At 37.0% G+C, this 144,179-nt stretch overlaps 5 protein-coding genes across 12 annotated transcripts; all 5 read left to right on the top strand.

Annotated features, from left to right (window-relative positions):
- The first annotated feature begins 16,944 nt into the window (after positions 1–16,944).
- On the top strand, positions 16,945–20,991 carry LOC129924661 (uncharacterized). Its single transcript, XM_056021132.1, has 2 exons — positions 16,945–19,193; positions 19,395–20,991. Exons 1-2 carry the CDS (start codon positions 16,945–16,947, stop codon positions 20,989–20,991), a joined length of 3,846 nt encoding a protein of 1,281 aa, XP_055877107.1.
- A 2,453-nt stretch (positions 20,992–23,444) lies between these two features.
- LOC106057371 (ficolin-2-like) lies at positions 23,445–33,810 on the top strand. The gene is made up of 3 exons (XM_056019747.1): positions 23,445–23,799; positions 27,190–27,312; positions 32,968–33,810. Exons 2-3 carry the CDS (start codon positions 27,225–27,227, stop codon positions 33,645–33,647), a joined length of 768 nt encoding a protein of 255 aa, XP_055875722.1. The 5' UTR covers positions 23,445–23,799; positions 27,190–27,224; the 3' UTR covers positions 33,648–33,810.
- A 695-nt stretch (positions 33,811–34,505) lies between these two features.
- LOC106057360 (uncharacterized) lies at positions 34,506–50,362 on the top strand. The gene is made up of 11 exons (XM_056019745.1): positions 34,506–35,319; positions 36,487–36,567; positions 37,918–38,075; positions 38,480–38,542; positions 41,696–41,782; positions 43,868–43,975; positions 44,236–44,361; positions 44,461–44,622; positions 45,004–45,088; positions 45,868–45,980; positions 48,221–50,362. Exons 1-11 carry the CDS (start codon positions 35,175–35,177, stop codon positions 49,088–49,090), a joined length of 1,998 nt encoding a protein of 665 aa, XP_055875720.1. The 5' UTR covers positions 34,506–35,174; the 3' UTR covers positions 49,091–50,362.
- Positions 50,363–59,625: 9,263 nt separating this feature from the next.
- LOC106053174 (uncharacterized) lies at positions 59,626–78,114 on the top strand. Of its 5 annotated transcripts, none has more exons than XM_013208662.2 (12): positions 59,626–60,075; positions 60,576–60,632; positions 62,280–62,440; positions 62,761–62,823; positions 65,459–65,509; positions 65,833–65,931; positions 70,394–70,501; positions 70,719–70,886; positions 71,691–71,772; positions 72,009–72,121; positions 75,849–75,960; positions 77,794–78,114. In XM_013208662.2, the coding sequence occupies exons 1-12, from the start codon at positions 60,018–60,020 to the stop codon at positions 78,060–78,062; spliced, it is 1,341 nt and encodes a 446-aa protein (XP_013064116.2). In that variant the 5' UTR covers positions 59,626–60,017; the 3' UTR covers positions 78,063–78,114. The 5 variants fall into 5 exon arrangements, with proteins under 5 accessions (XP_013064116.2, XP_013064115.2, XP_013064114.2 ...); XM_013208661.2 differs by having other exon boundaries at positions 65,459–65,533; XM_013208660.2 differs by having other exon boundaries at positions 65,426–65,509.
- Positions 78,115–80,332: 2,218 nt separating this feature from the next.
- LOC106078388 (protocadherin-23-like) lies at positions 80,333–142,730 on the top strand. 4 transcript variants are annotated; one of them, XM_056022095.1, is made up of 12 exons: positions 80,333–80,472; positions 80,961–81,059; positions 91,956–92,021; positions 103,496–103,689; positions 109,644–109,706; positions 112,641–112,727; positions 123,652–123,774; positions 124,468–124,578; positions 135,138–135,281; positions 135,708–135,789; positions 139,785–139,897; positions 140,358–142,730. In XM_056022095.1, the coding sequence occupies exons 2-12, from the start codon at positions 81,008–81,010 to the stop codon at positions 140,616–140,618; spliced, it is 1,296 nt and encodes a 431-aa protein (XP_055878070.1). In that variant the 5' UTR covers positions 80,333–80,472; positions 80,961–81,007; the 3' UTR covers positions 140,619–142,730. The 4 variants fall into 4 exon arrangements, with proteins under 4 accessions (XP_055878070.1, XP_055878073.1, XP_055878072.1 ...); XM_056022098.1 differs by lacking the exons at positions 80,333–80,472; positions 80,961–81,059 and having other exon boundaries at positions 91,953–92,017; XM_056022097.1 differs by lacking the exons at positions 80,333–80,472; positions 80,961–81,059; positions 91,956–92,021 and adding an exon at positions 92,047–92,350.
- Positions 142,731–144,179: the final 1,449 nt, after the last annotated feature.

Here is a 144,179-nt window from a genome sequence, read left to right as displayed (position 1 = left end):
GATGCCACACCACAAACCTGATACCGCACCACAGACCTGATGACACACCACAGACTTGATGCCACACCACATACTTGATAACACACCACAGACTTGATACCACACAAAAGACTTGATTTTACACAACAGACTTCATGCTACACCACAGACTTGATACCACACCACAGACTTCATACCACACCACAGACCTGATGCCACACCATAGACTTGATGCCACACCACAAACTTGATACAACACCACAGACCTGATGACACACCACAGACTTGATACCACACCACATACTTGATGCCAAACAACAGACCTGATACCACACAAAAGACCTGATGCCATACCACAAACTTGATTCCACACCACAGACCTGATGCCACACCACAGACTTGATACCACACAACAGACCTGATGCCACATCACAGACTTGATACCACACCACAGACTTGATGCCAAACACAGACTTGATGCCACACCACAGACTTGATGCCACACCATAGACTTGATACCACAGCATAGATTTGATACCACACCATAGACCTAATGCCACACCACAGACTTGATGCCACACTACAGACTTGATACCACACCACAGACTTGATGCCACACCACAGAATTGATACCACACCACAGACTTTGTATTACACCACAGACTTGATTCCACACCACAGACCTGATGCCTCACCACAGAATTGATGCCACACCACAAACCTGATACCACACCACAGACCTGATGACACACCACAGACTTGATGCCACACCACAGACTTCATACCACACCACAGACCTGATGCCACACCACAGACTTGATGCCACACCACAAACCTGATACCACACCACAGACCTGATGACACACAACAGACTTGATGCCACACCACATACTTGATACCACACCACAGACTTGATACCACACAAAAGACTTGCTTTTACACAACAGACTTCATGCTACACCACAGACTTGATACCACACCACAGACTTCATACCACACCACAGACCTGATGCCACATCACAAACCTGATACCACACCACAGACCTGATGACACACCACAAACCTGATACCACACCACAGACCTGATGACACACCACAGACTTGATGCCACACCACAGACTTCATACCACACCACAGACCTGATGCCACACCACAGACTTGATGCCACACCACAAAACTGATACCACACCACAGACCTGATGACACACCACAGACCTAATGACACACCAAAGACCTGATGCCACACCACAGACTTGATGCCACACCACAAAACTGATACCACACCACAGACCTGATGCCACACCACATACTTGATACCACACCACAGACTTGATACCACACAAAAGACTTGATTTTACACAACAGACTTCATGCTACACCACAGACTTGATACCACACCAGAGACTTCATACCACACCACAGACCTGATGCCACACAACAGACTTGATGCCACACCACAAACCTGATACCACACCACAGACCTGATGACACACCACAGACTTGATGCCACACCACAAACTTGATGCAACACCACAGACTTGATACCACACAACAGACCTGATGCCACATCACAGACTTGATACCACACCATAGACCTGATGCCACAACACAGACTTGATGCCACACTACAGACTTGATACCACACCACAGACTTGATACCACACCACAGACTTTGTATTACACCACAGACTTGATTCCACACCACAGACCTGATGCCACACCATAGAATTGATGCCACACCACAGAATTGAAGCCACACAACAGATTTGTACCACACCACAGAATTGATGCCTCACCACAGATTTGATACAACACCACAGGCTTGCTCCCACACTACAGACTTGATGCCACACCACAGACTTGATGCCACACCACAGACCTGATACCACACAAAAGACTTGATGCCACACCAAAGAATTGATGCCACACCACAGAGTTGATGCCACAACATAGACCTGATGCAGCACCAGAGACTTGATGCCACACCACAGACTTGATACCAAACCATAGACTTGATGCCACACCACAGAATTGATACCACACCACAGACTTTGTATTACACCACAGACTTGATTCCACACCACAGACCTGATGCCACACCACAGAATTGATGCTACACCACAAACCTGATACCACACCACAGACCTGATGACACACCACAGACTTGATGCCACACCACAGACTTCATACCACACCACAGACCTGATGCCACACCACAGACTTGATGCCACACCACAAACCTGATACCGCACCACAGACCTGATGACACACCACAGACTTGATGCCACACCACATACTTGATACCACACCACATACTTGATGCCAAACAACAGACCTGATACCACACCACAGACCTGATGCCACACAAAAGGCTTAATACCACACCACAGACCTGATGCCACACCACAGACTTGATGCCACACCACAGACCTGATGCCACACAAAGACTTGATACCACACCACAGACCTGATGCCACACCACAGACTTGATACCACACCAAAGACGTGATGCCAAATCACAGACCTGATGCCACACCATACACCTGATGCCACACCACAGACTTGATGCCACATCACTGACTTGATACCACACAACAGACGTGATGCCACAACACATACCTTACGCCTTACCACAGATATGATGCCACACCACAGACTTGATGCCACACCACAGACATGATGCCACACCACAGACTTGATACCACACAACAGACCTGATGCCACATCACAGACTTGATGCCACACCACAAACTTGATGCCACACCACAGACTTGATACCACACCATAGACTTGATGCCACACCACAGACTTGATGCCACACCACAGACTTGATGCCACACCACAGACTTGAGACCACACAAAAGACTTGATTTTACACCACAGACTGGATGCTACAATACAGACTTGATGCCACACCACAGACTTCATACCACACCATAGACCTGATGACACATCACAGACTTGATGCCACACCACAGACCTGATGCAAGACCACAGACTTGATACCACACCACAGACTTGATGCCAAACAACAGACCTGATACCACACAAAAGACCTGATGCCATACCACAAACTTGATGCCACACCACAGACCTGATGCCACAACACAGACTTGATGCCACACTACAGACTTGATACCACACCACAGACTTGATACCACACCACAGACTTTGTATTACACCACAGACTTGATTCCACACCACAGACCTGATGCCACACCATAGAAATGATGCCACACCACAGAATTGAAGCCACACAACAGATTTGTACCACACCACAGAATTGATGCCTCACCACAGATTTGATACAACACCACAGGCTTGCTCCCACACCACAGACTTGATGCCACACCACATACTTGACGCCACACCACAGACATGATGCCACACCACAGACCTGATACCACACAAAAGACTTGATGCCACACCAAAGAATTGATGCCACACCACAGAGTTGATGCCACAACATAGACCTGATGCAGCACCACAGACTTGATGCCACACCACAGACTTGATACCACACCATAGACTTGATGCCACACCACAGAATTGATACCACACCACAGACTTTGTATTACACCACAGACTTGATTCCACACCACGGACCTGATGCCACACCACAGAATTGATGCCACATCACAAACCTGATACCACACCACAGACCTGATGACACACCACAGACTTGATGCCACACCACAGAGTTCATACCACACCACAGACCTGATGCCACACCACAGACTTGATGCCACACCACAAACCTGATACCGCACCACAGACCTGATGACACACCACAGACTTGATGCCACACCACATACTTGATAACACACCACAGACTTGATACCACACAAAAGACTTGATTTTACACAACAGACTTCATGCTACACCACAGACTTGATACCACACCACAGACTTCATACCACACCACAGACCTGATGCCACACCATAGACTTGATGCCACACCACAAACTTGATACAACACCACAGACCTGATGACACACCACAGACTTGATACCACACCACATACTTGATGCCAAACAACAGACCTGATACCACACAAAAGACCTGATGCCATACCACAAACTTGATTCCACACCACAGACCTGATGCCACACCACAGACTTGATACCACACAACAGACCTGATGCCACATCACAGACTTGATACCACACCACAGACTTGATGCCAAACACAGACTTGATGCCACACCACAGACTTGATGCCACACCATAGACTTGATACCACAGCATAGATTTGATACCACACCATAGACCTAATGCCACACCACAGACTTGATGCCACACTACAGACTTGATACCACACCACAGACTTGATGCCACACCACAGAATTGATACCACACCACAGACTTTGTATTACACCACAGACTTGATTCCACACCACAGACCTGATGCCTCACCACAGAATTGATGCCACACCACAAACCTGATACCACACCACAGACCTGATGACACACCACAGACTTGATGCCACACCACAGACTTCATACCACACCACAGACCTGATGCCACACCACAGACTTGATGCCACACCACAAACCTGATACCACACCACAGACCTGATGACACACAACAGACTTGATGCCACACCACATACTTGATACCACACCACAGACTTGATACCACACAAAAGACTTGCTTTTACACAACAGACTTCATGCTACACCACAGACTTGATACCACACCACAGACTTCATACCACACCACAGACCTGATGCCACATCACAAACCTGATACCACACCACAGACCTGATGACACACCACATACTTGATACCATACCACATACTTGATGCCACATCACTGACTTGATACCACACAACAGACGTGATGCCACAACACAGACCTTATGCCTTACCACAGATATGATGCTACACCACAGACTTGATGCTACACCACAGACTTGATACCACACAACAGACCTGATGCCACATCACAGACTTGATACCACACCACAGACTTGATGCCACACCACAGACTTGATGCCACACCACAGATTTGATACCACACAACAGACCTGATGCCACATCACAGACTTGATACCACACCACAGACTTGATGCCACACCACAGACTTGATGCCACACCACAGACTTGATGCCACACCACAAACTTGATGCAACACCACAGACTTGATACTACACAACAAACCTGATGCCACATCACAGACTTGATACCACACCATAGACCTGATGCCACAACACAGACTTGATGCCACACTACAGACTTGATACCACACCACAGACTTGATACCACACCACAGACTTTGTATTACACCACAGACTTGATTCCACACCACAGACCTGATGCCACACCATAGAATTGATGCCACACCACAGAATTGAAGCCACACAACAGATTTGTACCACACCACAGAATTGATGCCTCACCACAGATTTGATACAACACCACAGGCTTGCTCCCACACTACAGACTTGATGCCACACCACAGACTTGATGCCACACCACAGACCTGATACCACACAAAAGACTTGATGCCACACCAAAGAATTGATGCCACACCACAGAGTTGATGCCACAACATAGACCTGATGCAGCACCACAGACTTGATGCCAAACCACATACTTGATACCACACCATAGACTTGATGCCACACCACAGAATTGATACCACACCACAGACTTTGTATTACACCACAGACTTGATGCCAAACAACAGACCTGATACCACACAAAAGACCTGATGCCATACCACAAATTTGATGCCACACCACAGACCTGATGCCACACAAAAGGCTTGATACCACACCACAGACCTGATGCCACACCACAGACTTCATGCCACACCACAGACACCTCTTGCCACACAAAGACTTGATACCACACCACAGACCTGATGCCACACCACAGACTTGATACCACACCACAGACTTGATGCCACACCATACACCTGATGCCACACCACAGACTTGATGCCACATCACTGACTTGATACCACACCACAGACGTGATGCCACACCACAGACCTTATGCCTTACCACAGATATGATGCCACACCACAGACTTGATGCCACACCACAGACTTGATGCCACACCACAGACTTGATACCACACAACAGACCTGATGCCACATCACAGACTTGATACCACACCACAGACTTGATGCCACACCACAGACTTGATGCCACACCACAGACTTGATGCCACACCATAGACTTGATACTACAGCATAGATTTGATACCACACCATAGACCTAATGCCACACCACAGACTTGATGCCACACCACAGAAATGATACCACACCACAGACTTTGTATTACACCACAGACTTGATTCCACACCACAGACCTGATGCCACACCACAGAATTGATGCCACACCACAATCCTGATACCACACCACAGACCTGATGACACACCACAGATTTGATGCCACACCACAGACTTGATGCCACACCATAGACTTGATACCACAGCATAGATTTGATACCACACCATAGACCTAATGCCACACCACAGACTTGATGCCACACTACAGACTTGATACCACACCATAGACTTGATGCCACACCACAGAATTGATACCACACCACAGACTTTGTATTACACCACAGACTTGATTCCACACCACAGACCTGATGCCACACCACAGAATTGATGCCACACCACAAACCTGATACCACACCACAGACCTGATGACACAACACAGACTTGATGCCACACCACAGACTTCATACCACACCACAGACCTGATGCCACACCACAGACTTGATGCCACACCACAAACCTGATACCACACCACAGACCTGATGACACACCACAGACTTGATGCCACACCACATACTTGATACCACACCACAGACTTGATACCACACAAAAGACTTGATTTTACACAACAGACTTCATGCTACACCACAGACTTGATACCACACCACAGACTTCATACCACACCACAGACCTGATGCCACATCACAATCCTGATACCACACCACAGACCTGATGACACACCACATACTTGATACCACACCACATACTTGATGCCACATCACTGACTTGATACCACACAACAGACGTGATGCCACAACACAGACCTTATGCCTTACCACAGATATGATGCCACACCACAGACTTGATGCTACACCACAGACTTGATGCCACACCACAGACTTGATACCACACAACAGACCAGATGCCACATCACAGACTTGATACCACACCACAGACGTGATGCCACACCACAGACCTTATGCCTTACCACAGATATGATTCCACACCACAGACCTGATGCCACACAACAGACTTGATGCCACACCACAAACCTGATACCACACCACAGACCTGATGACACACCACAGACTTGATACCACACCACATACTTGATGCCAAACAACAGACCTGATACCACACAAAAGACCTAATGCCATACCACAAACTTGATGCCACACCACAGACCTGATGCCACACAAAAGGCTTGATACCACACCACAGACCTGATGCCACACCACAGACTTGATGCCACACCTCAGACCTGATGCCACACAAAGAATTGATACCACACCACAGACCTGATGCCACACCACAGACTTGATACCACACCAAAGACGTGATGCCACACCACAGACCTGATGCCACACCACATACCTGATACCACACCACAGACTTGATGCCACACCATACACCTGATGCCACACCAAAGACTTAATGCCACATCACTGACTTGATACCACACCACAGACGTGATGCCACACCACAGACCTTATGCCTTACCACAGATATGATGCCACACCCCAGACTTGATGCCACACCACAGACTTGATGCCACACCACAGACTTGATACCACACAACAGACCTGATGCCACATCACAGACTTGATACCACACCACAGACTTGATGCCACACCACAGACTTGATGCCACACCACAGACTTGATGCCACACCATAGACTTGATACCATAGCATAGATTTGATACCACACCATAGACCTAATGCCACACCACAGACTTGATGCCACACTACAGACTTGATACCACACCACAGACTTGATGCCACACCACATAATTGATACCACACCACAGACTTTGTATTACACCACAGACTTGATTCCACACCACAGACCTGATGCCACACCACATACTTGATGCCACACCACAAACTTGATGCCACACCACAGACTTGATGCCACACCATAGACTTAATACCACAGCATAGATTTGATACCACACCATAGACCTGATGCCACACCACAGACTTAATGCCACACTACAGACTTGATACCACACCACAGACTTGATGCCACACCACAGACTTGATACCACACCACAGACTTTGTATTACACCACAGAAATGATTCCACACCACAGACCTGATGCCACACCACAGAATTGATGCCACACAAAAGAATTGAAGCCACGCAACAGATTTGTACCACACCACAGAATTGATGCCTCACCACAGATTTGATACAACACATAAGGCTTGCTCCCACACTAGAGACTTGATGCCACACCACAGACTTGATGCCACACCACATACTTGATTCCACACCACAGACCTGATGCCACACCACAGACTTGATACCACACCACAGACTTGATACCACACAACAGCCCTGATGCCACACCACAGACTTGATACCACACCACAGACTTGATGCCACACCACAAACTTGATGCCACACCACAAACTTGATGCCACACCACAGACTTGATGCCACACCATAGACTTGATACCACAGCACAGATTTGATACCACACCATGGACCTGATGCCACACCACAGACTTGATTTCACACCACAGACCGGATGCCACACCACAGACTTGATGCCACACCACAGAATTAATGCCACACCACAGACTTGTACCACACCACAGAATTGATGCCACACCACAGACTTGTACCACACCACAGGCTGGATGCCACACTAAAGACTTGATGCCACACCACAGACTTGATGCCACACCACAATCTTGATGCCACACCACAGACTTGATGCCACACCATAGACTTGATACCACAGCACAGATTTGATACAACACCATAGACCTGATGCCACACCACAGACTTGATTTCACACCACAGACCTGATGCTACACCACAGACTTGATGCCATACCACAGAATTGATGCCACACCACAGACTTGTACCACACCACAGAATTGATGCCACACCACAGACTTGATACCACACCACAGGCTTGATGCAACACTACAGACTTGATGCCACACCACAGACTTGATGCCACACCACAGACTTGATGCCACACCATACACCTGATGGCACACCACAGACTTGATGCCACACCACATACTTGATACCACACCACAGACTTGATACCACACAAAAGACTTGATTTTACACAACAGACTTCATGCTACACCACAGACTTGATGCCACACCACAGACTTCATACCACACCACAGACCTGATGCCACACCACAGACTTGATGCCACACCACAAACCTGATACCACACCACAGACCTGATGACACACCACAGACTTGATGCCACACCACATACTTGATACCACACCACAGACTTGATACCACACAAAGACTTGATTTTACACAACAGACTTCATGCTACACCACAGACTTGATAAAACACCACAGACTTCAAACCACACCACAGACCTGATGCCACACCACAGACTTGATGCCACACCACAAACCTGATACCACACCACAGACCTGATGACACACCACAGACTTGATACCACACCACATACTTGATGCCACATCACTGACTTGATACCACACCACAGACGTGATGCCACACAACAGACCTTATGCCTTACCACAGATATGATGCCACACCACAGACTTGATGCCACACCACAGACTTGATGCCACACCACAGACTTGATACCACACAATAGACCTGATGCCACAACACAGACTTGATACCACACCACAGACTTGATGCCACACCACAGACTTGATGCCACACCACAGACTTGATACCACACCACAGACTTGATGCCACACCATAGACTTAATACCACAGCATAGATTTGATACCACACCATAGACCTAATGCCACACCACAGATTTAATGCCACACTACAGACTTAATACCACACCACAGACTTGATGCCACACCACAGACTTGATACCACACCACAGACTTTGTATTACACCACAGAAATGATTCCACACCATAGACCTGATGCCACACCACAGAATTGATGCCACACAAAAGAATTGAAGCCACGCAACAGATTTGTACCACACCACAGACCTGATGCCACACCACAGACTTGATACCACACCACAGACTTGATACCACACAACAGCCCTGATGCCACACCACAGACTTGATACCACACCACAGACTTGATGCCACACCACAAACTTGATGCCACACCACAAACTTGATGCCACACCACAGACTTGATGCCACACCATAGACTTGATACCACAGCACAGATTTGATACCACACCATGGACCTGATGCCACACCACAGACTTGATTTCACACCACAGACCTGATGCCACACCACAGACTTGATGCCACACCACAGAATTGATGCCACACCACAGACTTGTACCACACCACAGAATTGATGCCACACCACAGACTTGTACCACACCACAGGCTGGATGCCACACTACAGACTTGATGCCACACCACAAACTTGATGCCACACCACAGACTTGATGCTACACCATAGACTTGATACCACAGCACAGATTTGATACCACACCATAGACCTGATGCCACACCACAGACTTGATTTCACACCAAAGACCTGATGCTACACCACAGACTTGATGCCATACCACAGACCTGATGCCACACAACAGACTTGATGCCACACCACAGAATTGATGCCACACCACAGACTTGTACCACACCACAGAATTGATGCCACACCACAGACTTTATACCACACCACAGGCTGGATGCCACACTACAGCCTTGATGCCACACCACAGACTTGATGCCACACCACAAACTTGATGCTACACCACAGACTTGATGCCACACCATAGACTTGATACCACAGCACAGATTTGATACCACACCATAGACCTGATGCCACACCACAGACTTGATGCCACACCACAGAATTGATGCCACACCACAGACTTGTACCACACCATAGAATTGATGCCACACCACAGACTTGATACCACACCACAGGTTTGATGCCACACTACAGACTTGATTCCACACCACAGACTTAATGCCACACCATAGACTTGATGCCACACCACAGACCTGATGCCACACCACAGACTTGATGCCACACCACAGACTTGATGCCACACCACAGACTTGATACCACACCACAGACTTGATACCACACAACAGACTTGATGCCACTCCACAGATTTGATGCCACACCACAGATTTGATACCACACCACAGACCTGATGCCACACCACAGACTTGATGCCACACCACAGACCTGATGCCACACCACAGACTTGATGCCACACCACAGACCTTATGCCACACCACAGATTTGATGCTACACCACAGACCTGATTCCACATCACAGACTTGATGCCACACCACAGACCTGATGCCACACCACAGACTTGATGCCACACCACAGACTTGATGCCACACCACAGAATTGATGCCACACCACAGACTTGTACCACACCACAGAATTGATGCCACACCACAGACTTTATACCACACCACAGGCTGGATGCCACACTACAGCCTTGATGCCACACCACAGACTTGATGCCACACCACAAACTTGATGCTACACCACAGACTTGATGCCACACCATAGACTTGATACCACAGCACAGATTTGATACCACACCATAGACCTGATGCCACACCACAGACTTGATGCCACACCACAGAATTGATGCCACACCACAGACTTGTACCACACCACAGAATTGATGCCACACCACAGACTTGATACCACACCACAGGTTTGATGCCACACTACAGACTTGATTCCACACCACAGACTTGATGCCACACCATAGACTTGATGCCACACCACAGACCTGATGCCACACCACAGACTTGATGCCACACCACAGACTTGATGCCACACCACAGACTTGATACCACACCACAGACTTGATACCACACCACAGACTTGATGCCACACCACAGACCTGATGCCACACCACAGATTTGATACCACACTACAGACCTGATGCCACACCACAGACTTGATGCCACACCACAGACCTGATGCCACACCACAGACTTGATGCCACACCACAGACTTTATGCCACACCACAGATTTGATGCTACACCACAGACCTGATGCCACATCACAGACTTGATGCCACACCACAGACCTGATGCCACACCATAGACCTGATGCCACACCACAGACTTGATGCCACACCACAGAATTGATGCCACACCACAGACTTGTACCACACCACAGAATTGATACCACACCACAGACTTGATACCACACCACAGGTTTGATGCCACACTACAGACTTGATTCCACACCACAGACTTGATGCCACACCATAGACTTGATGCCACACCACAGACTTGATGCCACACCACAGACTTGATACCACACCACAGACTTGATACCACACCACAGACTTGATGCCACACCACAGACCTGATGCCACACCACAGATTTGATACCACACCACAGACCTGATGCCACACCACAGACTTGATGCCACACCACAGACCTGATGCCACACCACAGACTTGATGCCACACCACAGACCTTATGCCACACCACAGATTTGATGCTACACCACAGACCTGATGCCACATCACAGACTTGATGCCACACCACAGACCTGATGCCACACCACAGACTTGATGCCACACCACAGACTTGATGCCACACCACAGACCTGATGCCACACCACAGATTTGATACCACACCACAGACCTGATGCCACACCACAGATTTGATACCACACCACAGACCTGATACCACACCACAGACTTGATGCCACACCATAGACCTGATGCCACACCACAAATTTGATACCACACCACAGTTTTGATGCCACACCATAGACCTGATGCCACACCACAGATAGCCGGATAGGGAGAAAATATGCGAAGTGATCGTTTACAGAAAAAAGTTTCGCCAATAGTGATCAATCAGATTCCATTGTACCGGTATGTGAAAGTTTAAAACTAATACATTTTTACTCAGTGGAAATACTTAAGGATTCAGTGTATTGAAGTAAAGCGAATAAGAATAATCTTCGTATACTTGAAACTTTTTATTATGAGACAGTTTCAATCATTTATAGAGATAGTTAGAATTATTTTTAATATATTAGCATTTTTTATGTATATACTGTGAGCACTCCTGATTTCAGTAGGTGTCTGTGGGACGCATAAAACACTCCGCATGTGGTTCGCGTCCGTAATTTGGCCACCACTGTGCTAGAAGCTTAGAATTTGACTTGTACACTGCTGAACAGTGCAGCAAAAATGGTCCTGTGGTTGATTCCAATACTCCGCATATCCAAGACTTTCCCATTCTGTACACCAGATATACCAACAAGATTGATATTTATGGATTTGCCTCCATTTATGAAAATCTCGGATTTGCAAACTGTCTTCATATCCTTAGAGTCAATACGTTGTTTAAATAACCGGCCTTTTTCCCTTAGCAATTTCTCAATAAATTGAAGATCTCAATGTAGGCTATAGGTTGAAATGTTGAGACTAGTTCATCGCTTTGATAGACCAAAGTTTTTCTTTTTGCATCCACCATTCTTGTTGAAAAGGGCATAGGCCAACTGAAATGTAACACTTTCTGTTATTGGAAATTTATTAAATGCTTCCAATGTTAAACTTGACAACTCCAATAGATTGAGTTGATTGAAGATGTTCAGGAGGAACTCAAAAAGGTCAAGGGCGCTACATTGAACCTCACTGTTGCTAACTAAGCAAAAAGAAATCAATCATCATCATCATCATCAAACTCCATTTGAGTGAGGGCTTGAGAGGCTTAAATCCTCTCTTGCAAAAGCCCTGGACAGAAACCCTGCTGTCTTGCGTAGTGCATAAATGTCGCCATACAGGTCGAGAATTTTTGGTTTCCCAAACCTGTAGAGGCGGAGATCAGTAAGTCTGGGGCAGTCAAACAGAATATGAGGCTCGGTTTCCTCTTCTTTCCAGCAGCGGGGACACCGTGAATCGAAATCTGGCCATAGCCGTGAGAAATATGAGTCAACAGGACAATGACTTGTCCTGCACTGTGCTATAATAGCATGCTCAGGCCTGGACAGCCTCCACCACGGGGAAGTGCGGTCAGGGCGCCTCATGCGCTCCCAGACTCCACGGGCTTTTTTGGGACTTGTCCCAACACTCAAACCACTTTTCCATTTCTGTTTTTTGAATTATGGGAGTCTGCAATAGTGTTGCCAGTCACACCTATGTGACTCGGTACCTACTTCATTATTACAGGGTAATAGCGTTGTTTTATGTTGTGTGAAACCATGATGACAGTGTCGATATTGGGAGGCCATGGTCCGGGGCTTTGCAAAGTCTGTAAAGCCTGCAAAGCCTGTAGTACAGATTTTGAGTCAGTGACCACAACAATCTGTGTTGCCCTCAAATGTCCCTCACCGATTTTAGAGTCAATGACTTTTAAGGCTTTACAGACTGCCATGGTCTCCGCATCGAAACTGCAAACACTACCACATGTTCCAAAGATTTTGACTGAGTGAGAGCCAAGAAAGTCGATGTAGGCTCCATAGCCTGCTCTTCCAAGAATCTATCGATGCCGACCCATCAGTGTATGCAATAATAGCACTGGGCTTGAAGGTATTAATGTCTCCAATGCTAGAATTTGAATGTCGTTAGATGAACGACTTTGCTTAGTTGCATTAGGGTCTACTAGTTTCAAACGTATGTCTGGGGTCGTAGGGCGACACCAAGGGGGAAGCGGATGAAAACGTTGAATGTTTTGTCGGTTGGTGGAGAGGCCAGCTTTATCAGATAGTCTAGTGGCATGATGCATAAAAGACTGCATCTGGATACGTCTTCTGGATCTCCAACCATCCACTAGTTTTCTAGCTGGGAGGTATTCATCCAGGCTGTATTCATCTAGGCTGTAGTCTATCTGTGATCGGACTGCTCCTAAATACAGTGATCGGAGCATGTCTGCTCGGGCTCCCCACTTCGTGGATGCCAGCTTCCGCATAATGCAAGTTTCCCTGAGGCCTTTCTTACAACATCCTGGATGTGCTCACACATTTTTAGTTTGCGATCTAAAGTTAAAGGTACTTGGGTTACTTTTCCATGCTGAGAGACACTCCGTTGAGGGAGAGCCGGAAAGGTTGCCCGAGAATGCCAGTCCCGAGCATGAACAGAGAATCAAAATCAAAAGAAATCACTAGCACCTGATCCTAGTATACCTAGCCATTTAGCTGCCATTTTGTTTTGAAAGAATTTTGGGTATTAGGAAAGGAGACTAGATACCAGGACTCAAGTTTCTAAATAATTTGAAGTATTCGTATTAACACAGATCACAAATTTGTCATTTGTTTTATCTCGAAACAAAAAGTTTTTGATATATATTTTTAAATTTAATACACTGTTACCACATAGGCTTGTCATCGAGTCCGAAGATCATTGAGGAATGCAGTATTTCCCCTGTCTGCGCAGCCCTTGTCACATCCAGGGCAAGCATAACCATTGTCCGCAGATTTTCTTTCCGCCGTCTGCGTTTGTCCTCGGCAGCGGATTTTCTTTTGGGCTCAACTGTGTATCCAGCGGCCTTTGTGAGTGACCTTCAGCTGTCACGTTCTGAGGCCGCATGCAACCAGGTGCTCTCTTCTATGTCAGCCAAGGCAAGTTGACGCCTTAGCTGGTCTCTGAAGCGTTTCCTTCTGGCGCCTTTGTTACGTCGACCACCTTTTAGCGGAAACCTAAATAAATCATGTGTGCCCACACATTACACATATAAAAGTGCAAATATATTAAAAATAAATAATTGTAAATATCTATAGAAATTGTTGAAACTTTTGATTCTTATCACTTATAATGAAGAGGCTAAAGAAACATTGTCTCTAAACGTCATTCTAAAAAGTTTAAAGTAAACGAAGATTATATTTAATAGCAATATTTCGATGAATTCAGTAAAGCCCAGTCTAGTATTTATTCAATGCTTTGAAGAATTGTGTTGAAAAAGTTGGTTTGGCTTGTACAAATGGAAAGGGTAACAAATGATGGAGCTTTGACTGAGAAAAAACAGCCTTTTTTTAATAAAATAAGGAAAATATTCCAACCATAAATTAGTAACACGAAAGTTTACACAAAATTACATTGAATTCGAACAAATTAAGGGAAAACGTAAATTGTAGTCATATGTCTAACTTAGGGCCGTACCTAGACCAAGTATGCAGCATCCCAGGTCAATGATTGTTGGGGACCTCACACAGGATATTCAATTTAATATTATACAGAAGGAATAGCGAAACTTGAACTCCATGTTAGTGTTGGAAGTACACTAGGTTTTTAATTCCATAATTTTAGTTTTGTGTCACCTTATTTTGTATTTTTCACTTCGCTGTCAAGAGCGTGGGCGTGTAAGATGTGAGATTGTGTGTGTGTTTGTTTATTTTATTAGTTGGTGTGTGAATCGTCCGGGATTTAAAATTTTCTGTAAAACTTAGTGTAGCAAACGTACTGAGTGCTGTGTATTATAAGGAATAGAAAGTAAAACATGGAAAAGGAGAGTGAGGCAGAGAAACAGAGAAGAGAAAGATCTGAGAGGGTGGAGGAAAGAGAAATGTCCAAGCTGCAACAGATGATAAGATTAAAGGAACTGGAATTGGAGGAAAAAGAGAAAGATAGACAGGAGAAAGACAAAGAAAGACAGGAGAAAGAGAAAGAAAGGGAACACGAAAGAGAAATGAAGAAACTTGACTTACTAATTGCCCAGGAAAAAAATAAAACACAATCAAGCGCGACAACCGGAGTCACGGCCCAGAGACCAAGACTGAGTAAAGGTTTCCCTGCCATGACAACAGAAGATCTACCTTGTTACCTCGACATGTTCGAAATGGCAGCTAGGAGAGACAAGGTTTTAGAAGAAGACTGGGTGGCACAGCTGCAGGAGAAAATAACACCTAAACTAAGGCAATTCCTGACACAGAGAAGATTAGTGGACTGCACTGACTACGAGAAGATAAAAAAAGAACTCCTAGACTATGTGGGAATGACAGAGGAGGCCTGCAGAAAACGATGGCATGAGACTGTCCCAATTGAAGATGGCCCAAGAGAATTTTTTGTGGCTTTACAAAAGAACTTCCGACAGTGGTGCGAGGCGGCGAAAATAGAACGGAACTTTGAACAGCTGGAGGAGTTAATATTGAAAGACTCTATACTCAGTGCCCTAAACGAGGAGGTAAGAGAAGAGATCCTAGATAAAGAACCTGAGTCGTTGGAAAAGCTAGTTGATTTGTTGGAGAACAGAAAGATAATCTTCGCCAGTAAAAGCATTTTCAAGAAATCGAGAATTTATCAGGCCAACGCAGTGAGTGACAGAAGAGATTTGAATAGGCAAAATTACCGCTACCAAACCAGCCCTAGCAGCGCAAACTATATCAGGCCAAACATTGAATACAATGAGCCCAGAAAAAATTTCGTCAGACCCCGCTATAGCAATTCTTACAACAGAGCAAGAGGGCGATGGAATAGGCCAAATTACACATTTAGCAACCAAGTTAACAACAGAAGAAACAACTATGGAAATGGAATGTACCAGAATAACCAAGGAAGGTATAGGAATGATACTAGAAGGAACTACTCCAATCAAGCCGAATGTGCCGTGGTGCAATTGCCTGATAGACAAGGGACTTGCAATCTGATCTACCATAATCCAGAAAGTGTGGCTAACTTCATTATAAACGACAAGTCTATTGGATCACTAAACATAGAAGAAGGAAAGCTGAATGGAAGAAAGGCGTCGATCCTGAGAGATAGCGGCTGTAGCGTTATCGCCGTAAGAGAGACACTTGTCAATGAAGAAGATATTTTGCCAGAGAAATGCTCCTTGTGCTTAGCAGACGGGCAAGTATTTAGATACAAAACCGCAAAGGCAATGCTTGACACACCTTACCTGAAAGGAGAATTCATCGTCGTGCTATTTCCGGAGCCGGTCGCTGATGTGTTAATAGGCAATGTGAAAGGCCTGTTCGTGTCAGCCGTAGAGACTAGAGGAATGAAGGACAAAGAAAGGGAAGAAACTCAAGTAAAGACGCCAATCATAGGAACAAGTATAGAAGGGAGTCTAGAGAAGGAACAACAAGAAGATGAAACTCTGGCACCACTATGGAGAAAATGCAACCTGCAAACAACACAAGTGACTAAAGAAGCAAGTATTATGTTTGTCAGAAAGAAGAGCTTGCTTTACAAGACAGTTACGTCCCTTACAGAACCTCAAGTAGTTAAAGATCTTTTAGTTGTTCCTAAGTGCAGACGTAAATTAATACTGGAAAACGCCCACAGCTCACCACTGGCAGGGCATATGTCTGTAAAGAAAACAAAACTTCGTATCTACTCTGAATTTTATTGGCCAGGGGTCGACAAAGATGTAAAGCAGTTGGTAAGGTGCTGCGACCCATGTCAGAGAGCAAAAGTTCCAGGGAGAGCTGGTAAAGCAGTGCTGGGGAAGATGGACAGACAAGGTGTACCCTTTAAGAAAATCGCAATAGACCTGGTTGGACCTCTTCCTATGACAGAAAGTAAACATAGATACATCCTAACTATAATAGACACATTCTCCAGATGGCCTGAAGCTGTACCGTTGAGAAACATAGAGACAACTACTGTGATAGAAGCTTTATATTCGGTCTGCACTAGGATTGGTTTTCCAGAGGCCATTCTCTCTGACAATGGTTCTCAATATGGTTCAGATTTATACACAGAAGTCTGCAAATTCTTCAATGTGAAGATAATCAAGTCCACGCTATACCACCCGGCCTCGAATGGATGCGTAGAACGCCTACATGGTTCACTTAAGAGCATATTAAGAAAGCTGTGTTCTGAACGATCTAAAGATTGGGACAAATACTTAGCCTCGGCATTATTCGCTATAAGAGAATTGCCCAACGATACAACAGGATTTGCACCCTACGAACTTGTATTTGGAAGAAAAATTAGAGGGCCGATGGCAATTTTGAAGAAACTTATGACCAAAGAAAAAGAAGTTGACACTAATTACACTAACTTGTTTGAATATCTTGAGGAATTAAAAGAAAGACTACAAAGTACAGCTAAGATTGCATGTGATAATGAAGACATAGCGAGGCAAGAACAAAAACGACTAGATGATAGAAACACTGTAAAAAAAAGTTTTGCTACAGGAGAAATGGTATTAGTGTTGAAACCAAAAAAGGGAGATAAGCTCAAATTATATTGGGAAGGCCCGTACAAGATAGAAAAGAGGTTATCAGACTTAAATTACATAGTAAAGAAAGGAAACAAATCAAAGATATTTCATGTAAACAGATTAATCAAATATTACACCCCAGTTGAAGTAACAAGTAACAATGTTGCCAACAGTAGCTGTAAGAGTAACATTTTGTCTGCTGCATTTATTGGAGTCGTGGATGAATATGACCATGATGAAACAGGGCAAATCATTGATAATGAAATAGAAGAATTAAAACTACCGGAAATGATCCATGGAAATGGAGAAATAAACCAAAGGGCAATAACCATTAATAAAGACTTAAACCAAACTCAGAAAAATGAAGTTGAAAAACTCCTTGAAGACTTTGCACACGTAATATCAGATGTACCAGGAAAAGCGAAAGTGGAGCCCTTTAAAATAACTCTAACATCGGATAAGCCTGTCAATTTAAAACCTTATAATGTACCAATGGCGATGAGACAAAGGCTACAAGAAGAAATTGAGTCGATGATTAACATGAATATTATTGAAGAGAGTGAATCGCCTTATGCATCTCCTATGATCTTAATCAAAAAGAAAGATGGAACCTTGAGACCAGTTGTTGATTATAGGCAATTAAATTCCATAACAAAATTTGATGCAGAAGTCATACCAGATCAAGAAGAACTATTTATCACACTAAGGAAAGCTAAATATTTTAGTAAATTAGACCTAACGAAAGGTTACTGGCAGGTGCCATTAGAAGAGAGTAGTAAGCAGTACACAGCGTTCAAAGTACCCAATGCACACTATCAATTCAAATATCTCCCATTTGGTTTAAAAAACAGTCCTAGTTTCTTTAACAGAACAATGCGTAGAGTGCTAAAAGGTTTAGAACAAGTAGTTTGTTATTTTGATGATCTGTGTGTGTACAACACTGATTGGCAGAGTCACATGTTCTCATTGAGACAGGTGCTTGAGAGGTTAGGAGAATTCAATATTACTGTTAAGCCTAACAAGTTACTAATTGGGTTCCAAACTATTACATTCCTAGGCCATAAGATAGGCCAAGGCTTTCTTCAGCCTGAAAATTCTAATGTCAGTAAGATTCTGCAGCTACGGTACCCTAAAACAAAGAAGGAAACCCGATCATTATTAGGTCTGCTCAATTATTATCGCTCCTTCATTCCAAACTTTTCAAGCTTGTTGTCTCCCTTTACTGAAATTCTTAAAAAAGGGCACCCTTCTAAAGTTGCTAAGACTGTGGAGGGGGAGGTTGCATTGGAGCGTATACAAAGATACTTGACTTCTCACCCCATTTTAATGTTGCCTGATCCGGATAAATGTTTTTATCTACAGTGTGATGCTTCGGACAAGGCTGTTGCAGTTGCTGCTCTACAGTACGTGGGAAACAAATTGCATCCTGTCCGTTTCCTCAGCAGAAAATTACTCCCACGTGAATGTAAATACAGCATAATGGAGCGTGAGTTGTTAGCATTAACATGGGGAATTAAGAAGTTGGAACACTTCTTGTATTCACGTAAGTTCATTGTTTGGACTGATCACCTGAATCTCAAGTATCTCAAGTCTGCAACCACCAATGCTCGCATTGCTAGATGGATATTATACCTTATGGACTTTGACTTTGAAATTCAGCACATTAAAGGTACAGACAACTTTTGGGCTGACCCATTGTCTAGGCTGACAGTTTGAACTCACATTATTGTCTCTGTCAGAAGCATACCTGGTATTGTAACGTTTTCAGACTGTGCACGTCTCAGCAATCCAGTATGTACGTTGAACTTTTTCAACTATGATCGTCTCGTCAGAGAAGTTACTACTATTACTACTACTACTATTATTATTATTGCTCAATTAAATTGACTGAACTGTTCATCTCTTTGTGTTTTAATTGTACTTTGCACAACACGCGTCGTCTCATTCAGTATTGAGAAGCATCGGAAGTCAAGTCTTAAGCTCTATATTCACAAACAATAAACAGTAGCCTACATTGTAACCTGACGTCACAAGAGAAGGAACTGGACAAGTGGAACAGATGAAGATTAGTTTAGTTATATTATTAGTTTTATTATTACATATGCATTATTATTGATGAACTTGTTTTGTTTGGAAATGGAAAGATAATTCATGTATTTTATTAATGTTGATGCATAGAAACGAAGTATTCATTATTTCATACTTAAACTCATGGGTGTAGTTTGTTGAATTGAAACAAATTACTTGTGTAAACATAGTAAGATGTACTGTGTATTTTTGAGTAGTATTTCTTTTAACCATGTTGTACTTCAACAATGTCATTAATAATTTTTTTTAGTGTACATAATATAGACTTAGATTTTCAGGGAAAATCTAGTGGAAGTAAGGGGGAGATGTCAAGAGCGTGGGCGTGTAAGATGTGAGATTGTGTGTGTGTTTGTTTATTTTATTAGTTGGTGTCTGAATTGTTTTTATCACGGGATTTTCAAGGGGGGACAATTAGGTTTCTAGCGGTCAGTCTACAGTTGGAGAGCTGACCTGGTCTGAGTAGGGTGCTGGTGTTTTGTGTATTTCATAAGAGTGATATAATTGTGTGCTTTATTAAGTATTAAAGTATTATCGATATTCATGAATATAAGGAATTAGAGTTGATGTATACTAAGTGTTCGTATTTGAGTTAAGCAAGTATTGACAAGTGTAATTGAGAATCATACCCTAGATTATCGAGCCATATGTAAGTGGTAAAGAACTCACCTGAGTTCCCTTACATTCGCCTCTGGCCTCCAATTATCCAAGGCTGGCCTGAAATGGAAGTTCAGAAAAGTTCGTGAAGATTTGGAATTAAAACATCCCGATGTTCGGTAACACAGTAGTATCCGCTGGCCAATCATTAAATCAATATGGAATAACAAGGAAGAAATTGTTAGGTTCCTTGAAGGACATTGACTGTGACCTTTTCCTAATATTTCTAATGAGGAGTTGAAGACAGACTTCATGTTTATCATCGGAAGCATTGCAACAGGTTGCTTGCACATGAAATGTGTGTGCATCTTAAATCTTTTGAAACAAAGCTTTTCCATTTCTTGAGGCCAGCAAGCGAAATTAAGGCTTTATCATTTTACATTAGCTGAAAGGTGAAACTATTTCTAGGGAAATCGTGGAAAAGTACAAGACTTATTTGGATTCCTTGATTGTGGAATTTTAAAGCAAATTTTAAGACGTCAAAAACTCGAAACCAGTTTTCAATACCCTCAGCTCACCATTTAATGCAGAAGCTGATATAGCTCCAGATGACATACCTCCAAGCAAATTATGACCTGAAATAGAAGTTCCAGTCAGTTCTTTCGCGGGAGCTTCATGAGTGCCAGAAGCTGTATATCCACACTTTAAGAAACTTAAACTTTCACATTTTATAGAACCACATTCATCTTTAAACAATATTTTCTTTTTGTTTGAAAATTATCAAGTGTTAGAATAGGTCGATGCTTATTGAAGGTAATTTGACAGTAGTCACAAGAAAAACAACTAGTAAGCTAGTTCCATGGTTTCGGAACATTATGCAGTTAACAGTTATATACCTCAAGTACTACTATATATTCGTGGTGAAATGTTGGATGTAAATAGACAATAGCAAAATTTAAAAAAAAAAATTCGTAAAATTAGTTTTAAAAATTACTAACTCTTATATATATATATATATAAATATATATATATATGCGGCCCGCCCTGTCCCCAAATTTTGTTAATGCGGCCCTTGGTTGAAAAAGGTTGCCCACCCCTGCCATATACTGTTCTCTGAACTACGCCATTTTATTTCTTAAAGACCCGAACAAGATAATCTTCTATCTTTGACCTTTTTAGTATTTGCTAACTTTTTCTGTAGAATCAGGCTCAGGTTAGGCTACAGCCTTTACTCGACAGGATTATGGGAGTAGGAATTAGGCTCAGGTTAGGCTACAGTCTTTACTTGACAGGATTATGGGAGTAGGAATTAGGGTTAGGGAACTTAGATGTTAAGTTTAGGGAATGGGGGGGGGTTAAGGTTAGGGTTGTCTACAGATTTTATTTAAATAAACATTAAAACATATAACAGTATTATAAACAAGGGAGATGATTCTGCGTTATTTCTAACTTTGTCAACACGTCGGCCGGTTCAGGAATCTAGTCTCTATTACTAAGCCAAGATCTAATACCGAAGTTTTAAATCATAGAGTGAAAGTCTTTCTAAATATTGAAATTATTTTGTTTATCAACTTTCCCATATTTTGTACACCTACCACATTGAAATGGTAACCATAGAATGTTTCCTAATAGGTAAGGAACAACTCGAATTAAAAATGCCTTACACAATCTCGAACACAAATCGCCTCAATAGTCCACACATATGCACAACGTCATTTCTCTAGCTTAGAAACATCACCAACTTTTCAAAATGGAAGATCACTAGAGAATTTCCTTGAACATCAAAAGCAAAAACACAGACAGGAGTGAGCATTCAAAAGGAAAGGCCTAAAAATATAGCTTGTAAGTACTCGACAAATGATTCATCTAGATATCTAGTCCAAATCTAAACATCTCAAGTAAATGTAGTCGTTGTTTTCTACATCTAGATCTACATCTATTTTGATGATGTCTACAGTCTAGATCTAATGCACAGACATATATAATACCTAGACTGGATATGGAAATCTTTAACATTTAATCTACATATAAATGTGAAAAAATTTTAAAGCTGAAACAAGGCGTTATTTTGTAAAGTAGTTACAAGAAGTAAAATTGTTGTGTTTTTTTCAACCCTAACCTATGTAACATAGATCTATAATTTAATCATAATGTTGTTGTTTCTTTTGTTTAGATCTAGATTTAGTAATGGACCTCATTCACCAATCGTAAACAAACAGCATTTAGCCACGTGATTCTCTATATCTTCTATACAAATTACGTAATACGCAGAGGCTGTCACGTGACAGTTTTTTTTTTCGTTGTTTTATCCATATTATCACGTGGCTAAATGTTGTTTGTTTACGATTAGCGAATGAGGTCCATTGATGATTGAACATAAAAAATAAGAGCATTCTCTTCTCATAATTATTATTTTGCAATTATTAGATACATAATGTAGAAAGATCTAGGAAATCAGTCTATTTGAAAGTAAATAAGATGATTGAAATCAACAGACTTTAATTATTTCGATCTAGGAATTTCGAAACAGTATCTCAATGGAAACAGGAAATGGCTTTATTTCATAGATTTGTTTGAATATATAGTTCTGTGATTAATAACGTATTCTATTTAAAATCCACAAATGGTATTGCATTATTTCTAAACTTTGAAAACTAACGATCATTACTTTTCTTAGACAGAAAAGATCGATTTTCCTATGTTCCGTGCGACTTCCCTTACACTACTTACAGCTTGAAAAAGAGTTACATACATAACAATATATATAAATAGGTCTGTGATCTAATCATTATCGTATTAGCATTTGTTTCCGTTATCCAGTCTAGGTCTAAAATATAAAGGTCTGACTGGTCAGTCACTGGTCTGTGATATAAAAATTATAATATAATATCTAGATCTGTATATGCTAAGGGTTGATTTTACTATGATTTAGATCTATAGTTAGATCTAGTTAAATTTAATGGAGGATTTACAGTAATTTACCAATAAGAAACATAAGCTATATTTATAATATTAGCATGTGGGGGGCTTCCTAAAATGATTCCATAGATATTTTCAATCATTTTGAAGAAAGAACAAAGGAACTATTGCCTTGTGTTGATTATAAGGGGCCCCATATCTCAATAAGCTAAGGGCCATATTAGGGCCCCATATCTCAATAAGCTTAGGGCCATATCATGGGCTCCATATCTCAACAAGCTTAGGGCCATATCATGGGCTCCATATCTCAACAAGCTTAGGGCCATATCAGGGGCCCCATATCTCAGTAAGCTTAGGGCCTTATCAGGGGCCCATTATATCAGTAAGATTTGGACCATATCAGGAGCCACAAATCTCAGTAAGCTCAGGACCATATCAGGGGCCACAAATCTCAATAAGCTTAGGGCCATATCAGGGGCCCCATATTTCAATAAGCTTAGGGCCATTCTTTAGTATGTTTTATCGGATTTGGTTTGTTGATTGCTAAGTGAACATTTGATATGTTGATTGCTAAGTGAGTATTTGATATGTTGATTGCTAAGTGAATATTTGATATGTTGATTGCTAAGTGAGTATTTGATATGTTGATTGCTAAGTGAATATTTCATCTGTTGATTGCTAAGTGAATATTTGATATGTTGATTACTAAGTGAGTATTTGATATGTTGATTGCTAAGTGAATATTTGATATGTTGATTGCTAAGTGAATATTTGATATGTTGATTGCTAAGTGAATATTTGATATGTTGATTGCTAAGTGAGTATTAGATATGTTGATTGCTAAGTGAATATTTGATCTGTTGATTGCTAAGTGAGTATTTGATATGTTGATTGCTAAGTGAGTATTTCATATGTTGATTGCTAAGTGAATATTTGATATGTTGATTGCTAAGTGAATATTTGATCTGTTGATTGCTAAGTGAGTATTTCATATGTTGATTACTAAGTGAGTATTTCATATGTTGATTGCGAAGTGAATATTTGATATGTTGATTGCTAAGTGAATATTTGATATGTTGATTGCTAAGTGAGTATTTGATATGTTGATTGCTAAGTGAATATTTGATATGTTGATTGCTAAGTGAGTATTTGATATGTTGATTGCTAAGTGAATATTTGATCTGTTGATTGCTAAGTGAGTATTTCATATGTTGATTACTAAGTGAATATTTGATATGTTGATTACTAAATGAGTATTTGATATGTTGATTGCTAAGTGAATATTTGATATGTTGATTGCTAAGTGAGTATTTGATCTGTTGATTGCTAAGTGAGTATTTCATATGTTGATTACTAAGTGAGTATTTCATAAGTTGATTGCTAAGTGAGTATTTCATATGTTGATTGCTAAGTGTGTATTTGATATGTTGATTGCTCAGTGAATATTTGATATGTTGATTGCTAAGTGAATATTTGATATGTTGATTGCTAAGTGAATATTTGATATGTTGATTGCTAAGTGAACATTTGATCTGTTGATTGCTAAGTGAATATTTGATACTAGTCGACCGGCGGCGTAGCATACGCCGCTATATTGTAGGGCCAACTTTAGGCCACTGCAACCTATGCGACCGCAGTGGGCCCAGCACTTTTATAGGACCCGCGCTAATTTTAGGTGTATAAATTATTAAATTAAACCATTTTATAACTTATAACAGATTTCTCGCGGCATCCTGTCAATTTAACAGGAGCTCCTGGAAATCTCCTGAAATTGCAAAATATACGAAAAAGTCCTGGAAATATACGGAAATTATTAAAATCTTTTGAAAACTCATACCAGTCTCCTGAAATATATAGACGAAAATTTTTTATTTCACTCTTAAATTACCTAGGATAACTCCGTCCTAGTTGCAAAAATAAAAGAGTGATCTTTCCATTGTGTCCAAACACTTGAGCGTGCTCTGTGGCCTCGATAGTTACTACAGAGTAGATTACTCCCCCCCCCCTTTTTTTTTTTAACGTGAGGTAGAAATTAAAACAAAAGAGTGATATTGCAACGGTCCTGCCCTGCTAGGTTGTGACTACGTGTTCCCCCCCCCCCTCTTGTTTTCTCGTGGACTATCCGCAGAGTGATCTTTCCTTTACTTCTTACTACTCGTTTAAACTGTTGAGGGAAGAAGAGAATTTTAAATATAGATGTTGATTGCTAAGTGAACATTTGATATGTTGATTGCTAAGTTAATGTTTCGACACAATGACACTAAATGAAAGCGACAACTAGAGCGAATTTTGATTTTGTCTCATTAACTATAGACCTCGTCAAATAAAGAAGATTAGATCAGAAAACTATGAAACATTCTTGTATTGGCTGTCTTCTGGTCACATGCTCACTAGTCAGTGTTACGTTGAGCACAGTACGACATCATGCTGAAGAAGGTGAGTGAGAGGTCACAACACTAAACTAGAATGAATTAGGGTCAAGGCCACTAACTGTATAGCACGGTCCCCTCTCTTCCATTTTTTTTTCAATTCCTTTTATGAATATGTAAAGATTGGGTCAAGTCATTAAATGAATGGTTTAAGCATCAATTAAAAGAAAATGACCATGAGACCTCTAGATGATGTAGAAACAAATTTCCAAAGGGATATAGGATTTTAACAATGGGCCAAAACTAATTTTGTTGTTGGCCTCCTTTAGTCGTAGAATGACTCTGGTTCATCTCGCACACTTCCTCATGTGGATGTGGAGCCCTATTTTGGAGAGACACTCCCGTCCACAAATATCGCAGGTTAAGGTGGCTTTCTTGGTCACTGTCTCTCTCCATCTGGTGCGGTCTAGAGCTATGTCTTCCCAATGGTCAGTATTGATATTCATTGATTTGAGGTCCCGTTTTATTACATCTATGCTGGGAATACCTGTTCGCGCAAGGATCTCAGTATTGCACACTTTTTCTTTCCATGTGAATTCAAGATCCTACGGAGACATCGCTAATGGAATGAGTTTAGTTTTCTCTCTTGCTTTGCGTAGGTGGTCCATGATTCACTGCCATACAGCAGTGTACTCATAACGCATGCCTTGTAGACTTCCTTTTTGGTCACTGTAGTGAGCTTCTGGTTTTCCCAAACTCTTGGCCTGAGTCTAGCGAAGGTCGAGGCAGCCTTCCCAATGTGTTTTTTTTATCTTCTCTTCTAGAGACAGGTCATTTTGAATAGTGGATCCCAGATAGCAGAATTCATTTACGGTGTCCATCTTGTTATCGTTATGAGTATGGAGGGTGGTGTTGTAGCAGGTGGTCCCATAACATTTGTTTTCTTTGTGCTAATAGTTAAGCCATCTTTTTTACAGGCCTGAGAGAAGCGGGACATTAGTGACTTGTGTGTGTGCCACTACCGCTGCGTCATCCGCGAATAACATATCTCTTACGAGGGTGGTTCTGATTTTAGTTTTGGCCCTCAGTCTGGCAATATTTAGGAGTTTGCCATCAAATCTGGAATAGAGATAGATGCCTTCGGTGGATTTGTCAAATGCGTTGTGAATTATCAGTGAAAATAGTATTCCAAAGAGGGTTAGGGCCAGGACACATCCTTGTTTAACTCCGCTGTTTATACTGAAACTTTCAGAGCTGGCACCGTTGAATTGCACTGTACCCATCATATTTTGGTGGAAAGATACGATTAAATTTAGCAGCTTGGGTGGACAGCCTATTATCTGTAAAATTTTAAAGAGGCCAACTCTGCTGACTAGATTGAAGGCCTTTGCCAGGTCAATGAACGCAATATACAAAGGCATCCTTTGTTCTCTGCACTTTTCCTGAAGTTGGCGGCGGAGAAAATCATGTTAATCTTGGATCTCCCTGAGCGAAAGCCGCATTGTGATTCTGGATAGACCCGATCAGCGAGTTTTTGTAGCAAAGGAAGTATCACTCGAGCAAAGACTTTGCCTACAATACTTAGGAGGGAGATTCCCCTGTAATTGCAGTTGCTTCTGTCACCTTTGTTCTTATACAATGTAACGATTTTAGCATCCCGCAGGTCTTGTGGCACAGCACCTTCTTGCCAACATTTGCAGAGCAGTTCATGTAGAGGTTGGATTGGTGTAGTTTTGCATTGTTTTAGAAGATCTGGGGGAATACCATCGCATCCGTGTGCTTTGCGAGCAGCAATGTTGTCTATGGCTTTGTTGAGCTCTGACAGGGTGAGTATTTCGTCTAGCTCGTTCATTGTAGGTAATTATATGATGGCCTTAAGGGCTGAGTCAGAGACTGAGCTTGTTGTGGCGTAGAGCTCAAAGTAATGTTCAACCCATCTGTGCATTTGTTGGCACTTGTCTGTGATGATATCACCAGTGGTTGATTTAAGATGTGCTGACTTGTTTTGGGAGGGTCCGAGAGCCCTTTTTATTCCTTCATACATCCCTCTTACGTTGCCCACTTGGGATGCGAGCTGAATATTCTCACTGAGCTCTACCCAGTATTTATTGGCACAGATCCTTGCTGTCCTCTGTACATTGGCTCTAGCTTATTCAGATTTAACAGGTTGCGTTGGGTAGGTTTTGCCTTGTATGTAGCGAGTGCATCTCTCTTTGCTCTGATGACAGGTGCTAAAATAGCTGATTTAGAGTCAAACCAATCATTTTGTTTTGTAATTTTTCTTCCAAAGATTTCCAGGGAAGTCTTTTGTATGGTGGACTTGAAGTGTTCCAATTTTTCTGTTGCTGTATTTCGAGAGACATTTTTATACACGCGTTCAAAAGATTCCGCAAATTGTATCTGGAGATCAGGGTGGCACATCTTGCTTACATCCGATTGGGGTCTTCCAATCTGCTTGGTATGTTGGATTTTTTTAGGGAGAAGATTGATCTTACAACATACCAAGGAGAGATCTGTGTCACAGTCTGCACAGTAATAGGACCTGGTAAGCTTGAAAAATTGTAAGCACTTTTGTCTTACCATGATTAGGTCTAGTTGGTGCCACTGTTTGGAGCGAGGATGCCTCCAAGATACTCTGTGCTGTGGTTTAGTCTTGAAATAGGTATTAATGACAGAAGGAGTGTAGTGAGCAAACCTCGAGAAGCCTTTGTCCATTTTCATTTACTTTTCCGACACAAAAACGCCCAATATAGCTGTCCCCTGCAGAGTTGTCAGATCCAACGCGTGCATTGAGGTCGCCGAAGATAATAACCTGTTCCGTATTTGGGATCTCGCTGAGAGAAGACGAAAGGTTGTCATAGAACATGTCTTTGGCCTCTGGTGTGGAATTCAAAGTAGGAGCGTAGACACTTATCAAAGTCACGTGTCCAATAGATGTGTTAAGGCGTAGTGATAGGAGCCCCGTTGGACTTCAGCTCTACTGTGTTCAGCAGTGTGTTCTTAACTGCGAAACCAACGCCATGTTCCCTTACTTCAATTTCGGCTTTGATTTGCCAGAAGAAGGTGTAGTCTTTTTCTTTGATTGAACCAGAGTCGGCTAAACGAGTTTCCTGGAGGGCTGCAATGTCTACTTTGAACCTGGACAGTTCATCGTTTATTATTGCGGATTTTCTGGCATCTTCTATGTCCGGTAAGTTTTCATTAAGTACAGTTGTAAACTACGCACATTTTCTGGCATCTTCTATGTCCGGTAAGTTTTCATTAAGTACAGTTGTAAACTACGCACATTCCATGTGCCCAGTTTAAGAGTGGTTCTCCTCTTTTTTTGTTCATGTCGACTGGTACATTGGCTTTGTGCCTGCTTTTCAGATTTTGTCCTATCCTCGAGTACCCAAACGAGTAAGACAGGCATGACGGGACAGCACCTTATTGGCTGGGGGCTGCCCAGCTTGAGGCGGGCGGTAGCTGTCTATTGGAATCCTAGGATCCCTCCCACCGACCAAAGTGGCCCCTGACGCCCTGCTCTACGTCAATTGAGCATCTGAGCTTATAACCGGTGACTGCCACTTCCCGTGTTTGGCCGACGCCAAAGGTGAAGCTGGAGTGTCCTCTCCAGTTTTTGGGGTTAGGGCTTAGAAAAACTGAAATGAAAGCCTGGGCATTGTTTATGGTCGGAACGATGTCACCCACACAGCAGTTCCCCCCTCTCCGCAGCTGATGTGATGTGGTCCGATACAGTTTGGGATCAGTAGCGCCGCAGGCTCTGCCAGACTAGCACGGTGTGCTACAATTTGCCTAAGGGTCACCAGCTCCTGATTTTTCCTCAGGGTTGTCTCCCGAAGCCTTTCCCGCGTTTGTGTATAGCCGCAAGGCAGCGGAGGTTTGGATTCAGACTTTTCCTTCTCCTAGATGGGTAGCCAACCAAGGCTAACGAGCCCCTCCTGCCCGAAGCTTACTGGCTTAGGCGCCAGTTGCTCGCCTATGCCCCTTCTCCTGTCTGTGGTAACGGTTCCGCCAGGCTCAGAACCACATGTGAAGGCCAGAAGTTGGACTGGTTGTCAGAGGCTATTTGAGACGCATGCCATTGGAAGCATTTTATAGGTAATGATGGACTTAAGACCATTACCACTTCTGACGTTAACAACCTTGCAGAGCCTATGTTAAGCATCAATCAAAAGAAAATGACCATTAATAATGATGAGACGTCTAGATGATGTAGAAACCAATTTCAAACGAATATAGGACTTTAACAATGGGCCTAAACTAATTAGATGATATAGAAATGTAAAACTATATGTACATGTGCCTCGATTGTCCCTCACACTCCTTGCTCATCCCCCCCCCCACTTTTTTTATACAATAAATAAACATTAGCTTGAAAGTCAAAATGCAAAAAAAAAAAAAAAACTAGAGATCTCTTTTTTTTTTTTTTTCTGTGTTGTTGTTGCTAGTAAAATGTTCAGAAACACTACATTTTTTGAATGAACATTTATATATAGGTATAGGGTGAGTTTTTTAAAAATCAATTCGCCTACTTCCTCTCCAAATTCTGTATCTGCCCTTCTTTTAGTTTCTTCTCACAATGAAATCCAGAAGCTGTGAAGTAAAATTCATAATGCAAGCTTAACTATTGGATCACTTTCTTAGTTTCATTCAAACAAGTCAAAAGATGCCATACAAAAGGGATTACGGGCACGACATGGCCTGAATTGTGCCGATGTGCCAAAAACTCAAAACTCTAACTCAAACTTACTCGGTTCGCAACAAACTGTCTGCCCTATAATAGATTCATTTACTTTAAGGCAGGGTCTGACAACAAGCGTGACACGTGCTTTTATGTGACAATTTAACAAAAATAAAACCACACAACTGTTGTTTTTTTCAAAAAGAATAATTAACGGGTAATGTATTCATGTTTAATAATAGCAGATAATGCTGCAGTCTTATCAGTCTTCTAGAGCGTAAATAAATGTATACTTCTTGTATTCTATACCAAAAAAAAAGCTTTGATGTCCAAGTTATGCATAATGCTCCAAACAAGGACAGTCTATCTGTTGTAACTTTTAAAGAATAAATATAAATATTGAATTCTAATGCTACACAAACAGTATTGAAGAATATTTTTTTTCAAGGGTGTGAATTTTGACAATACACAGCAGGTTATATATGTGAGAAGCATATTAATAGCTTTTGAACCATGGGAAGTAACTGGATTTATCTGTATGCACTGTACCCCCTCGGGAAAACATTGTATTTAGATGTTGATCGAACAGATGAAAACCTAAGTTTCAAATTGCAGACTTTGCCAAGCACTACCACAGATGGTGCTGTAAATGTTAAGTTTCAAATTTCAGACTTTGCCAAGCACTACCACAGATGGTGCTGTAAATCTTCTGTGTAGAAAAATTAATTATAACAACTGCTATTTTAAATTATGCAGAACTTACAGAAAAATCTTTAACTTATATTGCACATGTAATACAAATAAATATGTACAACTTCAAAGATGTAGACATACTTTCCTATTTGGATACTGAGGAAACTAACTGGGAAATGACTAAAGAAAATAATATGTGTCTCAGTTTGCCCCTGCCCCAAAGATAAATCGCAACGCACGTCACTGCAATAAACAATAGTTAATGCATGTATTTTATACAAATAAATAACTTCTTATAATTCTATACACACTACTACATACGACCAATGTATGTTTCCACTCTAGATCTCAGGCCTACAGTGAGAACCACGAGGACGTCTCATCGAACACTGAATCCATCATTTCCACAGACTTGTAAGGATGTACGAAAAACAAAAGGCACCAGCAGACCTGTTGTTGTTTTAGCAGACGGCTTTGAGGTTATGTGTGATACCAGGACAGATGGCGGTGGCTGGACGGTTATTCAGAGGCGTGTGGATGGCACTGTCAATTTCACGAGAAATTGGCAAGACTACAAATATGGTTTTGGTGATTTTGACAATGGAGAGTTCTACCTGGGGAATGAGAATATCCACTTGATTACATCCCTTAGACACTACGAAATGAGGGTTGACATGGTCTACAAAGACAAACGAAAGTTCGCTTCCTATTCTATGTTTAGAATCTATGGTGAACCCGAAGATTACAAGCTAATAGTAGGCGGCTACTCCGGCAGTGCAGGGGACAGCCTCTCTCCTATCCACAATACTATGAAGTTCAGTACCTACGATCGAGACAATGACGCCCACTCCAACAACTGTGCTATGCTTTATAAGGGAGGTTGGTGGTACAACGCATGCCATACTTCCAACTTGAACGGGATCTGGGGTATCAAGGAATTTGGTCGTGGAGTCAATTGGAACTCTTTTACAGGATTTCACGCTAGTGCTAACTTTACTGAAATGAAAATACGCCCAATACATTGATTTGTTTCCAAATATGCTTTCAACTGAACCTATGGATTTCTTGTAAGGTCAGATTGTGTTGCACTACAGTATGTACACTATGTCAGACTTTGTTCGGGTAAATTGATCTAATGTTACATCTGTTGTATGCTTTGAAGAGTTAATAAACTTCAAGTGGCCATTACCGTTGTATCTTTCAGTTTTTTTTTAATTATTAGCCTAATTGGTTAGAAATGTTTAAAATTACTGTTGTTTTATCAAACGAATTCTTCCAATTGTACACGTGATCTCACTGTCCCACAGATAAACGTTGTGTTTCAGTTTCCTAAGTGAATAGAAAAAGAAACAGTTCCATCATTAGCAGTTAATCTCGTTTCTAACCTCCATACTCCTTGCTTTTTTCTTATTAGTTATGTAGCTACACAGCTCAATAGAAACAAATAGTCAATATTCTTACACATCGAGCAAAAAGAAATAGAAAATTTCCCAAAGAGGAAACAAAACAAAGAAAAAGAAATCCAATTTGTTGACTGTCTCCTCAAAACAAAGCACTATCCTATAATTGGATTAGATCGCTCTTCAATCCATGTAATAGTTTTTAAATAGTTCCCAAAATATTGAATGACCGGTTCCTAAGCATACACTATTAGAGCTCCTCCTTTGATTCCAGAGCAAATACTCTTGATGTTTTCCTTGCTTCACCAAAAGGTTTTGAAGGCCCTAGTACATTCAAGTAGAGTTTTCATTGTCAACCTTTAAAATATTATTGAACTGGTTGGAACATATCGTCATGTTAATAGTTGAATAAGTTTTTCATTTATTTGAGTGAAGAAAACACACAGGAGTCATCAAGTTCACTCCATATAGTTTCGAAGTGGTAAGAATCCGGCAGGACTTCTATCAATTTACTTGTATTTTGTTTTTCTAAAGGTTTTTAGGCCAGTTCAATTGACACTCAGATAATGGAGACATTCTGATGATACTAGTTCCACTGGGGAAACGCAAAATAGAATTTTAATGATGAATTCCAAACCAATTGTGTAGAGTTTAGTTTAGATAACTGCTGAATATATGAGTTATTTGTTTCATGACCAAACGTAAAACAAAGAGCTTCTTTTAGAGATAAAAAATCGTGTATTGACTCAACAGAATTAAATGTTAGCTAGAAGGATTAAAATAGAGCGGCCCCCCTGGACAGTCGGAAGTATTTCATTTGAGCCATGAAAATATCAGACAAACAAAACAGCCAATGTTAGTGTTGACCATCAAACAAGGATCTCTGAGTCGTCTCATTGTATGACAGGCAGGGAGGGCAGAATCAGAACACAGTCATGGAGGACGAGTATAAATACTAAATGCAACAAAGCAGAAGAGAAAGTTGACAACAGGCTTAGTCTCTGTGCTAGTGTCCTTGTGCTCTACCAGTGATGTTCACATCTAGGACTGAACTACATTAGTGTTGGACTGAGTTTTACTTGGACACTTTCTAGAGAGTTCTATATTCTACATCATTCCGAAGGACAGAACTATTTCAAGGAGTACTACACCATGGAAACAAGTCGTCTAGGACTACACGTTACTAATGATTGTATTGGATTCTTACCTTCCACTTCTACAATTCAATCTGCACTAGTCAAGTTAGTGCTGTGTTTCACTGTCTTCATTGTGTTCTCTACAGCTGCTGTCTTAGAAAGTAAGTACTCACACTAAGTACTCACACTACTAGCCCGAGATTTTGATTCGGATTAATGATTTTTTAGATTAAAGATGATTAAGTCTTGAACACAAAAAGAAAGAGAGAGATTGAAAAGATGATTGTTGCCACTTTTCCTACAGATTCACCTTTTATTCATAGCTGCAGTGGCACAATCTTTGTGACTTGACTTTTACCTTCATCTATCCAGCTGGCACAATCCTTGTGACTTGACTTTTACCATTCATCTAACCAGCTGGCACAATCCTTGTGACTTAACTTTTACCTTCATCTATCCAGCTGGCACAATCCTTGTGACTTGACTTTTACCTTCATCTAACCAGCTGGCACAATCGTGACTTGACTTTTACCTTCATCTAACCAGCTGTTCTTGATCAGTTCCATCCATTGCTCTATGTCCTGGTCTTAGGAACGTACGTGTCACATGACCAGGCCAATAAACACTAAGAATTGTTAGGCGCAACCACGTAGGCTAAAGGCCAACAATGCAGAAAATAATCGACGCTGATGAACAATGTCTAACCAGAAGTTTAATACGTAATGAATGGAAACGTTGAATGTCTTTAAGTTAAATATCTACTTCAGAAACTAACGCCGACCTCTCTCTTTAAAGCAGCCAAGGGTATTCTGTGTCTACTTCGTTACACTTTAAATCATCGTTTTGTTTTTATTAGTCGCGTCATTGTCTCAAAGTCAAAACTTTACTCCTTTGAGGAAACAAACAACTTTTCGCGCCAAATTCATAATCGTACCATGACAATACAAATTAATGTCTATGTCTATGTCAAATTTTTCTGTTACTAACATAATTAAAAAATAGTTTGAAATAGATAAACTACAACCACAAGACCAAGTAATCTAAATATGGATTGTAACAATTGAATACGTACCGTCAATATTGATTAGAGAATCTAGGCTTATGATTTCAGAGAACTATTCTCACCACACCAAAACAAACCCTTGAGTCTCTTACATCATGTAGTTTCAGTTCGGAGGAAAGTGTTACTTTGTAGTGCTTCCTAAAAGAAAGCAAACAAATTTCATAGACTTTTAATAGTGCTCAATCTATAAACACCTGTCTTGGGTTATTGGATATACATACATGTCTTGCTTCAAAAACCAAGGAATCCATTTATTTCTGAATAGGTAACTCATCTTCTCCAGAAAAAGTAGAGCCGTGTACAGTCAAAAGCTCATTTCTTTTTACAAAAGAGGATGCCAGTCCAGGTAGGTAGTTCTATAGAGCATTACAATATATATTTGAGAAATATTTGCATGTTATTTACAACAAGGCCAGTCTGCAGTTTTCTCAACACTTTCTCATCATTGTGGCTTGCAAAATTCGCGAATATAAAATGGTTTTGAATTGCTTTTTTAAAGCGCCATTTTGAATGCTATTGCATGATCAGATACGTGAGGGAAGGGGGTATCTAGGAGAAGGTTTCTGTGCTGCCTTTTGCTCTGAGTCTCCTTGATAGCTAGCTAGGCGACAAATGATGTAACAGATGATATAAGAATTTGTTTCGTTTTCTGGCCAGCACAATGGTCAGTCCTCGTAGTTTCCCCTCCAGACCACATTAAGATTGGTTCTACTTAAGGAAGCACTGTCTATCAAATCTTTGTTCCACTAAAACAACACAATGCCATATACATTTTTTTGTAGACCTTATTATAAAACCAAGGAATTCATGAAATGTTTACAAAACTTGCTTCCCCTTTATATGTTATTTTCTTTTGACTTATGGAAAAAAAGGGGAAAAAAAGAAACACATATATTAATGATATTAATAATATATTCTTATACCACTTAATAGTGTTTGCACTAACATCACCATCTAAAACAGCGGTTCTCAACCTTTTTTGCTCAGCGACCCCTTTTTACAATTCCTCATAACGCCGCGATCCCAACCCACCCCCAATTGTAAATTATTTGATTCATGAGTATAAGTAACTGTGCTTTCGTTACTGTAGATGTGGAGAGCTCGACAACTGATGTTTAAAACTGATCTACCCTAAAAAAAAAAAAGAAAAAAAGAAAAAAAGATCTTAATATTAACCCTGACCCTTGACCCTACAGACGCCAGTCCAGAGCTTTAAAAAAAAAACACGACCAGGCGTAACGATACGTTCAAATGTTACAAATATTTCTGCTGCGACAATTGAAATGTTTGAAATCAGTTCTGATTCTGTTGTCTGCAACATTGAACAATAAAAACATTCAATTCCAATATAAAAAAACTTTGTATGTGTCAAGTTTTACAAGCTAGAATTAACAGATAAATCCATATTTTCGATGGTCTTAAGCGACCCCTGACAAAATGTCAATCGACCCCCAAAGGGGTCGCGACCCAGAGGTTGAGAAACCCTGATCTAAAAGTACAAGAACTGTATTTGGTGTAACACTACGTGATTGTGAGGCTAGCCCAACATTCTAGTGTGCCGATGTGCCAAAAAAACTCAAAACTCAAACCCAACATTCTAGTCCTAGTGCTAGGCCTATATTTGCACAAAAGTTTGGTAGCATCAGACATTTGTTTGTTAAAGCTTGCTGACTCTCTGAATCATCTCCATGAACAGGCTCTACTCTATTGAAACTGCCAACCAACCAGGGCGAGAAATGGACTCTGACTGAAGATGGCTTGGAGGGTTATCTTGAACTGGACATATCTCATGATGACCACTCCAGGATTGTATTCTCCAAGTCTCCAGATATTGAAACTATTAGTAAAACATTGGTCAGTAGAACCATTATGAAAACAAATCCAATCAAATCATTAAATAAGAACAATCTGATATAAACTTTGTCACATGTAAATTATGAGTGAGTCTGGTGTGAATGTACATTTTGGTTTCTTATAGTTATAATGTTTTTTGTTTGGTGTAATGCACAAATTGTAAGACAAATTTCCTTACGGATAATAAAGATTATTATTATTATTATATCTTTCATACATTTCAATAATTAAACACACTGAGTTTAAAGAGCCTAGAGAATCTAATACCAAACGTTATGAAGGTTAAAAAAACTTTTTTAAACTCTAGTTTTTACAAGAAGACTTGTTTGTTTTTTAGTTTGTTTGTTTTTTTCTTTGAATGACTCATTCAACCGATTTGTGTTTGTTACTGCTGCTTCTTACAGGGCAAGAGACAAGGCTCATTACCATTTACACTAGAATGTACGTTCAATGGTTGGCTATATAAGGTAACTAGACCCATGATTTCCAGTCGCACAAATGTATCAATTGTTAGTCAAGATCTACACAAATTAATTACATAATGGATTCAAAATAGTTTATGCAATTTCTTTCAATATAAGATTTTTTTAAAGTAGTGTGTTTTTTTAATATTTTACTTTTGGTAATAGCTGAGCTATAGATTCAATGTCAAATTGACCGCAAGCTCTCAATAGGAAATGTGAATTATTATTTAATTTTTCGCGGCTAATATAGCCGCCTTTATTTGGCGTGAACTGTCTGTCTGTCTGTCTGTCCGTCGTATGTACCTCACGTTTGGATCTGAAAATGATAAAAGCTTTCTATATTTAGACACTCACTTCTGGTTTTTCTACTTTCTCTCCCTGTTCGCCCCACTCCCGCCCCTTCAAATATTTTAATATCTCTGGATGCTTTTTGGCCGAAGCCTTTTTTTTTTTTTTTTTTTTTTGATTGCATCCTGAGTATCAAACGTTCACATAATAGTTTGGCCGAACATACCCCCCTTTCCCATGTTAACGCTCGCTCCCCTAACATAATGTTCCGTTGAATCAGAACGACACGCTTGTACTGACTGTGACGACTTCCTAATTTTAATGCACCACAAAACATTGAAGTAACAAACTCGACTAGCTTTCTTTTCTATGAATACAGCACTTTTTTTAATCTCTAGTTTCTACCTCACAACCTACACTAACAGGCCTAGCCGCTCCACTGACTTCTGCATTCCTGACCTCTCGCTACCCCGCTAGGCTGACCCATTCAACCGCTGGACAGGTACAGAACAGGGGCGTAACTTAAGGGTGACACTCATGCTCTGCGACATACACACACACACACCAAGATCCTTTCACAACACTGACCTACCACACACAAACATCTGGCCCGGAGAATTCTAGTTTCACTTTTTTAATTTTTCCCCATCACCACCCAAAAAAATTAATTAATTGCTTCATCAGTACTTAACACGTGACTAATGCATGTTTTTTTTAATAAGACGGAAGACAAGCTGGAAAAGGGGACGCGACATTTTTAGAATAAACTTTGTTGTTGTTTTTTACTATACTGTACTGTAGTATATGGAGATCTTGTTAACATTTCCCCCTTTCCTCCCCCCTAAATTTAAAAATATTTAATTAAAGTCTTTGCCTGGTCGTGTTGTAGGTTCTCGAGTCATGTCTTGATGGTTTCGCTGCAAGATTTGGGCTGGGATGTAATCATTTTAACTACTACGTGAACATATTTGGACTAGGGGCGACAACCCAAGCACAACCTTCATCAACAAAGACATGATCTAATATACGATCATAAGGCCGTCATAACCAATCCCAAATCATACATTCCCGTCAGCTACACTCTCACTTCGACCACGTTTACATCGTCTAGAGGGATGGGACATTTTGGTTTTTGATAGTTTGTACTTCATAGCTTCTGATTTTCATCAAGAAAAAAAAACAAAACAAATAAAACAAGGTTACAAAGACAGTATGGAAACACAAACTCAAAATCGGCACCTGAAGTGGTCTACCTAGAGTCTTCACCAGGATTCGAACACGGGACCAGTTCCAAGTGCTTTACCCCTCAGCCACAGCATTTCCATATATTCATTTAGCGAAAATTTATAGTTTTGAAATAATAATTATTAACCTTATCCATGCATTAAAAATTAATAACAAGTTACATGCAATAAAGAGAAACTAAAAAAGATTTCTTCTTCTTACAAAATTTGATAAATTGGCAACACGAAAAAAATAATTCTTGACCTACTTTAGCTAGCTAGAAATGACATGACAGACTTGGACAAGACTTGCACTTCGCAAAAAAAAAATTTAAAAAAAATTAATATCTCCATTGCTATTTGTCATACAAACTAGATCTCGATCTAGCTAGATCTATACCTAGTTCTTGAATCTAGAACTAGATTTTGATCTAGATCTAGTACTAGATCTAAGTCTGAATCTAGAACTAGAATTAGATATAGCACTAGATCTAGATGTAGAATCTTGATATAGAATCTAGATCTAAACTAGAATTCGTATGATTTTACACGTTCAATCTTAAAATTACTAGACCTAGGCCAATGTTAGGATCAGGAATAGTAGGCCTTTTGGTACTGGGTAATGTTGTAGATCTACTATGGCAGACAATGCTGTTTCGTATCCGATTTATTTCTTAATTAGATACTACTGTTTACATAATAAATAAATCTGCACCCCTAAGCTGTCAGAAGATAAGCTATTGCCTTAATAATTAAAATTCTATTCAAATTATTAATACATTTATAATATCTAGACAAGTTTTATTTACACTGTCAAGCATATGCCTTTAATAACAATGTGTTAAAACTTCGCGCTATAAAATATTTCGTTATTTTAAAAACCTATAACTAAAACGAAGTTCGAATCAGAATTCTTTTTTAGAAAACAACATTTGAATCAGTATTCCATTCAATGAGTAAGTTAATTAATGGAAAATATATTTTATCATGATCCATTCACACTTTTCCCATTGTGACCTTAGATGTAAATTTTTGGTACTAATGCGCGAATCTATGGATGACGCTTGAGTTACTATTGAAGTCCCTGTGACCTTTTTAAAAAACTTACATCCCCTGAAGTTTTTCATTAAAAAGTGGTGTATTTTTTTTTTGAAAAATCTGCTTGCATATATAATTTTAAAAATTAGATGGTCACTTTTGGAAAAGAAAAAAGTAGCCATTGCATCAGAACTTTGAATGATCTAAAATATCATGATGTCCGATTTTCATTTTCTCTTCTAGTTTCTGAGATCTAAAAGGAACAAACAGACGGACGGACGGACAGACAAATCACACAAAACTAATAGCGTCTTTTCCCCTTTCGGGGGCCGCTAAAAAAACAAACAAAAAAAAAAAAAGCTTTTTGTTTGCATTGCTTACCCAACAGATGCCACATAGTTGGACATCCGATGACCGCTTCGGGTTTGTGTGAAATCAACAACTCTCTTTGTAATCTTGTTTTTATAACAAGATATACAAATTCAAACAACACTATACTACTAAATGTATTAGGATGTGTAGATGGAGAAAGTCATGTTAACTAATATTACATTTTATGCTGTAGATGTGAAAGTAAATTTGCTTTTCCCTATCCATTTGTCTCCAGTTTAAACAGGAACTTATCATCCATGACGTGAATGAACATGCTCCAGTCTTTGATATGAATCGTCCATACAACATAAGTATTAGTGAGGTCAGTCAAAGTAGATACCTTAGAAGTATTAGTGATGTCAGTCATTGTAGCAGCCTTAGAAGTATTTGTGAGGTCAGTCATAGTAGATACCTTAGAAGTATTAGTGATGTCAGTCATTGTAGCAGCCTTAGAAGTATTTGTGAGGTCAGTCATAGTAGATACCTTAGAAGTATTAGAGAGGTCAGTCATTGTAGCAGCCTTAGAAGTATTAGAGAGGTCAGTCATTGTAGCAGCCTTAGAAGTATTTGTGAGGTCAGTCATAGTAGCAGCCTTAGAAGTATTTGTGAGGTCAGTCATTGTAGCAGCCTTAGAAGTATTTGTGAGGTCAGTCATTGTAGCAGCCTTAGAAGTATTTGTGAGGTCAGTCATTGTAGCAGCCTTAGAAGTATTTGTGAGGTCAGTCATAGTAGATACCTTAGAAGTATTAGAGAGGTCAGTCATTGTAGCAGCCTTAGAAGTATTAGAGAGGTCAGTCGTTGTAGCAGCCTTAGAAGTATTTGTGAGGTCAGTCATTGTAGCAGCCTTAGAAGTATTAGAGAGGTCAGTCATTGTAGCAGCCTTAGAAGTATTAGAGAGGTCAGTCATAGTAGCAGCCTTAGAAGTATTAGAGAGGTCAGTCATTGTAGCAGCCTTAGAAGTATTAGAGAGGTCAGTCATTGTAGCAGCCTTAGAAGTATTAGAGAGGTCAGTCATTGTAGCAGCCTTAGAAGTATTAGAGAGGTCAGTCATAGTAGATATCTTAGAAGTATTTGTGAGGTCAGTCATTGTAGCAGCCTTAGAAGTATTAGTGATGTCAGTCATTGTAGCAGCCTTAGAAGTATTAGTGAGGTCAGTCATTGTAGCAGCCTTAGAAGTATTTGTGAGGTCAGTCATTGTAGCAGCCTTAGAAGTATTTGTGAGGTCAGTCGTTGTAGCAGCCTTAGAAGTATTTGTGAGGTCAGTCATTGTAGCAGCCTTAGAAGTATTTGTGAGGTCAGTCGTTGTAGCAGCCTTAGAAGTATTAGTGATGTCAGTCATAGTAGATACCTTAGAAGTATTAGAGAGGTCAGTCGTTGTAGCAGCCTTAGAAGTATTAGTGATGTCAGTCATTGTAGCAGCCTTAGAAGTATTTGTGAGGTCAGTCGTTGTAGCAGCCTTAGAAGTATTAGTGAGGTCAGTCATTGTAGCAGCCTTAGAAGTATTTGTGAGGTCAGTCATAGTAGATACCTTAGAAGTATTAGAGAGGTCAGTCATTGTAGCAGCCTTAGAAGTATTAGAGAGGTCAGTCATAGTAGATACCTTAGAAGTATTAGAGAGGTCAGTCATTGTAGCAGCCTTAGAAGTATTAGAGAGGTCAGTCATAGTAGATACCTTAGAAGTATTAGAGAGGTCAGTCATCGTAGCAGCCTTAGAAGTATTAGAGAGGTCAGTCGTTGTAGCAGCCTTAGAAGTATTAGTGAGGTCAGTCATAGTAGATACCTTAGAAGTATTAGTGAGGTCAGTCATAGTAGATACCTTAGAAGTATTTGTGAGGTCAGTCATAGTAGATACCTTAGAAGTATTAGAGAGGTCAGTCATTGTAGCAGCCTTAGAAGTATTAGAGAGGTCAGTCATAGTAGATACCTTAGAAGTATTAGAGAGGTCAGTCATTGTAGCAGCCTTAGAAGTATTAGAGAGGTCAGTCATTGTAGCAGCCTTAGAAGTATTAGAGAGGTCAGTCATTGTAGCAGCCTTAGAAGTATTAGAGAGGTCAGTCGTTGTAGCAGCCTTAGATGTATTAGTGAGGTCAGTCATTATAGCAGCCATAGAAGTATTAGTGAGGTCAGTCATTATAGCAGCCATAGAAGTATTAGTGAGTTAAGTCATTGTAGCTTAGAAGTATTTAAATAATGCACGTATTAGAAGTTGGTCATTTAGTGCTGGGGTTAAGTGTTGGTCATTGTCTTGGTCATTTAGTGATGGATTAATTGTTGATCATTTGGTGCTGGGATTAAGTATTGGTCATTAAGTGCTGGGATAAAGTGTGGGTAAATGTGTCTAGATTGTCTAATTCAACATGTCAGTTTATTTGTTCATTTTGTGTTTTTGTTTTTCTCTCTAACCCAGTCCTCCATTGTTGGAAGTCGCGTGTTTAGTCTACGTCACTTAGCCTATGATCCTGATGCCACTGGAAGAATAACAAGCTATTCCTTACAACCTTTCAATGATTCAAAGGTACTTACAAAGTTATTGATCTAAAGTTACGAACTAACTTATGGCTCAACAATCAATAATTCAATGGTACTTACAAACTTATGGCTTAACAATCAATGATTCAAAGGTACTTACAAAGTTATTGATCTAAAGTTACGAACTAACTTATGGCTCAACAATCAATGATTCTATGGTTCAAGTTAACTTAGGGCTAAACAATCATTAGTGTTTACCTCTAGTCATTCTCATTTTTAAAAAGACTATATTTTACATTTTCTAAGGTTGATGGTCGAAATCATTTCCGAATTTCGCAAGATGGAAGTCATGTGATATTGTTCAAATCAATAGATTTTGATGAACTTCAGTTTCAAGGTCAAACATATTTCAAACTCAATCTAACCGCTACTGTAAGTCAATTTTTTGTTCGCATTTTCTTTTGGATTAGTTCTGATAAAAAAAAAAAGATTTGAAATCTAAAACTTTTTGCATCTTTTTCACTGTTCCAGGACAACGGAAACACCGAGCCTTTAACTTCGTATGTCATTCTAACAATACAAATAACTGACGCAGATGATCAGGGGCCATCCTTTATTTATCCAGATTGTCCAAAAATTGATAACTACTGTACAACACCCTATTTTCAGACAGTCATTAAATGCGGATACCTGGTAAATAAAGGCTATATATTTCTTGTTTAATATAGCAATCAATATCACATCGTCATCATTTGTGTGTGTAAATGAAACAAAATGAGCCATTGACTATCCAAACTTAACAATCACTGTGATCATTTCTTCCGTCATGACTGCAGCCAATGTCTAACAGTTCTCTCTTAGTTAGTATCAATATTTATTTTTTTCGTATACATTGAACTAGAAATATCATTTCGCAGAAATGTCTAAAACAGATAAGTTATAAATGAAAAGAAATCGTGGTTTGGTTATTTGTCTAAAACAGATAAGTTATAAATGAAAAGAAATCGTGGTTTGGTTATTTGTCTAAAACAGATAAGTTATAAATGAAAAGAAATCGTGGTTTGGTTATTTCAGGGTTTCTTACGTCTTTACCCAGCGCCTATACAAGCAGAGGACAGGGATACATTGAATAGTTCTATCACTTACTCCATAGCTAGAGGTAAGTCTAAAGAACATAGATTTTCTGCATCTACATCTGTTCTATCAATTTAAACAAAGGTCTAATACTTCAATAGTTTATTTCTAGCGTTTTGTATCTTTTGCAATTAGAAATTATATGAAAATAAAATAGCGTTCTATTTGATTTTCATATATCACAGGTAGGGCCGGATTAAAGTACGATGTGGCCCATACAATGTTTCAACAATGTTACTAAAGATCCACTTATGAATGGACATAGATCTAAAAGAATGTTCTAGTTGAGAAGAAAGAAAGAGAGTTCTTGTCCATTTAATCTCACTTTCCTTATTAACAAAATATGTAATATGCTGCAATACTCGTATTTTAGTTTTTAAAAGTGTATAAGTGTATATTCTTGAGTTTGTGGAGGATAGTCCTTGGTAGACGCAATGTCGTAAATCCGGAGCTGTATTGACTTAATCTGAGCAGTCCACAAGCGTACACTTCTTCATGACCACAGTTTTGGTAGCCTTAAAAAAAATAAAATAATAAAGCCGTAAAAATACGGGAAAAATTATTTTTTTTATTCGGATATATTTTTTTTATCTCTTTTGTGAAGGAGGCCTCTTTCTTGTGGAGTCTCCGGGGCTGTAGCCCCGTCTGCTCTCCCTTCAATCCAGTCCTGGTCACAGGAGGAATAGAAATCAAAAGTTCGGAGTCATTGTAATGTTCTTCACAAGCATCTCATTGAACTTGAACTGATCATTAGATTTTAAACTAAGTTTTGTTTGCAATCCCTTTCATTGCTCTTGTCTTCAGTTGAACCCGCACAGTATACAGAGAAGTTTGAAATGAATCCTGTGACTGGGGCCATCAAAGTTGTCAAACCATCGTGTGCTTCTAGTGGAAATGAGATTCTTCTGACTATAAGTGTAAGTAGATCGACCTTTTCTTGACCTTTAGGTCTCTTACATCTACCTTGTTCTCTTTCTGTAGTTGTTTGTTTGTTGACTGATGCTATAGTCCTGTCGCTTTGTTCCCCTTTTTACAAGACCTCTACTCAGGCTGCACAGTCATCAACAACAACAGATATAAAAAACCTGGAACCTAGGTGGACACGATTCTCGAAAACGGCTCTAAAATAATCTTAGTAATTGAACAGTTGATGTATATATTTGGCAAATAGTTACTAGCTTTTAGGCCAGACTGGGAAAACTCTAGTTTGACTGTTATAATGTTTGAAAGTAGTTTGTTTTTTTTTAATTATTTGGCTAGAGAACGAGAAAATCTGTTTCTTGAACAGAATACGTCTTCGGGTATTTCCGTATGTAGGCATTATTCATTCAAGAGTTGAATAAACTACTGTTCAGGAACATTGTATACATTAGCTTAACCAGGATTGTTTCTGCTAGGAAGGAGAAATGGGTGGGGGAAAAAGTTCCAATTCTAAAATCTTACATTTATTAGTTAGAAAGAACAAAATAGTCGCTCTATTAGCTATATAGTGGAGGAATTTTGTGGAAGTATTTTTGTTCTTTGTTGTTGTTTTTTATTAATTAACCTGCAACCAGAGACATCTTGGCATGACCTATAGATCTTACAACATACCGATATAGCATTTTTTATACTATGGCTAGGACCACTTAAAAACCAATTAGTATTTTATAATCATATTGGATTTTGAGACGAGATCGCTGTGATAGTGTTATAACAATTTCTACAATAGTCCAAAGTTAGTGTAAGGACTTTGATTTATTTAGTGCTCAATTCTGTTTTGTTATTTTAGTATGTGATTTGAAATTATATTGATACCTGCTGACGAAAAAACATTGGCCAACTAGTTAAATGATTTCTATTGTCGCTTCGACACGAAAGATTTTAATTATCTAAGACTCAAAGCCCTTGAGGATGTCAATGTTAACAACTGCTTAGAATTAGCGATTACTAAAGAGCAAGTTTGTAACATTTTCAAAAACGTCAACCCAATGAAAGCTGGTGGGCCTGATGGAATAAAAGGGCGAATCTTAAAAGAATGTGCTGAACAACTAGCTGAACCTGGTGTGAATGTACACTTTGGTTTCTTATAGTTATAATGTTTTTTGTTTGGTGTAATGCACAAATTGTAAGACAAATTTCCTTACGGATAATAAAGATTATTATTATTATTATTATTATTATTATAAAGTCTGCATTAATTCTGATAAAATATATAGGTCATATACTGAAAATAGATGTAAAAAATAAAAAAATAAAAAAAAAACAGTCATAGAAATACTAACATGCTTAGCCACAAGATCAGAATCTACAATTCACATTTGAAATAACTTGAGTGTTGGCTAAATGTTTACTGAAAATGTTCTTTCTGGCAAACACAGTTAAATTTTACTAAAAAAAAATGTTCAATATTTATTATACCTGGCATGTAATTTATAAATATAATGTTTTTTTAAGGGAATTAGCTGTTCAATTATACAAAGCTTTTATCAACGTATTCTGTCTGACGGAGTGAAATCTTGTACACGTTATTTCTCCTACTTACCATTCTCGGATAAAGATGAACCTATGCACAATTATTCATTCTTGATGACAACACATCAATCAAAAAATTAACCCATTAATTAATTAATAATAACAATAATAATTCATCGTAATTAATTTTTTTTTTATATATAGAAATGTTCTAAAGGGGAGATAAACCTTATGTAGAGAATAAGATCGTTCGCTAAAAAATATCAAAATATCAACTTTAAACTTTTGTTTAGACTATAATACCTTCTATTTGTATAAGTACTTGTATAGCTAACATGTCGGCCTTCCATCATGGACGCTCGGGACCGCAAGGTCGAATGTAGCCTCGAGCACTTCAAACTAAAATAGCTTTTCAACAAGCAGCACGGAAACCTTCCTCCAGATACCCTCCCCAGCCCTCACCCATAAGTGATTGGACCATAGAGCAGTGTGCTTGCTATAAACGGGAAAGTTGCTTAAAACAAAAACAATTAATAAAAATATTTCTATCGCACAAATGTTCTGTTAGTCTAGATCTACTAAAAATTAATTGCATGATGTATTCAAAATAATTGATACCATTTAATTTATTTTTAAAAAAAGTATTTTGTATATTTGACTTACTTCTATGAGTCCAACTAAGCGGCCGTGTTCTGTTTTGTAGGCCACAGAGAGCTCACCACTTCAACATAGTACATCCACAACACTTCAGATAGATGTCTTAGACAATGTGGTCATTCCCAACATTGCCTGGGGAGTGGACTCAGCTGGTGACCGCGAGTCACGTCCAGTAATTACAAGCAAAGATGAGTCGCTGGATGGAGCAGGCTCAGCGACCATTCCTTTGACCTTACTTCTCTTGTCCTTTTTCGGGTTTGTTACCATAGGCTCAGTGGTCATCTATATTGCTGTACGGTCAGTCAGGTCAAGAAAGAAGGACAGCTCAACCGCATCAACCACCACTACCATCAATTCATCTTTGGAAGACTTAGGTGATTGTCACATGTGTAAACAAGATTTCCCTACGGCCTCAACCTGCTTCAGGTCATGCTCAGTCAAACCTACTCCTCCAGTGGAGCCAGTTGTTGAAGCTGCTCCCAGAACTTCCAGTGTTGGCAGCCTTAGAAATAAGTTTAGAACTTTCATTCAGTGTTCCAGTGAGGTAGTACACAAGCCTCAAGTCAGTGACACAGTACACAAGCCTCAAGTAGGACCTAAACCTGCTGACCTCAGACCTGCTTTGATGACTAAACCACAACATCCTTACCATTTTGACGACAACATTCAATTTCGACCAAGTCCAAGCATTCCCGGCAACTCCAGCACCTCAGGATTTATGAATGATCCAAACGCAAGCCTGGGATCAATGAAACACGAGCGAGGATTGAAACAAGATTCAGAAACTAAAGTAAGAAAAGAGGATGACGGTCCTGAGAACAGATTTAAACTGAGATTCAATAATATGGTGCCCGAAATATTTAAAGCAAACAATCCCAGAGTTCGCTTTGACACTAGTAATTTAAACCCGGTCTAAATGACGCTTAAGTATTATTAGATTTTTTTTCAAGTTAGAAAATTCTTGTGAGCTTCTAATGGAAGCATTTCGTTTTTGCTGCGTTTGAATAACATTTATTCATGAGATCTGCATGACGACATTGACTGAGTGTTGAATCAATTTTGTGATCTAGGACTAAGATTGTTGAGCATGACTGTATAGCGAGCTGGTATGTCATTGATCTGGAACAGTTTATTACTGATATGAATCTGTTATTTATATACACTGTACATAAATACATAGTAATGTCTATTTTCAATAGCAAACTGAGGTGTTTTGCCTGTTATATGTGTCATTGCCACTAATATGTGCTTCTCCATCACCCTAGAACAAAAAACGTAGGTTCACGATATTTGTCTTAGTTTCATAAAAAAAATGATCATAAAATAGCTTGTAGCATTAACATCTAATAGAAGTTATTTGTCTCTGAAAACTAAACTAAATCAACTTGTTCTTGTCACCAAGCAGAACAAAAATTCACTCATCACATCAAAACTAATATATTTTGAGAACTTTAATTCTAGTTTTTCTATAACCTGTTAACTTTTGAGATGAAAACAAAAAAATATGATGCTATCGTTTTCTTGAAGGTTACTTCATTTATTTGGAGTTAGCATTTTGAAATTATTGTGTGTCAGGCCAATTGAGCTAGTTAATTGTCGTTAAATTTATAAGGTTTATTGAACTAGTTAACTGTATAGGTTATATTTCCTTACATTTATCTTACTAGACACTGAGACTTAAGTACACTAGACAGTTTTGTTGATCTATCTTTTATATTTATCCATCTACATAGCTACTTACCTATCTGATGATCTACTTACCTATCTGATGATCTACTTACCTATCTGATGATCTACTTACCTATCTGATGATCTACTTACCTATCTGATGATCTACTTACCTATCTGATGATCTACTTACCTATCTGATGATCTACTTACCTATCTGATGATCTACTTACCTATCTGATTATCTGTATTATTATCTGATTATCTGTATTATTATCTGATTATCTGTATTACTATGAGCATAAAGAATATAGTTTGTAATACGTGTAATACTATATTTTTGAGAATCTTCGTTTGTCGAATGTTTAGAAAATATGTGTCTTTAATGGTAAGAATGTCATGTAATACATTTGATGACATTCTTCTTTACACAATGGTTTATGGATAAAAAAATGTTTTGTATTATACTGTAATATAATATTAATAACTACCATTTGAAATAGTTTTTAGAATTTTATATTGAATTTTATATCGATATGTTGATTTACCATGTTGTTGTTAATAAATTGATTTAATTTAAAATTCCTTTTGAGTTTAAAATAGTGATTGTAGACCTGCACTGGAAATATGGCCTACGTGTGTGTGTGACTAGCTTGTTAACTCTGTGTTTATAGACTCACTCTATAGACACAAAGAACAAAGTGACTGTTTAGGAATTCCATGCACTCTGCTCGTATCCTACCAATGTAGTATTATAGAATAGAAGGCCTGACGTCGTTAGGTATTTGAATACAAGTATCCCTCCAAATTTAATCGAATTTCAAAAATAGAAATTCCACAAAACCCTGCTTGTATCATGAACCCCAAATATATGTTTTTCCAAGGAAATTTAGATCCTAGAGCCTACTTTAGGGCATAACGGGAGAGTTATGGAGATTGTGGTACCTTATAATCAGACGGATCCAGTAGCCGGCGGATTAGTTTGGCGGGGGGGAGGGGAGGTAGAGACGACAGTTGTTTTTATTATTTACCCCCTCTAACAAGAATTTGTTGCAATTATGTCAAGACTTTGTTTTTTGGAAAATGTAGAATTCATCTGAACATTATCAACGTGTAAATATAAGTGGAAACAATAAGATGAGTTTTGAACCCAAATACTTTTTCCCTAGTCGACTCTTTCCAACCTTTTCTGAATCTTAGACTCAGCGGAATGTGTTATAAAGATATATTTCATATTCTGTCCCTTTCTACAAGGCTAATTATAGATAATTATAGAATTAGTTAGATAATAAAACGCTCTCTAGATCTAGAATAAAGAATCAAAAGAATTGTCAGTGATTGTGAAGATTATTAATTCTTTTGTAATAAAGTTCATGGGCGTAGGGAACGTGTTTTATCATTTATCTTTATAGGTTACAATTAAAGGGGGCAATTTGTGCGAATGTGTATTAGGATGTTAAATGGCTATCTGGAGGTGGCTTACAAAGGCCGCGAAATACACATTTGAGACCAAAAGAAAATCCGCTGCCGAGGACAGACGTAGACGGCGAAAAGAAAATCTAAATCGACCGCTGGCGGACAATGGTTATGCCTTCATTTGGATGTAAAAAATATGTAGGTTATAGCTGGGGCTGCGTAACCACGGGAAATACTGTATTCCTCAAATACAAGCCATTCTTATTATAAAAGTTAAGATCTATAAATGACTAAATGAAGCAAAGTCAAGTGCATAGAAGTTCTCTAAATGTTGTGTTTGAAATGGAGGGACTAAGCTTAGAGCTAAATAGCTTGTTCCATACGGCATCAATAATTCACGTCCAAAATGTGGGAATTAAGTTTTAGTCTGTATAACTTACGTTTCTATATAAAGGCTGTATGTAAAGCCTAGACGTGCTGGCCGAGTGGTAAAGCGCTTGGCTTTCGGACCGAGGAGTCTCAGGTTCGAGTCTTGGGAAGAATGGGATTTTTTATTTTTAGGCCGCCTGTGAGACCACTCAATTCTAAAAGGGTACCTGACATTATTTGGGGACAACCAAAGGCGGTTGGTCGGTGTGTTGGCAACTTGACATCCTTGTTAACCGTGGGTCGTCTGCTCTGTCTGCTCTACAGGTCTGAAAGGGATAATTTGTTTTTTACTTTTAGCTTAGATCACGGGACAAAATGTCATGCGGGCCGTCCTACGTTTATTGTATTTTTAAAGCCTTGCAGCTATTGAGTCAGAGAAGTGAGCGCGGTATTTAAAACTGTGCATTGCTAGCCATTTCATGAAAGAATGTATATACGACAAACTATATATATCACAAAAACAAAAACAAGAAAAATATTTGTTAATAAATACTTTAAAAAACAAAAGTACGTAAGGGAAAGAGCCAATTACTGCCATATCACTCAATAGTTAAAGAATTTATCTCATTTTTCTATATAAACAAGGTTATTTTCTCGTTTTTTTTCATAATTCCTGTGTTGTAACTCAACAATGAATAATTGTTTCAACTTGATCCAAGAATGGGAAGTAGGAAAAAGAACATGTACCAAGACAGAGTTGCTATAAGATTCGTAACAAAAAAAAATGTAAATCTGTGCATTGCTGGCCTTACGATCGAAAAATGTAAACGTTTCTGGTCAAATAATTTTTAGAATTTAAGGACCGTAAAGTATGTGGTTACTTGTGTTTGAGGGGAGGGGCGCGTATTGTTCGGTTAAAAGAAGAAAGTTCGAAGGGGTATTTGTTGAGGTTATAATGTTGACTGCTTCACTGTCAAAATAAAAATGGAACAAAACCATTCAGCCATGATTCAGCCAAACAAAACGGGAAGGGAATTTCATTGAAAGATGTGAAAGATGCAAACTAATTATGTTGGTGGTAGTTGTGACAAATTGTTTTAGCTCACTCAAGATATCACTCAGGTCTAAGCATTTAATTAATTTATTTACACGCTATTAATCATCAATTTACTAATTTAGCCAATCAAGAGCTAAACATCACTACCATCCCTTCAATCCAACCCCTACCTCCCAGGCACCGTCGTTGCAATTACCATCCCCACCTTGACACGTGCCACACTAGACTCTTGACAAGGGTACACTCCCCCTATCTATCTTAACAAACATCCGTTGACCCCTTCCCCCTTTTTTGGGGAGCGGCTGGTCACTTCAAAGAGCCCATTCAACTCAATACCTCGGGAGTCGATCTCCCCGATTGTCTAGCACTAGCCATTATCAAGGTATAATCTCCATTGATCTGGCCGAGCTCTGATAATCCCCCCCCCCTTTCATATCCTCTGACCACCTAGACCGATCTCCTGGTCTTTCAATTAGCGCCTACACACATTGTCTATCTCCCGGTAACGCCGTCACGGTCAGGTGAGGATCTCTTTGTCAAAAGACGCCAGATAGTCCAGACCACCTTTGCACTTATCTCCCGCCACTCACCCCCCCCCTTTCTCCACGTGTATATGGACAAAACTTCATCGTCCGATCTCATTCTCGCTTGAGAGCTGACAGGGAGCACATCTATCTCTTGTTTGAGCTCTGGACTATTTTCATTCCCTTATTTCACTTTGGATTGGTGCTTTTATTTATAGGCAACATCCTAGTGTAGCGATCTATGATGGTGCTAGATGTCACGTTGAAGATAATCTTGATCTATATTGCACAATCAATGATCGTGGTTGCCGAGGATTTAGAAATCGTCAGTTGATAAGATGATCATTTAGAAGTTGCCAGTTGATAAGAGGATCATCTAGAAGTTACTAGTTGATAAGAGGATCATTCAGAAGTCGCTAGTCAATAAGACGATCTAAGTATGTTATTATTAGATCCAATGAAGAAACTTCTCTTCGTCTAAAACAAATACTTTAATTCAAAACTTGGAAAAGCTATTCACAAATAATTACAATGGTTAAATGTACTTGAATAGAACAGAATATGTATATTTCTACTGAATAAATGATCTACACAATAATATAATTATGTCTTCTTCCTTTGAGTTCTAACACGAGACTTTAGTACATCTTCTCTCTAACACGTTCCGCACGAGACTGGCACTAATATCTAGAATTTTACAGAGCTTTGGGCGTTTTGCCATGTGACTAATATCTCTTTGCCGCTTGGTTAATCAATCTGACCAATAAATGCAGCTCAATGTACAATAATTAATATTTCTAACCAATCACATTCACTCCAAAACATAAGTTTGTTGCATGATGAAAATTTCCCGAGGTGGTAATAAACAAAGTAATTGATTAAATATATCTTGGATGAGTGACCTTTCTCAGTGGGTTGCTTGGTGCTAAAAAATGTATGTTAATACAAAACTGGTATAGAACAACTGGTAACAAAATGTGAAGACAAACTAAGTAATTGATTAGATATAACTGGATATTGTTCTTCCTTGACCAGTATGAATGATAGTGGATCAAGTGACACTAAATATGCTATAGTACATATATAAAATGTAAGTGTGAAGTTCGGAAACTTTCTGAGTTGCCGTCCTGGTTGTGTGTGCGCGTTTTCTAAACTTGAAGAAAAAGTCTTTCAGTTTGTGAAGCTGTTGTCTCCATGTCATATTGATCTTACAAATAATGTCTGACTGAACCTCGTTTGAGTTTGGTGAAAATAAGAACTGTCCGATACCAAAACTCAATTTTCTGGTTGATGAACTTTGACGCTGTAGAACAATGGTAGGAGAATGCTTTGCATTAGAATGTTCAATAGAGCAATGTCTGAACAGGTCTGAGTTCAATCTGTCCATAAAGCAATGTTGAAGAAGTTCATTTGTTCCTTTCTGAAGAAAAGTTGCTCTTTGAGTGGATGGAGGATGAAACTTTGTGTTGTCAATGTTGTTGCTCTCTGAGTTGCTTTCAAATTGCAGTACTGGAAATGTTTCAGAAACACTAGTAAAGAAAACTGCATGGTCTACTTCTGCTTTGATGTCTTCATTATATGTTTCATGGTAATGTTCAAACATATGAACATGAAATATTTTGGTAGCCTTGTGGACATTGATTTCATAAAGCAGGTTGGAAATCTTTCTGGTGATGTGAAATGGACCTTGCCATTTGTAGAACAGCTTGTTACTCAAATCTTGTAACAGTAATTTGACTTTATCTGCTTGAGCAAAATGTCTTGATTTCATGTGTTCATGTAATATTCTTTGACTTTCATTGTTCATGTTTGTAATGTCTTCTTTAGTTGACTCCAATTCTTTCAAATGAGTAATACTTGTATGAGTGGTAGAGTCAGGTTGAATAGTTTTCCTTTTTGTCTGGTATATGTAAAGTTGATTGAAGATAATTTTCTTTGGTATTTGCTTCTGGTTCTTGTTCATGAGACTTGTCTTGATTGAGGCAGGAATTTTCAATACATACCATAGTATTGGTAAATAATGATACAGATGCAGTCTTGATGTATGAAGTCATCATCAGTGGTTAGGTATCGACAAGTACTGGGTAGGGGTGGGCTTGTAATGTCAGGTAGGGATGGATATATAGTGGGTAGGGATGGACATGTAATAGGTAGGGATGGACATGTAGTAGGCAGTGATGTCCCTGTAGATTTGCTTGAGTCATGATGCATAGATTCATTGCTGTCAGTTCTGACTTTGTAGTCTGGTTCATTCTTTGTTTTGATTGATTTAGATTGCTTTTGACTTTGCTTCTTTTTAAGTTTGTCTCTTTTACAACCTGGACAATTGTTAACATATTTCTTGACATCTTTGGTCATGCTTGGCAAATAATATTCTTTAGCTATTCTCTTCTTAGTACTTGTTACACTCATATGTTTGTTGTAATGAAACTCATGCTTTGCTTCAATTATTTGTTTTCTGTACTTCTGTGGTACATATATTTGTTCAATTACATTGATGTACTTGCGGAAAGTAATCTTCTTGAGAAATCCATCTTCGATATATGCTAAGTTTTTTTGGAATCTTATTAGATTGAGCCCTCTGGTACATTCTTTCTATTGTAGTATCATTCCTTTGTTCAGCTTTGAATTCAGTATTTTTAAATTCTAATAATTCTCGTTTTAATTCTTCTTGCCTTTGTTTGTCTTTTTCTCTTAGTTTTTCTTCCTCTTCTTTATCTATTTGACCATCTACCCAGGCTAGTATTTCATGTGGCGGTAATGTTAATGACTTTGCTGTGTCAAGTAATTCCAACAATCTTTGTATTCTATCTCTAGGCTTTGAATCCATTGTATAATTCTGATATGTTTATAAATATATGAACTTGAATATACAGATATAGTACTGTTTTGAATATAACAATGTTAGTTATGCCGTCACTGGCTAGTAATCTTTGGACAGTAGGATTATATCTACTACTGGAGTCGTCGAGGGAAGTGTCGATTTATTCAACCGTATCAGGTTAATGAAATATAAAATATTGCTGAGCCGTACTAGGCTATGGACTTTTTCTCACTTGAGATTGTAGATCTAGTAGAAATTGTAGTTACGTCGTCGTTTTGTACGATTGACTTGATATGTAATACTATAGTAGAAAAATGTCTACTTGATAAATTATAGTGCCAGGTAATTGCTACTGGGCTTATCTATAATAATAATGCCAGTTAAATGATACTGGGCTTATCTACTGTGTCAGTTAAATAGTACTGGCTTATGTTATGCCAGTTAAATATTACTGGGCTTATGTATCGTGCCAGTTAAATGATATTGGTCTTATTGCCAATGCCAATACAAAATAATAATATTAGATCTTGAGAGTTAAAGTGAAAACTCGATCGTAGATCTATATCTATGATAAGATAAGATATCGATAACCAAAACTGACATTTTAGCACAGTAGAACTATTCTCAAGTTGAAAAAAATCGAAGTTCTGTAATTGACGAAGTTTTGAAAATTTTTCCTTATATCTTGAAAAAAATTTTTGATGATCTTTTTGATGGTCTTTTGATGATCTTTTGATGATCTTTATCGAAAGTCGGAGGTGCCAATGTCACGATTAAACTTGATTGTGATATGGCGAGAGTATAGGAAATCGGCAGCTTGATAGTGATGATTCTTTTGGATAGTTGATGGTTGATAAGAGGATCATCTAGAAGTTACTAGTTGATAAGAGGATCATCCAGAAGTCGCTAGTCAATAAGACGATCTAAGTATGTTATTATTAGATCCAATGAAGAAACTTCTCTTCGTCTAAAACAAATACTTTAATTCAAAACTTGGAAAAGCTATTCACAAATAATTACAATGGTTAAATGTACTTGAATAGAACAGAATATGTATATTTCTACTGAATAAATGATCTACACAATAATATAATTATGTCTTCTTCCTTTGAGTTCTAACACGAGACTTTAGTACATCTTCTCTCTAACACGTTCCGCACGAGACTGGCACTAATATCTAGAATTTTACAGAGCTTTGGGCGTTTTGCCATGTGACTAATATCTCTTTGCCGCTTGGTTAATCAATCTGACCAATAAATGCAGCTCAATGTACAATAATTAATATTTCTAACCAATCACATTCACTCCAAAACATAAGTTTGTTGCATGATGAAAATTTCCCGAGGTGGCTGAAATTCTGCTGACAACCTTGGGCTAAATATAGATACAGTGTACGTGACACCTAGCAACCTAAAGCTGATACCAGATTTGTTGGCACCAGATCTGTAGACATCAGTCCTACTCATCCTTCAAGAGTCCAAGTAACAACGCTAGCCACAGACTCGTCACTGGCTTAACTGAATGGTAGACACAGCTTAGCTCTGCAACCATACAACGTTGGACTGCACCCGGAGCCTGGATCCACTACGCCAGCCCACCAGCAGACAGCTTCAGTACCAGCCACACCCGTCTCATCAGTGCAGCACCGGACCTAAAGCTAAGCAACTAGCCTAATGACACTCAGACCACTTGGTTCTCAAATCTAATAATGATAGACCTATATACGTAAATACGTTAGATCCCATCCTAGCACCTGTACAGCCTTTCACCTTTTAATTATCTTCTTTTGTATAATAAACTGTACATAATTTTACATCTAAATATAGTATTTGTTGCCTGCATTATAACGCTGTGCCTGTAGGTTATATGTGCAAGTGTGGGTTCTCAAATCATAAAATCCCCTAGACACCTATAACGGCCAATATTCTAATCCAATCCAATCACAGTAGTAGTATTAAGGAGCTTTTCATTGAAAGATGTGAAAGATGCAAACTAATTATGTTGGTGGTAGTACTTGTGATAGCAAGTGTATGTGTTTTGCGTGGCTGGTAGTGCAGTGTGTGTGCCTGTGTATGAAATGACCAGTGGACCTTGAGTGTACAGCAGTGTGTCAGGGACTGTGTGAGAAGTGAGAGTATAGAGAACAAGTGGCTGGAGTAAAGAGCATAAATAAGGAGGAATAAAATCATTGTGACTATTGAAGCTCGTGTTGTTTTAGTCTATTACATGGTGTCAGATGGACCGACTCCACCCGCCACAACCGCTGGAATTAAATGGCAACGTAGCAGAAAATTGGAAAAGGTTCAAACAATCCTTTCAGATATATTCGATAGCAAGTGGACTGGATACAAAAAGCAGAAAAGTACAGTCTATGACATTATTGCATGTGATCGGCCAAGAAGCAGTGCAAGTCTATAACACTTTCCAATGGACGGACAATGAATGTAATGAATGTGAGATTAGCAAGTCCTTCCATACACTTCACTGCATTCTTAATAAGTTCGAAAAGTACTGTCTACCAAGAAAAAAATTTTACCATTGAAAGACATGTTTTTTTCCAGCGTTCTCAACATAAAAGGAGAGTCATTAGACAACTTTGTCACTGACATCAAACTCAAGGCAAAGACATGTGAGTTTGATTTGCTTAAAGATTCCCTAATAAAGGATAGGATAGTTGGTGGCATAAGGAATGAGAACACCCGAGCAAGACTTTTGAGAGAACCAGATCTAGACCTTAACAAGGCAGAAAATATATGTCGGGCAGCTGAGGCAACTGAATGGCAGCTTAAGCTCATGATTGAAGAAAGTGGGGTACAAGTTGTGAACTCTGCTACCAATAGCTTTAAAAGAACAAAAGGAAATGTGAGTTGTAGCTATTGTGGCAAGGAACACAGACCACGTCAGTGCCCAGCTTATGGGGAAACCTGTCTCAAAGGTCATAAAAAAGATCATTTTTCGTCAGTGTGCAGATCAAAGCCTGTAAGTATAGTGAAGTCAGAAGGTCGAGATGACTCCGTTGAGGAAACATTTTTCATCGGCAGTATTGGCTCCCATAGTCTAAGCAACGAATGGAACTCACTCATTACTGTTGAAAACAAACAAGTCACATTCACGTTGGATACTGGAGCACAAGTCAATATTCTCCCATACAGAATCTTCAAGCAATTAAAAAGAAAGAAACTTCTCAAATCAACATCCAAACTTACTACTTACAGTGGAGAAAGATTGAAGGTTGTTGGCAAAACACATACACTTACTATCATCAATGAAAGATGTGAAAGATGCAAACTAATTGTGTTGGTGGTAGTACTATTAGGGAGCTTTTCATTGAAGAATGCAATAAGGGCCAAGAGAAAGTATGCTTGTAGGAGGGGAGATGGCGTTTCATTGAAGGATAATGTTGACCTATTGACTCTGAAACTTGATATTATGTAACAGATACATTTATACTGTGTGTATTCCAAACCTAAACTCAAGAAATGTTTGCTCCTCAAAAAACCAAACAAATAAGTGCACACCAAATAAGTGCACACCTTCATGTGCTTCGTGTTTTTGGAGCTAATGCTAATGAAATCGGAAGTGTATTCTTATTTTCATAAGGCAATTAAAAAAATGGAGGGTCGATAACATCAGGACAAATTAAAGAACCTTCGGACTATTTCATCTAGACTTACATTAGACCTCAATTAAAACTTGATTGTGTGAACTAAAGTCTAAGTTTTGGTCTTGTTGGGGTACCGGGAGTTGAACTCGTTCATTGAAAGGGGACAACTTTGGATTCGAGGTCCTAGTGCAGAGTCATAGTGTTGAAGTAGTTCAGACAAAAAAAAAGATTGTATGTCTATTTTATCTGAAAGATTAACTCTAGTCTTTAGAGTTTAATCAAGAATCTAGATGTATGTACTTAAGTTAAGGTAGTTTTAAAACAAAAGTAAATCTACAATCAAAGAAAAATCGTTTATATAAATTACTGAGTCAGAAACTAATGGAACAATCATGGTTGATGACAATGTGCCTATTTCTGTCTCTATTACCAAAGCTAGGTGAGACATATAAAGTGAAGATTTCTTTCTGTCTTCTGTTTGTCTCTCGTCTGTCTCTTGTCTATCAGCCTCGTTTTTATCTTCTTGGCTGAATCTTTCTATAGTATGTATTTTGTTTTGTCTCTGGTAGCATTTGTAAAACTTTATTAGTGGCACACTGCCCGTATGAGGTTGAGCTTCCAGAATGACGGTGTAGTAGAGATGCCTCTTACAAACGCTGTCAAAACTCATTAGTCAGTTCGCCCTGACTAGCAATAGAGGAAAACAGCTGGTTGCATGGTCTAGTCATCTGAACGCTCCGACATGAAAATGAGAACGAAGAAGAAGTGGAAAGCTGGTAGCTGTCGACTTGTTACATTTTAAATGACGTTTCTACTCCTGCGTTATGAAATCATTTGTTTTTGTTGGTATTATTTAGTCTAATCAATATGAAAACAAACTCGGGTTTAAAGAGGGACAGCAGGAGTCAACAAATTATTCTACTTTAAAATTTGTTACAGGTTGTCAAGATTGTGTAGAACCAGATCAAACTGTATACACTATAAAAGGATTAGTAGGTATGTATACCTTGAATGTTATCGCTAAAATGTATACACTCCAAAAGCATGAGTCGGTAGGCTATGTAAACTTTGAGTTGTTTCAATAAAATTGAAGTTACCATCCGCATAATACTAAGCTCCTGGTAGAAATGAAGACGAATTTATCTGAGGAACAATAAACTAAAGACGAAAATTTGACTTGTGAGTTTGGTAATATCTTGGCGACAGATGAGACTGCGGGCGGACAAATATGTTTCAACATCGTATCGACACTGGAACATGAGACCATTTCAACATCCACCATGTCCACTGGCAAAACAAGACGCTATGAACTTGATAGAATGCATGAGATCACAGTGAGTCATTGAGCCCTCAATAGTCCTTGGTGTTCAACAATAGTTTTGGTGAAGAAAAAAGATGGTTCCGTGCGAAGATAGAGATAAAAACGGCTTTTGGCAATAGACAGCGATGCGTTTTAGGCTCTGCAATACTCCAGCCATCTTTGAACTAATAATGGAGGGTTTTACATGGACTTAATTGGACCATCTAGCACGTAGACGATATTTTTAAAAACTGAAATGACTTCATCTTAAACAAGCAAAAAACAAACAAAAAATTAAAAGTGTAGTTTTAGTTGTAGTTGTATCAATGATACAATAATAATAAATATGTGCGATTAGAAATATTTGTACGAATTGTTTTTGTTTAGCGCAATTTCATGCTTTTAGCTTTCTCAATACGCTATGATCCTATCGCTTGTCTGTACCAGTTGGAAAGGGGTGTGGGGAGAAAGAACGGGGTATCTGGGTGATCGCATTTTCAATGTATTTATAAAAGAGAAAGGTGAACGACCTTCTCAGGTTTCTCAAGCCAAAACGGTAACCACACTGCTAGTGAAGAGTTTATGAACAATGAAGCTTGTACAGTTATCTATTGTTTCGTCCTATTTCATGTTTGTGTTCTCTAAGCTTCAGACAACGACCTATAAAGGGAAATAAGTCAGCTAATACCACCACTTCAGTCAAGTAAAATGTATTTCCTTTGTTCGAGGTTCCAGAAAAAAAAATACCAATAGTTAATTAACTAATTGGTTATTTTGTTTATTGATTCTTATTCTGTCAGGTAAAAGAAACTATTGCACAAAATTTCAGCTTGATCTGAGATTGGGTGTGGGAGAAATAACTTGTACAAACATTTTACCAGACAGACAGACAGAGTGAATGACTTGATTTAAGCTTTGTAAACAATAAAAATCTAAAAAAAATACTTAAAAAATACAAAGCTTTTAGGAAGTGTAATAGTATCAATTAGTTTGGATCAGCTATGCAATTAAATTTGAAATAAATCGTTTATTGCATATATAGAGCGGTTACCAATAAAGGGGAATAACTCAGCTTATACCACCTGTTCAGTTAAAAGTAAACTTTCTTTTCATTGTTGAAGATACCAAACAAAGTAATTAATTACCAACAGTTAATTAACTAATTGTTTTATTTTAATTGATTTCGTCTTCTCGGGTAAAAAAATATAACTGCGAAATTTCATCTTGATCGGAGATTGGGTGTCGGATAAATAACGTGTACACACTTTTTACCGGACAGACAGATTTAATAAAAGCTTTGTAAAAAGACGCCGCTAAAATGTAACCATATGGTCACTGTACAGGTGAGACTATAGTGAACTTAAGTCTGTTATCTGATGGCTATTGGAGCACCTCTGTACTAGATATCACATCTGGCCAAGAGATCAGCTCATGCTTCAGCACATCCTTAGAGAATGAAACGAACACATGGCTGCTACAAATAGCTAAACATTTACCTTTAAATGTGAGTCAAATGTGTCGACCTCATTCTTTGACTAATATCATACATTAAAGTTGAATCTTATTTAAAATATCCTTACAGTACACAGCTTATAAGAAATGTTTGAAGTCAATATCACACGCAATCTATAGAGTCACTTTATTGAAGTGGATAGGCAGAGTTATACACCAGACCAATGTATCCCGTAATGTTTATGTAGAATTCTCTCTCTCTTTTTCTCTCTCTGTATCATAACATTTATATTATTGTTACTTAGTATTTGTGTAAACTGTTAGAGACTCTCCATTTCTAACAATAACAAATCTAATGATGTGCTGTTACAGTTACGAAGAGAAAGTCACGATTTGTTGTTTACACTTCACTGTACAGTCAAAACTATTACTAAAGTAAGTCGACTTGTTCTGTCATGTCTCAATTCATGACGCTGGTTGTACAGCAGACATGTACTAGAACTGTTTAATAGACTAAATAGAGCATACTTTGATCAACATTTCAGATGACTATGTTTAGGTATTGCTATGATATCAATCTTGTGTACACAGTATCCTTTTGTAAGTGACCTGTCACCAATGCAAATAATTATTTTAGAAATCATCTGAGTTTATACATTGACACGAAGTGTCCCCATAGAAATTCAGGACAGCTTATGGGTCAAAATTTTCGTTTTTTTTTCATAACTGAATATTATACAGTATTCATTTCTGAACAATTTGATGTATAAAGCATGCCAAAATTCAAAGTGGAATTATTTTAATTTTTTTAAATTTTGTATACTAGACATTTATATGTCACCTAATTAGTATGCAAATTTTATAAATTGTATAACTTTTTTATTTTTGGTCCGATTTCAATAATTTACCAACCACTATGCATTTTAAAAAAATCCTCAATGTTCCATGAATAAAAGCTGAAAACAAATAAAACAAACGTTTTCATTGGTTTAAAGATAAGTCTTTATCAAGTTTAAACCAATCAGAAAACACTTTACAAATATTGACCTAGAGACCACATGTCAACAACTGCTTGGGTATTTTTAGGCTTCCAACCCTTTGCTGAGAAGCTACGTGGCTTTATAAAGTTTTAGTACTTTTTTTTTTATATTTGCTATCAGTTCTCTAACTCAATATGGATAAGAAATGGAATCTACACTAAATTTTGAAAGGTTTACCTAATATAAGTAAGCTTTGAGGAAAATAGCTCATTCAGCCCCCATAGTCCATAAATAAAGGCATGAAAAAGCCATGATTGCTACTAAAACTAGTCCTAGATCTAGAGTCTAGTAGAGTACTAGACTAGATCTAACTAGTTACTAGACCTAGTCCTCTAGTCTAGATCTAGCTAGAGTCTATTAGCAATAGTCTAGTCTAGATTAAAATCTAGATCTACTCTTTGCATTTTAGATTTAGGTCTACTAATAATCCATAATAAAAGCAGACCTAGATCTAACTAAATCTAATAGTACCATAGTAGTCATAGTATAGCAAATGATAGTAGTTAGACATAGAAAGTAGATTTAGACTTCAGGACAATACTGTCATTTAGACATTTATGGAATTGATGAAAAGCTTGAATCTTATTTTTAGATCTAAAGCCTAAGAAATTTCAAAAACAATTTAAAGTAGGCCTACCAATACCAGGATTATATTTGTATACAGAGAGACATAGTGTCACATAGGCATAAGGTGACCTAAAGTCTTGTATAGCATCCATGGGTCTACATCAACCATTATTCTGCACTGTTTTTAAAACATAATGCTTGCAACAATTAGTTGAACTATTGAAAATAAAAGCAAAAGCTGTGAATGAAACTAGACTAGTATTTAAGGCCGTAATTCTTTCGATGAACGCTCGACAAATCCAAAATGTTGATGAGACTTTCTACCATATTATCATCCTAAAATTGCTTTTTTGGGTAAAGAGGTCTTGAAATAGCAGTATATAAAGCTAGTTTCGTCATATAGTGAAGAAGAACTACTCAGATTAAGGTTATATAGCAAGTTTAGAATATTTTCCTCCATAAATCACATCAATGTAGTATTTCTAGAATCTGAGAAATCGCATCGTATCGTCAAAAAAGATATAACATTAAAAAAAAAGCGTTGAAAAGTTTAAAAAAATAATATTAGGAACACAGATGAACAATAGAGATATTAACTGTATAGCAGAAATGTTTTTAAAAACACATTAACTTAGTTTTTATCACAGAGATTGTCGTTTTTTCCCGTTTTCTCCTATTAGCCATTTTCATTTTTTTTTTGTTCAGAGATGGCGTGATAAAAAATTTATTTTTGAATATTTTGCCTTGAAATTTGGCACAAATAATGTTCTATATACAGGTATGAAATGTGAAGCATAATAAATAGAAAAGGTTGAAAGCTTTAAGAGTTATTAATTTTTTTCTATGCCTACCCCCCTATGAATTTGGTTTATTATGTTTCACAATCTTATACTAGTATTGAATAATCAACAGCTGAAGTTTTATTGAACTAGCTTTAGTAGTTTTCAAGAAATCTTGACATGAAAAATAGCTATTTTTTCATCATTTCAGCTAAAAATAGCCTCCAAAAAATTTTTTTCTCAAAAAGTTGATAACATATAAAGAAAAATTATTTATTTTCTTCTTATTTGCATGCCTACTCATAATAAAAAAGCATTTTTTTATTATTGAAACATGTAATTTCTATTTTGGGGTTTAAGCTGTCCTTAAAACACTCAAAATGTAATTCTATGTGATCTGTGTTTCCGAATTCTAAATCAATTTTAAAGAAACCAAATTTCTTACCAGACCTGTTCGTGTGTAGTCACCGTGGTCCTGAGTTCAAACCCCTATGTCCACTTCCATGAACTGCTGCCCTACACGAGGTTTCTTCTAGGCTGTAATAATCTTCCATCAAGAAACTCAACGAAAACCAAGAGATTAACATGCCAACAAAACTAACACACATTTGTTATTACACGTGACTGTTCTAATACTTTATCTTTGATCAGCCATTCATCAGAAGAGCCATATTGCTTCCTCAGCCTGTTAATGATCAGTTCATCCATCCTCTGGTAGACATTTACATTCCGAAGGTAATACACATTCAAATAGAAGTAGTAAGTATAATTCATGGAGATATCAACCAAATTTAAACGCTATAGATTAATTACAGTAATCATTCATTTGTTTCCCATTGAACATACTCACCATATGACTGAAACAATGTTTAACATTTCAATAAGCTGAACAAATAGCAGGTTCTTTTGTTAGTGGAAAATAATACAAAAATATCCACTAATATTTATTTGATATGATTGATTATTAATTGATAACTTTATTCCACAAGTTTGGTGTAGACTTTATTTGATACCTACTTTGTAAGTCGTAAAAATAAACTCCTTGTGTTTTATCCAAGAACGCCAATGTGAGGTCTATATTGTCTGAGCTCTACTGTGTCCTAAATGTGTCCGCAACTGAGCTTTCTCTAACACTTGTACGCGATGAGCACCTAAATGTAAGAACTTTTTAATGTAGGTATATAATCTACTTTTTTTTTGTGTTTCAATGAAATACTGTTTATCTGTATGTCCATGTAAGATCCATGTGACCAAGTCAAAAAAAAAACTCATGGAGGCTGGTTGGGAGGGTGCAGGATGGAACTGGTTGCTGATCTCAAAAACGGATCTAGCGATTTTTTCTAGAAATTAACAGTTGATGTATATCGCTGAGAAAAAAATTACTAGCTCGTTGGCCACACGAGGAAAAATTTAGTTTGACTGTTATCATTTTTTTCAAGTAAAAATGAAATAAATTTAAATTTGGCTAGAGAACTAGTTTTAAAAGATTATAGCGTTCTTGATAGAAAAATCGCGTTCGGCAATTTCCAAATGTAAGGCTTTAAGGAGTTTACTAAATTAATTCTCAGGAAAATTGTGCGCATCGTCTTATTAGTCTAAATCTAAAGACCTATCATTGGACTAGTATAAAGTGTAGTAGATCTAGACATTCGATTAACCAGGAGTCTTTCTCAAGGGCAGGGGTGGAGTTAAAAAATGTTTTTTATGTACCATTCACTAGTTATAAAGAACAAATCAATGGCTCTATAAGTTGTATAAAGGAGGTATTGTCTTGTTAACAACAGTATTTCTCCATGTATTTCTTGTCTCTGTTAAAACAGTATTTCTCCACGTATTTCTTGTCTCTGTTAAAACAGTATTTCTCCATGTATGTCTTGTCTCTGTTAAAACAGTATTTCTTCACGTATTTCTTGTCTCTGTTAAAACAGTATTTCTCCACGTATTTCTTGTCTCTGTTAAAACAGTATTTCTTCACGTATTTCTTGTCTCTGTTAAAACAGTATTTCTTCACGTATTTCTTGTCTCTGTTAAAACAGTATTTCTCCATGTATTTCTTGTCTCTGTTAAAACAGTATTTCTTCACGTATTTCTTATCTCTGTTAAAACAGTATTTCTCCATGTATTTCTTGTCTCTGTTAAAACAGTATTTCTCCATGTATGTCTTGTCTCTGTTAAAACAGTATTTCTTCACGTATTTCTTGTCTCTGTTAAAACAGTATTTCTCCACGTATGTCTTGTCTCTGTTAAAACAGTATTTCTCCACGTATGTCTTGTCTCTGTTAAAACAGTATTTCTCCATGTATGTTTTGTCTCTGTTAAAACAGTATTTCTTCACGTATGTCTTGTCTCTGTTAAAACAGTATTTCTCCATGTATGTCTTGTCTCTGTTAAAACAGTATTTCTCCATGGATTTCTTGTCTCTGTTAAAACAGTATTTCTTCACGTATTTCTTGTCTCTGTTAAAACAGTATTTCTTCATGTATGTCTTGTCTCTGTTAAAACAGTATTTCTTCACGTATGTCTTGTCTCTGTTAAAACAGTATTTCTCCATGTATGTCTTGTCTCTGTTAAAACAGTATTTCTCCATGGATTTCTTGTCTCTGTTAAAACAGTATTTCTTCACGTATTTCTTGTCTCTGTTAAAACAGTATTTCTTCATGTATGTCTTGTCTCTGTTAAAACAGTATTTCTCCACGTATGTCTTGTCTCTGTTAAAACAGTATTTCTTCACGTATTTCTTGTCTCTGTTAAAACAGTATTTCTTCATGTATGTCTTGTCTCTGTTAAAACAGTATTTCTTCATGTATTTCTTGTCTCTGTTAAAACAGTATTTCTTCATGTATTTCTTGTCTCTGTTAAAACAGTATTTCTTCATGTATTTCTTGTCTCTGTTAAAACAGTATTTCTTCATGTATTTCTTGTCTCTGTTAAAACAGTATTTCTTCATGTATTTCTTGTCTCTGTTAAAACAGTATTTCTTCACGTATGTCTTGTCTCTGTTAAAACAGTATTTCTCCATGTATGTCTTGTCTCTGTTAAAACAGTATTTCTCCATGGATTTCTTGTCTCTGTTAAAACAGTATTTCTTCACGTATTTCTTGTCTCTGTTAAAACAGTATTTCTTCATGTATGTCTTGTCTCTGTTAAAACAGTATTTCTTCACGTATGTCTTGTCTCTGTTAAAACAGTATTTCTCCATGTATGTCTTGTCTCTGTTAAAACAGTATTTCTCCATGGATTTCTTGTCTCTGTTAAAACAGTATTTCTTCACGTATTTCTTGTCTCTGTTAAAACAGTATTTCTTCATGTATGTCTTGTCTCTGTTAAAACAGTATTTCTCCACGTATGTCTTGTCTCTGTTAAAACAGTATTTCTTCACGTATTTCTTGTCTCTGTTAAAACAGTATTTCTTCATGTATGTCTTGTCTCTGTTAAAACAGTATTTCTTCATGTATTTCTTGTCTCTGTTAAAACAGTATTTCTTCATGTATTTCTTGTCTCTGTTAAAACAGTATTTCTTCATGTATTTCTTGTCTCTGTTAAAACAGTATTTCTTCATGTATTTCTTGTCTCTGTTAAAACAGTATTTCTTCATGTATTTCTTGTCTCTGTTAAAACAGTATTTCTTCATGTATGTCTTGTCTCTGTTAAAACAGTATTTCTTCATGTATTTCTTGTCTCTGTTAAAACAGTATTTCTTCATGTATTTCTTGTCTCTGTTAAAACAGTATTTCTTCATGTATTTCTTGTCTCTGTTAAAACAGTATTTCTTGTCTCTGTTAAAACAGTATTTCTCCACGGATTTCTTGTCTCTGTTAAAACAGTATTTCTCCACGGATTTCTTGTCTCTGTTAAAACAGTATTTCTTCATGTATTTCTTGTCTCTGTTAAAACAGTATTTCTTCACGTATTTCTTGTCTCTGTTAAAACAGTATTTCTTCACGTATTTCTTGTCTCTGTTAAAACAGTATTTCTTCACGTATGTCTTGTCTCTGTTAAAACAGTATTTCTTCACGTATTTCTTGTCTCTGTTAAAACAGTATTTCTTCATGTATGTTTTGTCTCTGTTAAAACAGTATTTCTTCACGTATGTTTTGTCTCTGTTAAAACAGTATTTCTTCACGTATGTCTTGTCTCTGTTAAAACAGTATTTCTTCATGTATTTCTTGTCTCTGTTAAAACAGTATTTCTTCACGTATTTCTTGTCTCTGTTAACAAATGAAATGATGTTGTGTTCCAGGACCAAGAAGCTTTTTTTTTCGACATGTATTTCTTGTCTCTGTTAAAACAGTATTTCTTCACGTATTTCTTGTCTCTGTTAAAACAGTATTTCTCCACGTATGTCTTGTCTCTGTTAAAACAGTATTTCTTCGCGTATTTCTTGTCTCTGTTAAAACAGTATTTCTCCATGTATTTCTTGTCTCTGTTAAAACAGTATTTCTCCATGGATTTCTTGTCTCTGTTAAAACAGTATTTCTCCATGGATTTCTTGTCTCTGTTAAAACAGTATTTCTCCATGTATGTCTTGTCTCTGTTAAAACAGTATTTCTCCATGTATGTCTTGTCTCTGTTAAAACAGTATTTCTCCATGGATTTCTTGTCTCTGTTAAAACAGTATTTCTTCATGTATTTCTTGTCTCTGTTAAAACAGTATTTCTTCATGTATTTCTTGTCTCTGTTAAAACAGTATTTCTTGTCTCTGTTAAAACAGTATTTCTCCACGGATTTCTTGTCTCTGTTAAAACAGTATTTCTCCACGGATTTCTTGTCTCTGTTAAAACAGTATTTCTTCATGTATTTCTTGTCTCTGTTAAAACAGTATTTCTTCACGTATTTCTTGTCTCTGTTAAAACAGTATTTCTTCACGTATTTCTTGTCTCTGTTAAAACAGTATTTCTTCACGTATGTCTTGTCTCTGTTAAAACAGTATTTCTTCATGTATTTCTTGTCTCTGTTAAAACAGTATTTCTTCACGTATTTCTTGTCTCTGTTAAAACAGTATTTCTCCATGTATGTCTTGTCTCTGTTAAAACAGTATTTCTCCATGTATGTCTTGTCTCTGTTAAAACAGTATTTCTCCATGGATTTCTTGTCTCTGTTAAAACAGTATTTCTTCATGTATTTCTTGTCTCTGTTAAAACAGTATTTCTTCATGTATTTCTTGTCTCTGTTAAAACAGTATTTCTTGTCTCTGTTAAAACAGTATTTCTCCACGGATTTCTTGTCTCTGTTAAAACAGTATTTCTCCACGGATTTCTTGTCTCTGTTAAAACAGTATTTCTTCATGTATTTCTTGTCTCTGTTAAAACAGTATTTCTTCACGTATTTCTTGTCTCTGTTAAAACAGTATTTCTTCACGTATTTCTTGTCTCTGTTAAAACAGTATTTCTTCACGTATGTCTTGTCTCTGTTAAAACAGTATGTCTTCACGTATTTCTTGTCTCTGTTAAAACAGTATTTCTTCATGTATGTTTTGTCTCTGTTAAAACAGTATTTCTTCACGTATGTTTTGTCTCTGTTAAAACAGTATTTCTTCACGTATGTCTTGTCTCTGTTAAAACAGTATTTCTTCATGTATTTCTTGTCTCTGTTAACAAATGAAATGATGTTGTGTTCCAGGACCAAGAAGCTTTTTTTTTCGACATGTCCAAAAATGGAGTTGTGACCTTGAAACAGTCTTTGAATTCCTCTAGAGAAGATATTTTTTTGATCATTTTACGTAGGATTGTAAGTATGGTACTGTGAAAGTTAATTATTTAAAACTAATCTTAAATTGTTAGCCACCAAAATGTTGAAACAAATAGAATGAAATTGAGTACCAAAGACGTCTCGGAATCTAGGAATTAATCAAAAAAAATTACTAAGACGAACTACATCTAGAGTTGGCTAATAATCTTCTTGTTCAAGTGCTATTTTTAACATGTCAAACGTCCTGCTTGTCTAGATGTCATCGTGTACTGAGTTGGTACCTGTCCTTGTCCTGGTCACATCAGAGAACTCCAGGAACCTAACTGGTCAATGTGAGAACCATCCGGCATTTAAACTTCAGAACTGTTCCTCGTTCCGATGTCAGATTGATGTCTACAGGACAGAGATACAAGCAACTTTTCAAGTTCGAATTCTTTTTTTTTTTTTTTCTAGTCTACTTTCAGTCATTTTAAATAGGCCTAGATATCTCTTTACTTGTCACTACTAATAACTAAAGAATATACCAACGCTGGGCCCTTATCATTAAAACGATAAAGTTCTCGCAGCTAAACGAAATATGCAATGAAGTAAAAAAAAAATTCTCGTTTTCCCATATATAAAATTATATATTTGTGTTATCACTAGATATAGATCATTGAACTAAATCAAGTCATCTGGACATAAAGAAACCTTTCATTGGTGTCCAGATCAAGTAGTTCTCCCATACAGTTAGTCTTGAAGAGGGAACGGCTATCTAGGGGGCATTGTGATGATTGGACCTTGTTGTAGTAAATTCTTAAAAACATATTTGAAATTCATTAATTAGATATCGTTGAAAATATTGCCATGGTAATTATCATTCTGACAGTTGATATCCAGTGCACAGAATATACAAATACCTGAATGTACATCTTGTCACTAGATTTATTGTTTACAACATTTACACATGAAATAACTTCATTGTAATAGAAGTATTAGAGATCCTACAAGACACATGTGAACAAAATGAAGTATAAACAGTGAATGTTGATTGTGAGTTGTGTGCATGTCAACTGCAAGGCAGTCCTTGTTATTCAGAGGACTTCTTAATGAGAAATAGAGTTTATTGTTGTTTCGTAACATATTTATTTACCTATTAAAAAGTACAGTTATTATATATATATATATATATACAGAGAGAGAGAAAGACAGAGAGACAGATTGTAACTAGACTTTGTTCTTTCATTAGGGAGATATTACCAATTTAACCCCAAGTGCAATATATGCTGAAGATTCCGAAGGAAGACAAACAAGTTATTTTTTTCTGACTGGTAAGTGATTGCGAATATTGTATCACTATGATCCTCCTAACCATGAGTTTTACATTTTATTGACTTAAAAGTGTAATGTCACTAGAAAATCATCATTACTTGTAACTGACACTTATAAATAACGATGACATATTTATAAATGTAATTTTCATTATCATAGTAACTGATATTGAATAACTAATATTTGATAACCCCCCCCTGATATTGTATAACTAATGTTTGATACCCCCCCCCAGGTAATCCCAGAAATTATGACCAAGTATTCAGTCTCCATCCAGATACTGGCATTGTCAACACTTCCGGTTTAAACTTCTCCAGCAGCCAGCAGCCATTTTATATGATCATTCGGGTAATACATAATGTTACAAATGTTACTGTTTTGTTTTTATTTTACAATTATCAATTAGTCAATTAATGATGAATGAGCCAGCCAGTGTTATGATAATCTATATTCAATTCTATATACGCCCTATCTGACTGATGTACTTAACACTAATTCTCTCTTGGGACGGAATAATTAATAGAATACTTATTGAATGTGCCTGACGCTGTTGACAAACAGAATGTAGGCTCTAGGCTTTATGAAAACAAAACAGAAAAACACGAGAGCTAAAATGACAGACTCATTTTCAAAGTTTCGAACAGATAGGTTTTAATGCCCTTCTTGAATGTAAAGAATCATATTATTTGAGTGGGCTAAATGGGGAGAAAGTTCCTAACCTTTGGTCCATGCATGAAAAAAAAACGAAAAAAATATGAAAAATTAAAACCTGTTATCACTTAACGTTTGCCTATAACGAATAAGCAACTTTCATGGTCGAAGCATTAGCGGCTAATTTTTCCAAAAAGATTTGTGTATTTTCAGATTCGTCCCTATAAGTTTTTATAAAGCTGACATTCAAATGTTTTATACCATTTGGTAGTGTTTGCAGTTTTGATGCGGAGGCCATGGCAGTCTGTGAAGCCTTAGAAGTCATTGAATCTCAACTTGGCGAGGGACATTGGCCCTCCAATAGCGACTCAGTCATCATGGCTTCAAACAACATAAAGCAACCGAGTCACATAGGTGTGACTGGCAACACCATTGCAGACTCCTTGGCCCACCAGGGAGGGCAAACACCACCTACCGAGCAGGCTGTAAGTTTTCATCATGGTCCTGCTATAATCCAAAAAAATGGAAAAGTGGTTTGAGTGCTGGGACAAGTCCCAAAAAGCCGTGGAGCCTGGGAGCGCATGAGGCGCCCTGACCACACTTCCCCGTGGTGGAGGCTATCCAGGCATGAGCAAGCTGTTATAGTACAGTTCAGGACCGGCCACTGTTCTGTTGGCTCATATTTCTCACGGCTATGGCCAAATTTTGACTCACGGTGCCTCCGCTGAGGGGAAGAAGAGGAAACCGTGCCTCATATTCTTTTTGACTGCCCCAGACTTGCTGATTTTCGTCTCGACAGGTCTGGGAAACCAAAAATTCTCGACCTGTATGGTGACATTTATGCACTACGCAAAACAGCAGGGTTTCTATCCAGAGCTTTTGCAAAAGAGGATTTGAATCTCTTAAGCCCTCACTCCAATGGAGTCTGATGATGATGAACTGTCATTTCCTTTCTTTTTTTCTTTTTTTAAATTATGAATGGCACTGAGGTGATTTTGATGGATGAAAGTCAGCTCAATCTACTTAAGTTACTCCTTAATTGAAACTGTTTGAGACTACAATGTCCAACATCTCAAAACAGAGTGATTCGGCTCAACAGTTCTCTGATGAGCGCACCATGGCACAGAAGAGTGGTTTTGAGGCTTTAGACAGGACTCTACGGAGCAACAAACATTTAGCTTGCAGCGATTTTTTGGCTTACCCAGTATTTGTACCACCACGAAAGCGTGTTTTTGACGTCAAGACATGCTCCATACATGAGGCTGAGCCCTCAAGTCGTTCTACATACTTGAATTGGTCATTAAAATTCATAAGAAACATTTAAATATAAGTGTAACAAATGAGTTATGAACCGAAATACTTTGAATTACTAGTCGCCTTTTCCCAACGTTGTCTTTTGTGCTAATAACTTATTTTCAGACTAAATATTATAATTTTGAAAAATAATGTTCCATACTATCGTATTGAACAAAATTACCAATGTATATATGAACGTCTTTTGAAATAGTATTTTTCGAAGACCCTTTTGATTAAGGCTACATTTATTTTCGGTGGCGACCCTTAAACTTTTCTCAACGTGTAGGGCGCATTTTGCTGAACATTTCTCAAGTGAAAACATTCTAAAGGTTTTTATACATTAGACATTTTAATAATATCAGCCAAACAAATTTTACCCGTTTAAACGATCCAATTTCCCAAGAGAGTTCATGAAATATTATATTTACTAAATTAGCACTACTATGTTCTTGTTGATATTTTAATTTTGTAAGCAAGCTATGGTGGTGAAATGGGTCAAACTTAATAAAATGGCATCTATTTACTCTTTATTATTACCCTTTAAAAAATCGTTAATAGACCTATTAGTTGAGTGTCATTTGAGTTATAATTCCTAAAACTATTTTTACATGGAGTAAGGATAATTGTGTTTATCTAATGGATATATGATGTTGCTACATACTATGTGTTCTACTATTTTACATGTGATGCAGGGTGAGCGATACTGGTCTGTAGTTTCTTGGGTCAGATTTATATCCTTTTTTTGGATTGGGGGGGGGGGCGTTAGCTTCTTTCCAGACCTTCGGTACTCTGCCCTGATTAAGTGATGCCTAAAACGATATTTTGAGCACTGGTCCTAGCTGAGTAGTTGGAATACTATCAGGTCCAGATGCTTTATTTGGTTGTATGTTGACACAAAACGTTCTTTTGGAAGAAGACATTTTCACACGATTCTATTTTACTTGCTTTGGTCAGAGCGAACTAATTATCTCAGTAATGTACAGTCGTTCTATGGAACCAACAGGCCCTCTACACGTTTTCTTGCTAACTACGAGGATGAATCTTACCATGATCAGGCCATTTCAAATGTTCATACTGCCTCGAATGTTTTTAACACTCTGTCTCTCGCCCTTCTTAATTTGATTTCTAGTTTACATTTATTCTTTCTAAAAACAAAATTAATTAATTTTAAACATGAAAAAAAAACATTTTTTAAAGACAAGACCTCCATTATACAACTTCAAATAAAAAGAATATTTTAAAAAATGTTTGGCTATAACCAGGTATCGTGTCAACTGCTTGTACTTTACATTACACCAGCGGACAATGCACAATGGATTTATTGCTACTTTCATTATATGAACATCTAGATCTAGAACTAGATCTAGACTTCTGATTTAGAACTCTTAAGATATAGTCTAGATCTCCCTATAGATCTAGAATCTAGATGTTGCTTAATCTAAGATTTACCCTTTTAAAAATAAAAGCAAAGCTTAATATTTCAATAAACTTAAAGCAGCTTAAATTTAATTAAATTTAATAAACAAGTCAGTTTTCGGTAAAATACGGCTGACTACGCCATGTTTTTTAATTGAACAATTCCAATGATATAGGCCTTTAAATGTAAACTTAGAAGACGATGCGCTAAATTTTCCCGAACATTAATTTGTAAAGTAATATCTTGAATTAATAATGCCTCACATTCAGAAACGCGATAATCTTTTCAAGAACTCGATATTCTTTTCATAACTGATGTTGGCTCTAGATCTATGTCTAATTCTGAAGCCAAATTTACATTTATTTTTTTTTTAATTGAAAAATTATAACGGTCAAACTAGAGGTTTCCTCGTGTAGTCAACGAGCTAGTAATTCTATTTTCTGCGATATACATCCACGGGAAAATGTCTAGGAAATTCGTTAGCGTCCAGGCAGGTTCCATGAAGTTGACTTGACTAGTGGAATTATATAAATGGAATAAATGGACATTCATTAACATTTTGCGCAGTCTTTGAAGTCTGAATCTATAGGCCCTTCTCCAGAAGAATGAGTTTTTGTTTTAAAGCTCAGAACTGCATAGAAAAGCTTGGAGTGCTTTAGTGCTATTTACATTTCATTTGAACTCTGTCTGTTATTTCCTCTCCGTCTCCAGGCTCAAGTGAAATCATCCCCTAGCTGTTATGATAAAGTTCTTCTCTACATTAAAATTAAAAATGATCTAATTACTTCGTCTACAAAGTTTACAACTGGGAAAATGACAACAGGTAATATTAGAAATGTACGCTTTGTATTTTACAATTCCTCTTATCAGCTTGCAAATTCTTGCAAAACAAAAACATATCTCGCAAATGATCTTCCTAGAAATTTAAAAGTTTAGATCTATCTTGGGGAAAAGAATAACTCTGGTTTGACAGCTATAATTTTTTTCAAAATGTAATCTTCTTTATTAAAAATGGTCTGACTGTCTGGACAATCTCTATCTTGAAGACACCTACGTCAGAGGGTATTGCTGCATGCATTCAGTCAAACGATAAAGAGATTAAAGACGTTCATTAGCATTTGTGCGCACCGTCTTCTAAGTATTGTGCTATAGAAGGCTGACTATGATGAACTAGAACCTTCTAGAACATAGATCAGGATCCATTTGTCTAGTCTAGACTACTATCTTTTAATATTGCCATGTTGGATCTTTAGCACCAACCTAAAATTTTATACTCATTAATAGATTTATACATGCGCTTAATTAACCAGTATTGTTTTCCCAAGTGGGGAGGGCAGAATTGGGCGGGGTAAAAAATGTTGTAACATTTACTAATTGTAAGGAAATGAAGTTAAGAAGATGGTTCATAGGCTGGCTTGCTGAGTGTTTTCCACCAAATATAATACCATATCTCCTCTACTAAATCTAAATAATATAACACTAGTTCCTCAAATACAATCTAGGAGTGCCTAAATAGAATGGTAGAACCTTTCAGTCTTATTTGGCTACATCAACTCTTACTAAATTTCAATATTAATTTTACATTAATTACAAACAATGCTTTGTTTTTTTCCCATAATTCATTGTTGAGCGCAAGTTTGTAATCTGGCATAAGGGCAGTGTCATAAAAAAAGCAAGGTTTTCCGTTAAATACTCACAATGTGCAAGGTGTTCCGTTAAATACTCACAATGTGCAAGGTGTTCCGTTAAATACTCACAATGTGCAAGGTGTTCCGTTAAATACTCACAATGTGCAAGGTGTTCCGTTAAATACTCACAATGTGCAAGGTGTTCCGTTAAATACTCACAGTGTGCAAGGTGTTCCGTTAAATACTCACAATGTGCAAGGTGTTCCGTTAAATACTCACAATGTGCAAGGTGTTCCGTTAAATACTCACAATGTGCAAGGTGTTCCGTTAAATACTCACAATGTGCAAGGTGTTCCGTTAAATACTCACAATGTGCAAGGTGTTCCGTTAAAGAAAACATTTGGGAAACACCGGCGTAGTGTGTTGTCTATAAGGGGCCAATGTCTTGACTGGGAATACATCGAGGAAGTTCGTCTCGTTGGGAGACTGACTATTGTGTTTGACAGGACCAGCTAGTGTTCAGCAAAGGTCTGGAGTAGTAATAGTCCGTTCCTGTTGCACTGACCTAGTTGCCTAAGACTTCATTCCAGACATGATGGTTAGAGCCGACTATTGCGTTGAAGTCACCGAGAATGAGTAGCTAATTTGGTTTTATTATATCAAGTACGGTGGAGTTTAATTCCTCATAGAAGTTTGCTATGACTACATCCGGGTTGGTCATAGTGGGAGCGTAACAGCTAACAATAAAAATGTGTTTCTTTCTATTTTGTAATGGAATCCTTAGGGTCATGAGCCTGTCAGTTTCTGTACTTCCTGTTAGAGTTCTTTTGTTGGCCTTTTCGATTTTGAATACCAACTTTAGTAGTTAGTACTTTGATAGTTCTATTTAATATTGCTATAGAGAAAAGGCAATTTGTTTGAAGAAAATGTCTTACGAAGTTCTTTGTCAAGAGCATTTATATTTAAGGATTATGATTCAATGGCATTTAATATAATCAACTATTACACATAACATAATTTTGTTTCAGCAATGCTTACAAAACCATTAGGAAGTACATCGTCTACAAGTAGCACATTAAGTTCTACAGACAGTAGCACTTACGAAGCAGAGAACACAACAGTGAAATTAGTGAATCCGGATTCAGAACTCTATTCAAGCACTGTCTTAAGGAAAGATCTCAATCTGGAAGAATCTTTGGAAGCTCTGAAGTTGAATCCTGTCTTATCACACTCAGACTACCAGTTTCCATCTTGGAGTCTTTTTAGTTTTGTAGCTTTACTAAACATTGCGATATGAAAAAGAAAAAAGAAGAAAACAATGGCAATACAATTTATATATTATTAATGAATGGCCTGTTTTTTTTAATTTTTGTAGTAAATAAGATGCTGTTTGTATTTGCTTATTGAAAAATATTTTCATACAACCCATTTTTTTTTTATTGGCAAATTTTGAAAAACGGTCACTCAGTATCAGACAGTACATAAGAAAGTGACACTTAGCTTAATTACATTTTTTTATTCTGACACTAATTATAGATCAAAGGGATTATTTCCTAATCGGATAAGTTACTACTAAAAATATTAATACTCTTTATTATTCGTGTGGAAATGTGTTTTGCAATTGTGCGTTATAAATAGCAATACATGATTAGAGCAAACAAATTCTACAATAACCCACATACTCCCGTTTCTCTTATACATTACGTGTGAACTGTACATTTTGTAGTAATGAAGTCAGGTTCACATTTTATGGTTCACGTGGAAGTCATTAAAATTTAAATATAAAATGATGTTTAAATAAATCTCTAAATATGTAACTGGACTAGTTCGAATCGAATATCAGCCATGCATATAAAGCTAAATCAAACACACAATTAAACAAAGCGAACCACGCGAGAAACGTACAACAGTAAAGTCAGATTTTAAAGAGTTAAAGTGTACAAAAACAATGTACAAGCTAATGACCAAAAGAGTAAAAAAAAATATTGTAACGATTCTCACTATTCAGGCTCTCTGCAAACTGCTCCACACAACACCACCAACTTAAAGAACTTAACAATTCAGGGCTCCAAAGTCACGTGGCACTTTTAATGACCAATAAATAACGATTTGTCGTGAACCAATTGTCGGTTACCAAGTTGTCAGTGAACAAGTTGTCTGTGAGCCAGTTGTCGGTGAGCAAATTGTCAAGTGAACGGAATTGTCGGGTGAACGGAATTGTCGGGTGAACGAATTGTCGGGAACGAAATGTCGGGTGAACGAATTGTCGGGTGAACCCAGTGACTCTTTGCTGTGTTTTGTGAGAAGATGAGACAATGACCCAAGAATTGAAGAATCCGTACGAGAAGCAGTTGGTGAGTTGATAGTTGTGCGGCTGTATGCTGATAGAAGACTCTTGAGTTTCTTCACCTATAAAGAGAAGTTTATGGTTGTAACCTCTGAAGACCTTTTCAGCTGTCATGTATATTTTTAGAAAGCTTATATCAACTCACTGTGTCTGTCTGGTAAGAAGTTTGTATACGTTATTTCTCCGACACCCAATCTCGGATCAAGCTAAAATTTTTGCACAATTATTTTGTATACCTGACAACATAAGAATCAATTTAAAAAAAGACAACTAATTAACTATTGGTAATTTATTATTTTGTTTGTTTTTTTCAAACAAGGGAAAGAAATTGTACTTAGCTGAAGTGGTGGAATAAGCTGAATTAGTCCCTTTTATAGTTTGCCACTTTAAAGTAAGTTTGAAACAAACAATACATAATTATATAATCTTCTCTAGTCATAAGTACCTGACTAGCATAGTGGTTGGCACGTTGGCCTGTGGAAGCGTGAGACACGCGTTCAATTCAGGTCATTTCCACTTCTTTTTTTGTTGTTGTTTGTTTTGTAAATGCTTTCAAAACCAATTATGTTAAAAATCCACAAAGATATCTCATTTCTTTCTCCCTACACCCCCCAACTGGTCCAGGGATAGGATCATAGCGTAATGAGAAAGTTAAAAGCATGAAATATGGCGCTGAAAAAAAACAACATTGGTAAAAATATTTTTAATCACACAGAGTTATTGTTGTTGGTGTAGATCTATAACAAATTTAATTACATGACTGATCCTAACTAATTGAACTAATTCAAATTTCATTTTTTACTAGTATTTAGATTTTGATGTGTATACAACTTGTTCTAACTATTTAGGCCTATCATATTACGATTAGAGGTTCATTGTCCACTCAACTTTAATGGGTACCTGACATTAGTTGGGGAAAAGAAAAGGCTGTTGGTCGTTGTGCTGGCCACATGACACCCTTAGAGGACTACACAATTGAACATACTACGTCTACGGGATACTCCCGCCTGTAGGCTCTAATTATCAAATAATTAATTAATAGACTTTCAAGAACATTTCTAGATCTAGATTAATAGGCCTAGCATTAAAATTGTATATAAAATATATATATTTACATACATTCGCTGAACCAGATTTGTAAAAACTTATTTTGTCGATATTTAACTTGTTCGTACGTTCTTTTTCCTTTGTCTGTTCAAGCGCGTTCTTACAGTAAAACGTGACGTCAGCGGAAAAGTGAAAACAAAATTCTCTTACAAACAAAAAATGGTTGAAGCCTTATAAAGTATAAAGTTAATAAAAGAATTCGGCATACCACCATAATATGTTCAGAATAGTTCATCTGGATTTCCAATTCCTGGTAAGGCTGCAAGGTTTTGAAAAAAACAAAACATAGATTAGATCTTAGGAAGTTTGTATGAGTCTTAGACTCTGCCACTGTATACTATAGTTACTTACCTAAATCCAAATGAAGAATGTTGCTCTAGATCTAGATATACCTCTAGCTAGATTTACATCTAGAGCTAGAGTTCAATCCATATCTAGAGCTGTATCTAGATCTATATTTATTTAAACTGTGAAAAGCCAATCATCTAACGGAGATTCTAAAAATAAAAGTCACCGCAAACAGATCTAGTCTATAGATCACAGTGGCTGCTGACTTTGCTTAGAGGCTTAGATATTAACTCATAATTGGCTTCATTACTGTAACAACAAAAAGGACTACATAACTGACAAAAAAAAATAGATGTCAGATAGATAGATAGCTAGACAGACAGACAGATAGATAGATAGATAGATAGATAGATAGATAGATAGATAGATATTTGTATATGTTCTACATTAAAGCTGAAGGACAAAAGTGAGACGTCCATGTCTACATAAGAACAAGTGTCATGATTGGCTGGGCTATCAAATTACTTTACATAGTTTGTTGGTTTCATGCAGGTAAGTCAATGTGTCTAGACTCTAGAGGAAGAGACGTTTTGTGTTGTCACGTACAGAGCTCTAAAACAAACAAATGCTATTAACAACAATTCAGTGAGGTGTCGCCCATGTAAATGGGGTACTATGCTAAGCCACCAGGAGTCTGTAATCAGGTTTTGTTGTTGTTGTTTTACTTTTTTTTTTTTTTCAAAATGGCGCTGCACTGTGGCGACATGCAATTTGTGCTTTCATTATTCATTATTATTTCTTTGCTGGATGTATATTGAATGTTCTTTTGTAATCAGTTATGCATATGAAGACTTCTGTTTTCAAGGTGGGCTCTACAATGAGTTTTTACATTACACGTTTTACTAGATGTGTTCAACTTTGGTTATTCGGTTAGAAATAAGAAAGAAGAAAAATGGCACATATAAATTGTCTCTACCCTTCCTCTATTAGTACAAGGAAAAGAGGGAAAAAAGGAGGACTACGGCAAAGGCTGAGAAGAAGAGGTTTTCGTCCACCACTTCCTACGATTGTTCTAGCTAACGTTTCGCTCAATAAGAAATAAAGTGGATGAGTTATGTGCCCATGTACGCTACGACCACGTTTTTAGGGAAAGTTGTCTATTGGCATTTACTGAGACATGGTTAGAGGAGGATGACAAGGACAACCTGATTGCTATTGATGGTTTCTCTTGCGTGAGATCTGACAGAACGGCTGAGTCTAAGAAGAAGGGGGCTGTGTGTGTACATCAACTTCAAATACTGTACCAACTACACGGTTAAAAAGAGAATGTGCTGTCCGGATCTAGAACTACTGGCGCTCTCATTGAGACCTTTTTACTTGCCATGAGACTTTGGTGTTATTTACATAGTCCTGTTTATGTTCCGCCTTCAGCCAAGACGGAAGTTGCAGCTGTAATCATCGCTGACGTAGTGCATGAGTTTCAGACAAGATTACCGGACGCACCAGTAGTTATACTGGGTGATTTTAATAAATGCACCTTGAAGATTGACCTACCCACCTTCTATCAACACATCTTATGTACGACAAGAGAGAACAAAACTCTGGACTTATGTTACTGTAACATCAAAGGAGCATTCACATCTCGTGAAAAGCCACCACTAGGATCATCGGACCACAAAATACAACTGCTGCCTACTTACCGCACGAAACTTAAAGAAGGAAAAATCATTCAAAAAAACGTTCAAGAATGGACTCAAGACAATATTCTTAAACTACAGGGATGTCTAGACTGCACTGACTGGAATTTGTTTAAAGAGACCACTTCAAATCTGGAAGAATGGGTCGACGCAGTGACAAATTACATCAAATTCTGTGAAAACATGTGTTTCAGTACTAAGAACATCAAGATATACCCCAACAATAAACCATGGGTGACTGCAAAAATAAAACGGGAAATAATCAAAAAGAAAAGAGCATATATGAGTGGCGATGGACAGACAAGGAAAAGAGCTCAACGAAATCTCAACGTCGTTCTTGAGGAAGGGAGGAGAAACACCAAGCTGGAAGACTCGATTAAGACAAGTGACATGAGACAGGCGTGGGGCATCATGAACAAAATAGCAGGAGCACAAGTCAAAATTAAAAATAATCTTGCTACAAGAGACGAAAAAACATTGGCCAACGAGTTAAATGATTTCTATTGTCGCTTCGACACGAAAGATTTTAATTATCTAAGACTCAAAGCCCTTGAGGATGTCAATGTTAACAACTGTTTAGAATTAGCGATTACTAAAGAGCAAGTTTGTAACATTTTCAAAAACGTCAACCCAATGAAAGCTGGTGGGCCTGATGGAATAAAAAGGCGAATCTTAAAAGAATGTGCTGAACAACTAGCTGAACCTTTCCAAGATATTTTTTCTACTTCATTACTAAACCATGAGATACCACCTGTGTGGAAGTCATCTATAATTGTACCTGTGCCAAAGGTTTCCAAACCGAAAGAAATGAATGACTATAGACCTGTTTCACTTACTTCCATTGTGTCTAAATGTTTAGAAAAATTGGTTAAAATGTTTCTTCTGAATGATCTTTGTAATAAGTTAGACCCTTTACAATTTGCTTACCAAAAGGGTAAAGGTGTAGACGATGCCATCCTAAATATTTTAAATTGTGTCAACAAACATCTGGACTTACCGAACATTTATGTAAGATTATTCTTTATTGATTTCTCATCAGCTTTTAACACTATACAACTTCATTTACTCATTGAAAAGATGAAAGCGTTGAAGATTAGTCCATACATAATACTATGGGCTAATGAATTTTTGACCCAGAGATCTCAGAGGGTTAGGGTAAACAATGTTATATCAAATGAACGCATAGTTAACACAGGGGCGCCCCAGGGGCTGTGACATCGCCATTGTGGTTCATTTTGTACACCAATGATTTTCAATCTGATAGTCCTTTTTGCTCCTTCACAAAATTCGCTGATGGTGCGGCTCTTCTTGCCCTACTCTCAGAGAGCTCAGACGTAAATGAGTATTTCAGAGAAATAGAACACATTGAAAAATAATGTAAAGATAATTTTTTATTATTAAATGTAAAAAAAAACAAAGAAATGATAATCGATTTTCGTAGGGAAAAGAAGGAAAATGATATTGTTTCTGTAGCTGGAGAGACTATTGAAATTGTGCAAACCTTTAAATACCTTGGTACTATCCTAGACAATAAACTAAATTTTACTGCAAATACTGATTATATCAGCAAAAAAGGGCAGCAAAGATTACGATTACTAAGAAAACTGTCCTCGTTTAATGTTAGCGAAAAGGCCTTGGCTATGTTTTATCACGCTCATATCTGCAATATTTTAAGTTTCAATATCACTGCCTGGTATGGCAATCTGAGCATTAAAAATAAAAATAAACTTTATAGAATCCTAAATGCTGCTGGTAAAAATCATTGGCAAAAAACAAACCCCGTTTGGGCAGTTGTTTGAGACAAACATCTATAAAAAGGCTAACAAGATCCTCGAAATAAAAAATCACCCTTTGTGTCAGGATTTTGTGATTTTACCATCACAAAAGAGATACAAGACACCGATAGCAAAGACAAACAGACACAAACACTCTTTTGTTCCCCTGGCAATCAAATCATTAAATAAGAACAATCTGGTATAAACTTTGTCACATGTAAATTATGAGTGAGTCTGGTGTGAATGTACACTTTGGTTTCTTATAGTTATAATGTTTTTTGTTTGATGTAATGCACAAATTGTAAGACAAATTTCCATACGACAATAAAGATTATTATTATTATTATTATTATTATTATTATTACTTCAACATATTTGTTTTAGAAGTAAGGAAAAACGCCGTCGAGAAAAATGCAAATCACCAACTTCAAACTGTAGCTAAGCGCCAAACGACCAATACTACACTAGATAGACATTAGCGAGACAAATGATTCTGGAAGACCTCAACTCTAACCTGCAACGTCACAACCTGTGGGCAGTTTCGAGACCATTTTATAACGATTGGTCTCGGCAGTTTAGACCAATAGCGGTTTAATTTTTATGCAGAAATCACAGTTTGTGAAAAATATTAGTCAGTTATATATGTATAATATATGCTAATTATTTACATATTAACCCATTTTTTATTATATCGTTTCAGCGCCCCCCCCCCCAAACCCTACTACTTGTTATAATTATACCCATTTGTAAGTCACATTTTGTGTTGCCAGGTTGGAGCGTTAGAAGGGCGGTAAATGTTTTGTCCCCCCAACACAGGCCATTTCCTGAGGGCGGGGTTTCGGGGTATTTTAGTGGAGAAATTACATGATTTGTAGAGCTGGGTGGACTCAGAGGCGCCCAAAGATCGCGAAATTTAAAATCCCAGTCTTCACCAGGATTCTAAACCGAGACCCCATAAGCCAAGCGCTTTACCGTTCAGCCACCTCGCCTTTAGCGTCTTTTAATTATTATTTGGTATCTACACAATAATCTTTTTTTAAAATTATTATTTGGTATCTACACAATAATCTTTTTTTAAAATTATTATTTGGTATCTACACAATAATCTTTTTTTACATTATTATTTGGTATCTACACAATAATCTTTTTATTAATTATTATTTGGTATCTACACAATAATCTTTTTTTTTTACATTATTATTTGGTATCTACACAATAATCTTTTTTTTTACATTATTATTTGGTATCTACACAATAATCTTTTTTTTTACATTATTATTTGGTATCTACACAATAATCTTTTTTTTACATTATTATTTGGTATCTACACAATAATCTTTTTTTTTTATTATTATTATTTGGTATCTACACAATAATCTTTTTTTTACATTATTATTTGGTATCTACACAATAATCTTTTTTTTACATTATAATTTGGTATCTACACAATTATCTTTTTTTAAAATTATTTTTTACATTATTATTTGGTATCTACACAAAAATCTTTTTTTACATTATTATTTGGTATCTACACAATTATCTTTTTTTTTTAATTATTATTTGGTATCTACACAATTATCTTTTTTAAAAATTATTATTTGGTATCTACACATTTATCTATTTTTTTTAATTATTATTTGGTATCTACACATTTATCTTTTTTTTAAATTATTATTTGATATCTACACAATTATCTTTTTTATTATTATTTTTTTGGAATCTACACAACTATCTTTTCCTTATAATTACTTTTTGGTATCTACACAATTATCTTTTTTTTTTTAACTATTATTTGGTGTGTACACAATTACCTTTTTTTAAAATTATTATTTGATATCTACACAATTATCTTTTTTTTTCCAAATTAGGCATAATCTTATTAATCTAATGAAACCTGATTTACTTGTCACTTACTTGTATTAGTATTTCTTTAGTATACGTTACATATTTGAATATTTGGGCTTCAGGAGAAGCTGATTATGCAGGAGGTTGTAGCTCTCCCTGAGACCCTCTAGCAGTCCCCGGTTGTAAGCCCCACCCCAGCTCGCCACTGAGGACTATAAGTGATAGGTCAATGAATCAGTCTGGGCTATCACTGCTGAGACATAAATGTTGAATATGTCCCATGTCGACTTTTTTTTTTTTTACAATACCTCTATTGAAGTCACACATTTGGAGTGGGCCTGGAATCTTCTGAAATTTGACAGTTGATGTATATCGTTGGGAACAAAATTACGGGCACGATATGGCCTAAATTGTGCCATTGTGCCAAAAACTCAAACTTGTTTTTAACACTGGGGAAAACTCTAGTTTCACTTTTTTCAAAGTATATACTTTTTCAAAGTATAAAAAATAATAATTTAAATTTGGCTAGAGTCACTTCATCCCCGGTCATTTCATCCCCGGTCACTTCATCCCCCGGTCATTTCATCCCCTGGTCACTTCATCCCCCGGTCACTTCATCCCCTGATATTTTCATCATCTGATAATTTTATCTAACAAATTGTAATTTTAAAAAGCATTAAATGAGCAATTTTTAATGTATTCCTTTTTTATTTAAATGACAGAGAGAGAGAGAAAGAGATAGATATAGAGAGAGAGAGAATCACACCCTAAATATACATGCAAAATTATTTCCAATAAGCACTCAATTAATTTTAAGGCTATAGGAACCTCATCATGATGGGCATTTATGTTCACATAAATATAGGCCCACCAGTTTCGATATCTAAAGTGAATATCAATAAACAAAATACATAATTACATATACATGCAGAAATGAAATATCGATAGAAATAAAGTCCTATAACACAATTTGTAACTTTAATGTTTATAAGGAAGTCCGCCTTTATTAGAAAAAAATAAAACCTTATTACAAGGCTAAAAATGACTCGCCCATTTTCAAGAAAGAGCGATTGAAAAATTAAATAAAGTGAAACATGGTCGTACTTTCACCACAGCTTGGCCTTTGATGATAAGTTATCAGCGGCACGGTCATAATTATTCTAATCGCACTTCTATCTCTCAAAAGATTTCCACTACTTGCACCACACATTGGCCTTTGATGATGAGTTATCAGCGGCAAGGTCATAATTATTCTAATCGCACTTCTATCTCTCAAAAGATTCCCACTACTTGCACTACACCTTGGCCTTTGATGATAAGTTATCAGCGGCACGGTCATAATTATTCTAATCGCACTTCTATCTTTCAAAAGATTCCCACTACTTGCACCACACCTTGGTCTTTAATCATTACGCTATAGATAAGTACACATCCAGATTTACCATATAATATTAGATCTCTCATTAAGAATACAAAGTGGAAGAGGAAACACTATAAACGCATTAGTAATAAGTCATAAAATGTAAAAAGAAAGCATTCTACATAATCATATTTATATATAAAATATTTAATTGGGGATGAAATGACCGGGGGATGAAGTGACCGGGGGATGAAGTGACCAGGGGATGAAATGACCAGGGGATGAAATGACCGGGGATGAAGTGACCGGGGATGAAATGACGGGGGATGAAGTGACCGGGGATGAAGTGACCGGGAACCGAAAATAATTATCTTGAACAGACCATACGTCTTCGGGTATTTCCACATATTCGTTAATGCACAGGAACATTATGCGCACCGTCGTCTAAGTCTACTTCTAAAGGCCCATCATAAGAATAGTATCAAGTCTAGACTGTCTAGTAGATTTACACATTCGCTTAGCCAGGATTTTTTGTTCCGCTAGGGTAAGGAGAAAATAATCGCTGTATAAATTGAATATAGGAGGAATTGTATTTCTTTTAAATAGTACCTGGATGACCGATCCTAGCTCGGTTAAATAATTTCCTAAGTCATTTTGGGAATATTTTTGTAATTACGAAAATGAACGATCATATAAATACTACTAATCTGAAGAGTTACATTTAGTGTTCTGTTAGTTCTAAATGTAATTATACATGGCGATTAAATATAAAGTCTCTTAAGTCCTTCTATAGTCTAGACAAACCACAGCTCACATCCGTCTTATAGTTTTACAATCCATTTTTTGTGTAAAACTATTGTAGGTCTACTATTACTGGCTTAGAAGAAATTCTTTGCAGTTTGTAACTTCTTAGATGGTTGCGTTCAGACATTTAATTATGGAATTAGTATATTCATTATGGCTTTAGTACGAAACATCAAGTGACGCAAATCTCTACGTTATAGGGTAAAACAGGCACTTTGTGACAAAGTAAAATGGCGCATTTTTTTCTTAATAGACTTAAATCATTGCATTAGTTTTCTAAAGAAACGTTTCCATGGGACACCTCTGTTACGCCAAACAATATGCTCGTTACCCATACGGGATACGTGCCCTGCCCAGCCTGACGGTTGGACTATAAGAAGTTCATACCATCCATCCATCCCAGTGGTGCTACAGCCCGTGGAGGGATATGGCCTGCTTATACACATCCCTCCATTCAGATCTCAACTGGGCCTTCCATCTCCAAGCCCTAACCCCAAGCTTTTTACCGAGGTGTATAGTTAAATAAAAAGAGGCTGCAGCGTACGCAAACTCGTTGGCCGCTGGCTAGATATCATGTTCAGTGTGAGCACGTAAGGCGTAGAGAAGCTGTGTTATGACCATTTCCTTTGTTTTGGTACGGGACAGTAGACACAAAGCACGAACTTATGGTAATAATTCAACAGCAAAAAAAATAATAATAAGGCTTGTCTTCGATTCCTAAGATTAATGAGGATTGCAGTATTTCCCGTGGCTACGCAGCCCCTGCTGTGACCTACAAATTTTGCCACATCCAGGGCAAGCATAACCATTGTCAAACAGTGGTCGATTAAGATTTTCTTTTCGCGTCTGCCTCTGTTCTAAGATTTTCTTTGGTCTCAAATGTGTATCCGGGGCTTTGAATAGAGGTAATTCTTTAAGTCCGTCAGTTACGCTGGACAGAGCGGTATCCTGTATGGAAGACGAATCTCAGACGAACACATGCCAAAGTCTTTTTTTGGTGAGCTAAAAAAGTGGACGACGTAATACCGAAACGCTTAAAAGACCAGTTTAGGCGCCAACTTGCTTTAGCTGAAATAGAACAGCTGAAGGTCACCAGCAAAATAAACAACAAAGTACAAGGTATCTACACCGCTCTAGGCAATTCAAATGTTATCAATTTATAAAGCCTTCAAAACACAATAACTAATCGTACATTGGCACATTTAATTTCATTACTTCTCTTTCATAGTTCTATAATAAATCAATCTACAGTAAGATGGTGTGCAAATGTTTAATTAGGTCTATTGATCCTTGAGAACTCGTTCTTGTTTGCAAAGAAATATTTTAGTGTACTGCGGTAAGCCTAGTGACGTAGGCAGCGTTTTTCCCGTTCACGTCACGGAAAATTTTCATTCATAAAACATTCTAGCCAAAATTAATTTTTCGATAATGAGGCATTTTCAAACCGATATAACGGTCGACCTCGAGTTTTCCCGATGTGGCCAATGAGTTGAGAATTTTTTTCTCACTATTATGCACATACCGTGAACTTTTAAAGAAAATCGTTAGAGCCGTTTTCGAAATAAAATTTATATATATATAAATATATATACATACATACATACATACAAGAATTGCTCGCTTAAGAGTATAGGATTTTAAAAAATAATATCAGGTGACCGAGCCTCGCTCGGATGAATAATTTGTTAAGGAAGGATATATACCCGAAGTCATTTTGAGAATATTTTTGTACCAGGTGGCCGAACCTCGCTCTGTTAAATAATTTCGGAAGGTTATATACCCGAAGTCATTTTGGGAATATTCTTGTAATTACGAAAATGAACGATCGGATAAAGACTACTAATCTGAAGAGTTGTTTTAGTGTTCTGTTAGTTCTAATTGTAGGGCTAATTGTACATGTCGATTAAATTTAAAGTCTTTTAAGTCCTCCTACAGTCTAGACAAACTACAGCTCACGTCCGTCTTATAGTTTTACAATCCATCTTTTGCGTAAAACTATTGTAGGCTTACTATTATTGGCTTGGAAGAAAGTCTTTGCAGTGTAACTTCTCTACGTTATAGGGTAAAACATGCACTTAGTGACAAAGTAAAATGGCGCATTTTTTCTTATTAGACTTAAATCATGGCATTAGTTTTCTAAAGAAACGTTTCCGTGGGGCACCTCTGTTACGCCAAACAATATGCTCGTTACCCATACGGGTTACGTGCCCTGCCCAGCCTGACTGTCGGACTATAGGAAGTTCATACCGGCTTTTGCCATCCATCCATCCTAGTGGTGCTATGGCCTGCTTTTACACATCCATCCATTCAGATCTCTCCTGGCCCTAACTCCAAGCTTTTTACCGAGGTTTATAGTTAAATCAAAAGAGGCTGCAGTGTACGCAAACTCGTTGACCGCTAGATGGATATCATGTTTAGTGTGAGCAAGTAAGGCGTAGAGAAGTTGTGTTATGACCATTTCCTTTGTTTTGGTACAGGAGAGGTAGACACTGAAGCATGAACACATGGTAATAATTCACCAGCAAAATAATAATAATAATAAGGCTTGTCTTAGAGTCCGAAAATTAATGAGGATTGCAGCTGTGACCTACATATCTTGCCACATCCAGGGCAAGCATAACCATTGTCCGCGATGCTCGATTAAGATTTTCTTTTAGCGTCTGCGTCTGTCCTCGGCAGCAAATTTTCTTTTGGTCTCAAATGTGTATCCGCGGCCTTTGTATAGAGGGAATTCTTTAAGTCCGACAGTTACGCTGGACAGAGCAGTATCCTGTATGGGAGACGAATCTCAGACGAACGCATGCCAAAGGCAGGATTTTTTGGTGAGCTAAAAAGTGGTCGACGTAACACCGAAACCCTTAAAAGACCAGCTTATGGCGCAAACTTGACTTAGCTGACATAGAAGAGAGCACATGGTTGCATGCAACCTCAGAACGAGACAGCTGGAGGTCACCAGCAAAATAAACAACAAAGTAAAAGGTATCTACACCGCTCTACACAATTAAAGTGTAAACAACTTATTTAGGTGACCTTCAGCTGTTCTATTTCAGTTAAAGCAAGTTGGCGCCTAAGCTGTGTCTTTTAAGCGTTTCGGTATTACGTCGTCCACTTTTTTAGCTCACCAAAAAAAGACTGCCTTTGGCATGCGTTCGTCTGAGATTCGTCTTCCATACAGGATACCGCTCTGTCCAGCGTAACTGACGGACTTAAAGAATTACCTCTATTCAAAGCCCCGGATACACATTTGAGACCAAAGAAAATCTGCTGCCGAGAACAGAGGCAGACGCGAAAAGAAAATCTTAATCGACCACTGTTTGACAATGGTTATGCAAGGCACATGGTTGCATGCAACCTCAGAACGAGACAGCTGGAGGTCACCAGCAAAATAAACAACAAAGTAAAAGGTATCTACACCGCTCTACACAATTAAAGTGTAAACAACTTATTTAGCACTTAAAACACAATAACTAATCATATATCGGCACATTTAATTTCATTACTTTTCTTTCATAGTTCTATAATAAATCAATCTACAGTAAGATGGTGCGCAAATGTTTAATTAGGTCTATTGATCCTTTAAAACTCGTTCTTGTTTGCAAAGAAATATTTTAGTATACTGCGGTAAGCCTAGTGACGTAAACAGCGTTTTTCCCGTTTACGTCATGGAAAATTTTCATTCATAAAACATTCTAGCCAAAATTAATTTTTCGATAATGAGGCATTTTCAAACTGATATAACGGTCGACCTCGAGTTTTCCCGATGTGGCCAATGAGTTGAGAATTTTTTTCTTACTAATATGCACATACCTTGAAATTTTAAAGAAAATCGTTAGAGCCGTTTTCGAAATAAAATTTATATATATATATAAATATAAATATATATACATACATACATACAAGAATTGCTCGCTTAAGAGTATAGGATTTTTCTTGTCTTAATTATATTCAAGATTTTGTATTCACACAGCTCTTCAAATGTGCCAGGAACCGATACCAGCCAATGAAGTGGAAGTGTTGGAGACTTACCAGGCAGGTGGGACTTTAGAATCCATCAGGATTGCACTTAGATTTAACATAACACTTCATTTTTTCATTTACTGTAAAGAATTCTTGGTCTTGACCATTCATTCATTTGCTCACAATAATAATCACACATTCTCCCACTTGCTGTGGACGATAAAATACGAAAATGTAGCCTGTTCTTTCTTAATTTATGACAATTATGCCATTTTCAAGATCGATACCGCAGCGGTTAAATTTACCAAAAATGATTTTTTATTCACGATTTCGATCAACTATAGCCTACATATGAAAGCCGACAATTTAATGTCTAAGTACAATAACAATAATTCCTTCCTTTAGGCAAGTAGAATCAACTTTTGTTTCGTTACTTTCTTTCGTTCAATTTTGTAATTATTATTTCTTCACAGATCTAGACTCTAGATTTGTCATGTAATTCTCTAGGTGTAGATATTTGTTAGAGTGCCTCTCTAGATCTAGAGTAGTTTATGCTATTCGACACCTATAGGCCCAAATTGGAAAGTTTTACTTTGACAGCGAATTATTTTACAATGGTTCGACATAGAAAAGAAAATGACGTATCAAAATCTTCTTTAGTTAAGGGAGAATAAGGATAACTACTTATATTTGTACTCCTAACCTATATTTGTTATTATATTTAAGGTCAAAGAGGCCGTGTGTTTTCATTTAATTCGGACAAATTTGACCCACATTATTTGATTCCTGACACCATAATTTATTTCGGACAGTCTCTGTATTTAGTAGTGATGGGAACTAACTAATTTTTTTTAGTTAAACTAAAACCAAGTTTGAACTAAAAAAAAAGTAATTAAACTTTTAGTTAATCACAAATTGAAAAAATTAGTTAAACTAAACTAAGAAACTTTAGTTAAACTTTTACTAACTATTTTGACCTTTTTTAAGGACGAAACAGCCAAACATGAAAAATATAAAGCACAACCAATCTCTTTAGCAAAATGTAATAAACATTTATTTGTGCACATGAAACAAGATTTAAATGTCTTTATGAGATATATTTTTTGTAGATCTTAATAGAATCACTAGAATGATACTATTATAAAAAGATAAAAAGAAATTAGATAGAAAGAAATTAGAAGTAGCCTAATTGTCCAAGTTCTAATATAAGTTACCTTTAGAAGAAATGATAAAACTGCATGTTGACTCTCTAACTAACTCTAGATTCTAGAATATTCTGGATCTAATATCTTCTACAAACGAAATGATCAGAAATATAATCTGGATCTAGAATTAGATCTATCTACTAGACCTAGATCAAATAATTAATATTTTAATCTAAAAATAATCTAAGAAATACTAGTTACTACTACTACTACTACTACTAGATGTAGATCTAAAATCTAAAGTCTAGTATATATCTTAGTAACTCTAGATCTAGAGATCTTAGATTATAATAATTATGATTATAACTAGACATGGGTATTTAGATCTATATACTCTAGTAGATAATACTAGATCTAGATCTACTAATAGCTCTAGATAGTAGATATAAGTATAATTATAATAGAAGTAGATGTAGATCTAGTGTACATTTAGTTAATTTAGTATTAGATCTAGTATAGTGACGACTATTATTAGTATTACAGTCATTATAGATCTATCATCTATGCATCTTAGGTCTTAGTATAATAAGTAATCTAGATATATCTAGATCTAGACTCTAATTCTAGAATAGTAGAATCTCTAAACTAATAGATCTAGTCTAATAAAGTAAAGTAATATAGATTTTAATTAATAGATCTATAATACTATATTTAATATTATTGACTTATAATTTTAAATTTACATCTAGATCTAAGACTAAGACTACTAAGAGTTAGACTCTACTTAAGACTAAGAGACTAAAATAATTAAATATAGACTATTATGACTATAGATCTAATAGTAGTAATAGACTAATACTAATAGACTAGACTGTCACTAGACGTCACTAGACTTTAACTCTAGATCTATCTAGTAAAAATTTTAAAATAAAAAAGGGTCGACATTTCTTTTAGATCTATAGTAAAGCAAAATTCTTTGCCTGCAGCTATACAGGAACACACTGGTGTTTAATAAAAAAAAAAAGCAACAAAATGTAGATCAATAGAAGCAAGGAATTATCAGGATTTATCAAGCAGCGAAACTTGCTAGAAATATAATGAACACGTTTATTTTTCTCGCCTTTCAAATACCTTGAATTGGCGGGAATAGCTACCATTATAGAGTAAAGGTCAAAAGGCTTTCTAGTGACCTGTGCACCCTCTAGTTTATTCTCCTCTCTATTGTTCATTATATATATTCACCAAATTACATAGATATAAATATTTATTGGTATGTATGTTAAAAAAGTTTGTAAGCTTTGTAATTAAACTTTTTAGTTTGTAACTAAAAAATAATAATTAAACAAGGATTTTAACTAGACTTTTTTTTTAAATTAAACTTTGGCCTTAACTAATTTTTTTTTTAGTTAAACTAAAAGTTTGCAACTTTTTAGTTAACTCTTGCCCATCACTAATATTTAGGCATCAATAAATTCAGATTTTAATTCTATATTTACATTAACTAAATTTTAAGATCCACAGGCATAGCCCCTCACATGAAATCATTAAGATGTTTCCAGATTATGCATAAATACGAACACAAAAAATAAAAATATAAACACACTTATTCTACCAAAATTAGGTCACTGGGATAGTGACTGCTGCACCGACTTTTAGATTTATTTTATGTTTGCATGATTAGATGTGTGTTGAATGTTTGTGCTTTTTTTGTTTATTAATTTAATAAATTTCTAATACAGATGATCTTTTGTAGTATAGTACATGTTAGGATAGCCATTCTTGCCTAACTGAATCCTCTATATTCTCTCTATATAAATCTAGATCTATCTAGTAAGTCTAGCTAGATCTAAGCATTTAACTTCATTCAATGTACCAAGCTCACTCCAAACATTTGCCCATTTATTCTCTATTAAAAAAACAACAACAAACGAACAAATATAATATAAGATCATTTTTATTGATGTCCAAAACTGGCTGTCCGAAATAAATTTTGTTAGAAAATCGTAATTTAATTCGGACACCCTATTAATTTTTTTTTTGTATGGAATTAGACAACTTGGCTTATGAATCAAATAAAACAGCTCCAAAAACAGAATAAAAATTGCTGGGCTCATTAGTATAGACTTAGCCAATCAAAAAAAAAAAAATAGTCTTAACCCTAGGAAGAGGTAAAGTCATCCAGGTAACATAGGAAAAAACAACAACCTGACTAACAAATTTGAAATTCGTTTTTCGTACATAAAAAGATAGCTAAATGGAAGGAAATTGTGTCAGAATCATTGGAAAATGGACAAGCACATTATACAGCGCGCTAGTTTTATAATAAATATTAAAATAATTATTTAATGACCACGAAAACATCGAATGTCCGAATTCATGTAATGTCCGAAATAAATAAACTACTATATCTATGACTGAAAAACTAAAAATAAATATCCAAAGAGTGGACTTAGTTGAGAATAGTGAAATATTTCTTCTTTCAAACTAATCCACGGGGAAGGGGGGGGGCGTTTCATTTGAAACTATTGTGTGTATATGTGGGAGGCATTATAGTGCAGGGAGATGGAAGGCTACCAATGATAGGCCTAAGAAATGTTTGTGCATACTCTATGATAGGGGGGTGCGGGATGAAAGAGAAAAAAAAGGACATAGAGTTTCAGGGCTAGAAAATAATCTGTGTTGGGATGGGGAAGTGTTTTAATTCGGACACTTTTATTGATGGGTTTCAGAGTGCTCCGCGCAAAATAAACATACATACTAACTAATTCATTTTTAGCGTAGCATGGGTTGGAAACGGGACGTTTCGGCACAGGGGACAGTTTAGCTCGAACTATTTTGATCCCATAGTTTATAACCATTCTAGTATTCACCTAAAACTGATACATACCAATGTTTTGTATGTGTGTTTGTCTAACATATTTGTCATGTATAGAACAAGAGATATTTGTATCCATTACTTTTGGTATTTAAGTTTGTTGTGTAAGCATTGTTAAATCACATTAATTATCCTGTGAGTGTGGGTATGAATATTGTCCAAATCAAAGAAAACAATGCTAGAAAAAAATAAGTAATTTTAAGTGAAAGCGAAAATGATTTGTTTAATTTCTAGTAGCTGTTATGTAAAGGGAGAGTGATCCTTAAAGGATTACAGGCACGACATGGCCTAAATTGTGCCGATGTGCCTAAACTCAAAACTCAAACTAGTACCTTCAACTAAAACAAAAAAAGCAAAAACTGATGAATGTCATCCTGTGCGTTTGCACACCTCACTTAGAGTTTACGAGGGTGGGGAAAGGCGTGTTACTACCATGGACCCAGGTAGAAATCTGACCTTTCATACTTTGTAGATTTTACATGTTTCAAATGTTCCCTCAGAATTAATGATTATAACATCCTAACACAAACCCCTCACATAATGGCGGGAGATTGTGGGGGAAGAACCCGGGTATGTTGAGTCCACATGACCAAGCAGCCTTCCAAAGTTCACACTATGTCCATTAATCAATGAATGGGATGTATCATTTATTGCATGTGTATGTGCGTGTTTGTCTTTCATATCATTGCCTTCTTGTGCATGGTTTTTGTATTAAGTGGAACATTTTTATTTCAGAACTGTTTAAGTAATTACGCTAATTTACAAAAAAAAAAACAAAGTGAAGCAATGAAAAAAAAATTAATGCAATTTTTGGGTTACACAAAAAATGGTAAATTAATTATTGTCTGGTATCTCCAGCTTTATATTTAAAGTATGGTCGGTGTTGGTTTTGTTTTTAGTTGTTTCCCTTTATCTGCGTCAAGTGAAGATGTGTCAGCCACATCACTTTATCCAAAAAAATTTTGTGTGTAAATAAAGTTATCTTTTAAAAGTTTTGTAGCTTTTACGGACATTAAACTAATGGCAATACTTTTTTAAAATGTCTTTTGGAAATAGAAAGCAAAGGATGCAATCCTGTGCGCTTGGTAGAGTTCGAATATAATTTGGGGCGGGGGGGGGGGGGGAGAGCATGTCATTACCATGGTCTCAGGTAAAGACACTGACTTGTTATTATTTTTATGAAATAATCAAAACCTTTTTTTTTAAAAAAAAAAACCAATTCGGTGAATGGGGAAAGAACTCTTACAAACATTCTTAAGTGGAATAAAAGTTGTTGTAAAAGCTACGTTTCTTAATTATAGTCAGAATATCTCGCGCCAAAACGTCCACTGCGTCAAAACATCTCGCGCCAAAACTCACGTATCGGTACGGGTATCAGCTAGTTGACTAGTTGAGTATATGTATTTAGTTTAATTATTGTGAATATAAATTATTTAATATTGGTTAGTGGCTAAATCCAGTTGGAAAGTCATAGAAATATTATTTTTCTTTGTAGGTCATTTCTAAGCATTGTGACAGGTGGGGAAATGTGATGTGTGTTTGGCGCGTTTTATGTCTAGGGGATGATTATTTTTAAAGCTATCACACACCAACCTATCAGCATATGAATCGGGAGCAGACACGCAACGAGACAAGCAATGAAAGAAAGATACAAAAGTTAAAAATGAAGAATATTTATTTACTAAATATACATATAAGAATAAAAAGGGGGAGGGTTTGCTTCTATCTCTAAATAATACTAGCTTTAATCATCACTCTTGCATTTAATAAGAGAGTATGTCACTTTGTCCTCTGACTTAGCTGGTTGTCCTGTTGATGTCGCAGCTAGCTGTGTCCTGGCTTGAGGTTCTGCAGCTGGAGGTGGCGCTCTAGCGGATAGAGGGACGCCGGTGATATAGTTCTTGTGGAGTCTCAATCCCCAAAATCTAATATCTGTAGTGGGCACAGTAGGGTTAGGGGGGCGTTTCATTTGAAACTATTGTGTGTATATGTGGGAGGCATTATAGTGCAGGGAGATGGAAGGCTACCAATGATAGGCCTAAGAAATGTTTGTGCATACTCTATGATAGGGGGGTGCGGGATGAAAGAGAAAAAAAAGGACATAGAGTTTCAGGGCTAGAAAATAATCTGTGTTGGGATGGGGAAGTGTTTTAATTCGGACACTTTTATTGATGGGTTTCAGAGTGCTCCGCGCAAAATAAACATACATACTAACTAATTCATTTTTAGCGTAGCATGGGTTGGAAACGGGACGTTTCGGCACAGGGGACAGTTTAGCTCGAACTATTTTGATCCCATAGTTTATAACCATTCTAGTATTCACCTAAAACTGATACATACCAATGTTTTGTATGTGTGTTTGTCTAACATATTTGTCATGTATAGAACAAGAGATATTTGTATCCATTAGTTTTGGTATTTAAGTTTGTTGTGTAAGCATTGTTAAATCACATTAATTATCCTGTGAGTGTGGGTATGAATATTGTCCAAATCAAAGAAAACAATGCTAGAAAAAAATAAGTAATTTTAAGTGAAAGCGAAAATGATTTGTTTAATTTCTAGTAGCTGTTATGTAAAGGGAGAGTGATCCTTAAAGGATTACAGGCACGACATGGCCTAAATTGTGCCGATGTGCCTAAACTCAAAACTCAAACTAGTACCTTCAACTAAAACAAAAAAAGCAAAAACTGATGAATGTCATCCTGTGCGTTTGCACACCTCACTTAGAGTTTACGAGGGTGGGGAAAGGCGTGTTACTACCATGGACCCAGGTAGAAATCTGACCTTTCATACTTTGTAGATTTTACATGTTTCAAATGTTCCCTCAGAATTAATGATTATAACATCCTAACACAAACCCCTCACATAATGGCGGGAGATTGTGGGGGAAGAACCCGGGTATGTTGAGTCCACATGACCAAGCAGCCTTCCAAAGTTCACACTATGTCCATTAATCAATGAATGGGATGTATCATTTATTGCATGTGTATGTGCGTGTTTGTCTTTCATATCATTGCCTTCTTGTGCATGGTTTTTGTATTAAGTGGAACATTTTTATTTCAGAACTGTTTAAGTAATTACGCTAATTTACAAAAAAAAAACAAAGTGAAGCAATGAAAAAAAAATTAATGCAATTTTTGGGTTACACAAAAAATGGTAAATTAATTATTGTCTGGTATCTCCAGCTTTATATTTAAAGTATGGTCGGTGTTGGTTTTGTTTTTAGTTGTTTCCCTTTATCTGCGTCAAGTGAAGATGTGTCAGCCACATCACTTTATCCAAAAAAATTTTGTGTGTAAATAAAGTTATCTTTTAAAAGTTTTGTAGCTTTTACGGACATTAAACTAATGGCAATACTTTTTTAAAATGTCTTTTGGAAATAGAAAGCAAAGGATGCAATCCTGTGCGCTTGGTAGAGTTCGAATATAATTTGGGGCGGGGGGGGGGGAGAGCATGTCATTACCATGGTCTCAGGTAAAGACACTGACTTGTTATTATTTTTATGAAATAATCAAAACCTTTTTTTTTAAAAAAAAAAACCAATTCGGTGAATGGGGAAAGAACTCTTACAAACATTCTTAAGTGGAATAAAAGTTGTTGTAAAAGCTACGTTTCTTAATTATAGTCAGAATATCTCGCGCCAAAACGTCCACTGCGTCAAAACATCTCGCGCCAAAACTCACGTATCGGTACGGGTATCAGCTAGTTGACTAGTTGAGTATATGTATTTAGTTTAATTATTGTGAATATAAATTATTTAATATTGGTTAGTGGCTAAATCCAGTTGGAAAGTCATAGAAATATTATTTTTCTTTGTAGGTCATTTCTAAGCATTGTGACAGGTGGGGAAATGTGATGTGTGTTTGGCGCGTTTTATGTCTAGGGGATGATTATTTTTAAAGCTATCACACACCAACCTATCAGCATATGAATCGGGAGCAGACACGCAACGAGACAAGCAATGAAAGAAAGATACAAAAGTTAAAAATGAAGAATATTTATTTACTAAATATACATATAAGAATAAAAAGGGGGAGGGTTTGCTTCTATCTCTAAATAATACTAGCTTTAATCATCACTCTTGCATTTAATAAGAGAGTATGTCACTTTGTCCTCTGACTTAGCTGGTTGTCCTGTTGATGTCGCAGCTAGCTGTGTCCTGGCTTGAGGTTCTGCAGCTGGAGGTGGCGCTCTAGCGGATAGAGGGACGCCGGTGATATAGTTCTTGTGGAGTCTCAATCCCCAAAATCTAATATCTGTAGTGGGCACAGTAGGGCGGGTGGCCGGCTACCGTGGGCACAAGGTTACTGCGGGCAGAGCTGATCTACCGTGGGCAGCGTAGTTGACAGGATATGTCCAGTGAATTGCAGAGGGTTGGCGTAGCTATGACGTCTCACACAGATCTGAATCTATAGGGACGTCGCACCTAATAGCTTGACAGGTGGACTGTCGAATAGGCGGGCAACGCCGATAGCGCCAAGTGGTAGAGTTGAGTAGATCTCAGTAGGCAAGTGCAGTGCCGAATAGCACTAAGCACATACATAGGCAGGTAAATAGATCGTTGATCCAATAAATAAATAGGCAGATGAATAGTCCGATAAATAGGCAGATCTCAGTAGGAAAATGCAGTGCTGAATAGCACTCAACACATAAATAGGCAGGTAAATAGATCGTTGATCCAATAAATAAATAGGCAGATGAATAGTCCGATAAATAGGCAGATCTCAGTAGGAAAGTGCAGTGCTGAATAGCGTTAAGCACATAAATAGGTGATTCTCGATAGCAAATAAATAGGCAGGTCAGTGGGCTGGTGCAGTGCTGAATAGCACTCAGCGCATAGATAGTAGGTGATTCTTGATATCAAACAAATACAGTGCTGAATAGCACTAAGCACCTAAATAGGCAGGTAAGTAGGCAATAGGCAGACACCTGAGGGAGGCTGCGGATAAATAAAGACAAGTTAGGACATGTCTCTCATACATCTTATCGATGCCCTCGACTGAGGTGCATTCGTCAGATTGGTGAAATTGCTTTAGAGCACAATGAGGAGATGATGACAAATGGGATTTGGAAAATAGATGGCGGATAGTAGCATTATATAAATGTACATAAAAGGGGAAATACTAATACAAAAATGTACATAGAAGGGGAAATAATAATCTGAAATAAACAACACAGGTGGATAGAGAAAGAGAGGGGGGGGGATGGGCGGTGGTCAGCGACCCAGACGATTTGTTTACATATGACCGTGGGTCGAGAACAATGGGGCGCGCTTGAATGGAGAGGGTGTCCGTTCAAGCGGCGCAACTCTCATTAGAGTAAAATGAGTAAAGGGGAGATAATTCATAACTCCTTTCTAGACGCAGTATTAGTGCGCTAGTAAAATTATCACGGTTGTCAGCCGAGACAAAGAAAATAAGATGTACAAATATATACATGGTTGCATCAACGATCAATTGAGCAACGTAGCATTAATAGATTAATGCAATTCATAAATACATACATAGGACATGTCTATGTTCTCTACTTACGCCAGTGAGAAATACACAATGCACTAATTAAATATAAGTGAAATAATAAAATACACATGATAATATCCAGTGGAAATAGCACAAAAGTAATTAAGATGGAACTTGTGATTAAGTTCGGCTTACCACCAGGTATTCCTCTAGGAGAAAGAATGTATGAAGTAGTCCAGACTCGATAGCTCAGCTCGAATGAGAAGTGAAAGAGAGTCTGACCTGATTTAATTTACCTTATATACAAAGGCCTGGAAAATGCGAGCGGAAACAGGAAATGTCCTAGGCTAAGAGTTATCTTACACGTGGGTGAAGTCCGACAAGAGAGGGGATTCGCGCATTGGGAGGTCAATGGGCGTGTTTGTCCTCGTGGTCTCCTAGATCAAAGAGAGACATAGGAGAAAGGGGGGGGGGGAGGGGTGACTTGCATTCCACACAAGGTGGTGTCCACTGCGGCTGTCAGACATCCTGCCGATAAGATCCAAGTCTGTGCGTATCTTTGCCCCGGTCAAGGGGAGATAAGTGAAAGGACACGCCTTAACTATCTCCAATGTGGTCAACTAAGTCTAGCCTGGAGCGGAAAAGGTGTGGCGGGTGAATAATTTAGGGGTAGGATGGGGAAATAATTAAAATAAAATAAATAAATAATGAAAAATAATAATTAATGCTGTGATAAATTTGAGTGACTCTGACAGCGAGTTTTTGACTTGTCACAAGCATATTGTTTATAAGAAGAGATTATAAATGATTTACTTCACTAAGCTAGAATAATATAAAGAACTGACTGTATTGAGATCAAAATGACGACTACCTTTATGTTTGTTAACGTCAATCCCGGTAGGTTTATAGTCATTCTGATTCATTGTCGAGATTCAAAGGTTTCATAATCTACAAATCTCAATGCTAGAATTCTCAATTACCTGTCTGACTTAGTCATTGATAATATTGTTCCATAGAATTTTATTTCTTACTTTGCCTAAAAGAATCAGAATTCTATAAAATGCCGGATTTTCTACTTTGCCGCTAACACTATGACTTAACGTATTCCTTCAAAGCTCTTTGATTTACATGCCAGAAGTAAAAACTAAACATTTGCTTCCCTTATCTGACTGACGTGTTCAAATTCTTTATAATGCAGGCTATGCTTGGTCAGTGGAATCTGAACAAAGCAGTTAGAAGCAAATCTTTGACAACACCTTAAGAGTCAATCTAAGCCTTTCTCTTGCCCTTTCCCAATCCTGGCTTAGTGGATAGTGACGTTGGTACATCGAGCGGACGGTGTCAAAGTTGTTATTACCTACACAGCTCACACAAGAAAAAGACATGTCCAAACGAATGTTGAAAAAGGATTGGGGCTGGCCATGTTAAAGCAGATTTAAGTTTTATAAAGAAGGAGGGAGCACTGGCCAATATTAATATTCAAGTGACATTCAGGGTAATTAGAGCACATTTGTAATGAACGTGAACCTCGTAGTATCATCTTTGTGTTCAATAATACGTCGTGTGGAGGATCTAATTACGTTTAAATAAGTCGTCAATATCGACAGGCGGGAAAAACTCGTATGGTTCTGACATATTCAAGACGTGAAGAATCTTGCTTTGAACTTTCTTCTTTACAAAGTTTTGAGTCAATCTAGTTGCTGATGGTATTGGGCTAAATTTTCCAACGTCCCTTACTTCAAATAGTTTAATTTGTGAAAAAGTGTCATTTAGTTTGGTTAATATTTAAGCATGGATATATAACTACAATGAAAATAAAGCGTTTTTTTTTTCCTCTTTCCCCCCCTCCCCCCCCCCCCCCCTTCCTCGTTGTTAGGCTGCCCAACAGAGTGAGAAACGTAAAGTTAAAGTTATTTAATGGAAAATTAAATCAAAAACACACACTTCCATTTGTTCTAGTTTTGTACAGTTCAAACAGCCCAAATCTATTAAGTACTGAGCTCCAGATTTTAACAGGATTTTACTGGTCACCTGTACATATAATGTTACCAAACATCATCTCTGTTTCCAGGTCACATTATATTTGTGATGGACACGTCACCTTCTAAAACTGTGTGGTCATTGGTGCTACTTGATTCACAAATGCCTGCATCCAAGTTCAGTCTTCCACGTTATTTTCAAATTTCTAGTGTTAATTCGAGTAATACTTATTGGCAAGTACGTCTAAATCAAACTATTGATGTGGAGAATATTTTTCATTTAACGGTAAGCTTGACAACGATATATAGTTTTACTTAATAAGAATAAATACTCTGGCTAGATAGACAATAGTAAATGTTTGATAATACATCTTTCTACATAATTTAAGGCTATATTCGATCATTTTATAACGATATACTCTTGTTGCAATAAAATACTTTTATTTATCAAACTTCAAAGAATTTTAAAGAAACAACAAACCAAACTGTTTTTATTTGTTTGTTGTTGTTGTTTTTTTGTTATGTTGTCGATGGTATTTTTTTTCCTCTTTCAAATTGAACAAAATACATCCCATGACAGTTGTGACAGGTTGGGGAAAGTGACGTGTGTTTGGCGCGTTTAATGTGTAGGGGATGATTATTTTTCACACACCAACCCGTCAGCATATAAATCGGGAGCAGGCACGCAACGAGACAAGCAATGAAAGAAAGATACAAAGTTAAAAATGAAGAATATTTATTTACATAAATATTTACATATAAGAATAAAAGGGGAGGAGGGTTTGCATCTATCTCTAATTGATGTTAATTTTGATCATCACTCTTGCACTAAATAAGAGAGTATGTCACTTTGTCTTCTGAACTTAGCTGGTTGTCCTGTTGATGTCGCAGCTGGCTGTGATCCTGGCTTCTGCAGCTGGAGATGGCGCTCTAGCGGGTAGAGGGACGCCGGTGATTCAGTTCTTGTGGAGTCTCAATCCAAAGTTCTGGGCGGGTGGCCGGCTACCGTGGGCACAAGTGTACTGCGGGCAGAGCTGATCTGCCGTGGGCAGCGTAGTTGACAGGATAAGTCCAGTGAGTTGCAGAGGGTTTGTCCAGAGAGTTGCAGAGGGTTTGGCGTAGCTATGACGTCTCGCACAGATCTGGGTCTATAGAGACGTCGCACCTAATAAGTTGACAGGTGGGCTGTCGAATAGGCGGGCAAGGCCGATAGCGCCAAATAGTAGAGTTGAGTAGATCCACGTAGGCGGGAGGTGATACTCAATATCAAATAGGCAATTGACTAGGCAGACAATGCCAAATAAATAGGCAGGTGAGTGATCCGATAAATAGGCAAGTGCAGTGCTGAATAGCACTAAGCACAAAGGCAATAGGCGATTCTCGATAGCAAATACAGTGCTGAATAGCACTAAGCACATAGGCAGACACCTGAGGGAGGCTGCGGATAAATAAAGACAAGTTAGGACATGTCTCTCATGCATCTTTTCGATGCCCTCGACTGAGGTGCATTCGTCAGATTGGTAAAATTGCTTTAGAGCACAATGGGGAGATGATGACAAATGGGATATGGAAAAATAGATGGCTGATAGTAGCAGTATAAAAATATACAAAAAAAGGGGAAATAATAATATAAAAATGTACATAGGTTGGAAGAAAAAAAGGGGGGGGGGAATGGGCGGTGGTCAGCGACCATGACGGTTTGTTTACATAAGACCGTCGGCCGAGAACAATGGAGCGCGCTTGAATGGAGAGGGTGTCCATTCAAGGGGCGCAACTCTCGTTGAAGCAAAATGAGTAAAGGGGAGATAATTCATATCTCTTTCCTAAACGCAGTATTAGTGCGCTAGTAAAATTATCAAGGCGGACAGCCGAGATAAAGGAAATAAAATAAGATGTACAAATATATACATGGTTGCATCAACGATCAATTGAGCAACGTAGCATTAATAGCTCAATGCAATACATAAATAAATACATATGACATGTTTATGTTTTCTACTTACGACAGTGAGAAATACACAATGCACTAATTAAATATAAATGAACTAAGCAAAATACACATAATAATATCCAATGGAAATAGCACAAAGTAATTAAGATGGAACTTGTGATTAAGTTCGGCTTACCACCAGGTATTCCTCTAGGAGTGAGAATAAATTAAGTAGTCCAGACTCGATTGTTCAACGACAATGAGAAATAAGAGGGTCTGATTTAATTTGGATCTACTTTATATAGGCCTGGAAAATGCGGGCGGAAACAGGAAATGTCCCAGGCTAAGAATTATCTTACACGTGGGTGAATTTGACTCGAGGTGGGAGTCGCACCTTGGAAAGGTCAATGGGCGTATTGGTCCTCGTGATCTCCTAGATCAAAGAGAGACGTGGGAGAAAGGGAGGTGGGAAAGGTGACTTCAACTGCGCCCGTCAGACATCTGGCCGGTAAGATCAAAGAGACTGTGTTTATCTTTACCCCGGTCAAGGGAAGATAAATGAAAGCCTTGGTCTAGTTGTCCCAGGGTGGTCGACTAAGTTTAGCCTGGAGTGGAAAGGGTGGGGCGGGTGAAGAAATTAGAGATATGACGGGGAAATGACTAAAATAAAATAAATAAAAATGACTAAATAATGATTAATGCTGTGATAAGTATGAGTGACTCTGACAGCAAGCTTTTGACTTGTCACAACAGTAGCAAAATGTGTTTACAAAGGAAGGTGCATGCATGATACGTAGAAAAGAGCTGTCTTCAGTTCTTAAACATTGTTTCAAATTAAGAGAAGATTATTTTGAAATATAATTTTTAATTCACCGGCTGCCAAACTAAGAATCTCTAGTTTGTATATAAAAAAATGTTGGGATACCTTAGTTGACGTTGTTTAGTTTGTTCTCAAGTCCACATAACTCAAATGTTTAGTTTGTTCTCAAGTCCACATAACTCAAATGTTTAGTTTGTTCTCAAGTCCACATAACTCAAATGTTTAGTTTGTTCTCAAGTCCACAGAGTTCAGGTGTTAAGTTTATTCCAAAGTTCACCCAGCTATAGTCTATATGATGTTACATTAGTTGTATTCGGAAAACAATTAGGCACATGACTCACAGAGTTCTCAAAGATTTCTTGTTCTTTTCTGTAAGAAAACTAAATTATCGCCGCATGGCTAAAGACCCATTCATCAGCATCTACCATTTTATACACATGAAAATATTTCTTATTGTTGAAATAATGTCTTTGTATAAACATTTTTGTCTCCTGAGCGACTAGTCTGCACTTTCTATAAAGAGAAACCTGAGAAGTTAACTGCATTGTTCTCTGAAGAGTGACATAAGGTTAATGACACTATTCTCTAATGTTTTAACGTTGAATCTATTTGACAATGACTCCATTTCGCTATTATTTTTAGCGGCCCCCGAAAGGGGAAAAAACGCTATTAGTTTTGTGTGACATGTCTGTCCGTCTGTCTGTCCGTCCCGTTTAGACCTCGTAAACTAGAAAAGATAGTGAAAATCTGACATGATAATGCTTTAGTCTATTCAAAGTTCTATGCAACGGCTACTTTTTTCTTTTCTAAAAGCGAAAAATGCAAGCAGTTTTTCATAAAATACATCACTTTTACAACTAGTAGAGTGGGAGAACAAACTCACAAGTAAACTCTGCTCTCTATCCAGAAGAAATGAAGAAATTAATTGTAGATAAAATAAATGAGAAATGGACGAGCTCCCATCCAAATCACAAGAAAGATGATGCTTACTATAAGCTATCCCGACAAGACCAGCGTCTAATCTTTCGACTCAGGACCGGACACAACAGAATGCGACAACACATGTTCCGGAAGCTCGGAATTGGAACCAGTGAAATCTGCCCATGTGGAGTATCACCAGAAAATGCCGACCACGTCCTCCAAAACTGCTCTCTCTACCAAGAGGCCCGTATAAGACATTGGCCCCAAATCACCCCAATAGAAAGAAAACTATATGGAGAGCTCCCTGATTTGGAAACCACTGCGCAGTTCATCTCATGTATTGGTCTAGTCATATGAACACTCCAACATAACAATGAGAACGATGAAGAAGAAGAAGAAGAAAAACAACTATTCACTATTAATAGTAACAAATACGCGAGGCTCTTTAGTAGGAGAGATTGATATTTACCATATTTTTTTTAACATTTGTATTGCTACGTTTTGTAAGTTCTGTCCTACTAATTACTAAGTTTACCCAAAAATAATGTTAAATTTTTTTTTAGAGAAAAAAAGCTATTTAGTATGCATATAAGTTGGACTTAATTTAAAACAACAATTAATAAGTAGGTTTTCATATTATCGCGTGAGCTGCAGTGCTACACTGCGGCCATAGAACACATAACTAAATGATTTTTTTTGTTACGAAAATGTTTTTTTTTTCTTTTTTTGAGGATTTGAATAAGATATTGACCCTTTAAAAAACAATTAGATCAATTAGATATTCATCATAAGACATCATTTAGACAGGTGTGACAAGTCAAAACCTCGCTGTCAGAGTCACTCAAATTTATCACAGCATTAATTATTATTATTCATTATTTATTTATTTTATTTTAGTTATTTCCCCCATCCTACCCCCAAATTCTTTACCCGCACCACCTTTTCCTCTCCAGGCTAGACTTTGTTGACCACCTTGGAGATAGCTAGGCCGCGCCTTTCATTTATCTTCCCTTGACCGGAGCAAAGATACACACATTCTCTTTGATCGTACCGGCCGGATGTCTGACGGGCGCAGTTGACACCACCTTGTGTGGATTGCAAGTCTCTCTTCCCCACGTCTCTCTTTGATCTAGGAGACCACGAGGACCAACACGCCCATTGACCTTTCCAATGTGCGACTCCCATCTCAAGTCTAATTCACCCACGTGTAAGATAATTCTTAGCCTAGGACATTTCCTGTTTCCGCCCATATCTTCCAGGCCTATATAAGGTAAAGTAAGGCGGAATAGACACTCTATCATTTCTCATTCTATCTGAGCAATCGAGTCTGGACTACTTCATTTATTCTCACTCCTAGAGGAATACCTGGTGCCTCCCTCAGGTGTCTGCCTATGTGCTGAGTGCTATTCTGCACTGCACTTTCCTACTGAGATCTACCCAACTATTTACTATATGCTGTTCAGTGTCTACTCGACATTACTGCCTAATTGCTATTGAGTATCCTCTACTGCCTACGTGGATCTACTCAACTCTACTACTTGGCGCTATCGGCCTTGCCCGCCTATTCGACAGCCCACCTGTCAACTTATTAGGTGCGACGTCCCTATAGACTCCGATCTGTGCGAGACGTCATAGCTACGCCAAACCCTCTGCAACTCACTGGACGTATCCTGTCAACTGCGCTGCCCACGGCAGATCAGCTCTGCCCGCAGTACACTTGTGCCCACGGTAGCCGGCCACCCGCCCTACTGTGCCCACTACAGATATCAGAACTTTGGATTGAGACTCCACAAGAACTGAATCACCGGCGTCCCTCTACCCGCTAGAGTGCCACCTCCAGCTGCAGAACCTCAAGCCAGGACACAGCCACCTGCGACATCAACAGGAAAACCAGCTAAGTCAGAGGACAAAATGACATACTCTCTTATTAAGTGCAAGAGTGATGATTAAACATAGTATTCACTAGAGATAGATGCAAACCCTCCCCCTTTTTATTATTATCTGTAAATATTTATGTAAATAAATATTCGTCATTTTAACTTTGTATCTTTCTTTCATTGCTTGTCACGTTGCGTGCCTTCTCCCGATTTATATGCTGACGGGTTGGTGTGTGATAACTGCAAAAATAATCATCCCCTAGACATCAAAAACGCCAAACACACGTCACATTTTCCCACCTGTCACAACAGGTTCGCATTTAATTTCGCATTCACTTTCACCTATCTTCTGGTCTGAATTTAATGCAGATAATATTGAAACCTGCCTTTTTACCTGCCTGGGTGGACCACTACGAGGGCCAATTTTCAGTTTGTGTTTCGACACAGTCTTTGTAACCTTGTTTTATTTTGTTTTTTGGTTTGGCTCCTTCTCCATTTACGCTAGCGTTGAAAAGCTATGATTCTGACAGAAGAAATATTCCGAGCTGAAATCTCATTGACGTCGAGAATTAGAGAGAGAAATAGGTTGCCCCAGCCGAGATCAGGTGAATGTAAAGCTAAAGAAGTTTCTGGAGGAGTGAGTGAATTGTATTTTGAAGTTGATAAGAAATAGTTTCTATAATGTATTTCAGGGAGTCGTGATCCATTCTATTGATGTGAAGCTCAGCTGTTTCGACACTACGACACAACAATACGTAGGCTAAGTGTGGACAATGTTTCTGATTTAATGTTTAATGGATTATACTTTGATTTGATATGTGATTCTAAAAAAGAATATTTTTCTTTAGTATTCTAAGCCTATTGCATTATGCTAATACTTTTTTATTTAAAATCTAATATATAAAGTAGAAAGTAAGGCGTATGTATGTATGTATGTATGTATGTATGTATGTATGTATCCCCCCTATGTATGTATGTATGTATGTATGTATGTATGTATATTATGTATGTATGTATGTATGTATGTATGTATGTATGTATGTATGTATGTATGTATGTATGTATGTATGTATGTATGTATGTATGTATGTATGTATGTTAGGAATAGAAATAAAAACCGCTTGACCAATCTTGATAAAACTTGGCAGAAATGTTCCTTGGGTACTAACTTAGACCGTAGTGTATGTATTGTAGCCCTAAAACAAACTTAAGACCCTCAACAAAAAAAAAGTTGACCGACTCTATTAAAGCTATAGTATTATATGGATCTAGGCTTTGTTTACAATGTTGACATGAGAAAAGATCGAAAGGATTTAGATCTAGATCTAATTTTAAGAACTAAACTTTGCACTTATAGATTGTTTTTTTTTTTTGACACATGAAAATGCAAAATATAGTCTATTGATTTCATTATTTAATAAAATTAACCTTCAAATTTGTGTTTCAAAAGCATTTTTACATAAAGCCGTATTGTAATAGTTTCATTCATTCACGTAAATTTACAGAAAAAATCACGCATGCGCAGACCGAAATGTTACGGAACTCTTTTCTTACGTCTAAAACACTGTTACAGCTCTAAGATGATAGATTCATAGAACTTCTCTTAGCAAAGATAGTTTTATAAATTAACACATTAACATACTAATTATAGTTCATTCATTTCATATTTTAATCAAATTAACATTCAAATTTGTTTTTCTAAAGCATTTTTACATAGATCTACATTCGTTCGCTAATGTTTTCATAAAAAATTGAATTAAGGTCAATTAGCTATTTTTAGCTCCATTCAAAATATTTTTTTAAAAAATCATGAATCTATACATTCGCTTTACTTATAACATCATTATTTTCTTTAATCGTTTCTAATGCACTAAATCAGTGACTATATCAGCAATACGCAAGTTAAGACCCGCGGGCAGCGGGTTATATCTGTCTAGTATTGACATAAATATGATTTTGAAATATAAACATATTTCGCATATTTCTTTTAATTTAGTAGAAATTATTAATTAAATTCTCCTTATCACAAACAGACTACTTCTAACGTTCTCTCACACAGGCTAACTCTATTCATATCTCACACAGGCTAACTCTATTCATATCACACACAGGCTAACTCTATTCATATCACACACAGGCTAACTCTATTCATATCACACACAGGCTAACTCTATTCATGTCAAACACAGGCTAACTCTATTCATATCACACACAGGCTAACTCTATTCATATCACACACAGAATAACTCTATTCATATCACACACAGGCTAACTCTATTCATATTACACACAGGTTAACTCTATTCATATCACACACAGGCTAACTCTATTCATATTACACACAGGCTAACTCTATTCATATCACACACAGGTTAACTCTATTCATGTCAAAAACAGGCTAACTCTATTCATGTCAAAAACGGCTAACTCTATTCATGTCAAACACATGTTAACTCTATTCATATCACAAACAGGCTAACTCTATTAATATCACACACAGGCTAACTCTATTCATATCACACACAGGCTAACTCTATTCATATCACACACAGGATAACTCTATTCATATCACACACAGGCTAACTCTATTCATATCACACACAGGTTAACTCTATTCATATCACACACAGGCTAACTCTATTCATATCACACACAGGCTAACTCTATTCATATCACACACAGGCTAACTCTATTCATATCACTCAGGTTAACTCTATTCATATCACACACAGGCTAACTCTATTCATGTCAAAAACAGGCTAACTCTATTCATGTCAAAAACAGGCTAACTCTATTCATATCACACACAGGCTAACTCTATTAATATCACACACAGGCTAACTCTATTCATATCACACACAGGCTAACTCTATTCATATCACACACAGGTTAACTCTATTCATATCACACACAGGCTAACTCTATTCATATCACACACAGGCTAACTCTATTCATATCACACACAGGCTAACTCTATTCATATCACTCAGGTTAACGCTATTCATATCACACACAGGCTAACTCTATTCATGTCAAAAACAGGCTAACTCTATTCATGTCAAAAACAGGCTAACTCTATTCATATCACACACAGGCTAACTCTATTCATATCACACACAGACTAACTCTATTCATATCACACACAGACTAACTCTATTCATGTCAAAAACGGCTAACTCTATTCATGTCAAACACATGTTAACTCTATTCATATCACTCAGGTTAACTCTATTCATATCACACACAGGCTAACTCTATTCATGTCAAAAACAGGCTAACTCTATTCATGTCAAAAACAGGCTAACTCTATTCATATCACAAGGGTTAACTCTATTCATATCACTCACAGGCTAACAATATTCATATCACACACAGGCTAACTCTATTCATATCACACTGGATAACTACTCGTGCACAATTCATATCACACACAGGCTAACTAATCACGATTAATTCATATCACACACAGGTTAACTCTATTCATGTCAAACACAGACTAACTCTATTCATATCACTCAGGTTAACTCTATTCATATCAGACACAGGCTAACAATATTCATATCACACACAGGCTAACTCTATTCATATCACACACATGCTAACTCTATTCAGATCACACACAGGCTAATTACGGTTTATTCATATCACAAACAGGCTAAATAATCACGCTAAATTTATATCACACACAGGCTAACTACTCACGCTCTATTAAAGTGAAACACGTGAGTGAGTTTCCTCCTCGGTTTGAACCAAATATTAAACTACATATTGCAGAGGTAAGCACTTAACTAAGTGTATAGTCATGACAGAGTATTAAGAGATGAGGGCGTAAAATGTGCCACCTTGACAACTAGTGACATCAAGGATGACAGCGTGTTGGCGAAAGAGCAAACATCAGTGCCACGACACCAAAATGAAGAATAAAGAAGCTATACTTAGTATGGTTTAAAGTAAATTAAATAAACTATTCTCGAAAAATAATCTCCATATGAATGTAAAAAGAAAGATGTCTCATATGACTTTCAAACTAAAAGATCATTGAGCGTTGTATATACATGGTTTATTACTTGTCTCAAGAAATAATTAATAAATAAAAAGTAATAGTAATGTAAAGTAATAATGAAATAATATTAAATTATTACATTGAAAAAGAAAATTTCTTCTTCACAAAATAAATTCACTAGAATCGGTATGATCAAACAATATGACAAAAAACTATTAAGTCGAATGTAAGTCTGGATATAAAAGGAAACTTGTAACAAAAAAAGAATGACAAAACGCTAACGCTAAGTAGGCTTCAATAAAAAAACTATCGAAACCCTAGGCCTACAATAAAAGAATGCCAGAACGCTAAGTAGGCCTACAATAAAAGAATGCCAGAACGCTAAGTAGACCTACAATAAAAGAATGCCAGAACGCTAAGTAGACCTACAAGAAATGACAGAACGCTAAATAGGCCTACAATAAAAGAATGCCAGAACGCTAAGTAAGCATACAGGAAATAATCACAGAACGCTAATTAGGCCTACAATAAAAGAGAGAGAGAGAGAGAGTTTGTAGACTCTAGATTGACATAGTTTTGATATCTGAATGACTCATTAGGGATCTGTACGTACATATTACTGATATTCACTAGATCTAGTGGTTGGATTGTTTTATATGTGAAGTGAAATTGGCAAAAAAACACAGCATGTCTTTTATAATGTTGAAGTTGTGAAATCACACAAATACACACAAGAAGTTCATCAATCTAAACACAACAAAGCTATTTTCTTATATGTATCTATTACTCCAGCTCGAAACCAGTAAGCTTCTGGTAGATTGGCTCCTTAGCTTTGACTGGCTACCCACCTAGGAGTAGGAAAACTGAATTCAAATCACTGCAGCCTTGTAGCTATAGGAGAGGTTTTCAGAAGTCAACAATGAGGAAAAATCAGGAGCCGGCGGCCCTCAGACAGTTTATAGCACACATTTCTTCACCCTAGCAGAGCCTGCGATGCCGCTGATTCTAAACTATATCGGCATTTGTCTTTCCGTTGGATTAAGTGCTTGGTGAGGAGGAAACTGTTGTGTGCTGTCCGACCATAGTCCAGCGCATGCATTCCTCTTATTTGTATAAGATGAACCATATTCGTTTCTGGACTGAAGGAACCATATATGCATGTTAAATAAACTTCATGATATGGCCAAGGAACATAAATCAATAAAAACAAGGTCATAAAGACAGTTTGTGTGTAGACACAAACTCAAAATCGGCCCCGAAGTGGTCCACCCAGGCAGGTAAAAAGGCAGGTTTCAATATTTTCTATCAACTCACTCTGTGTTTCTGGTACAAATCTTCTATCAACTCACTCTGTGTTTCTGGTACAAATCTTCTATCAACTCACTGTGTTTCTGGTACAAATCTTCTAACAACTCACTCTGTGTTTCTGGTTCAATTCTTCTATCAACTCACTCTGTCTGTCTGGTACAAATCTTCTATCAACTCACTCTGTCTGTCTGGTACAAATCTTCTATCACCTCACTCTGTGTTTCTGGTACAAATCTTCTATCAACTCACTCTGTGTTTCTGGTACAAATCTTCTATCAACTCATTCTGTGTTTCTGGTACAAATCTTCTATCAACTCACTCTGTGTTTCTGGTACAAATCTTCTATCAACTCACTCTGTCTGTCTGGTACAAATCTTCTATCAACTCACTCTGTCTGTCTGGTACAAATCTTCTATCAACTCACTCTGTGTTTCGGGTACAAATCTTCTATCAACTCACTCTGTGTTTCTGGTACAAATCTTCTATCAACTCACTCTGTGTTTCTGGTACAAATCTTCTATCAACTCACTCTGTGTTTCTGGTACAAATCTTCTATCAACTCACTCTGTGTTTCTGGTACAAATCTTCTATCATCTCACTCTGTGTGTCTGGTACAAATCTTCTATCATCTCACTCTGTGTTTCTGGTACAAATCTTCTATCAACTCACTCTGTGTTTCTGGTACAAATCTTGTCCACGTTATTTCTCTCACTTCCCAGTCTCAGATCAAGTTGAAAGTTTGCACAATTATTCAATGTGGATTAAAACACATATATCAATGTGAGCTTGTGCTCCCTGAGCTAGTTTCATATGTATTTTTGTTGTATAGGTTAGATCTATTTTTATATATTTTATTTTTATAGGTTAGTGTCAGATTTTATAATTGTACTTCCGCATATTTATATAGGTTAGTGCGGGATAGTATAAAAGTAATGTACTACATGCTGTCTTAAAACAGTTCAGTGTACAGTTGACCAGTGGTCAGTATAGTATGTCTGTGTTACAGCCGAAGATCTTTGTGGTCTGTCGTGTAATTATTTTATATTTCTGTACCTGGGACGGCCTGCTATTGTTACTGCTGTTTTAAACTGCTATAGATTATAGCTTCTGAAATACATGCTGCTATTACTCTGCTGTGCTATAACTGCTATTACTCTGCTGTGCTATAACTGCTATTACTCTGCTGTGCTATAACTGCTATTACTTTGCTGTGCTATAACTGCTATTACTCTGCTGTTCTATAACTGCTATTACTCTGCTGTGCTATAACTGCTATTACTCTGCTGTGCTATAACTGCTATTACTCTGCTGTGCTATAACTGCTTTTACTCTGCTGAGCTATAGCTGCTATTACTCTGCTGTGCTATAACTGCTATTACTCTGCTGTTCTATAACTGCTATTACTCTGCTGTGCTATAACTGCTATTACTCTGCTGTGCTATAACTGCTATTACTCTGCTGTGCTATAACTGCTATTACTCTGCTGTGCTATAACTGCTATTACTTTGCTGTGCTATAACTGCTATTACTCTGCTGTTCTATAACTGCTATTACTCTGCTGTTCTATAGCTGCTATTACTCTGCTGTGCTATAACTGCTATTACTCTGCTGTTCTATAACTGCTATTACTCTGCTGTACTATAACTGCTATGACTCTGCTGTAGATGTAGATTTATTTTGTTTCTGTAGTGAAGTGTTGCCTTAGTGGCTTAGGAAGATAGTTATATATTTATAGTATGTTTCTGTTCTTAGTGAATACTAATAGTAAGGTACTAAGGCTAAGGTATTCTTGTTTTGGTTTTAGTTATGGGTTGGTTATAGTGGTAGAATATTGTAGATCTAGACTAGTTTATTGTAGTGTGTTTGTTGGGTTGGTTATAGTGGTAGAATATTGTAGATCTAGACTAGTTTATTGTAGTGTGTTTGTGTAGATCTAGGTCTAGTATAGTAGTTGTCTTGTAGTGATTTAGTTCTCTTTAGTTAGATAGTTGTTTTGATCAGTTTGTGTTAGATAGTTGGTTTGGTCAGTTTGTTAGTGTTTGTAGTGGTGTAGATTTAGAGGGTTTTAGTTAGTTGATGGGTTCAGTAGTAGTGGTTAGTCAAGTTAGTGTATATATTATATTTTATTATTGATTCATTTATTTTTATGTTAATAAAGTTTCGTTTTGTTTATTTATCCTAAACTAAAGTTTGTTATTTTGCTTTCATTTAGTTTAGGTTAGTATGTCTGGTTACTTAGGCGACTCTAGCCCCTTGGTCACCATACCGAGGTGCACAGATTGAGCCCACCCAGTAGCGCTAACATCTGCCTACTGTTGGTAAATTTTAATGTTGAGCAGTAAGAATAGGTCTCCCACTCGTGCCTTCCTTACCTGCTCACATCAATAAAAAAAAAATTAACCAATTAGTTAATTAGTGATAATTAATTATTTTTTTAATATAGAATATGGAAATAAATCTTGAAGTACTGAGATATATGGCAGTAATTGTATGGTTCTTTAACTAAGACTTGTTTTTTTTTTTTATATATTTTTATTGTTTTATATCTAGATAAAGAGCACCTACTAACTACGGTACTTTTTCTCTCGTGACCCGCTAAAAAAAAATTATATATAAAAAAAAACTTAGTTATAAAAAAAGCAATAATAACAAGATTAAAAGAGAGTTTGTGTTGTCACACAAACTCAGAGGCGGCCCCCGTGGGAGACGCATCCCTGTCGGATCCGCATATTCGCAAGGAATATTCAAGACGTGATTTTGTTTTTATTGTTAAAAGTAATAATGTTTCAAAGATTCATTTGGCGTTGTAAAAAAAATAATTTTTTAATGTAAAATCTCCCGCTGGTCGACGGAGGATGGCATCGAGCAAGGTATGAAACCGAGACAGTAGAGATAATCAGTCCTGCACGCGAACCGCACGACCAGGCATTGCTCTTAACCTAATGACAAACTGGTTACAAACTAATAGCCTATTATTGATAATATACCTACACATTACGGAATGACAACTACCGAATATGTACAATATGTCAGAAGAGCGATTTTTGATAATCTTTTGGTATTGAGCATTTTCATTTACATGGAACTAGAATGAGGATGTAGATGTACCTAAATTAAACTACTAATTTAGCACTCTCAATATCTATATCTACTAGATCTAGATATAAAATATATATTTGGGATAATGTAGATGTAATTTAGATAAGATTTATGTAAAAAAAAACACTAGATAATCAATTAATAGACTAATTGCAATATTAAATTTGCAATATTAAATTTTAAAATAGTAGATTAGTTTTAGTATTTTATAACATTGCAATTTTGACATATTGACATTCTAGACTTTAGAAATAAAATTCTACACTATAAGTCTAGAAATTAAAATTATAGATCTTGATCTAGTCTAAATCATGGCTGTCTGGTAGTGCGGTTTGCGCGCTGGACTGTCGTTGGATTCATCGATGGTCATAGGTTCAAACCCTGCCCGCTCCCATCCACCGTCGTCCTGCGGGAGGTTTGGACTACAACTCTGAAGGAACATCCGAAACATGTAAAACAACAAACATTCTAAACTAGACCAAGAAATTCTAGATCTAGATTCTACAATGATTTTAACTAGAACTTAAATCTAAATCTAGTTTAAAAAATCTAGCTCTAGTGTAAAAAAAAAATCTAGATCTAGTGTAAAAAATCTAGCTCTAGTGTAAAAAAAAATCTAGATATAGTGTAAAAAAATCTAGCTCGAAAAAAAATCTAGATCTAGTGTAAAAAAATCTAGATTAGATCTAAATCTAGCTATTATGTCTTTTTAAAATGCGAGTCACATTACGAGGTTTAATAAACATTACTATACCGAGTTGTTTTAGCATTTCATTTAAAGAATTTATTCCATATGACGTCAAAGGAAAAAAATCCTCTACGTCACACGGCCTAGTTAGACTAAAAAATGTCATGTATACGAACAGCTTGTGGAGGGTTCATAGACATTGGTGCACCGAGTGAGATCTTTAAGCATTTCATTTAAAGAATTAGCTCCTTAAGACGTCAAAGGAACAAAATTCCATTACGTCACACGTCCTAGTTAGACTAAAAAATGTCTTCTATACGAGCAGCTTCTCGAGGGTTCTTAGACATTGGTACACCGAGTGATTTCTTTTAGCATTTCATTTGATGGACTAGTTAGACTAAATATGTAATATATATATATATATATATATATATATATATATATATATATATGTATATATATATATAGCTTTCCGATTATATTTATACTTATAACTCTATAGAATCTATCTTAGGTCTCGATACGTCTAGGTGTCCCTGGTTCAGTTCTAGTTAACGAAATAAAACAATGAAACCACTAGATCAAACACATAAACTTTAATCATCTTTACTGCATATCACACACGCAGGCGTTTGTGTATCCAAACAACTTGAACATAGTCACAAAGATCACAGCTTTCCTATTGTATTTATAATAATAACTCTAATAATAACTCTATAGAATTTACCTTAGGTATTTGCCAATACCCACGGGTCAGGTCTAACTTTGTAAAAAATTTTGCGTCTGCCATTTGAGGTAACAAGTCTTCAGGATTGGGTAATGGTTCCGAATCAAGCACAGTAACTTTGTTAAGATTCCTGTAGTCAACACATATTCTTACTGCGCCTGATTTTTTTCTAACCACCACCATAGGTGCCGTGTATGGTGACTCTGTTGGTGATATAATATCTAACTTCAGCATCAATTGAATCTCTTCTTCCACTTCCTTCATATACCCTAAAGGTACTGGATATGATTTCTGTTTCACTGGTTCAGAGTCTTTGAGAATGATGTCGTGTTTAATGGCTGCAGTTCTCCCTGGTACATCCGTCAATATATCATCATATCTAGTCAGTACTCCTTTCACTTGCTTCGTTTGCTCTACTGATAGTGATTCTTCAATTTTGCAATCTGTCCAAGTTTCTGATTGCTTTAAAGTTAATACAGATAGTAATGATCCAGTCAATTCATTTTCATCTTTCTCTGGTTCATTAACTATCGCACAACTGGAATGTACTACTTCATCAGGATTAGTATTACTTTCCTGTGACTTTCCACCAAACTCTCTTAACATATTAATGTGAAATGTTTTCAGTTTTCCTCTCATATTGATTTGGTAATCTACTGCAGTTATTTTCTTGACTACTTGAAAAGGTCTTTGCCACTGAACAATCAGTTTACTGTCTTTCCTTGGTAGTAGTACATACACAAGGCTTCCTCCTTGAAGTGTTCGCAGAGTTTTATTTCTGTTAACAATGGTTCTGTGTCGTGCTGTGACTCTAATGCTTGCTTTGCAAGTTGACATGTTGTTACCACTTTCTCTAATGCTTGCTTTGCAAGTTGACATGTTGTTACCACTTTCTCTAATGCTTGCTTTGCCAGTAGACATGTTGTTACCACTTTCTCTAATGCTTGCTTTGCCAGTTGACATGTTGTTACCACTTTCTCTAATGCTTGCTTTGCCAGTAGACATGTTGTTACCACTTTCTCTAATGCTTGCTTTGCCAGTTGACATGTTGTTACCACTTTCTCTAATGCTTGCTTTGCCAGTAGACATGTTGTTACCACTTTCTCTAATGCTTGCTTTGCCAGTTGACATGTTGTTACCACTTTCTCTAATGCTTGCTTTGCCAGTTGACATGTTGTTACCACTTTCTCTAATGCTTGCTTTGCCAGTTGACATGTTGTTACCACTTTCTCTAATGCTTGCTTTGCCAGTTGACATGTTGTTACCACTTTCTCTAATGCTTGCTTGGCCAGTTGACATGTTGTTACCACTTTCTCTAATGCTTGCTTTGCCAGTTGACATGTTGTTACCACTTTCTCTAATGCTTGCTTTGCCAGTTGACATGTTGTTACCACTTTCTCTAATGCTTGCTTGGCCAGTTGACATGTTGTTACCACTTTCTCTAATGCTTGCTTTGCCAGTTGACATGTTGTTACCACTTTCTCTAATGCTTGCTTTGCCATTTGACATGTTGTTACCACTTTCTCTAATGCTTGCTTTGCCAGTTGACATGTTGTTACCACTTTCTCTAATGCTTGCTTGGCCAGTTGACATGTTGTTACCACTTTCTCTAATGCTTGCTTTGCCAGTTGACATGTTGTTACCACTTTCTCTAATGCTTGCTTGGCCAGTTGACATGTTGTTACCACTTTCTCTAATGCTTGCTTTGCCAGTTGACATGTTGTTACCACTTTCTCTAATGCTTGCTTTGCCAGTTGACATGTTGTTACCACTTTCTCTAATGCTTGCTTTGCCAGTAGACATGTTGTTACCACTTTCTCTAATGCTTGCTTTGCCAGTTGACATGTTGTTACCACTTTCTCTAATGCTTGCTTTGCCAGTAGACATGTTGTTACCACTTTCTCTCTGAGCTCGACGACATGTTGATAGCTGGTTCTAGATTCATTATCAAGATTTTCTTTTGTCAACAAATCTTTCAGCAAACTAAGGGGACCTTTCGGGTTTGCTCAATACAATAATTCAAACGGTGAAAATCCTGTACTTTCTTGTGGAACTTCTCGGTAAGCAAAGAGAACTGCTGGGATGTACATGTCCCAGTCTGCTGGTCTGTCTAGTGCTACTTTGCCTAATAATCGTTTCAAAGTCCCGTTCCACCTCTCGCAAACCGCATTGCTCTGGGGCCTGTAAGGCGTTGTGAAGGTTTGACGAATCTCTAACTGTTTCAGAAATTGATGTGTTAACTCGGATGTAAACTGAGTCCCTTGGTCACTTAGAATTTCTTCAGGGAATCCTAAGCGAGAGAAAATGTTGAACAATTCATGAGTTACATTTTCTGCAGTTATTGTCTTTAATGGCACGGCCTCTGGCCTCTGGCCAACGTGTGCATAGGTCAACCATTGTAAGGATGTATCTGTATCCTCTTTTAGACATAGGGTTTATGGGACTCACAATGTCTACGGCCACTTTCTGAAATGATCTATCTTGCAGATCTGTGACCTGTAATGGGGCTTTTGTATAACGATCTCTGGGCTTTGTACTGGCACAAGTGCTGCATGCTGAACAATATTTTTTCACATCTTTAAATATTCCTGGCCAGTAAAACTTATTCAGAATTCTTCTTCTTGTTCGTGCTGTCTCCATATGACCCGCAAAAGGTGAGTCCTGACCTAACTCTAAAATTCTTTTTCTTTCGGCAGCAGGGACGACTAGCTGTAGTTTCTCTTTGTTATCTTGTCTCATCAGAAGCCCATTTTTCACTTTAAATTTACTGGTGGGACGCTCAGCCAATTCAAAAAATTTAACCAATGTTTGGTCCTCCTTTTGTTTCAATGCATAACTGGATGTTAATTCTGATTCTGGCTGTTCGATCTAACTATGTAGGATCGGTTGTCCCATGTTATCTATTACGCCAGATTGAGATCTAGTTACCGCATTTTTAACTTCTGACATTGCTGACCTTTGCCACTTGTATATATCTGTGATGGTAGGCTCAGTTATGCTAGTCACGTTTCCTAGAATCAAGTCAGCTGCAGGCCTCTCCAACACACATGCTTCAACTTTCCCAGATAAAAATGGCGTATCAATGTCAATGACAGCTGTGGGATATTCTTCAATTGTTCCTCCAAATGTCATACACTGGACTTTCTTACCCGTCAACTGGTGAGGGTGCACATGTAGTCTCTTCACTCCGATTGTGGTCGCTCCTGTGTCTCTCAAGACCCAAATAGATTTCTTCCCAACAAATCCAGGATACATTTTTAATTTCCCAGCGTCACAAGTTACAGCTTCAGCCATCTGGATCTGATCAGATTCATGAGGGAGTTGTTCACCATGTTGATAGTCTATGCAAACTGACGCATTGTATGGATGTCCAGTTGGTCTTCCCCTGTTGCTGGTTTTAAATTCCTGACTTCTGCTTGAGACCATAGTCTCATTTCGTCTTAATGAGCTTTTGTTTCTACATTGGGCTGCTAAATGTCCCGTTTTGAAACACTTAAAACATTTTCTTTTTTCACCCACACTTCTTTTCTGCAGACGGTTGTGTCTCCATTCTTGTTTAAAGCGACTTCTGTTATCATTAGTCTTTGCAGCAAATGCAAACTTGCTAGTTATCAAGTCTTCCTCTCTCTGAATTGTCTGCTCTGGATGTGCAGTAATATATTGCTGACACAACTTGACTGCTGTTGGCACATCTTTCGGTTTCCTTTCATGTAGAAAAGCCACTAACTAAGGATTGCAAGATGTGAGGATCTTGTCTCTGATGAACAGATCAATGAGACCTTCGAATGTCTTTTCAGTATTAGACAATTCTACACAACGCATTAAGTATCTTGTAATGTCCTCAACAAATTCATGGAATGGCTGGTTTCTCTCTGGTTTAGCTTTATGGAACTTCTCTCTATACCCATCATCTGTCAAGTTGTATCTTTTCATCAATACTTCCTTTACCTTGTCATATTCCTCTAGATCTTTCTTAGAAAAGTTGATACAAGCTTGCAGTGGCTTTCCCTGTAATAATGTATAAAGATGACTTCCCCACTGAGTTTTAGGTATATCGGTAGCTTGAGCATGCACTTCAAATCTCGCCAAATATGCATCTATTTGATCCACATTTTCATTAAAAGGTGGCAACTTTGGCTTCCATACAGGTTTTATATGTTCTTTGAGTTCTCCTTTCGACTCCCTAAGCTCCAACTCTCTAACTCTCAATTTGTGTATTTCTACATCAGCTTCTTTCTCTTTAGCTCTCACTTCCCTCTCTTTAGCTCTTTCGTCTCGATCTTTGTCTTCTCTTTCTTTTACCCACTCTTGTAAAGCGGTTCCAGTCAATCCCATCTCTTCTCCAGCGGCTATTACCTGTGATAATTTCTCTGCCATTTTGTTTATTTGTGTAGCATCAAATAAAACAAAACAATTACTTTATCACTGTGTCTGACCTAGTTTCGTCTCGGCTGATTGACTTAGTTTTTTATTCCCGCCGTTGCACGTGAGCGCACACACTTCACGGCCTTCTTTGTCCTTGACCTTTTCACAATGGCGAACCGCAATTCTGTCTAATGTCTTCCAAGACTAATATGTCACAGCTTCCCTATTATATTTATACTTATAACTCTATAGAATCTACCTTAGGTCTCGATACGTCTAGGTGTCCCTGGTTCAGTTCTAGTTAACGAAATAAAACAATGAAACCACTAGATCAAACACATAAACTTTAATCATCTTTACTGCATATAACACACGCTGGACTCTGTCTGACAACGATACACACTTCCGGTCATTCGCGCAGATTGTAAAAATAGATTATATATACATACACACATTAATTTGTATATAATAAATTGTTTTCTATCAGCATTATCTTTATATCAACATTAGAATGCCAACATTGGACAGCCACTAGCTGACCTCAGGATGTATGTCAGTGATGCTGATGTGACAGAGAACTCAGAACAGAAAGACATTCACAAATGCAGACAAAACCAATACACTGGCCAAGGGGTACGTTGAAAGGCAAGACTTAAGTCCAATGTTATCACTGACATTTAAGGACTGACATTGTATCTTTTCAACAAATAGCCAGTAACTCCTCACTGACATTTAAAGACTGACATTGTATCTTTTCAACAGATAGCCAGTAACTCCTCACTGACATTTATAGACTGACATTGTATCTTTTCAACAGATAGCCAGTAAGTCCTCACTGACATTTAAGGACTGACATTGTATCTTTTCAACAGATAGCCAGTAACTCCTCACTGACATTTAAGGACTGACATTGTATCTTTTCAACAGATAGCCAGTAACTCCTCACTGACATTTAAGGACTGACATTGTATCTTTTCAACAGATAGCCAGTAACTCCTCACTGACATTTAAGGACTGACATTGTATCTTTTCAACAGATAGCCAGTAACTCCTCACTGACATTAAAGGACTGACATTGTATCTTTTCAACAGATAGCCAGTAACTCCTCACTGACATTTAAGGACTGACATTGTATCTTTTCAACAGATAGCCAGTAACTCCTCACTGACATTTATAGACTGACATTGTATCTTTTCAACAGATAGCCAGTAACTCCTCACTGACATTTAAGGATTGACATTGTATCTTTTCAACAGATAGCCAGTAACTCCTCACGTTGACAAAACTAACTACGTTTTTTTTTTTTAAATCGCATTTCATTTCAGGCTTCTGGTCATAATATTATTGTGCCAAACGGTGATTGTCTGATTTTGCTAGAAGTACCGGTGGACTATGAAAGAGGACCTCGACAATACTATATAAATGTTACAGTACAGGTATGAAGTCTTAGATCCAGAATGGGAAAGACCAGTATACACCATAGAAACATAACTCTAATCCCAGTAAAACCTAACCCTACTTCAGGCATTGTCTTAGATTTCGAAGAGTAAGGCTTAGTGCAGTATATCACGTGACTTTTATTCCCACCTTTCATGTAGACAATATATTACATTCCAACAAACACAATAGACCTATCCAACAACATATTACATTTCTTTTCGCCGTCTGCGACTGGCAGCAGATTTTCTTTTGGTCTCAAATGTGTATCCTGCGGCCTTTGTGAGTGACCTCCAGCTGTCACGTTCTGAGGCCGCCTGCTATGTCAGCTAATGCAAGTTGGCGCCTAAGCTGGTCTTTAAAGCGTTTCCGTGAGGAACCTCTGTTACGTCGACCACCTTTTAGCTCACCAAAAAAGACAGCCTTTGGCATACTTTATTCTCCCATACGGGATACGTGCCCTTCCCAGCGTAACTGTCGGATTATAAGAAGTCCCTCTATACTGTCCATACCGGCGTTCGCTAGGACATCGCTGTTTGTAGTGCGGTCTTGCCACCGTATGTCCATGATGGAGCGCAAGCATCTTTGGTGAAAGCGCTAAAGTAGTTTTAGTTGCTTTCTGTATAATAGCCATGTCTCAGATCCATATAGAAGGGTTGAAAGAACCACCGCTTGGTAGACATCAATTTTGTAGGCAGGTGTAGCGATTTATTCCGCATAACTCTCGCCTTGAGGATTCTAAAAGCACTACTGATCCTGGCCAGACGGTTATCAATTTTCCTTGAAAGCGAGGCGTCATTTGATACTATACTTCCTAGACATGTGAAGTTGTCTACCACGTTAAGGGGCTGTCCGTTTACGGTGATATTTGGGGCAGAGTAGGTTTTATTGGGTGACTTCTGGAACATGACTTCTTTTTTCCCGAGGTTTATAGATAAACTGAAAGAGGCGGCAGCGTATGCAAATTCGTTGACCGCGTTCTGGAGATTATGTTCATTGTGAGCTAACAGGGTGCAGTCATCGGCATAGAGAAGCTCTGTAATGTCCATTTCTTTTGTTTTTGTTTTTGTATTGGATAGTAGACGTCAAAGATTGAACACATTGTCGTCCGAGCGAAACCTGATACAGATGCCATCGTGCAATCACTGCCTTATTTGACCCAGCATTAAGCAAAAAAAAATTGCGAATAGAGGTAGGAGCAAGTACACAGCTCTGCTTCACGCCATTTTCTATTGGGAAGTTATCAGACAGGTCACCATTGTGTCTGATCTGGCCTTTTTGTCCCACATGAAACTGCATGACAATGAATAGGAACGTAGGTGGGCATCCGAACGTGGCCAAAATCCTCCACAAACCGTTGCGACTGACCGTGTCGAAAGCCTTGGTGAGGTCCACAAATGCATCGTATAGGTTTAGGTTCTGCTCTTTGCATTTTTCTTGTAATTGTTGCAGAACAAATATCATGTCAGATGTACCTCTACCGGCAATGGAGCCACATTGGCTCTCAGATAACATCTCGTCCACAAAAGAGTGGGTTAGTCATTCGAGTAATACTCGAGCAAAGATTTTTTCTGCTACTGACAGAAGTGCAATGCCTCGATAGTTAGAGGTTAGACTTGTCAGCATTTTTGTATAGTTCAGGTGGGGCCACGCACTTCTACCAGCATAGAGCGAACAAGTCTGTTAGCCTTGCGGTTAGGGCGACACCACCCATTTTAAATATTTTAGCCAGAAGTCCATCAGAGCCAGGTGCTTTGTGTTTTTTGAGTTTATGAATTACTGTTTCAACTTGCTCAAATCTCGGTGAGTCGTCGAGCTCCTCTCTCATCATTTTCTGAGGAACATTTGCCAGCGATTTCTCCGATGCGTGCCTTTTGTCACCAAATAGCAGGCTGTAGTGTTCTGTCCAGCGATTTAGTATATCCGCCTTGCTAGTTAATAGGGTGGAACCATCGGAGGATCTTAGCGGTGCTGTAGTCTGGTAAGTTGGGCCATAGGCACATCGAAGCGACTCATAGAAAGAGCGTGTGTCACCAGTGTCAGCATGTCTCTGCATGTTTACGGACAGCTCAAGCCATCAGTTATTTTTTAGTTACCTGACCTGCGTTGTCATTACAGTTAACAAGAACGATAGTAGTTGTGCTTTTTCTTTAACAGTTCTTGAATCTCTACATTGTTCTCATCAAACCAGTCTCTATTGGATGTCACGTCCTGAAGTATCGTTTTTAGCTGGCTCCAGTTACTCACTGAATTATCGTCCTGGGTCTTTAGATCAGCTTCGATAGTACTCTGAATCGCTCTCGTACATTAGCCAGCCTATCAACATTTAGTTTCTTTGCCCTAGGCAAGCCATCTTTTTTACCATCTTGATGGTGATGTTCAGCTTTGTCCGAACAAGACGATGGTCCGTGTAACAGTCGGCGCTCGGCATTACTCTAGTGTGCACCACATCGCACTGTCTCACTATTATGTAATCCGACAGGTTCTGGTTATTTCAGCATAGATGCATCCATGTGGTCTTAAAACCGATTTTTTGTTGAAAATTGTGTTGAATATTGCAAGCTTTGCTTCAGAGCAGAGTTCCAACAGAAGACTGCGTTATCGTTGCAGATACCAAAACCATGTCTACCTAGGACACTCGGCCAAGTGCTGTAGTCGTTCCTCTCTCGAGCGTTGAAGTCACCCATGATAATAAGTTTGTCAGCAGTGTCCACCTTGCACAGGACTCTTCTCAGATCAGCGTAGAGTCTTTCTTTGCTTTCAGGTTCTGCCTGCAGCGTGGGAGCGTAAGCACTGATAATAGTGACGTATCTAGAGCAGGGTGTGGGCAACCTTTTTCTGCCGAGGGCCGCATTAAAAAAATGTGAGCACTGGGGGGCTGCATATATATATATATGTTGCACTCCCAATTGAGGAATTATAACAAGAGTTACCAATTTCTTGAACTAATTTTACAAATGATTTGTTTAAATTTTGAGAACATCCGTTTACATCACAACATTTCACCACAAATGTATAGTTGTACTTAATATGAAGTTTATAACTGTTTACTCTCGTGCATAATTTTCCGGAACCATGGAACTATTGCTTACTAGGTGTTATCATTGTAACTGCTGTCAAATTACAGTCAAAAAGTATCGACCTGTTCTAACACTTAATAACTTTCAAACCAAAAAAAAAGCATGTTCACAGATGAATGTAATTCTAAATAATGTGAAAGTTGAGCAGGAAATTTTTTTTATAGCAAAATACAGCTTCTGTCACCATGAACTTCTGCGAAATAACTGACAGGAGCTTCTCTTTCAGGTCATAATTTGCTAAGAGGTATGTCCTCTGGAGCTGAGTCAGCTTATGCATTAGCCTAAATGATGAGATGAGGGTATTGAAAACTGGTCCCAAGTTGCTGACGTCTTAAAATTTGCTGTCAAATTCTACAATCAAGGAATCCAAATAAGTCTTGTACTTTTCAACCATTTCACTAGAAATCGTTTCACCTTTCAAATAATGAAATTGATAAAGCCTGTTTTACTTGCTGCCCTCATGAAATGGAATAGCTTTGTTTCAAAAGATTTAAGATGCACATACATTTCAGGTGCAAACAACAAACTGCAATGTTCCCGATGATAAACATGACGTCTTTCTTCAACTCTTCATTAGAAATATTAACAAAGTCACAGTCAAGGATCCTAGCAATTTTTCTTGATATTCCATATTCTTCTAATGCTAGGCCAGCGGATACTACCGTGTTACCGAACATCGGAATGTTTTGTTTCCAAATCTTAAGTACTTTTCGGAACTGCCAGTCAAGGCCGGCCTTAGAGAACTGGAGGCCCTAGGCGAAGTGAATTTGGTGGACCCAAATAAAATATAAAAAAATATATATTAACAGTAAAAAAAAAAAAAAAAAAAAAACACTAAAACTATGCAGCTTATTAAAAGCCTAGTCTACTTCAACAATTACAGTAAGGACAATAACTGTCACAAGTTTCACTATTTTTCTCTACAATATTAAAATACATATCCTGTGTGAGGCTCCCAATAATGTCTATAATATGAATACGATATTCAGAATATAAATATTTGAATGGTATTCAATGCAGATTAGTGTAAACTTTCCCGTAATGAGTTTATGGTTGGGATATTGCTCTTTTTAAATATTTTATTACAAGCCTTGTTTTTCTCAGTCAAAGCAGGGTCACCATCAGTTGTTGCCCTTGCCATCTTGTACAAGCCAACCCAACCTTTTCAAGACAGTTCTTCATAGCATTGAATAAATACTGGCCTGAGCTTGTGTCTTCGGCTGAATTTTTCGAAATATTGTCGTTTAAAAAAATCTTCATTGACTTTGAACTTTTTAGAATGACGTTTAGAGAAAATGTTTCTTTAGCTTCTTCCATTATAAGTGATAAGAGTCAAAAGTTTCAATAATTTCTATAGATATTTACAATTATTTATTTTTAATATATTTGCATTTTTATATGTGTAATGTGTGGGCACACCTGATTTCTTTGGGTGTCCGCGGGCCGCATAAAACACTTCGGCGGGCCGCATGTGGTCCGCGGCTCGTACTTTGCCCACCCCTGATCTAGAGTCATCTAACGGTAGCCTGAGTGACATCAGTCGGTCTGAGTGACCAACAGGGATATCTAGTAGTTTCTTGGCAAGAGATTATTTAATCATGAAAGCCACTCCCGATTGCCTGTGCCCCTCCGGGCCTCTTCCAGACCAGTATAGTGTGTAGCCAGCCTCCTTTTATTCAGCGACCCTTGGTTCGCCAAGCATACCTCACTAAGGGCAGCTATGTCTACATCTAGCCGAGCCAATTCTAGTGCCATCAGACAATATATTATATTCAAACAACCACAAGAGGCCTATCAGACTATATATTACATTCAAACAACCACAAGAGGCCTATCAGACTATATATTACATTCAAACAACCACAAGAGGCCTATCAGACTATATATTACATTAAAACAACCACAAGAGGCTTATCAGACTATATATTACATTCAAACAACCATAAGAGGCCTATCAGACTATATATTACATTCAAACAACCACAAGAGGCCTATCAGACTATATATTACATTCAAACAACCACAAGAGGCCTATCAGACTATATATTACATTAAAACAACCACAAGAGGCTTATCAGACTATATATTACATTCAAACAACCATAAGAGGCCTATCAGACTATATATTACATTTAAACAACCACAAGAGGCCTATCAGGCTATATATTACACTCAAACAACCACAAGAGGCCTATCAGGCTATATATTACATTCAAACAACCACAAGAGGCCTATCAGACTATACATTACATTCAAACAACCACAAGAGGCCTATCAGGCTATATATTACATTCAAACAACCACAAGAGGCCTATCAGGCTATATATTACATTCAAACAACCACAAGAGGCTTATCAGACTATATATTACATTCAAACAACCACAAGAGGCCTATCAAAAGGATTAAGTCTCATGCCCTTCCAAAAGGTGAAGAAAAAAAAAAGATTGGCTTACGCTTCAACACAAACTCTTGGCCCGTAAATTCTATTATCCCAGATACGAAATATGCTGCATCGAATTAGTTGATAGGTTATATGATTGGAAGACCTTCCAGGAAAAAGAAGAAGAGGCAGACAGAAAAAGCGATGGGCCTGCCATTGAAAGAGGTTCTAAGGCAAAAGACAGGGAGGAATAGAGAAAGACGGTTGACAAATCTTGCATGGTGCCCCAACGGTCCAAAGACTATGGGATAGGTTGAGGAAAAAGGTAATGATATGAGGTCCAGTTAAGGTGCGATTTTCCCTACTGCCCCTTCCATTGATCCTCCAATGTAAGAAGAAATACATGTATGTTAAAGTTTTAGTAGTTAATACACCTCATCGCTACTACCAACCCTACATTGGATACTGACTACTACTGAATCATTTACTCATCACGAAATCTCTGGACTCACCGGCAAAATAGTCCACAATCTGTAAAGAGCAATTCCTGTATGTATGTACATGTGTGTATCATGGGTGTAGCCAGGACTTATATATATATATATATATATATATATATATATATATATATATATATATATATATATATATATCCTACATCTAAGATCTAAATTTTGAATAATTTGGATGTAATTTAGATAAGATTTAAATAACATAAAAAGGCCTCGATAATATATCAATAGACTGAATGTAACATTAAATTTAAAAATAGTAGATTAGTTTTAGTATATTATAAATTTGCAAAGTTGATCTAGATCATAGACTTATATATATACTACTCTAGACTGGACATGGAGACTTTTTAAAACCACAAAGCCCGCTGAAGGAAAGTTTAAACTCAAAACCCCTTTGTCTACGCTCATAGAATTTTGGCGTGTTATTTGCTTTTTTTATATTGAAGAGGGGGGTTTTATTGTAAATTTCGGAGGGGGTTTTAAAATCAAAATATTCCTTAGATGTGCTCTTGGAATATGGGGATTGTCGTTTGCATTGTTTTTTTGTTTTATAAAAGAGGGGGATTTAACTGCAAAACCCCCTCGTAGGTTCTTTTTAAAACTCAAAACCCCCTTGGCTGTGCTGGGGCAAGTGATGGTTTAGTATTAAAATCTCACTTAAATAAACAAAATCAAAGCAAACAAGATTACAAAGAGAGTTTGTGTTACACAAACTCAGAGGCGGCCCCCGTCGAAGTCGGATCCCTGTCGGATCTGCATATTCGCAAATAATATTCAAGAGGTGATTTAATTTTGATGTAAAATGTTTTACACGTTTCGGATGTTCCTTCAGAGTTGAAGATAATTACTTCCTAGTCCAAACCTCCCGCAGGACGACGGGTGATGGGAGCGGGCAGGGTTTGAACCCTGGGCCATCCATAAATCTGAACGACAGTCCAGCGCGCAAACCGCACGACCAGGCAGCCATCCGATGGTCAAAAGTAATAATGTTTCAAATATTCATTTGCCGTAAATTTAAATTTAAATTCAATAAAAAAATAGTAGATTAGTTTTAGTATATTAAAACATTACAATATTGATCAAAACGTTTGGAAATGAAAATCTACACTTTTTTTTACACTTTAAGTTTATAAATTGAAATTCTACATCTTAATCTATTTTAGTCTAAACTAGATCTAGAAATTCTAGATCTAGACTCTAAAATAATTCTAATTAGAATATAAATCCAGATCTAGATATACTGTAATAATAAAAATCTAGATCTAGTTTAAAAAATCTAGATTAGATCTAAATCAAGATATCATTCCTTTTTTAAACGCAAGTCACATAACGAGGCTTAATAAACATTACTATACCGAGTTCTTTTTTCATTTCATTTGAAGAATTAATTCCATATAACGTCAGAGGGAAAAAAACACTACGTCACACGGCCTAGCTAGACTAAAAATCGCCTTCATCTATAAGAGCCATTTATCGAGTGTTCATAGACTTTGGTGCACCGAGTGCGTTCTTTAAGCATTTCATTTAAAGAATTCATTCCATATGACGTCAAAGGAAAAAAAACACTACGTCACACGGCCTAGCTAGAATAAAAATCGCCTTCATCATTACGAGCCTTTTATCGAGTGTTCATAGACATTGGTGCACCGAGTGCGTTCTTTTAGCATTTCATTTAAAGAATTCATTTCATATGACGTCAAAGGAAAAAAAAACACTACGTCACAAGGCCTAGCTAGACTAAAAATCACCTTTATCAACACGAGCCATTTCTCGAGTGTTCATAGACATTGGTGCACCGAGTGCGTTCTTTTAGCATTTCATTTAAAGAATTCATTCCATGTGACGTCAAAGGAAAAAAAAAACACTACGTCACACGGCTTAGTTAGACTAAAATATGTTTTCATTAATACAAGCAATTTTTTCGAGGGTTAATAGACATTGGTGCACCGAGTGCGTTCTTTTAACATTACATTTAAAGAGTCCATTCATATGACGTCAAAGAAAAAAAATTCCATTACCTCACAATAGGCTAGTACCGGTACCATAAAAAAAATGTCTTTATTTACACGAGATATTTAACGAGGGTTCATAGACATTGGTGCACTGAGTTCTAATAGATATTATTTAAAAAGGATCAAAGCCACATTGTTTTTGCGTTTTGTCTGTCAGTCGGTCTGTCCGTTATCTTGATATAAAAAAAACAACTAAAAGTTATTAAAAATTGATTAACCTTTATTTTACGTTTCAAAACATCGCAATAATTTTTAGGTATGAACACAATTGAAAAGTTTATATAATAGATTGTTCCGGATGTTTGTATAAATAGTAAAAGAAAAAGAGAATTTCAGATAAATGTAATACCGTTAATTAAATTTTTTGGATGGTCTCGTATAAAAATTAGATGTACTACAGCCACGTGGAGAGATTTTCATACCTTACTTTGGTGTTTGAATTCTGTTTTCCTTAAAAATCGGAACATAATATTAACGATAATTAGATTTTTTAATGTTTTAGGTAGAAAGTTAAATGTACTGTAAGAGAGTAGTGAGTTAAAATATTTTTCATAAAAATCCGTAAAAACATTATTTCGTAAATGAGAAGATTATTTGTTTATTAATTAGAAGAGGGAGTTCAAACAATTATTTGGCGTTAGTAGATTTTTAAATAAATTCGGAAATTTCTGGCGACGATTTGTAAGAAACAAAATCCGGAACTTTCTTTATCGATTACAAAACTTCTATGTTATGTTTTACAAGAAAATTAAATGTCTAAAAAGTAATTTTCAGTAATCAATTCTAGTAAATTACTTTTTTTAAAAAGCCTTATGCGATTTCAAACAATCATTAGGCATAATTCATGTTTTATAAAACAATATCCGGAACATTTTTACAATTAATGAAATATAAGTCAGTATAGAGATTATGATTTAGCATTAATATGCTATTTACATAAAAAACGGAACAACATATTATTGATAATGTGTTTTTGCAACGTTTAAGCATGGAAATTGAATGTAATATAAGTTAGAAGAGCAAACAAACATTTGTTGGCGTAGATTAGTTTTGCACAAAAAAATCCGGAACAATCAATTTTAGATACTTAAAACTATTGAGATGTTATGGGAGGAACATCAAAGGGTAAATCAGATTTTCAATAGCTTTTAGAGTTCTAGTTTTTTAAATCTAATCGTGACGGACAGACCGACCAACAGACAAAACGCACAAAATAAGCTTCTTTTATTCGGATGGGGGCAATAAACAAAAAATAAATAAAATCTGATTTTTAAAAAAAGTTTAAGGAATTGGTTTAGCACCTGATCATGTTGCGACGTTACGCTACTGCACGAAAATCGCTGCATAAAAAGTCCATTTAAAAAAATGTGCGTGATATTTACATACAAAGTGCATTATTAGCCTTTATAAACAAACAGAAATGTTTTCTTTTAATTTTAGCAGCTAGTTGACCAGAAAAAACGTCTTTAACTATTATTTGTATTTGTTGTAAACATTTCCTGTACATTTTAAAAATATATTTGACTTAGTGATACTGAAAATACACAAAAATTGTCCATCTTTGTTAGCATATTGTAACATTGCCTCCCTTACATTTACGTAATTGTTTTAGAATTGGTGTATTTTTATGAAAAAATCGCTTGCATAATTAATTTTATAAATTAAACGGTTTGCTTTTAGAAAACCAAAAGTAGCCGTTGCACCTAAACTTTTCAAGCCGGATTTAATGATGAAATAATATTTTTCATATCTCTTCTAGTTTTCGAGATCTGAGTGTGACAGACGGACAGACGGACAGACGGACAGACGGACATTTTGCACAAACCTAATAGCGGCTTTTTCCCCTTACGGGGGCCGCTAAAAATCAGTCACAAAATTCCGACCCGCCCCCAGCAGGGGGGATTTCATTTCGGGGAGAGGGATTGAACCCCCAACCCCCTCCCGGCTACGCCCATGGTGTGTATATATACTCTAAAACGGTTCCAACGATTTTCTTTAAAATCTCAAGGTCTATATACATAAATGAGAAAAAAATTCTGAACTCATTGGCCACAAGGGGGAAAACTCGAGATCAACCATTAAATCGTTAAATTAATTTTGGCTACACATCTTTTATGGATGAAAGTAATTCGAATGACCTCAAAATAAAAAACTTGAAACCACTCACGCCACTACAGCAAAAAAAGGGAAAAAAACTTCACCACACTTATGTCACTGGCTTATTGCAGTACACTAAAACATTTCTTTTCAAACATGAACAACTATTAAGGAATCAATAGGATTAATTAACATCTGCGCGCCATCTTATTGTAGGCTCTATTAGCCTTTTTACCAAAATAAAAGCCACCTATACGCTCCGCAATTAAAGTGTAAACAATTAATAAATCACGCAAAAGACAATCATCATTAAAAGACCTTGACAAATCTTATTTCATAATAAATCAATCTACATGTGTTTGTAAGAGTGGTACTTCTTTAATCAACTAATTTTAATACAATTCATCTTCAAATGTGTTTTTAGTAGAACTACTCATTCACTTCAATCATAAGTCGTTAGTTGGATTTTTCAGGATAATGGAGGATTGGAGGCCACAGCTATTATACAAATCATCATAGACAATGAAGATGACGGCCCACCGGTTTTTGTTTGTGATCATTCTTGCAATGGTTGCGGTAATGGGCATTATGCTGCATTTATCACATCTTTAACTACGGTCAGTTTCTACCTCTTTTCTTTGCACATAAAAATATTTTTGGTCCTTACAATATGAATATAAACGAATTCGCTCCTCCCAGCCTTTTATGTTAGAACCTCGTTCAACCCACAATAGGTGGGGGGGGGGGGCGTGCATAAACGCCAAGTACGATGTGACTAATTCGACATTTTGTTTTTTTAATTTCATTCTATGGTATCTAGTTACAGTACTATCGTTTTTTTAAAGTTGTTTGCTTTGGTAAAAAGAGAAAAAAAAACATGCAATGTCCCACGATGTTACGTCTTGTGGTCCAAGGAAGATAGCAGCGGAGCTTGAATTCGGGACCAGCGATAGTCCAAAGCGCACACACTATCTGGACAACTGATGAAACAAAATAACGAAAATTGAGGCCGTATTTGAATTCTATATTCTTTTTTTTTTTAGGGAATCATCAGAAATATGTTACCCAACAAAATGTCAGCAGTGGATCCTGATCAGGGAGTAGTACAATACACAATTATTTCAAGTAAATTTTACATAAACAGATTGCTTTTTCACTAGAGTTATGATTATAACATTAGCTAATATGATGAGGAGTTACATTTTAAAAAATGAGTAAGATACATACAGGGCCGGTCCTAGCGATTGCGGGGCCCTATGCGAAACGAATTGCGCGGGGCCTATTTTGGGTAGGGATAAGGATATAAGTGAAAATTAAGATTTTGTATTAAAAAATAAATTCGTCTTTGCGTTTTATACATTCTTAACTAAGTACAAAATCACGATCAAATTAACTTTACTTTACGAGCCTTGTGTGTAGCGAAGTCATACAGTAGATCATCAAAATTCTGTTTCCTACATAGATCACGCTCATTAGCAAGACATGCCACATTGTTCAATCTCTCTTCGTGAATTTTTTACCTTAAGTAATTCTTGATTAGTTTAAAACTCGAAAAACTTCTTTCACAAGATGCCACAGTTACAGTTCCAATCTCAGCTGCAAGGAGTAAATTGCAGTGTTCACAATTCTGTTGAAGCATTTAATCCTTCAGCTTTTTGATGTATGAAGTTTTCCACAGATTTGTCATACTGGCTTTTTCTTTGACTTTTGGCTGGAAAGATTCCAACAACATCCATGTTTCCAGCCAACTTCTTTTCGCTGTCACAAGAAGAAACAACAGGAAGAAACTTAAAACGTTCATATACAACCACAAGCTCTTTCACTTCAACCCTTATCTGAGAAATGCCGATAACATCTGCTCATTGTGACTTATGTCTGGAGTACAATCCAATATCACTGCATTTTTGATGTCTCGAAGGATATAATTCACAACAGCATCAGCTACTACAGTAATAAGTTCGTTTTGAATCTTCTTTCTCAGGTAACGATCATGAATTTCTGCATTGATAACACGTCGAAGTTGTTCCCCCATTACTTTGCGAGTAATTCTACTAGACCAGGAAATTCCCATTACTTGGCTCTTTAAGTCTTTCAATGGTCCCTCTGAAAGCTAAATTGCGCTTCGCTAGAACTCGTACAATTGCAACTAGTCCAACGTTTAGTTTCCTGGTGAACTTTGTCAATGCCTGTTTTTTTTTTCTTAGTCTTGCTCCAGCTTCACAGCAACTGGTCATAGCGTCTAAATGCCTTTGCGATTTTTCATGCTCTGCTAGCCTTGTGGTACAGCTTTGCCACTGGTCAAATCCTTCATTTAAAAAGCAACTTTTTTTTTCCAGTAGACGCCAATAGAAACAATTGATTTTGTATGCTGACACAGAATACATCAGCCAAGGACGCAAATCACTTTCACCTTTACTCAGGTTTGGTTTGCAATGCACTTAAGAGAAATGTCTACCATCCTTATTTTTTGGAAAATTCTCCAAAGTAATCTCAGGTGGACCTTTTTGTAATAAATAGTCAATACAAGATCTTTCCATTTTTTTTTCTAGACACATGGCAGGATAATCCAGATTTCTCAATGAATCGACCACATTTAGCTCATTATCTATAACTACATGTTGATCAGTTATTACATTATTGCCTCCATTTCATACGACATGTTGATCAGTTGTTAGTGTTACATCATTTTCTTCTTCTCTTACGACATTCACCACTGCAGTTTTTTGTATTCTTCATAGAATCTGTTTTAGCTGTCTCACTAGAAGTGATTATGTTCTCATTTTTGGATTTTGATCGTTTTAAAAACGTATCTAGTTCTATTGGAACGTACGTTTCGGTTAAAATTCGCACTATTATTATATTTTTATTTAAATATGAAATGCTTTTTTTATTCGCCTAAGATTTGTGTTTTCCATATATCGGTAACAATTTTTGTCTATTTTTCAGGAGATTTTAAAAATAATTTCTACGACTTTTCTTATATTTTGCATCATTATGCAATTATAGATATACTTAGCGCGGGGCCTATGAAAGCGCGGGGCCCACTGCGGCCGCATAGGCTGCAGTGGCTTAAGACTGGATATTATGGTAGCAGTTCCCAATTCCTTTTTTTTACGAAGCTTATTTTTAACTACCGTAACTATCAAATTTAATTTTTAAACAGTAAAAAATACGACATTTATTTTATGACCATATTTGTTTTGTTTTATTTGAATATTAACAAGTAAAATATAAAAATACTTTTTCAAAAGAAAATTCCTCCTTTATAAAGCAGATGGCTTTTTTCTTTTTTTTGGTAAGAGTGTTTACGTTGCTCTTAATAATTAATTACGATACATTTACAAATGGGAACATTTCTTTTTCGCGCACCTATTCCATATCCCCCCCCCCACACACACACACACCAAAATAAAATTCTGGTTACGCCCATGTATAATTCTACTCGGAGTATAGGCCTATAAAATTATTGCTTGGTAATATATATCTAGAATTAGAAACATAACTTAAACATTAAAAAATGATTTTTTAAAGATGATACCTCCATTAAAAAACTTAAAAAATAATAAAATAATTTTAAAACAAGATTACAAAGACAGTTTGTGTGGAAACACAAACTCAAAATCGGCCCCCGAAGTGATCCACCCAGGCAGGCTTCAATATTTTCAGAAAGAACATCCATATGAATATCAAAGACAAATGAGAGATAAGAATGGAGAAAGAAGGTTGACAGATCTTGTGTAGTCCCCAACGGTACAGCTGATCAAAGGATAGGTGCAAGTGAAAGCAAAGTTAGATGTGAGCCTGGCCTAACTAGTTCCCCTTTCAGACATTGTGGTCTCTAGGGCAGATGATGTAAAGTTCATCTGTTTTTGTGGCCTACGGTTAACGAGGGTGTCATGTAGCCAGCACAACGACCAACCGCCTTTACGTTTCCCCAACTAATATCAGGTATCCATTGGAGCTGGATGGACTCAGAAGCGCCTAAGGATTCCGAAGTAGAAAATCCCAGTTTTAACCAGGATTCGAACCCGGGGCCCCCGGTTCGGAAGCCAAGCGCTTTACCGCTCAGCTAAAGCGCCTCTCCTGGCCTAACTGAATTCTTATAATTGATGTAATTGTTTTGAAAAGGCTTAATCTGTTATTCGAATGCCCAATGGAAGATAAAGAAAATATTTTCGAAGTGACATTCACAAGATTACTATTTGTTTTAATTTAGGTCTTACTTATAATGCATACTAATTAACTTTTTCTCTTTAAAAAACAGCTTGCATAACTGATTTTAAAAATTAGATTTTTCGCTTTCAGAAAAAAAAAGTAGCCGTTGCATCAGAACTTTGAATGGTTTAAAATATTGTGATGTCGGATTTTCAATATCTTTTCTAGTTTACGAGATCTAAACAGGACGAACGGACAGACGGACAGACATTTCGCACAAAACTAATAGCGTCTTTTCCCCTTTCGGGGGCCGCTAAAAATTAAAATAATAATAGGTTCAAACTGGGTATCGAACACCGTCAGTTGCTTGAACGTATGATATTTCTGATTCAGACAGCAGGCGATGCGTTAATTTATTGTTATGCTTATTATATGGACATCTAGATCTAACACTAAACCTAGATTTCTGATTTAGAAGTCTAGATTCTAAGGGTTACCAGACTTCCGTCAAAACTAGAATACTGGATCTATTTGATGATATGGTACAGAAGATTCTAGTATGGTTATATAGTTACAGACTTAGACACCTAATTAACAGTAGTCTAGACTCTAGACTGAATTCTTTATAAGACGGTGCGCAAAATGTTCTATTTGTTCATAACTCTTTAGTTAATAAATAATATTATATGCTGGAATTTCCACTAACATGTGTTAAAGATATAGTTTTCCAGACCAAATTTAATTTTAAGATAATTGTATTTTCAAAAATTATAACGGTCAAACCAGAGTGTTCCCTGTATGGCCAACTAGCTAATATTTTTTTTACCCAAAAATATACATAAACTTTCAAATTTCTTGGAAAATCGTAAGAGCCGTTTTCAAGACACGTGTCCACACTACCGCCAACCTTTTTGAACCAATGAAGCTAATATGAGGAAATAAAAACAACTTTTACCCCACACCAGGTACACCAGTTGAAAGCACATCCCATGTCACTATTAACTATACTACAGGAGAATTTAATATCGTCATCCCATTTAGTGACTTGACCATCTCAACAGCAATATTCTTTATCGAGGTAAGCATGCCTATATATTTGCATGATAGTCAATGTATATGACTTGTTGCGAAACCTTCTATTGAATGAAATAAGATAATATTATTTTATTGATTAAAAACGAATGGCGTTCAGTTTGGCTATTATTGGCCACCTCAGTATTATTACTATTTTAATATAGACGCAAACGTAAAATACATAAAAATATTTTTAAAAGACAGCTATACACAACCAACGCTTGATCAAGCTCCTATGTACTTCTCGGTAACGAAAAATGACCTGGAAACACAATGACTGAGAGTGTATTAAATGTGTTTAAAAATTTATCTCTGAATATAGTAGTTTGTTTTGTGATTGTGCACCTTAGAATTAAACATTTTTGTGTCCGCGCTTCAGATTTGAAATGTTTTTTTCTTCAAGTTTTGCTTTCTTTAAATAGTTTATATTGAGAAATAAAAGTACAATCATTTGTTGTTAACAGATAAGAAATGAGCCGGTGTCACTACAGTCAAACATGTTCAAGACTTCTCAATTTTCTGTAGCCACCATAGCTCTGATAATTTCACCACATGAAACTGTCATTCGCAAGGAACTAGGTTCATATGAAGCATCAATACCAGAGGCCACAACATCATTGTTCATTGTCATGGCAGTTCTTCTCTCAGCACTTATTGCTTCGGCTTTGGCGTTCACTGGATTTTTGTTGCAACTAAAACATCCACAAAAGATTTTCAGTGAATAGGAATATGTCAAAGTGAAAGCTGGGAGCAATCCAAGCAATAAAAAATTAAGCATCAAAGCATAGAAAATTACATTGTTTTTGTTTGTGAACAAACAATCAAATTTTAATCAATGATGCTTAAATGGAATCACAAAAACAAAAACAAAAATGCCCCGAAATAAAAGAAGCCAAGTAAATTACTAGTGATGACCAGTTTTCAGAAATAGATTTTTAAAATCGATTTAAACTGGACTAATGGTTAAACTCAAAGACCCTTCCTCAAAACATATAACAAATCAATTATTTAGTAGGTGAAAGCCACAAATAAACATCTATCTTTATAATTTGTTGCCTTGAGTGGTTGTGAAGGCTCGTTGGGGTTGGGTTGGATCGCTGGCGAGCCACTCAGAACCCCTGTTTAGCGACACACTTTCTGCCTGCCGTAATGTTCAAAAAATACTTAATTGTTTACACTTTCTATCAAACTTTTCGCATTTGAGCAAAACCCTTTTTGGCCTGTGTCTTCTAGTAAGTGATTGTTTCATTGAAATGGCCCGTTTTATAACGCCCTCCCAAATACACTCACTTCTGACCAATCAATTCCATATCATTTTTCTCTCCCCTACCTTTTTCAACCCGCCTCAGTTCATGACCTCTATGTCGAAGCTGCCGCTCAGTCACCATTAAGAAACGTTGAAACATTGAATTTTTACATTGGTTACATCTAATTGACACGACCCGCTTTATAACACTACTCTTCCCAACCCTATAATTTTTAACTGTGAAATCAATTACCGGTATCACTTATTCCCTCTCCTTTCCTCGCTCTACGTCTTAGGAAATAGTCTTACATAGACTGTTCACCTTTATATTAAAATATTGCAATGACTGATGCTTTACAGCATTAACCTTTGTATTATTGCACTCCAACATTCACATAGAATTTTGGCCGAATCCCCCCCCCCTCAAAATTTCAACTCTCACATTATTTAATTATTGGCCCATGATTTACTGTTTATTATGTTGAATTTTATATACACTGAACTGACTTTCTTCGGCTTCTTGATTCAATATTTAAGTATTTCATCAGCACTGTGTTGTATTTGGTCATATTTTTTCTTTTTTTGTTATCACTCTGGCGTCGTAACGCTCTCTCACACAAAAGTTCTAATTTTTTTTTACCTCCGACCTCAAGACACAAAATAATAGAGATGTACATTCAGTTCATTTTGTTTTTATACATTTTTAGCGGCCCCCGTAAGGGGAAAAAGCCGCTATTAGGTTTGTGCAAAATGTCCGTCTGTCCGTCTGTCACACTCAGATCTCGAAAACTAGAAGAGATATGAAAAATATTATTTCATCATTAAATGCGGATTGAAAAGTTTAGGTGCAACGGCTACTTTTGGTTTTCTAAAAGCAAACCGTTTAATTTATAAAATTAATTATGCAAGCGATTTTTTCATAAAAATACACCAATTCTAAAACAATTACGTAAATATGAGGCAATGTTACAATATGCAAACAAAGATGGACGGCTCTTGTGTATTTGCAGTATCGCTAAGTCTAATATATTTATAAAATGTACAAGAAATGTTTACAACAAATATAAATAATAGTTAAAGGTGTTTTTTCTGGTCAACAAGCTGCTATAATTAAAAGAAAACATTTCTGTTTGTTTATAAAGGCTAATAATGCACTTTGTATGTAAATATCTCGCACATTTTTTAAAATGGACTTTTTATGCAGCGACTTTCATGCAGTAGCGTAACGTCGCAACATGTCCAGGTGCTAAACCAATTCCTTAAACGTTTAAAAAAAATCAGATTTTATTTATTTTTTGTTTAGTGCCCCCATCCGAATAAAAGAAGTTTTTTTTTGTGTGTGTTTTGTCTGTTGCTCGGTCTGTCCATCACGATTAGATTAACAAATAACACTAAAGGCTATTGTAAATCTGATTTAACCTTCTTTAATTTTTCATTCAAGAATGTTGCAATAGTTTTAAGTATCTATAATAGATTGTTCCGGATGTTTTGTGAAAAACAAATCAATGCCAACGAATATTTGTTTGCTCTTCTAACTTATATTAGATTTTATTTCCATGCTTAAACGTTGCAATAAACACATGATCTTTAATGCATTGTTCCGGTTTTTAATGTAAATAGCATATAAATGCTAAATAAAAATATCTATACTGATTTATATTTCATTAACTATAAAGTTGTTCCCGATATTCTTTTATAAAATATAAATTATGTCAAATGATTGTTTGAAATCGCATAATTGATTAATATTACACTTATATTCTTTGATACTACGTCACTATAGTTTATTTATCAATATCAATTGTTCCGAATTTTTAACTTAAAACAAATTTATGTCAAATGACTTTATTTTTTTTCAAAAATATCGACAATAGGTTGTTAAGGATTTTAAAATAAGAAAGTAATTTACTAGAAACGATTATTGAAAATCACTTTTTAGACTTATTTTACTGTTAATTTTCTTGCCGAAACATAATAAAAGTTGTTTAATCGGTATAAAATGTTCCGGATTTTGTTTCGAAAAAGAAATCGACCTACATTACTTTAATTTTCTTACAAATCGTCGTCAAAAATGATCCGAATTTTATATGAAAAATCTAATAACGCTAATAAATGTTTGAAATCCCTCTTCTAATAAATAAAACAAATAATTTTCTCATTTACGAAAATTGGTTGTTCCGGATTTTTTATGAAAAATATTTTAAATCTATTTATGTAAATTCGCACTTCTCTCTTACACTACATTTAACTTTTTAGCGAAAACGTTAGAAAATCTAATTATCGTTAATAATATGTTCCAATTTTTAAGGAAAACAACTTCCTAACACCAAAGTATGGTTTGAAAAAATCTCCATAAGGCTAGGGTACATCTAATTTTCATAACAGACCATCCCACAAATTTAATTAACGGTATTTGATTAATCTGGAATTCTTATTTTCTCTCAGTATAAATATATAAACATCTGTAACAATCTATTATAGAAACTTAAAACTATAGTGATGTTTCAGAAGAGAAATGAAATTTTAATCAGATTTTCAATAGCTTTTAGTCTTTTTTTTTCTCGCTATTAACATGACGGACAGACAGACTGACATACCAAACAAAAAAAGCGTCTTTAATCCTTTTATATATATGTTATATACATATTTAGTCTAACTAACCCATCAAATGAAATGCTAAAAGAAATCACTGGGTGTACCAATGTCTATGAACCCTCGAGAAGCTGCTCGTATAGAAGACATTTTTTAGTCTAACTAGGACGTGTGACGTAATGGAATTTTTTTTTCCTTTGGCGTCATATGGAGTTAATTCTTTAAATGAAATGCTTACAGATCTCACTCGGTGCACCAATGTCTATAAACACTCGAAAAGCTGCTAGTATAGATGACTTTTTTTAGTCTAACTAGGCCGTGTGACGTAGTGGATTTTTTCCTTTGACGTCATATGGAATAAATTCTTTAAATGAAATGCTAAAACAACTCGGTATAGTAATGTTCATTAAACCTCGTAATGTGACTCGCATTTTAAAAAAACATAATA

This window comes from Biomphalaria glabrata, chromosome 2, assembly GCF_947242115.1.
Source record: "Biomphalaria glabrata chromosome 2, xgBioGlab47.1, whole genome shotgun sequence".
NCBI lineage: Eukaryota > Metazoa > Mollusca > Gastropoda > Planorbidae > Biomphalaria > Biomphalaria glabrata.
The sequence above is the reverse complement of the archived record's forward strand: the minus strand, read 5'-3'. Positions and strand labels throughout refer to the sequence as shown.

Bases quoted from the DNA above. Each gene is read 5' to 3' on its own strand.
- LOC106057360 (XM_056019745.1), top strand. From the start codon at position 35,175: ATGGAAACAAGTCGTCTAGGACTACACGTTACTAATGATTGTATTGGA. The intron at 35,320-36,486 runs GTAAGTACTCAC...ATTTCTGAATAG, and splicing joins TACAGCTGCTGTCTTAGAAA to GTAACTCATCTTCTCCAGAA. The intron at 41,783-43,867 runs GTCAGTCAAAGT...TCTCTAACCCAG, and splicing joins ACAACATAAGTATTAGTGAG to TCCTCCATTGTTGGAAGTCG.
- LOC129924661 (XM_056021132.1), top strand. From the start codon at position 16,945: ATGGCAGCTAGGAGAGACAAGGTTTTAGAAGAAGACTGGGTGGCACAG. The intron at 19,194-19,394 runs GCAAGAACAAAA...TCATGTAAACAG, and splicing joins GATAATGAAGACATAGCGAG to ATTAATCAAATATTACACCC.
- LOC106078388 (XM_056022095.1), top strand. From the start codon at position 81,008: ATGATTGGCTGGGCTATCAAATTACTTTACATAGTTTGTTGGTTTCAT. The intron at 123,775-124,467 runs GTACGTTGAAAG...ATTTCATTTCAG, and splicing joins ACCAATACACTGGCCAAGGG to GCTTCTGGTCATAATATTAT. The intron at 135,790-139,784 runs GTAAATTTTACA...ACCCCACACCAG, and splicing joins ACAATACACAATTATTTCAA to GTACACCAGTTGAAAGCACA.
- LOC106057371 (XM_056019747.1), top strand. From the start codon at position 27,225: ATGAAACATTCTTGTATTGGCTGTCTTCTGGTCACATGCTCACTAGTC. The intron at 27,313-32,967 runs GTGAGTGAGAGG...TTTCCACTCTAG, and splicing joins ACGACATCATGCTGAAGAAG to ATCTCAGGCCTACAGTGAGA.
- LOC106053174 (XM_013208659.2), top strand. From the start codon at position 60,018: ATGGAACAATCATGGTTGATGACAATGTGCCTATTTCTGTCTCTATTA. The intron at 62,824-65,425 runs GTAAGTCGACTT...ATCTTTGATCAG, and splicing joins CAGTCAAAACTATTACTAAA to CCATTCATCAGAAGAGCCAT. The intron at 65,534-65,832 runs GTAAGTATAATT...GTTTTATCCAAG, and splicing joins TACACATTCAAATAGAAGTA to AACGCCAATGTGAGGTCTAT.